The sequence below is a fragment of the Homarus americanus genome, unplaced genomic scaffold, assembly GCF_018991925.1.
Source record: "Homarus americanus isolate GMGI-L3 unplaced genomic scaffold, GMGI_Hamer_2.0 scaffold32929, whole genome shotgun sequence".
NCBI lineage: Eukaryota > Metazoa > Arthropoda > Malacostraca > Decapoda > Nephropidae > Homarus > Homarus americanus.
The window spans coordinates 804,370-948,548 of record NW_024737097.1 but is presented as its reverse complement, the minus strand read 5'-3'; positions in this window follow the sequence as shown (position 1 = coordinate 948,548).

Sequence of the window (144,179 nt, the reverse complement as noted above, 5' to 3'; positions counted from 1 at the left end):
GACTGTATTTCTCTTAACTATTAATTGTGTGCATACCATCATAAAATTAAGATGTTATTTTACTACAACGTACGTATTGTGGGAAAAAGTGTAGTTTGAGGGTCGGCCAGTCTCTATTTCAATTAATCCCATATGCTCTGTTATTTCGTTAGCGTTTCGGTTTACGGGACCTCAGGGTTCAATTAATATAATAGGAACTACACTGTAGTTTTATATAGGTAATTACTGTAAAACAATGCTTAATTATAAATGTATTTATTTTTGGAATTATTATTATTTATGCATTACTTGCTCTCCAAACACAAAGACATCCAGGCAGATTCGTGACTGACTGGTGAGTGTTGCCTAAGCACTTTTTATGAAAAATAAGCAATTAAATATTCTAAATAAATTATTTATAGCAAATAAGTATTAAGATCAATAAATATATACATTATTGGCCACTTGGGTCACAATGGCAAGCAAAAAATAGCTGCTAAGTCGGAGGACCACGAGGTCAGCTGTCAAACCAACACCGTCTGTCTCCTTATCTCCTCCCTCCCCTCTGCTACGGCCAAGGAAGTTTCAAGAGGTTAGATATATAGTTTATGCTTACATATTTTTCATTGTTTTATCATTTCAAAAGGTAAAATATTATTTTTGGAAAAAGTTGATTTTTCTCGATTTACCCACAAAGGAGAGAGGTTACTGCCACCACCTAACCTGAGCTTACATTATATAAAAAAAAAAACCAACTAGTATTGTTGCATATCAAACCCAAAAATCTGTCTCCATTGGAAAAAAAAAAAAAAAAAAAAAAAAAAAAAAATTATATATATATATATATATATATATATATATATATATATATATATATATATATATATATATATATATATATATATATATATATATATATATATATATATATATATATATATATATATATATATATATATATATATATATATATATATATATATATTGTCATGGGTTCGTAGGCTTACCCACGCTCACCAACTCCAAAGTTTGTTTTACCAGAGATAAGATGCTCGCAGGCATAACTGGGACATGTTTTTCCATTAGGTATGTTAGCCAGCCTTTAGGGGGTGGGCAGAAACAGTGTTGCACTGTTCATCGCTTCACACCCACAAACCTCATTTTAAGCAGTATCCCCTGAGCCATGGGTTAGTTAGGACGTCGTCTCCATTCTCTCCTCCTGAAGGGCGGGACACCACACCACAGAGTCTCTCCACCGCACTCGCCCTGTGAACCGTCAATTAATACAAGACTAAGTGTGTTAACCATAGGTTTGTTATCCCCGCGGAAATATCATGGATGCCTGGTTGCCACAAGAGCAATCCAGGCTGGCCTATCAAACCTACAGTAAATGGTTAATTAATTCACGCTACAGAGTTCTCCTGCACGACACCCTCACCGTGACCGCTGATCGACACGAGACTAAGTGTTAACCTAGGTTTGTTATCCGCGGAAATATATCACGTGGGGAAGCCTGGTTGCGACAAAAGCAATCCAGGCTGGTCTATTGCACCATGGTTAATTCAAGTCACGCTACCAGTTCTGCTTGCCGCGACAACCGCCCACAGTGACTGTCAGTGACGGAGACTATGGTAACCCAAGAATACCTTTTTGTTGTTATGGCCGGGGAAGAAGTTCTTGTGATGAAGCCTGGTTGCAACAAAAGCAATCCAGGCTGGCAGTAAATGTATCACTTGAAGAATTAAGGCTCTGTTAAGTCACACCCATAGTAGAGTAACCACATGTCCCCAAGTTGAAAATTCCTGTTTTAGAAGATTAATTTATTACAGCGTGAACGTGAGTAACATCATATATCCATGCAAATTGTAAATCATTGTATGGAAGCCAAATAAATGTAAGTGCAATTATCTGCCCGCATCCGTGATCCTATCTTATTATTACTAAAGGTAATGACTGATTGGTTATGACATAGTATAAATCCATAACTTAGATGGATGTTGAAAATTAAATGAATTCATTAAATCATCATTTATCAAGTATAAATCATGGAATGTCGAGTGGTGGAGGAACTTCACGAGATACGCCCATAATCTCCTGTAAGTAATCAGTGTGAAGGTATCGGACTCTCACGGTAAGAAATAAGAAATACGACATAATATTATCTTATATAATATAATCAACTCATACTACCACCGAACCACCCAAAAACCATGATATATATATATATATATATATATATATATATATATATATATATATATATATATATATATATATATATATATATATATATATATATATATATATATATATATATATATATATATATATAGGCCCACTACACTCCTCTCCCAAAATAAGACTCGCTGGCTGTCACTATTGCCTGGCATCGCCAGGCTAATACAGATGTCTCCTGCTTTGAAATCCTTCTTTCTATCACAAGACAAAACACCCACGGTAATTAAAAAATTCTTTGAGAATGAAATGAGTGAGATTTACCTCTGGCACATGCACTCATTAATGAATGTATTTCACACACACATTCAAGTAATTGAAAGGGAAAGCAATTCTGTTGTAGAAGTGTTGACAAATTTAGAATTTGTTCATAAAATGCTTGTAGAATGCAAGAGTCAGAATTTCATGTCCTTGAAAGTTAAAGGATTGCTTGCTCAAAAAAGCACAGAAGGAAATGAGAAAGTGTAACAAGTTTTGTGCTGAAACAGTTAATCAATACGACCGATGCCTAGAGTATTGTCATGGGTTGCATTAGGCTTACCCACGCAACCAACTCCAAAGTTTGTTTTACCAGAGATAAGACGCCCGGCGAGGCATAACTGGGACATGTATTTTTCAATTAGTGTATGTTAGCCAGCCTTTAGGGGGGTGGGCAGTGAAACAGTGTTGTACTGTTTATCGCTTCACACCCAAAAACCTCATTTTGAGTAGTATCCCCTGAGCCATGGGTTAGTTAAGACGTCGTCTCCATCCTCTCCCTCCTGAAAGGGGGCGGGACACCACACCACACAGAGTCCTCCACCGCCACTCCGTCCTGTGAACCGTCGTCGACACGAGACTAAGCGTGTTAACCTAGGTTGTTATCCCCGTGGAAATATCACGTGTGGATGCCTGGTTGCGACAAGAGCAATCCAGGCTGGCCTATCAAACCTACAGTAAATGGTTAATTAATTCACGCTTACAGAGTTCTCCTGCACGACACCCGTCTACCGTGACCGTGATCGACACGAGACTAAGTGTGTTAACCTAGGTTTGTTATCCCCGTGGAAATATCACGTGTGGAAGCCTGGTTGCGACAAAAGCAATCCAGGCTGGTCTATTGCACCTAATGGTTAATTCAAGTCACGCTTACCAGTTCTACTTGCCGCGACAACCGTCCAGTGACTGTCAGTGACGCGAGACTATGTGTGGTAACCCAAGAGTACCTTTTTGTTGTTATGGCCGTGGGAAGAAGTTCTTGTGATGAAGCCTGGTTGCAACAAAAGCAATCCAGGCTGGCAGTAAATGTATCACTTGAAGAATTAAGGCTCTGTTAAGTCATACCACAGTAGAGTAATCACATGTGTCCCCAAGTTGGAAATTCCCTGTTTTAGAAGATTAATTTTATTACAGCGTGAACGTGAGTGAACCATATATCCATGCAAATTGTAAATCATTGTATGGAAGCTTGACAAATAAATGTAAGTGCAATTATCTGCCCGTATCTGTAATCCTATCTTATTATTACTGAAGGTAATGACTGATTGGTTATGACATAGTATAACCAATAACTTAGATGGATGTTGAAAATTAAATGAATTCATTAAATCATCATTTATCAAGTATAAATCATGGAATGTCGAGTGGTGGAGTGAACTTCTACGTAGATACGCCATAATCTCCTGTAAGTAATCAGTGTGAAGGTATCGAACTCTACGGTAAGAAATAAGAAATACGACATAATATTATCTTTATATAATATAATCCACTCCTACTCCCACCGGACCACCCCAAAACCATGACAAGTATATTGAGAAATGGATGAAACCAATGGAAGATTTTTCTTGTTGCAAGTGGATAACCTTGAGTGAAACACCAAACTGGACTGATGTGGGGCCGTGTGTCAAATATTTTATTGATAAGGGGGTAGAAGTTGATGATGTGAAGTGTTTTGACCAAGTTAGTAACCTGAAGCAGTTTGTGGAAAATTACAAGAGTGATGAATTTAGTAATCTTCCAACACATAAAAAGTGGACCAGATACTTTGAAAAATCAAAGAACATTGAATGCCACTCAGAATTGCGAAGAATTGCACAATTCTTCTTTGCTATATCATCTCACAATGCAAATGTAGAAAGAGTTTTTTCACATGCAAAGTCAATGGACAAAGGAAAGGAGCAAATTGAGTGTTGAAACAATGAAAGGCATTCTGACTGTACAGTACAACTTCCGACAAACATCTTGCAGTGACTTCTATACCCTTCTTAAGAGCAATCAGCCAAAACTGAAAAAGATCCGATCTACAGAAAAGTATGCATGGGCACATCAAGTCACACACAAAGTGGGGGAAGAAGACTGCAGCTAAGGGCTAAGGGAATGAAGATGTTCAGCCTTAAGCAAAGGTAATTTTTTTATTATTTTTAAGATTTCTATACCATGTATGTTGTATAATAGCCTGTGTGTGCAGGGCGGAGGGGGGGATGTCTTCGGGAGCGTCCTCTTTTTTGAATGTTCAGATATGGCAACCCTACATATGGGAATAATGAAAGAAATACAATTAACTTGAAACATAATCAATTTTGCAAGTACATGAAGTACAGCAAATTGTGTGAATTTCAAATAACTTCTTCCTACTTTTTTCATGGAAAATTTGTCAATGATACTGTTTGTGTCAAGGGATTGTAGGAGGCCAGATTCAATGCATAATACTGAAAGTGAGTTTAATCTGGTTTGTCCCATGGTAGACCTCAGGTGATTTTTCACCCTAGATAGAGTAGAGAAAGACCTCTCTCCTTCACATTTTGTAATAGGGATGGTAAGGAAAATTCTTACCAAGATACTAATGTTTGGAAAGGCAGTTGTCAAAATACCATCTTTGGACCTCAGCAAAGTGGAGATGTTTGTCACTGACCTGTCAGACTCAGAAGACAAAATGTCTTTAAATTGCAAAAACTCATCTAGAACAGATGCTTCCAGGTCACTGGAATAGGTACTGACAACCAATTCCAGTTGGGCTTTGAGATCATCATATTTCATACTGTCATACTCCGTTAAGAAGCTAAACAGCTTCTTTATTTCTGAGTAGGCATTCACTCTGTGCTCTAATTCATTCCTAAGGCAATCTAATATGGTGTAGAAATTGTCCACCTTGAGCTTCTCACGTAGATCAAGTTGAGTTTCAGTGCCAACTGATTCATCAAAGAATTGTTTTCTCTTTTTTGTTCTTTTTGTTGTCTCTGTGTAGACAGGCTCAGCAAAAACCCTAGCCTGATCTTCTATTTCATCAAACTGACCCTGTCTCATTTCTGAGACGAAGGAGATCAAACTCTCATACAGTTTCACAACCGACAGAAGGTCGGTCTCAACTTTTTGAAGTGATAAGCTGGTTGCATTAAACCTTGTAAAGATTTTATACCATATTACAGTAAGAAGTGCTGTTTCAAATGCTTCCATTTGTCTTATGAGGCCTTCACCTTCAAGCTTTGTAGCCACAGTTTGTCTACTGTCAGAACATATGTTCTCCAGTGCTGACTTTATCTCAAGGTAATGTAAAAACACTGCTTTAACAGCATCAGCCCTCGCACTCCAGCGAGTTTCTGAAAGGGATTTCACTACATTCCCTTCAGCAGGTAGTGCAGCTTTCAAGTGATCCCATCTATGTGTGGAGGCTGAGAAGAAGTTGTATAAGGCTTGCAAAAATCTGGAATATGAAACAGACCCAAGGCAACTGCTGGCAGCTGATGTTCCTACAAGGTTCAAGGAGTGACCTGCACAAGAGACATAATATGCTAGGGGATTCATAGCCTTTATTCTGGCTTGGAGACCAGTTTAATTAACTGTACAACAGTTGAGCTGTACACCAGAGGGCCATGGCCCACCAGTTGAAGACCACTGCGGCCCTATACTTATTGTACAGGGGCCCTTATGGTTTTGAATATATTATATAAATTATATAATGAAATACTCGGTGTACACTTGAAACAAGGTTATACGCTGGCACGCTGCGCGACAAATTAGTTTCAGTGGGCCCCAGATACCGGTGGGCCCTAGGCCAATGGCCTACTTGGCCTATTGGTAAATCCGGCCCTGCCCCCCCCCCCACCGTAAAGATGTGTTAGTTAAAGTCGTTTATCCTTTGCTGAAAAAGAGAAAGGCCTATAGTTCATTGTACTGCTGCCATTGAGTCTTGGAAGATTGTTCTGTTATCAAGTACCAGTCTTTAGGCATTGGTGACCACAGTCCTCCACTCTAAGCGTTCTTGGGCTGTTTTTACCAATCCTCCAAGATTTTGTATCTCTCTGTGGACCCAGGTTTTTATTTCATTCATCCATCCCAGTCTCTGCCTTCCTCTGGTCCTCCTACCCTCAACTTTGCCCTTTTAATATTTCTGTTATTATCCCCTGATCCCTAAATATATAACCAAAGTATCTAATTTTTATTTTTCTATTCATTTCAAGTATTTCTCTAGAAGGTTTTTGCTAACCTGGACAATAAACGTCCAGGTCTGTTGGGACCAGCCCCATCCTCCCTGGTGTGGTTCACCAGGTCAACAGGACCTCAGGCCCCTCCACCAGTATACCTGCTTGTCTCGGAGAGCTGAATGAGAATATTTGAACATGTCAAAAAGTTGCTCTTTTTACCTCTATGCTTGACGTTAAGTTTACAGACGGCCTAAGGTTAAATAAGTTTAATGTCATTATCACTTAGTTCACGATTGATTTGGTTACGACGGATTGGTTTTGGTTATCATAATTGAATTTTGTGATCCCATGAAGATAAAACCCAGCTTAATTTCCTTGATGATTAAACTCCCTAATGCAAACCTAACATAACCAAACCTAACTGTGAGGGTGCTACTCAATATGTGAATTTCTCACACACTAGGTGGGACCATGGAACTTGAAACTTGTTAAAATGCAAACATTAACAAAAGAAAAAGATAAACAAAAACAACAATCTAAACATTCACTAAGATACTCAAATAGTTATTGTTATCGCCGCTGGCTTATTATGCTGGTGTCCGTTGCTGACGATCGCTGCCTTGCCCGAAAAAACATTGGATCTCTCAGCCTGCTGTTGCCTCGTCAAAAATTTGCTGCTGGGGGGGAGTGGTGTTTACTGACAAGAGATCCTGAATCTGCTGAATGTATAGTTTAGGGTGGCGTGGCACTCATGACGCAGATCGCCCTCCCGAGTGATGCCCCCACGCGACCTGTGACCTCGCCAGGCTCTGGCACCGCCGGGAGTGTTATCACCGCTGGCGTCAGTACTGACAAGTGAGTACTGGCGTTTGAGTGCTGGCGTCTGCTGCTTTACCCTAACAAAGATTGGGGGGTGGGCGGTGTTTACAGACAAGAGGTCCTGATACCACTAAATGTATGGTTTAAAGGGTGACGTGGCCGCCTGGACTCCAGGAGATCGCTCTCTCGAGTGATGCTGTAAGGACCAGCCCTCGAGTGATGCTGTAAGGAGCAGCCTTCTGCTCGCACTGATAAACACCACACAATCCTGTCCAAGAATTTATTCTGAGACAATTTAAGCAGTACTGTTGTCTCTTGGAACACCATACTGATCTGCACTGACCCGCACTTGTAAGTATAGCATACGTGAAGACATACCCCTCGGTACTGAAATATTGTTGACTAATTACGCCTACTCGTTTCTGCCTAACCTGGAGTAATAAGACAATGCAGAATGAGGCAAAGCTAAGATTAATAGAGTTATGAACTTTGTATTATGTCACTATGCTCAATAATCAATTATAATTAAGACAAATTGTGTGAGACGAACTAATTATGTATCAGATAGATCACCATGTAATAATAATGAACGCCTTGTTCTCTGCAGGTTTTGACCACATCAATAAATATTGAATGCGTCAAAAGATGGGTTTCAATCATTCCCTTTCACTTGCCCGTCACCTGAACGTCCTTAACCCAAGGCGTTTATAGTTATATATAATTTAAATTGATTGATATATAACACAAATGACTAACTTTAACACCACAAGGTATTATTAAACTACCCCTTGATTCGTAGAGTTGTTCACACAGTAATATAAACACAATTATAAAACTTTTACCACAATCTGACGTAGTGTAACCACTGTTATCACTATTATCAATGTCGCTAATAACAGCAGGTGAGACCACATGATGCAACTCTCCGCTAGGCCACAACACCGGTCACCCGGACAGCCACCTCTGCTCCAACACACTCGTAAACTCTAAATTTATATAACAGTCAACCATACTTGACACCTACCATTATATCTCTAATGACCACTGGATGCAAGTTAATATACACTATCACCAAAATTCCAATACAGCGGGAACACTCTCCTTCCACACTCCACTAGCCAGGGCGACCCTAACTTGCATCGGGTGCGTGACTCCTGCCACCAAGTTCCAACACCCATATGCCTGCCTCTCACATAAACTCTTCAAACAATTCTAACCCAAACCGAAGCACCGACTAATCCCAAGTAAACCACCACCAAAACAAACTAGCTTTAAAGTTCTTACTCGTCCTGACACTAACCTAGCCTAACCTAACCTAACCTTCATAACCCCAGGGTAGCGTTATGGTAGTATAATTATCAAGTGAAAAATAATAGTGGGTTCTTAATTTTCTTGGGATCCGGATTTTATATTGTTAACCTAGAAGATGTTTTGACTTGGCTACTAAGTCTGCACAACTTGTTACGCTCAAGCTGTGAGATCCTTCAACCCTGTAGGTAGCCGGTAATATCAGATCTCAGACTTGTCAATTTTGGGCAAAATAGAAACACTGTGCTGTGGCCCTTCGTGGAAATAATCAGAAAGAAGTGGGAATAATCAGAAAGGAGTGGGAATAATCAGAAATGAGTGGGAATAATCAGAAAGAAGTGGAAATAATCAGAAAGAAGTGAAAATAATCAGAAAGGAGTGGGAATAATCAGAAAGAAGTGGAAATAATCAGAAAGAAGTGAAAATAATCAGAAAGGAGTGGGAATAATCAGAAAGAAGTGGAAATAATCAGAAAGGAGTGGAAATAATCAGAAAGAAGTGAAAATAATCAGAAAGGAGTGGGAATAATCAGAAAGAAGTGGAAATAATCAGAAAGGAGTGGGAATAATCAGAAAGGAGTGGGAATAATCAGAAAGAAGTGGAAATAATCAGAAAGAAGTGAAAATAATCAGAAAGGAGTGGGAATAATCAGAAAGAAGTGGAAATAATCAGAAAGAAGTGAAAATAATCAGAAAGGAGTGGGAATAATCAGAAAGAAGTGGAAATAATCAGAAAGAAGTGAAAATAATCAGAAAGGAGTGGGAATAATCAGAAAGGAGTGGGAATAATCAGAAAGGAGTGGAAATAATCAGAAAGGAGTGGAAATAATCAGAAAGAAGTGAAAATAATCAGAAAGGAGTGGGAATAATCAGAAAGGAGTGGGAATAATCATAAAGGTGTGGGAATAATCAGAAAGAAGTGGAAATAATCAGAAAGAAGTGAAAATAATCAGAAAGGAGTGGGAATAATCAGAAAGGAGTGGGAATAATCAGAAAGGAGTGGAAATAATCAGAAAGAAGTGGAAATAATCAGAAAGAAGTGAAAATAATCAGAAAGGAGTGGGAATAATCAGAAAGGAGTGGGAATAATCAGAAAGGAGTGGAAATAATCAGAAAGAAGTGAAAATAATCAGAAAGGAGTGGGAATAATCAGAAAGGAGTGGGAATAATCATAAAGGTGTGGGAATAATCAGAAATGAGTGGGAATAATCAGAAAGGAGTGGAAATAATCAGAAAGAAGTGAAAAAATCAGAAAGAAGAGTGTGGAATAATCAGAAAGGAGTGAAAGGTGAAATAATCAGAAAGGAGTGGGAATAATCAGAAAGGAGTGGGAATAATCATAAAGGTGTGGGAATAATCAGAAATGAGTGGGAATAATCAGAAAGGAGTGGAAATAATCAGAAAGAAGTGAAAATAATCAGAAAGAAGTGAAAATAATCAGAAAGGAGTGGGAATAATCAGAAAGGAGTGGAAATAATCAGAAAGAAGTGAAAATAATCAGAAAGGAGTGGGAATAATCAGAAAGGAGTGGGAATAATCATAAAGGTGTGGGAATAATCAGAAAGTGGGAATAATCAGAAAGAAGTGGGAATAATCATAAAGGTGTGGGAATAATCATAAAGGTGCAGGAAAAATCAGAAATGAGTGGGAATAATCAGAAAGGAGTGGGAATAATCATAAAGGTGTGGGAATAATCAGAAAGTGGGAATAATCAGAAAAGTGCGGGAATAATCAGAAATGAGTGGAAATAATCAGAAAGAAGTGAAAATAATCAGAAAGGAGTGGGAATAATCAGAAAGTGGGAATAATCAGAAAGAAGTGGGAATAATCAGAAATGAGTGGGAATAATCAGAAAGAAGTGAAAATAATCAGAAAGGAGTGGGAATAATCAGAAAGTGGGAATAATCAGAAAGAAGTGGGAATAATCAGAAAGGAGTGAAAATAATCAGAAAGAAGTGAAAATAATCAGAAAGGAGTGGGAATAATCATAAAGGTGTGGGAATAATCAGAAAGTGGGAATAATCAGAAAGGAGTGGGAATAATTAGAAAGAAGTAGGAATAATCAGAAAGGAGTGGGAATAATCAGAAAGGTGCAGGAATAATCAGAAATGAGTGGGAATAATCAGAAAGGTGCAGGAATAATCAGAAATGAGTGAGAATAATCAGAAATGAGTGGGAATAATCAGAAAGGAGTGGGAATAATCAGAAAGGAGTGGGAATAATTAGAAAGAAGTAGGAATAATCATAAAGGTGTGGGAATAATCAGAAAGGTGCAGGAATAATCAGAAATGAGTGAGAATAATCAGAAAGGAGTGGGAATAATCAGAAAGGAGTGAAAATAATCAGAAAAGAGTGGGAGTAATCACAAAGGAGTGGGATTAATCAGTGTCATATTGACTTGTGATATTCTCACCCTGACTAATGTAACAGGTCATGGGTTCTTCCCAATTAGACTTCAAATACGCGTTTAGTTTCAGGATCTTAAAAAACACTGTATAAATATGTCAAATATAATATTGACGAATCAAAATTCACAACTTTATAGGTACAGTCGGGGTCAAAAGTCTTGAACACTTAGCAATATCTGGCATCTACTTCCGAGTTATACATATATGATTGGGATATACTAATAACACTACTTGTCAACGCATATTATGCCTGAACCACAAAATGGGATAAAACTCTCCTTAATAACTAAGATCTTCGGGTACTTACATGCCAAATACTGTCAAGTGTTCAAGACTTTTGATCCCCACTGTACCAATACAGTTGTGAATTTTGATTCGTCAATATTATATTTGACATATCTAACAGTGTTATATATTACCCAACTGCTATATATTATTTTTTTTAGGTTTAACAAATTTATTGACAAAGCTTGGAGTACAGTTTGACTATTCCGAGTAATTCAGTCAGGTCTTGACACTGAGGGTGGTATCACTTCTCACTGCCAGGCAGGACAGAGGTTCGTACACAAAAAACATACATCATATTCATTAGCAGTGTATATAGGTCAGAGTCATGTGGGCGATGTCAATGTTCACTGCCATGCAAGACAGTGGGTCATATACATTGGACGTCATATTCTAATTGAAGACTAATCAGTGTGGGCTACCAAATTTGGGATAAACAGCAAGAATGTCCCCAAGCACCCCCGATTCAATATAGTAATTGCAAAGTTCATGATACAATAAGCCAGGTGGCCTGAAGTCTTTGACAGGGTCATATTCAATAATGTAGTGTTCAAGTGTATCCTTTAGAGATTTATCACAAAGTTTACATGCTGAGTGTTCCGGAATGGATTCAGTGTTACTAACTTGCCAAATGTATCTGTATCCTAGCCTAAGTCTGGCCACGACTACATCACATTGTCTGGTTCTGTCCTTATGCTGGCCATACTGGTACCTCTTGTCACATAATTTGTCATATTTACTAATGCTACAACTGTCAGGTCTCTCTGCATTTCTCAGTTCTTCTAGATCAGAGTTACATGCCTCATTGGCCAGTCTATCAGCACGGTCATGATACCTAATTCCAACATGACCTAATTCCACACAAATTCGATACGAGAGTTGTTCTTTAAATATCACATACAACTTTAGACATAGAACCTGACGGGCTGGTCATTGATTTAAAAGCACTTAGAGAGTCACAGAATATCACCCCACTTCCATTTTTTTATGGTAGTCTGTAGCTACGTAGATTCCAGTTAGTTCAGTTTGAGTTGTGCTGGCCCAGTTGTTCAGCCTTTGCTTGTTTGACATTATAATTTTTTGCTTTATGAATTACAATTGGACAGCCTGTTCTACCTGTGTTTGTCTGCACAGAACCATCAGTAAAAGCATAACATTCACTTGATTTAATAATCTCTATGTGTCTGTTAATAGTTTCTAGTGTGACACATCTCATCACATCGATTTAATTAATAGGAACTGATATATCCAGCCAAGGAGGAATGGCATTAATGGGTTCGTCTGGGGTGATTGGGATATTCAGTTTCAAGAGATCTGCAACACTTTTATGAAGCCACGCCCCAAAGAGAGTCTTTTGTGGAAGGTTAGCGAGATAGTCGGGATTACTTCGATAGAACATCAACTTAGTTTGAGCTGTAGTTTGGGGACCATTGTTCATTTCAATTTCAATTTCAATTGTTTATTCCTTGATAGAGGAAGCGGTATCCTAGTGCTGTTACTAGGTACCCCTGTACAATAACACCAGAAGCATCTGGCAAGTGTGACAAGTATATACAGTATAAATATTATAAAGGGGCTTGCTAAAGCCTAAGGAAGGAAGGATATTCCTTTAACACATAATCAATGTTATTTACATAATATCTGGCCAGTGTGGGGAGGATCATCGTGTCTCCGTCAGGGGGTCATGGAGTGCTGGTCCAGCAGGCGTCACGGAAGCGTTGTGTGTGGGGACATCTTAGGAAGTAGTGGATAAGGGTGCGGCTGTCGGGTCTTCTGCATAATGCACAAGAGCGTTGCTTCAAATCTTTGACACAAAACATGGTATTAAGTAGAGCTATCCTCTCAGATAGGGAGGGCAGCCCGAGCTCTTTCCTCATGTTTACAATTCTGGTGGATTTTGGGGCATCCTAGAATGATGAGCATGGCTTCATTTTGCACTAAGAACATAAGTATATAAGAATGGAGAAAACTGCAGCAGGCCTATTGGCCCATACTGGGCAGTCCCGGTTACACCAAACCCCTATTGCTCATATATACAGCCAACCTATGTTTGAAGCTATCCAGCGTATTCCGGTTATTGATGATATTTGGTAACTTGTTCCACTCGTCCACTATTCTATTTCCAAACCAATGTTTACCTATTTCGCACCTAAACCTAAATTTGTCTTATTTAAAACCATTGTTATGAGTTCGCTCCTGGTTGGATAGTTTGAGTACCTCGGTAATGTCCCCTTTGTTTAGCCCTGACTTCCATTTAAACACCTCTATCATATCGCCCCTTACTCTACCTCTCTCGAGGGAGTGCAAATTACAAATTAAGATGCGTTAACCTGTCTCTGTACTCAAGGTTCCTAATGCCTGGGATTAGTCTTGTCATTCTCCTCTGGATTCCTTCCAAGTATTCTATATCCATTCTGTAATATGGTGACCAGAATTGAACTGCGTAATCCAAGTGAGGTCTCACAAGCTCAAGGTATAGTTCTAAAATGATTTTGCTAGTCTTGTAACTAACACTCCTTTGTACGAACCCAAGTACTCTATGAGCCTTGTTTCGAGCAAATACACATTGTTTACTTGGCTTAAGATTCCTGCATATCATTACTCCTAAATCTTTCTCGCAGTCGGATTTCTCAATAACATCGTTGTTCATCTGGTATCTGGTTTCCCTGTTTACATCTCCTATACTGAGTACTTTACATTTGTCCACACTAAATTTCATCTACCATTTTTCAGACCATTCAAAAAAATTTGTTTAGATCTTCCTGTAGTTTTGCAGAGTCCTCGTCAGATTTGATAACACGTCCTATTTTAGTGCCATCAGCAAATTTACTTATGTTGCTGTCTATGCCGATATCTATGTCGTTTATGTATATAATAAATAATAATGGTCCAAGTACTGAGCCTTGGGGAACTCCACTAGTGACATTGCTCCAATGGGATTTAGTGCCGTTAATGCTCACTCGCTGTTTCCTGTCCTGTAACCACGCCCTAATCAATTTTAGAATATCTCCTTTAATGCCATGAGCCTCCACTTTTCTTATTAGTCTTTCGTGGGGGACTCAGTCGAAGGCTTTGCTAAAGTCGAGATATACCACATCATAATTGTGCCCCTCGTCCACTCATTCGAAAACAGATGATAAGAATGTTAATAGATTCGTTAGACATGAACGCCCGCTTGTGAAGCCATGTTGGGAATCATTGATCATCTTGTGCTTCTCCAAGTGATTTCGAATAGTGTTTGAAATGAATGCTTCCAGTTATTTGCCTACAATTAATGTTAGACTGATTGGTCCATAGTTAGAGGATAGTGATCTATCTCCCTTCTTGAAAATCGGTATTACATTCACTATCCTCCAGGATTCTGGTACTACACCCGTTTTTAAGGACATGTTAAACAACTTTGCTAAGGGCATACTAAGCTCTTCCTTACATTCCTTTAATACTCTGGCAAATATCTCATCGGGACCTGGTGACTTATTAGGCTTTAGTTTGTCTATTTGCTTACTAACATCGTTACTAGTCTCTACTATCTCGCTTAATTTATTTTCTTCACTATCTCTGGATAGAGTCGGTGCCTCGGGTATCATGTTTAAATTTTCGGTGGTGAAAACTGTTTAAAAACATTTATTCAGATTATTGCTCATTTCTCCGTCATTATCAGTTAGCTCGCCAGTATGCGACTGTATTGGTCCAATCTTTTCTCGTGTTTTAGTTTGATACATTTGATAGAATCCTTTGGGGTTTGACTTCGCCTCCCTTTCTATCTTTAATTCATTATTCCTCTTTGCTTTTCTTATCTCGGTCTTAACCCTTCCAGCCAATACCTTATAATAATCTCGGAGATAGACTTCACCATGATTTATCCTCCTACCTATAGCCTTCCTTTGTCCAATAATAGTCTTTAAATAATTATTTATCCATTTAGGGTCATTGTTGTTTGATCTGAGTTTTCTGTATGTGTTACCGCCACAGTAAGATAAGCTAGAAGAGAGAGAGAAAGAGAGGGATAACCATAATAAGATAAACTAGGCAAGAGAGAGAGAGAGAGAGGGGGGGTGAGATAAGAGATATAGTGTTGACAACGAATTTGCTGACCAATCTGCTGAGGTGTTTCAATATGAAAACATATGGCCCTCGCCTCCGGGCTGAGATTGCCCTCGAGGGTAGTCTACTGATTTCTACAGGACAGACAACACGTTGGTTCAGACCACGAGACCCTAAAACGTGAGTGATCGTGAAGTATTAGAATCTGCTAAGAAACTCTAAATAACTTTAATAAGTATATTTGTGTACTGTAATTTGATCATATTATACCAATTGTCTCCTGTATCAATAGTTATAACATGCGAGTTATATTTAAGATGTTAACAGGCTATGTACTGTATATAGATTGTATTATTCATACTATGTTTCCTGAGATAACAGCATTAGTTATATGAGAAATGTTCTTTAACAGGTTTTGACCGAATTATATGGTACCCGTCAACGTTGAGGGTTTATTTCTCCAGCAACAAACCAATAACGCTCCTATGAGCGTTAACAGTCAAAACGTATACGGGAGGACTGTCGAAGGACCAACGCCGGAGTTCAGCGTGGGAGAGCATAGGCTCGTCGATCGCCCACCCACCCATAGTGGGTGGATCACGTGCGTCGTCAGCAGCGAGACAGTGATAGCGAGTGTTCTGTGTTTGAGTTGTTACGAACCGCGCCATCAATTGTCCTGATCTACCTACCCAGCACCACGAGCAACGCCATCTAGGGACGAAACACGAGTATGACTAGTCTTAGTTACCAGTCCGGGGTTTCCCTTCTCCATGTCCTGGGTGTTGCGTCACCTCCTACAAGTCTTCTTCATCAGCTCCAGTTCGATGAGAGGGCAGTTCACTCTGGGAAGTGACCACAGGATCACCTATCCTGAAAACCTACGGCACAGTGACTACCTACCGTCTTCTACAATACTCAGCCTTACTCGTCAGCCATCTCAGCTCCGCACTTAAGTATTTGTAATCTTATATTGCCTCCCCACCTCCACATGCTTTAGAATTGTTGTATGTTGTATAAATATGTATATACTGTTAATGTTTAGGTTAAGTATGGTTAAGGGTAAATTATAGAAAGCTGAATATTTTGTTAAGGAATTTATGGTACTTTATTATACACAACATAAACTCGCATCCTTTGTCTACCCTTTTATAGTCCGATTGTCTTTGTTTTTTTATTGTTGTTGCCTGTTGGGATCTGGGTAGGCTTTTAACTATATTCTAAATCCCCAACTCGTAACAGAGTGAAGTGTCTTAAATACCTGGACAGTGTCGTAAAGCTTCGGTCTGCGCGTACCGGGCTGTGAGCGTTCATTTCCGAACAGGGAGGCGCGCACCTAGTGAGCTAAGGTTTCAGAACACCCGGACAGTGTCGTAATGTTTGGTCTGGGCGGACTGGTAGTTAGCGTTCGCTCGGACACGCACGCAAGTGATTATAACTAACAGCTGATCTTCCTATACCAGTGACACCATAGTCTATCAAACAATGATGATAAGGAACCATGAAGAAATACATAAATGAAAGGGATTTGTGGGTGAAGTGTGTACAACATTCAGGTTATATGTACATGGCTGGATGAACTACCTCACCTATCACGAGTTCACGTTCCACGGTGCTACCGACCAGAGGATATGAATCCAGTGACTACCGCGCAACTTCATCACTTCTGCGACGCCTCCCAACGAGCATAGGGAACTCTATCGTATCTGAGAACCACGTGTGAAGATGGAACTCACCATATCTCCTTCGTGTGTGACAAAGCCAAGCTAGTCCCTCTGAAACAGCAGACCATACCTCGACTTGAGCTCTGCGCGGCAGTACTGGCTGCTAAGGCAGACAAACAACTACGGCAAGAGCTTGAATTACATATAGACAGATCAGTGTTCTGGACAGACAGTACGGCAGTCCTTCAATACATACGAAACACCGAAAGACGCTTCCAGTCCTTCGTGGTCAATCGAGTGGCAACGATACACGAGGACTCCAAGGTAGAACAATGGCGCCACGTGACGTCGGCACTGAACCCGGCCGACGACGCTAGTCGTGGATTACATGGAGCAGAGCTCAACGAGGAGGGCAGGTGGATTCGGGGACCTGCTTTCCTCTTGTTGGAAGAAGACAGTTGGCCAAAGAGTCCATTGAGGATTCCAGATCTCACAGACGGAGACCCACAGGTGAAGAAGGAAACCACGGTGCTGACGGCGAACGTTGACCAGGGGGAGGGTATCCTCGATAAGCTATGGGCCAGGTACTCATCGTGGCATCGACTTCTGAAGAGCGTAGCGTGGATTAGAAGGTTTATAGAATGGCGGCTTGGGAAGCGAAAGAACAAACATCACCGAAAAAATCGGCTCCAGGTCAGCGAATTGGAAGAGGCGAAATTAGCTGTCTTAAGATTCATGCAAAGGAAAGGATTCCCTCGAGAACTAGGAATGTTACTACAGGGACAACCCGTGAGAGGTAGCGACATAAGGCGGCTGGAACCTCATCTAGACACAGACGGTCTGATCAGAGTAGGTGGCCGACTGAAGCACGCCGCTCTCCACCCAGACCAGGAGAATCCCATACTATTACCAAGGGACAACAGGATCACGGGGCTCATCGTGAGAGAGGTACACTCAACTAGAGCTGGACACTCAGGACGAGAACACACTCTTGCCATAATACGTGAGACGTACTGGATACCTAAGTGCTGAAAATTACTCGACCGCACAATACGGACGTGTGTGACTTGTCGAAGAAGCAACTGGAGGCCTACCCATCAACGCCAAGCCGACCTGCCAGAAGATCGAGTGCGCCTAGGAGGCCGGCCGTTCACCTACACTGGAATTGATTGCTCCGGCCCTTTTTTGGTTAAACAAGGACGAGCCCGGGCGAAGAGATGGGGATGCTTATTCACCTGCCTGACCACCAGAGCCGTACACCTAGAAGTCCTCACCTCACTAGACACCGACTCGTTCCTCAATGCCCTAACAAGATTCACTTGCCGCAGGGGACCTCCCAAGCGTGTTCGGTCTGACAGGGGAACCAACATGATTGGAGCTAACCGAGAGTTACGAGAGGCGGTGAACGGCTGGAACAACAGTGACAAGGTCGGGAATGCCCTTCTACAGAAACAGATAGAATGGCAGTTCAACCCCCCGACAACCTCTCACATGGGAGGAGTGTGTGAGTGACAAATCCGCACTGTAAGGAAGGTCCTCCAGGTAGTGGTGGGCACCCAGACACTAGACGATGAACGCCTCAGCACTGTGTTCTGCGCCGTAGAAGAGATCATCAACGGAGACACTGTCCACCGGAGGCGATCGGTCCATGACAGAAGGGTACCGACGAAGATGGAAGCATGCCCAATTCATTGCGGACCAATTTTGGAAAAGGTGGGTAAAAGAATATCTCCCAACATTACGTCAGCGACAAAGGTTCTTCAAAACTCGCCGTAATCTCCACACTGGGGATATCGTGATCATCTCTGGACAACCCCTTCCCAGAAGTCAGTGGATGCTAGGGAGAGTACTGGAAGCTCTACCAAGCAAAGATGGCCTGGTGCGAAGTGTTAATGTGAAGACAAAGGACTCAGTGTTAATATGCCCAGTGACGAAACTCTGCCTGTTGGAAGGGGTGGGAGAGTGAATCTAATAATATGCCGTGATTTCGTGCGAAGCCCGACAGGGTGAGTGTTACCGCCACAGTAAGATAAGCTAGAAGAGAGAGAAAGAGAGGGATAACCATAATAAGATAAACTAGGCGAGAGAGAGAGAGAGAGAGGAGATGAGATAAGAGATATAGTGTTGACAACGAATTTGCTGACCAATCTGCTGAGGTGTTTCAATACGAAAACATATGGCCCTCGCCTCCGGGCTGAGATTGCCCTCGAGGGTAGTCTACTGATTTCTACAGGCCAGACAACACGTTGGTTCAGACCACTAGGCCCAAAAACGTGAGTGATCGTGAAGTATTAGAATCTGCTAAGAAACTCTAAATAACTTTAATAAGTATATTTGTGTACTGTAATTTGATCATATTATACCAATTGTCTCCTGTATCAATAGTTATAACATGCGAGTTATATTTAAGATGTTAACAGGCTATGTACTGTATATTGATTGTATTATTCATATGATGTGTCCTGAGATAACAGCATTAGTTATATGAGAAATGTTCTTTAACAGGTTTTGACCGAATTATATGGTACGCGTCAACGTTGAGGGTTTATTTCTCCAGCAACAAACCAATAACGCTCCTATGAGCGTTAACAGTATGGTATGTTCTGCCTTTGTGCATTAAGTAACTCATTATTTAAATTGTTGTGGAACTCGGCAACCTCAGATCTCGTTATTAGGCCATCCTCAACCGTTGGGTCTCCAGGTAAGGTGAGGTCGCCCTCTGTGGGTACATTGTGTGAGGTCACCTCATGTGAGGTCATGTAATTCACCCCCCAAGCGTGATACCCCTTCTCTCAGCTGACTCTTCAAACTATCAAAGTTTGCCCTTATGAAATTTGGGACTTTAGTGGAATTTTCCTTGCGGCTGCCCTGAAATTCTAACTGGAATCTATTTTTTTTTGTGATCGCTGTTAGCAAGTTTGTTCCCTACCTCGACATTACTAATGAGTTTTTCTCTGTTTGACAAAACTAAATCGAGTATATTATTACCCCGGGTGGGTTCGGTTATATGTTGGCTTAGGTAACAGTCCTGGATTGTTTCAAGAAAATCCTCTGATTCTGAGTTACCCGTGAGGTCAATCCAATCTATTTGGCTAAAGTTAAAGTCGCCTACTATACAGACTTTGCTATGTATGGAAGCCCTGTCCATTTCATCCCAAATAAGTAGCTCATTAACTCTATCAAGATTAGGAGGTCTATATATTACTCCTGTGATTCATTTTTCCCTACCATCGATTAATTCTATCCAAATTGTTTCTGTATTCCACTCTGCTTTTATTTCCTTATTTATTTCTGCACTAAGGCAGATAATGGGTTTGTTCCCATTACCAGATAAGATATTGTCCATCCTGTCAACTATATCCCACACCCCAGCTCCTGGCAAACACACCCTCATCCAATTTTTATTTTACCACAAAAAGCTCTGTCCAGGTACCGTATCTGGAAGTCGCCAACAATTAAGGTTTTCGTACCTTCCTTGTCAGTCTTGTCCCTGACTATGCTAACGTCCAATTTGTCTATCAAAGGACTGAAAGAGTTGGTACACTTAGCTGTTGTTCTCGTATCCTTGGTGGGTTTTTTCACCACCTTGGTGTGTTTTTTCACCACCAGCTTGGTCGTCCCTCTCCTCACAACCTTTCATTCGCCTGAGTTTTCGTCAGACACGGGCTTTCCTTGTCTCATTTCTTCCACCATCCTCGCTATCACTTCCTTTAATTTCAAGATTTCTTCCTTGGCCCTCTGAAGGGCACAGCCCTGTTCACAAGTAGCACTAGCCATTACCGACAATTAATCCCCGGGAGCTAAGCCTGCTGTGACCTTTCCTCTAGTGAGGTCAGAACACAACTGAGTGAGGTCAGAACACAACTGGGTGAGGTCAGAACACGACTGTTGAGTTGTTTAGGCAGAATAGTCACAAGATGGAGAGCATGATAGTCAATTACAGAGAGAATGAAGTGAAAATAGAAAGTACGAGCAAAGGCGACGTTAATTCCATAGCCCTTGCCAACAAGGGTTCTGAGGGGTTTAATGCGTTGCATTAGTTGGCACGAAAGTTGCCGACAAAGTTTGCATCATTCACACAAATTCCAAGATATTTATAAGAGCTACATAATTCCAGAGGCAGAGGGTGAGCAGGACAGGGATTGAGGACCCTCGTCTTATCAACAGATATTATGTGACCACATTCCACAGTCCTCTGAGCAAATATATCCAGCAAGGCTTAGAGCCTGAGCTTGGTCTGTCATAATGCAGATATCATCAGCATAGCATATTACAGCCTCGTTTGGCTGAACTGGAATGACAGCAATAAGCTTGTGTATCAGTATATTAAAGAGCATAGAAATTAGCAATCCTCCCTAGGGCATACGAAGCTCAAATGCTCTCATTCTGGTACTCTTAACTCCCTTAAACAGAACACTGGCATACCTGTTGGACAGATAACCCTTTATCCATGTCAGAAGGTTACCTTGGATGCCCAAATTAGATAGTTGCTCAAGTATAATGTCTTTATTAGCTACATCAAAGGCTGATTTAAGGTCTATGAAGGCTGTTTGTGTCTTATCTTTTGATTGAACAGGATATTCTGCAATGCATGTCTGTGTGCTGCACCCGGGCATAGACCCATACAGATTAGGGGCCAGTTTGTCTTTGACTTGAAACATGAGACGGTTGAGAACAACTCTTTCAAGGACTTTACACATACAGCATGTGAGTGAAATGGGCCTAAAGTTTGGAGAGTTAGCTTTAGGGATTGGTACTATGTTTTCTTGAGTCCAAGTCCATGTCTTAGGCAGAATACCCTGTGTGAGGCTCATTTGATACAGGTCAAGCAGTGGGTGGTTAGGGACCTCATTAAACAATCTCAAGATATTATAGGTTATGCCATCCTCACCAGGGAAGGATGATTTACCTTTTTATTAACGCTGTTGTTAGTTCGTGGTGAGTTATAGGAAACTGGTCGGTAAGGTCTGGTGAGGAACAGGCTATTTCAATATTGAAGCCCCCTATTAATGTGTGTGGTTTTAAGATATTGCTGTATGTCAGGAGGCAGGGAAGTGATTTGTGACACACTGGACCATTGGTCTGCTAGCATGTCAGCATATTCTGCAGGGCTGTGAAGTTAGACTGGGGTGGGTGACTTGGTAATGGCTCTAATTTTGTTCCACACTTCTGCTAGAGTGGTTGTTCTATTAATCCCCTGTAAGAATTGTTCCCACTCTGGAGCATCCAACATAGAACTGTCCATGAGAGAAGCAATGAAACACTTTCTATCCATGCCAAGTTTGGTCCTGGCGGCTCATTCGCTAGGCCACGGTAGGACGCCACCCTCTGGGACGCTCCACATTGTCTCACTGTTCACTCCCCAAAACTTCTGCTTCCATGAATATTTCATTAACGGTGTATGTAAGTTCCACCATGTTTTTCACTACAACGGTACAGCAAAGTATATTTTTTTAGCATTAAACTGTTATTATTTTATTGTCTAATCATCACTACATATATCACCACCCATCATCACTACATATAAAATCATCTTTCATCACTACATATAACACCATCCATCATCACTACATATAACACCATCCATCATCACTACATATAACACCACCCATCATCACTACATATAACACCATCCATCATCACTACAGATCGGTAAAGTAGTTTCCGGGATTCTCGTGCAGACACACAAACATACTTCTTTGTTTTATATATATATATATATATATATATATATATATATATATATATATATATATATATATATATATATATATATATATATATATATATATATATATATATATATATACACACTTCATTTTTAGTCCATAGAACACGCGGACTTTGAACATATAATCAACGACCTCACCAGCCAGGACTCGAACCTTCGACCTAATGCATGGGACCAGGCAATGTGGCATGGTCGGTAGACCATGCCACAAGAGCATTAAAAGCAGTTCTAGACTATGTGATATTTCACACAAAGCCTGTTCATCGAGCTGATGGCGCCATGAACCTAGCTGGTGAGGTCGTTGATTATATATTCAAAGTCCGCGTCATCTATGGACTAAAAATTAAGTATACATGGTACCTTGTGTTTCATACCAGCTGGATTCGGTAAAATGCTACTGACATCCACATAAGTAGCACGGGCAGTTGCCAATGAGAGGTTCACGGTGCCATCAGCTCGATGAACAGGCTTTGTGTGAAATATCACATAGTCTAGAACTACTTTTAGTGCTCTTGTGGCATGGTTGGTAATGTTCCTTGGTCCCATGCATTAGGTTGAGGGTTTGAGTTCTGGCTGGTGAGGTTGTTGATTATATATATATATATATATATATATATATATATATATATATATATATATATATATATATATATATATATATATAATAATAATAATAATAATAATAATAATAATAATAATAATAATAATAATAATAATAATAATAATTAACGGTTTATTGGAAAAGTTCTGCAGCCTGAAGGCTGAAAATATACATTGGACATAAATGACTTATTACATACATTGGTGGTTTAACAAAAGCCTTCATTAGAGAAAGGTGAAGGAACATACAGTGAACATACAGATTAATGTAGGTGTTGAACAGCAAACACGTAGTGTAGTAACTCCCTCCCAGATGGTGTTAGGAGGGACCTCACGTGGTGTAGTAGTTCCCTCACAGATGGTGTTGTGAGGGACCTGATGTGGTGTAGTAATTCCCTCACAGATGATGTTATGAGGGGCCTCACGTGGTGTAGTAGTTCCCTCCCAGATGGTGTTAGGAGGGACCTCACGTGGTGTAGTAGTTCCCTCCCAGATGGTGTTAGGAGGGACCTCACGTGGCGTAGTAGTTCCCTCACAGATGGTGTTATGAGGGGCCTCACGTGGTGTAGTAAATTCCTCACAGATGATGTTATGAGGGGCCTCACGTGGTGTAGTAATTCCCTCACAGATGGTGTTATGAGGGGCCTCACAGATGGTGTTATGAGGGGCCTCACGTGGTGTAGTAATTCCCTCACAGATGGTGTTATGAGGGGCCTCACGTGGTGTAGTAGTTCCCTCACAGACGGTGTTCTATGAGTGAGGTGTGGTCCCAGGCCTTCCTATCGTAGACGGATTAACACATCGCTGGTTGATGGGTCGGGCCGTTATCACTGGGTACCTGGGACCTCACTGTGTGAAGGTCAACTTGGGTACCACTGTTACTGTTGAGTTGTTCTCACTGACTTAAGCACTGTTCACCACTGTTCACCTCTGTTTAACACTGGTTCCATTCCTTTCCTAAATGAAATAGTAACTTCTGGTGTGAACTTGTTGATATTCCGGTGGGGAGGAGGGTTCAGGGGAGGGAGTTGGTATGGGCCAACTTAACAGTTGACCTGGCTGCTCCGAGAGGAGCGCCAGGTACGTCTTGACCCTTCGGTGTGTGTGTGTGTTTACTTACCTTGTGGCGACCTGTGGTGCAATTGCCAACATGCTCGTCTCGCAAGTGAACGGACCCTGGTTCGATGAAACTATGAGCAAGTTTATTAATGCAATTTGCCTCATTTGCCTCTGCCTACCCAGCAGTAATTCGGGACTTGGATGTTAATCGTTTTGTGGATCGTGTTCCGGGGTAATGGTTAGCCAATGCAGTTGGCGAGTTGTCCGGTCTTCTCGGACTATTCCTTGACACTGGGTCATGCAACTCGTTAACTCAGGATGTGGTTGTTGTGTTGGCAACAGCTTCTACAGTCTACACCTTAAACAAATTCACGCCTAGGTGGCCCTAGGGCAGGCCATCCTCGTTACACAAGGGGCAACCATTATTTATGTGTTCTTTTTGCATTTTCACAGTTTTGGAGATGGAGAACTTTTGGCACAGAGGTGCGGGAGGCCTAGGCAATGATCTTGCACTATCTCCTGCCCCTTTATGAAGATTGAGTCGGCACCACAGGGGCCGGCCACGACCCCCCAGCCGGGGGATTTGGTTCACACTTTGAAGAAAGAGACAGCGGAGAAGTGGCAGGAAGGTGCATTTGGCCTTAGGGATGGTCGTGCACCATCCTCTGTCCCTCCATCTGAGCGAAGCCGGGTAACTCAACTAGTGTGTGTGTGTGTAAGTATATACAGTACATATATAAACACACACACACACACACACACACGTATATATATATATATATATATATATATATATATATATATATATATATATATATATATATATATATATATATATATATATATATATATATTCCTTTACAACTAAAAACCTGGAACGTCAATGTGGCATTTAAAAACTCATGCACTGTTAAACAAATGTTAATCAAGAACTCCCCCAACAATACAAGTGGCTTCATTTATAAGGTTCCTTGCAAGGAATGAAATATGTTTTACTTAGGCCAGACAGGTAAAGATCTTGTAACTAGACTTAAACGACATGAATATAGTGTTAGGACAGGCCAGGAATCCAATGCTCTTGTTTGTTCATTTGAGGGATAATAAACATTGCATTGATTGGGATAATGCCTCCTCAATATTACCTTGTAATTCAATTGACAGTAGGAACATTATAGAATCTAGTCTCATTAAACATACCTAATCCGTTAACATGAATTTGAGTAATGGTATGTACAAATTGGACAATTTTGTAATTAAGAAGATTTGTGATCAGGTGAGAAGGTTGGGTCAGTTTTCCCTCTGATCTGACTACCGTTCTCCGCTGCGGTGCTTTTGTGAAGATTAGTAGGGTCATTACCTATACTTGATCTCTGTGGACCTGATCTCACCCTCCTCTGTATATATATATATATATATATATATATATATATATATATATATATATATATATATATATATATATATATATAACTTGTTCTGCACTTCTACTTTAGTCTGTACTCACCCCTGAAGATGTGAATTACACAAAAGCGCTTGGGAACTTCGTGTTTTCTTTTTCCTTGTGGTTATCACCATATACGTGGATCACGCTCACCTACAGTGATTTATTTGCATATATATATATATATATATATATATATATATATATATATATATATATATATATATATATATATATATATATATATATATACATCTGTGTGTGTGTGTGTATGTATGTATATACTATATATACACACTCGTAATAGGTTATCAAAATACTTTATCAGCATGCCGTGTACCTCATCCCACGGTTAAGTGAATAAGTGGTGTGAGAATCCGGTGGTTAACACAATCATTCACCACCAGGATGATAGTCACACAGGAAGCACAGGTCAACAAAGTCAAGGTCATGAACAGTATCTTTGGGAAACTCGAAAGGTGTGGCGTGGCAGTCAAGGTCGTGTTCAATAAAGGACGTGTGTGAAAGAAATGTATTCATTAAAATCGTCGTACAACTTCACACTGATTCAGCATTTACTTACATAGGCAGTGCTGGTCTACAGTGTACGGACATAACGTCGTCATACAACGTAAGGAAGGAAACAATGCAGGTAGTACATATTCATTGTACATAGGCAGTGTAGGTCTACAATGTACGGACATAACGTAGTTATACAACGTAAGGAAGGAAACAATGCAGGTAGTACATATTCATTGTACATAGGCAGTGTAGGTCTACAATGTACGGACATAACGTAGTTATACAACGTAAGGAAGGAAACAATGCAGGTAGTACATAATCATTGTACATAGGCAGTGTAGGTCTACAATGTACGGACATAACGTAGTTATACAACGTAAGGAAGGAAACAGTACAGGTCTACAAACAATGACAAAGATTAAGGCTGCTATGATGACGGGGTGTAAATAGTGTGTGTATGAAAGTGGAGGTAAGGAGGGAGGCTGCCAACTGGTGGTGGTTGTGTGTGAGTGTGTGAGGAGGTGAGCTACCGCCTGAGGCTGCGACCTTGGCTAGAATCATGGCCCAATCACCCACCACAACGTCCCAGTCACTACCACACTGCCCTGGGGTCCGAACAAAAGCCCTTTAGGACAACCCCCCCCCCCCTGGACAAAAGCCCCCTGGACAAAACCCCTTCAATTAAAGTGTGCAAAGTAGGACAAAAGTGCAGTTAAAGTGCAAAATGGGTTAGGTTAGGTTAGGATCATAAACTGAAAACTGGCCGGTTGGATACGTCTCTGTTACGAACTGTTGGCAAGTACTGGGCATGCACCGGCTCCAGGATGTATCTGAACCGAGTGTAGGACAAGTCCCCCTAGGATAAACCCCCTAGAATAAACCTCCCTAGGATAAGCCCCCTCGGATAAACCCCCCTTGGATAAACCCCCTAGGATATGCCCCCTTAGGATAAACCCCCAAGGACAAACCCCTAGGATAAACCTCCTAGGGTAAACCCCCTAGGAAAAAATCCTAGGATAAACCCCCCTAGGATAAACCCCCGATGATAAACCCACCTAGTATAAGCCCTCTAGGATAAATAGGAATAAGATTTTGTTAAATCAATAGTTTTATTTTGTATTATTTACAGTTTAAGTACACTTCTCGGATATGTAAACTATCAAATTTATTATGTCATAAGACTGCAAAACCTAACCTAATCCTTACCTAACTTATTTTGCACTCTAACTGAAAGGGTTTTGTCCAGGGGCCTTTGTCAGGTGGGTTTTTGTCCCAAGGGGCTTTTGTCCTAGGGGATTTTTGTCCAGATCCCATCTGTACCCGCGCCAGTGTTGGTAAGTTTGATTTGGAAAGAGCTCACACTCGGTGACGCCACAACACTTTCTGGCAGATTATTCAAACAGTTCACAAGTCTCTCCCTGAAACACAGTTTACTCTCACAATTTTCTGGACTTGTTGCTTCTTCAACCTTGAACTGTGACCTCTAGTGGGGCGGGAGTCTGCCAGCTCCAGGTATGAACACTCGACTGAGTAGTGCCCCCTGAGGTGTTTGTTGTAAGCTATACAGTCGAATTGAATTGAATTGAATTGAGACAGTTTATTTAGCCAGAAAAACACAGATACAGAGTGAATAATAATAACAATATTAACATGGCTGAGCCAGTTGAGAACCTGAGCTCTCTTTGAGGCACCTGATATATACTATACATTTATCTCAAGGAAGTCTTATGTAACATTTAGTATCATCTTGAATAGTACAATAGCATGGTGGTAATAAGAACATCTCATAGTGTTACCACGGTTATCACTTCAATATTTATTTATTTGATTATTTATTATTTATTATTTTTTTTATTATTTTTTTTATTTATTTATACATACATATACACATACATACATACATACATACATATATATATACTGTATATATATATATATATATATATATATATATATATATATATACATGTATATATATATATATATATATATATATATATATATATATATATATATATATATATATATATATATATATATATATATATACATGTATATATATATATATATATATATATATATATATATATATATATATATATATATATATATATATATATATATATATATATATATATATATATATATATATATATATATATATATATATATATATATACATATACACACATACACAGATACATATAAATTAGAGTGGAATTTAAAAACATAAGTATAATGAGGGAGCAGTACAACCTGGGTTGTACAGTAATAAGGTTGAACAAGAGGACAGAGCTTTCAGGATTATATCTAGTTGGCAATTATGTTTATTGCAATGGTAATTACTTATTTATTCACATGATAATTTCCGATAAAACGGTTTTGATGGTACAATAAAAGCAGGTACTGTAAATATAGGAAGTGATTGATTGATTGATATGTTTATTGAGATAATTATATTGGAAGTGTTACAAGAAGTATTAATACTTCGACAATAGATATTTTTTTAGAGATGATTTAAAGGAAGGGAGCGTAGTCTTTGCTTGTGTGTAGGGGTAAGTTGTTCCACACGTTCACACCATGATATTTTATGGAGGTCTGGGACTGAGAGGAGCGCATGGGGGGTGGTCCTAGTAGCTCTGGGTGCCTTAAGTTGTATCTCTGATTATTCCGGAACTGGAAGTAATTATTGTCAAGCAACTGATTGATAGATTTGTAAACAAAGAGGGCACAGCAGTAAGTGTTAATATCCTCGAATTTTAAAAATTTCAATATAGCAAATTTTTCGTTTGTGTGATTTGTTTTTTTCAAGTAGGTCATTGTCCGTACAACTCTCTTTTGTACAGTAACCAGAGATTGTGTTTTTGAAGAGCCAGAGGCCCCCCATAGTGTGTGACAGTGTATCAGGTGTTGGTGAACAAGATCATGATAGATTTCTTTCATTGCTGTGAGAGTGAGTGACTGTCGAGTGTGATACATGATACCGCACTGTTTATTGATTTTACTGTGACTGGCTTGTATGTGGTTTCTCCAGTTAAGTTTCTCATCAACAATAACTCCGAGGAATTTAGTATTTTGTTCGCATTTGAGGACTATATTACCAAGGTGCAGGGGGTTCAAGTCTGGAGGTAAGTTTTTTCTTCTGTGAAAGATCGTTTAGTGGGTTTTCTCAAGGTTTAAGGTCAGTTTATTGCGTATTTCCCAGGTCCCGACTTTAGTTAATTCAGTGTTCATAGTTCTCATCAAGGAATGGAGGTCTGAGTTGCTGGCATAGAGATTACTACCGTCTGCAAATAAGTTGTATTTTATGAGTGAGCTGGCGTGGACTTTGTCATTTATGTACAACAAAATCAGTACTGGACGGAGAATTGCACCTTGGGGGACTCTATACAAGATTGGCGAGGAGTCAGATTGGTGGTTATTATAACAGACATACTTCATCCTGCTGGACAGATATGAGGTAAACCAATTGTCTGACAGGCCCCTAACGACGTAATGTTCAAACTTTGAAAGGAGGATGGTATGGTCGACAGTACCGAAGGCTTTAGAGAGGTTCAAGAATATACCGACTGTGAACTGACTGTCATCAAAGGAATTTAAGATGTCATTAGTAAAGGATAGCAGAGCACTCTCAGTCGACCTTCTAGCTCTAAATCCAAACTGGGAGTCTGTAAAGATGTTATTGGCATTGCAGAAGGAATTTAGTCTATTACATGCTAGCTTTTCCAGTATCTTACTCAAGGCTGGGAGGACTGATATAGGGCGGTAATTCTTGAAGAGACCTTTATCCCCAGATTTTTTATATGCCGGGTGGACTTTAGCAATTTTCAGTTTATCTGGAAAGACACCACTAGTGAAGGAGGAGTAACAAATGTGTAGGAGAACAGGTAGTAATAAGTGGGTTACTTTCTTAATGATGCTCATTGGTATATTGTCTTCGCCTGCTGCTGCATCTTTGGACATTTTTATGATGGCCAGTAAATCATCTGCTGTGACAGAGGATAAGAATAGTTCATTTTACTGTCTGTTTTGCAGGTAGGCTCTAAATTCCTCATGGTGATCAGGGATGCTCTCTGCAAGATTTTTGCCAACATTAATAAAATATTCATTGAAGTGGTTGGCAATGAGGGAGGGTTCCGTTATAACTGAATCGTTTATCATAAAAGCTGAGTGGGGGGCCGAAAGTTATGGGTCTTTTTGCAAATTTCCTTTGGAGTTTGTGTTTTTCCTTTATCATTATCTTAATTTCTCTTGTGATATAGGGTTTGGAAATGGATACAGTTTTCACTGACTTAGTCCTGAGCGGGAAGCATTTATCAAAGCAAGCATTGAAGATGCAAGAGAAGTTACTGCTGTTCACGTTAGGGTTGTTGGAGGCATAGACAAGATCGCAGTTAGCATTCATTAGGTTGTTTTCATAAAGGAGCATGTTGTCGGCGCAGTAGTCTCTGTATTGTATTGGGACTCTACTAGACCTTTCAGGTCTTGTGGCTGTTTTATACATGGCAAAAACTGGGAAGTGATCTGAGATATTGTTAAAAATAATTCCACTTGCTAGGTTGTTAGGGGTGTTGTTAGTCCAGATATGATCTATCACAGTGGCAGAGGTGGCAGTTACTCTAGTGGGTTTGGTTATAGTGTTGAAGAAGAGTTTAGAATGACAGGTAGCAAGAAGGTCTAATACTGAGGTGTCGGTTTCTGATTTTAATAGATCAAGGTTGAAATCTGTGATGTAGCAGTCTTTCCTCTCTGAACTTATGATAGAGATAAGCTCCGAAAATTTATCAAGAAAATTCCTTACATTAGTGTGGGGTCTTCTGTATATTATCCCTACTAGGATATTTCGTGTGTCGTTACGTAATTTAGTGAAAACACTCTCCATGAACTCCTCCTGAACCTTTAAATCATCTCTTACAGAAGTGTTATACTTAATATCAACACATAGGGCGACACCACCACTGTGTCGTGACGTGTTGACGCAGTGTCTATTATAATTAGGAATGTTATACAAATGGTCAATATCGTTAGTGAGTTTGGTCTCACAGAATCCAAGTACATCAAATTTGTGAGCAATAGAAGATAAACAGATCTAAAAAGGTATCTAGATGAAGGGGAATACTGCTGATGTTATGGCTAATCAAGGAGAAGGAATGAGGTCGTAGGAGACTAGAACTAAACTCGGGGGAGTCAGGAAAGTAATAGTTACAGTTTGGGTTGGTGTAACCCAGTGAGTTTTGTAGAAAGACATCAGGATCGATATGAGGGAGTATTGTGTCAACACCATGGGTAAAGGGGGTGTAAGACATACGATCTAGCGCATCTAAGGGAATGACACTAGCATCATTATTGTGGGGACATTGATACTGATTAAGGAACAGTAAAAACTCAGGGTCACTGAGGTGTGAAAAAGGAAGATCTAAGAACATTATAATAGTGGGGGGGGGGTAACGTACTCACAAGTGCTACAACCAACAGAATTAGGATGACCGGTACGGTTGAGGGTGATTCCCAGATGGAGTGGGAGGTGCTCCTGTCACTCGGGTTTGGGGGTTGCTGGTTTCCACCACAGAGGGTAGACATGTAGTACTTGAGTTGGCCGACAGGGGGGGGAAACTCGGTGATAGCGACAGTGGCTGGTTCCCCCTCGGTATGGAGGGGGTTCTCGAGGGGCTTGGGGGGTTGGTACAGCGGGTGGGTGAGTGGGCGGGTGTCCACTTGCCCAATCCCTCGCAACAAGAGTTTTATGATTGAACGTCACGTGCTTCCCTTGTTTCCTGGCCTCTTTAAACAGGTCCATTTTCTGTAGACGGGCTTTAGTCGTACCTGGGCAGAGATCCTCGTTGACGAAGATAGTGGTGCCTTTCAGTTTACTGCGTTGATAAAACACTTTGTCCCAGTCAGAGGGGGGCAAGAAATTTGTTATGATGTCGCGGGGGCGGGAGGAGTTGGGTTTCCCGACGCGTTGAACACGGTCAAACTTTACTTTAGGAAGTTGAAAATGGTCATTCAGCAAGCGTGAAATTTTGCGTTGGGATGACTCCCAGTTCTCGTGGGTGTCTTCGCCGCCCCATGTCATCCACATAATCCACCCGGTCTGCTGTTGTCGTTAGTTCCGCTTGGAGCTTGGAATTTTCCTCACTCAGCTGTTGAACTTGGGTCTTGAGTGTTCGGTTATCTTTAGCTTCAACGTTCAACTTTGCTTGTAAGTCAGTTATTTCCTTTTACGAGAATTCCAAGCTTCTTTTAATCTCACTTAGCTCGTCAGTGAGACGCCGGTCAGCTTCTAGCTTCCTGATGGTCTCCTTATTCATTTGTTGTATGATGTCCTGTATGAGAGTCCGTTGGACTCCCATTTTCACATCAGTCAGCTCCCGCCTATAGTATAACACCACCATAATGTCCCAGTCACCCATCACACTGTCCCAGTCACCCACCATTATGTCCCAGTCAACCTTCACACTGTCCCAGTCACCCACCATAAGGTTCAGTCACCCAGCAAAATGCCCCAGTTACCACCACAATGTCCCAGTCACCCATCACACTGCCCCGGTCACCCACCACAATGTCCCAGTCACCCACCATAATGTCCTAATTGTCCCAGTCACCCAGTAAAATGTCCCAGTCACCCAGCAAAATGTTCCAGTTACCACCACAATGCCCCAGTCAATGCCACAATGCCCCAGTCACGCACCACAATGCCCCAGTCACACACCACAATGCCCCAGTCAATGCGAAAATGCCCCAGTCACGCACCGCAATGCCTCAGTCACCACCACAATATCCCAGACACCACTTCAATGTCCCAGTCACCCATCATCAGGCCCTAGTTGGCACCACAATATCCCGGTCACCATCATAATCCCCCAGTCACGCACCTCAATGCCCCAGTCACCACCTCAATGCCCCAGTCACCACTACAATGCCCCAGTCACCACCTCAATGCCCCAGTCACCACTACAATGCCCCAGTCTCCACCATAATACCCCTGTCACCACTATAATGTCTCAGTCACCACCTTAATGCCCCAGTAACCTCCACAATGCCCCAGTAACCTCCACAATGCCCCAGTAACCTCCACAATGCCCCAGTAACCACCATAATGCCCCAGGCACTCACCAAATTGTCCAGTCACCACCACAATGCCTCAGTCATCACCACAACGCCCCATTTACCACCACAATGCCCCAGTCACCCACCACAATATCACAGTCGCCACCAAAATTCCCCATTCACCACCACAATGCCCCAGTCACCACCACAATGCCTCAGTCACCACCACAATTCCCCATTCACCACCACAAAGCCCCAGTCACCCACCACAATATCACAGTCACAACAACAATTCCCCTTTCACCACCACAATGCCCCAGTCACCACCACAATTCCCCATTCACCACAACAATGCCCCAGTCAACACCACAATTCCCCCATTCACCACCACAATGCCCCAGTCACCCACCACAATATCACAGTCGCCACCAAAATTCCCCAGTCACCACCACAATTCCCCAGTCACCACCACGGCCAAGAAAACAGTGCGTTAATGTTCGAAATAAGGCAAACAGAGTATTAGGTTTTATATCTAGAAGTGTAAGTAATAAGAGTGCAGAGGTCTTATTGCAACTATATCTTGTGCTAGTCAGGCCACACCTTGATTATACGGTTCAGTTCTGGTGTCCTTATCATAGAATGGATATCAATTCACTGGAGTCGGTGCAGCGAAGAATGACGAAAATTATTCCGGGACTTAGAAACCTTCCATATCAAGATAGGTTAAAGAAACTAAACTTGCATTCCCTAGAAAGACGAAGAATGGGGGGAGATATGATAGAAGTATTTAAGTGGGTGAAAGGAATCAATAAAGGCGATATAGATAAAGTTCTTATAATATCCGAGCAGGATAGGACTCGTAGCAACGGATTTAAGTTGGATAAGTTTAGGTTTAGGAGGGAGATAGAAAGGAACTGGTTCACAAATAGGTTGGTGGACGAGTGGAACAAGCTTAGCAACTTTGTAGTAAGTGCGGGAACTCTGGAAAGTTTCAAAAGGAGGCTAGATAGATTCATGGATGATAGAGAGTGGTAGTAACTCTCGACAGGAGCTGCCATGCACAGGCCAACCGGCCTATTGCAGACTCCTTATTTTCTTATGTTCTTATGTCCCAGTCACCCACCACAATATCACAGTCACCACCAAAATCCCCCATTCACCACCACAACTCCCCATTCGCCACCAAAATGCCCTAATCACTGCCACAATGACCCAGTCATCATCGCAATACCTTTTTGCAGTTTGCAGTTACCTCTTGGAATCACTAATTAGAGTTTAACTGGAAGCAACATTCATAAATGTTTATGGGTTAAGTTTTTAAACTGAAATGGTCTTTTCTCCATTTATTAAGAAAATAAACTATTTTACAGTAACTGGGATATCACCGTAATTAACGCTATGAGCTGTGAGCATTAATAAGGGACGAAGCTTAGGTATAACTAACATCTTAGAGCACACGTCTCAGTGGCTCAGAAACGGGAGTTGAACTCGCGATAGCTGGCTACTTAATTGATGACTCTGCGGTCAAGGTATGAATGAGGGTACAGTGGGGATACACTCTCACATGTCCAGTTGATGACTACTCACGGTTCATAGGAAAGTTACCGTGGTTGATGTAACTATATAAACTTAATGTATGTAACCTACATTTATATAAGTATTACTGTCCGTTAGACAGGGGCTAATACAACCACCAAAATGTCCAGTTACCACCTCAGTGTCCCAGTCACCCACTACAATAACCAAGTCGCCCATCAAAATGCCCCAGTCAATACCAAAATGCCCCAGTCACCACCATAATGTCCCAGTCACCACAACAATGCCCCAGTCACCCATCAAAATGTCCCAGTCACCACCACAATGTTACAGTCATCCATCAAAATGCCCCAGTCACCACAACAATGTTCCAGTCATCCACCAAAACGCCTCAGTCACCACCACAATGCCTCAGTCACCACCACAATGCCTCAGTGGAGGGTGTTAGAGTGTGGAATATTTAAGCTGCTGGCATTTGTTCGGCAGGTTTATGAAAGTTATTGAGTTCTTGCAACCTTCAGACTGTGCAGACTGTGCCTCTGCAGAAAACACAGCATGTAAGCCATTCTGTTTATAATCACATTGTGTAGACTGTAGACTATCGGCAAAGACTAGTTGAGTACTGAGTAAATTAAGATGTTACGTGCGACTATAGAATTCTGAATATACCAGTACTTGTTATGCAGTTAGGCCTCAAGGTCGTAGTCCGTAGACAAAAGTATCGACTCGTATAACAGAATGGACCAGAGCACTCGAATATGATCGATACTTGTGCCTCGTACCTGAGTACTTGGAAGATATATCACTCTTCATTTTTAATTATTGATAACTAGTGTAATTACCTTAGCTATTGAGGTGGAGCAATGCATTATAGCGCCAGTACCATAGAGGGCAAAACCAAGCATAGGGTGGTCTAGAGGTACCACTGTCTCGGGCCCGAAAAAAAACTGAAAGGCCCGATAGAGCCTTCAATATTATAATAGCTTTATTGTCTATGAAGTTGATAAAGAGTGAGACAATTGTATTTGCTAACCCAGAGTGCGGGCTTAAAGACTTTGGTTATTAAAACGTTGTAATACTTTATAAAATTAACATCAGATTCCGATGGTCGATGATTTTCATCTGTTTGTTCTTAGCTCTAATAAAATACTGTTCGAAGAAGTCATCTTCAATAAGGATAGGGTGGAATTTCCTATACCGTATGTGTTCTAAGTGCGGTTGCATAAATTGGTGGTAACTTATCTAGAGTTGCGTTCACTTTGTGATTAATCATTACTGTAAGAAAGTATCGATGATAATTATTCTTTGTGACGGACCAGGAGTAATACACTGCCCGTGTGCGCTCTCAGGGATAAAGTTATGGCAGAGTGACCTTTATCATCTAACTAGACTTTCCTAGTACAGTACACCCTGAATAAGAAATATGAGTATATACGTTTAGTTATGTGGTTAGAAATACCGTGGTCATATGTTCCTTAGTCTCCTTGAAAGAACCAACATTTGAGTTGTTTTTGTCCGATTTCCTATATGATACTACCAACTTTGTTTCATTTACTATAACTAAAACAAATGCTTTATATTTAGTAACAGGTTTGATGTTGACAATTCACATAACTTCTGACAGTACCATCATCCCATCACCACACAACATTGAGAATCTAGCTGTCACCCTTACCTTAAGTCTTATCAAAACTATAATATAGAACTTTAGCCAATATTACATTAGAGACATTTGGAATTACATTCAGACCCTACTGCCTTGAGTAAGGATTTGCATTTTCTTTTATACATCATACATGCTCCTCGATTCTATAAACAGAGAATATTCGCAGAGATATCATCATCACTCTCCCTTTTCCACAGTCAGTCAGCGTTCTGATGAGTTACACTTATAGTGCCTCCACCATTGACCCTCAAGGGCATCTGCGAAAACCCATGACTCTTCTGCTGAAATTCCATTCTGCAGAACTTCTGTCAACTAAAACTCATTTATACCCCGGAATAACACTGCGTGGAACTCCCTGCCTCTGTGTCATATAACTGCCATCATTTTTCCCCGTGTTTTTTATTTGTTTAGGAAATTCACAGTTTAAAGAAGTTCGAACCCTAGCTTTACCATTTTTAAAGCTCACAGAATTGTATTTATTTGATCCTTTTACCCATGTTCAATGATTCAAATAGACTGTTTCACAGCTGCTTCAGTACACCAGTGAAAGGTTGGACTCATTCTCGGGCCACCAGATGATCAGTGCCAGACATGGATACAGGAATTTACCAAGGAAGGGAGGGGGGAGATGTCCACACGTACAAGGGCACCTAACGTAAGGCAGAAAGAGCTCTTCAATTTACGAACATCAACAACACTGTAATAACCTCTGACCAAAAAGACTTATTCCAACAAGAACAATATATAAACCAGACATTAAATATTATGTGCTGGGAAAGTTTTGCTTCGTCACTGTTACAGTCTTTGGTTATTTCAAGGACAGATAAAGAAAATTATAAGGCTGGGGCAGGAGGAGAGGTCAAAGATTAGCGACTGCCAGAGGGAGAGGATGTGGGATGGTTGTCAACCTGCCACGGAGAATTGCCTTGCAAAAATTAGTCTTAAGTGGTGCATTTGGACACGATTTTAGCCTAATAATTGTAGTGTTTCCTCTTTTATTTCAATTGTATCATAAAACTCTCTGAGAATTGAGAGAAAATTTATAATTGCAGCCGGCATGACGTCATCCAAAATATGTGACGAGTGGCCAGTTAAGTTGATAAGGTAAGACAAAACTGTTTGAACACGTGATGCAGCAACACCTGATTTGTCTTTGTAAGAATTGGAAACATTATACCTGGCAGCTGACAACACACACACATACACACACACACACACACACACACGTACATAAAATGCGTATAACGATTACAGTTATAGTTTTTCTGAGATTGCGTAAGAATTTTTTTTTCTCATTTGTTTCAAATCCTTGTCTTTTTAAACAGACGAGGTCAATCATTCTCAGCCATATACTAACGTGGGAAATCTTGGTGATATATAGTTGTAGCTCCTGAACCTGCAGATTATTATCTTGAAACAAAACTCACAAACTACGAAGTAATTGTTGAACTTTTGGAAAAAAATAAAATGCATAACACTGAAACGAGTATATTTCATGGTGTTTTCAATTCTGGGGTCAACTTATGTTGCCAGCAGACTTGTGTAAAGAACAAATACTGTGCTGCTCAAAGCTCACTAACACTCAATTCACACAAAGGAGCTTGTGGAAGCAGATTTTGCTGAATTTGAATCAGATTTCACAAAAAATTCAGAGGATATTCTGTCTCGAATTTCGTGGGTCTTAGTAACCATTTCCTTTGTATTGCTGAATGTAAAACATTATTTTAAATTGCACTACGTAGTTATTATTGCTACCCATTACGTTACTTGAATGAAAATAAAGTTTAATTATATATGTATTAATGCTCAATTTCACGCTTTATTTTTCTGAATATAATCCATACTATATTGCATAATTATACTGTGTGGTGGCCGATTATTATATATAGCTTATGAACCCATGATATGAGTAAAATATGACTCGACGAAAGTATTGATTAAGGTAAAATAAGGCAGGTGGTGGAGAGTGAAGGATAACGATTAGAGCAGTTGAGGGAAGATGGTCATTCCTACCCATGGACCCGTCACTAAATTCAAGGTTGTCACAGCGAAAACAAAAATGGAGATAGGCTGAAGGTATTATCATCATGAACGTAAATGTTAGCAAATCTCCAACTACCCGCAACAAACCGCTAATGACGTACGGTAACTTCTGCATAGATTAAAATTAACACAACTCAGTGTATTCCAAGCATACTTTGTGACCCCCTATGTCTACAAGTACATAATCAATTCCTGAAAGTCTAATGATGTCCACCCCACCTACAGGTGCCCAAGATGGGTGAAGGAGGCCAGTGTCCTGCATTACTATTGATAATCATGTTAAGGGCCATTTTAAAGTCAGTGTTGTTCTCGCTTCCATGTATTGTGCTGATGGACTGACCCAGACGTCTGTTACCGTCTGCATGAAGAAGTATTTCTTTATATTCATCCTATATATATATATATATATATATATATATATATATATATATATATATATATATATATATATATATATATATATATATATATATATATATATATATATATCTATAGTAGGCAGCTATCTAATAAGGAGGTACTACCGCCTGGGAAGATATTGGAATTATAATGTGTAGTCTAATGGTAGACCCTGCTACCATATAGCATCACAATAATTGTGACCAAGTCCCAGGCTGCTGATCTGACTTTCTGCTTCATTTAGAGACAATTGCAGGGTCTCAAATGTTTCTCTTACTTTAACAACACAACACATACTTCTTTTCTCACTCTTGATCTGTTTTATTTTCTTCTGTTCTTTTATTCTCCTATGACATCAGTTAACAATAATATTACAGTGGGGCCTTCTCGGATGGGTCCCACTGGTCGGGAAGGTTGTGGACCCCAGGGCCGACCTGATCATCATCAAACTACTGGAGCCTCAACTGACGTCACCGCGGTTGCTGGAGGATCGGCTTTTTTCACACTTCATTTTTCCAACATTCGAGGCCTGAGATCCATTTTTTTTCTGTGGAGCACCATCTATCAACCTCTTCACCCGACCTCTTACTGCTATCCGAACTTCAACTGACCAACCAGCTTCACCCAAACCTTTTCAAGTCTCTAACTACAACCTTTATACCTCCTTCCGTTCTAAGGGAGGTGTATGCGCCTACTGCAACACACATACACCTATAGCTCGACTCACGGATCTTGAATCTTCTCTTTATGATCTCATCTGGCTCAAAATATCTCTACCAACTATGACTATTTTTCTTTGTTTCCTATACTGTTCTCCCAACTCTACCAACTATTTAGAACTCTTTTACTATTTCACTTCTTGCCATAAGTCGTTGTTGTCCACACACCCCAACACCGAGATCCTCTACCTGGGGGATTTCAATGTCCATCACAGAGAGTAGCTTGGCTCTGCAAGGGATGACCCAGGTGGAGCTGGGGCACTCTCGTTTTCCTTACTTAGTGATCTGGACACAAATAATTAAACACCTTACACGTGTTCCAGATAGACACGATCAACTTAGTAACATTCTTTATCGTTGTTTTACCTCTAACCCCTCACACTATTAACACTCAATTTCTGCCAACTTACGGTCTTTTGAGCACAATCTTCTTTCTATTATATTAAATCAAACTGAGTGCGACCACCTCCCCCACCCACCTCTAAACGCCAACTATAGCACTATCGTAGGGTAAACTGGCGAGAATTCTTCTCCGACTTTCCCTGGGATGATTGTTGCTTTTCCTCTCGGGACGCCTCGGTATGTGCTGACAGCATTGCTGGGGTTACACTGGCTGGTATGAGTGCATTTATCCCATCTTCTACCAAAATTTTCACTTTACAATCATGGTTTGATCGCTCCTGTTCTCTTGCATGTTGGGAGAAAGATAGGGTGTATCAAGTTATGACACTATCTCCTTCTCCTGTTACTCACTCCTCATTCATTACTTCTACAGTAGGAATCGTTGTAAGGTTATTTTTCGAAAAGCCAAGCGGAATTTTATTTAAAAAAAAAGACCGCTGACCTCATGAACTATTCTTTTAGTAAATCCTTCTGGTCCATTACCAAAAACATCTGTAATAAATTCTGCACTCTCTCTTTTTCTCCTCTTTTCCGACCTGATATCTCTACAACCAACACTCTCTCAATTAGCTCTGCCAATTACTTTGGAATCTTATTCTCTTCTAACTCCACCTTAAACCATTCCAACTCTATCCCTCTTACCCCTGCTCCTACTACGGAACCTATGCACTTTCCTATAATCTCCAATCGTAAGGTGGCTGGTGTGTTATCCAATATGGATGTGAGTGGGGTTTATAAGGAGGGATGCATACGTCCTAGGGTGGAGTACTGCTCTCATATCTGGGGTGGTTCTTCTGTCCATCTGTTAGACAGGGTGAAATCAAAGGCATTTCGTTTTATTAACTCAACCCCCTTTAGTCAATAATCTCTCTTCCCTTTCTCTTCGCTGCAATGTTGCTTCACACTCTCTCTTTTACACGTACTTTAACCAGCAATGGTCGGTAGATTTGGCATCCTGTGTACCGCTGGCAAGGCGGTACACGAGTGTTACGAGCCCACAGCCTTACCGGTGGTACACAGGATGCCAATACCACCGAACATTGCCGGTTAAAGTACGTGTAAAAGAGAGAGTGTGAAGCAACATTGCAGCGAAGAGAAAGGGAAGAGAGATTATTGACTAAAGGGGGTTGAGTTAATAAAACGAAACGCTTTTGACTCCACCCTATCTAACAGGTTAGGCGAATGAATCCCTTATAAACCTGAAGCAACTGCTCAGGAGTGAAGTAACTACGTCATCTGTACAGCATTCCCAGCTTTCGGGAGGAAGCTTTAGCAATGTTGAAGATGTGTGGCTTCCATGACATGTTAGAGGAAATGGTGAGGCCTAGTATATCTATTTTAAAATTTGGCAAAATGGTTGCATCCTGAAATATGATTGGTGGGAGATCTTCTATGTTGGAAATTGTAATTGGTAAATACTGTTTTCCCTACTATTGAATTTGGCCAAATTTCTACTTCCCCATTCAGAGATGCTGCAGAAATCCGCATTCATAGAAGAAGCGATATCAGCTTTAGAAACAAATCTAGTTTGAGAATTAAGGGAAAGGGGAAAATGAGAAGAAGAGTAGAATCATCAGCTTAAGAATGGTTAGAAATAGTAGTAGTGTGAATGTAAATCATTGATAAAAAGAAGAAAGAACAGAACCGTGTGGAACACCACTATTGGTAGCGAAAGAGCAATAGATCGATCCTCGACAACAACTGCCATGGATCGGTTATCGAGGAAACTAGAAAAGAGAGAACAGAGTAGAGGAGGGAAACCTTAAGAAGGAAGTTTAGAAAGAAAAGACTTCTGCTATACCCTACCAAATGTTTGAAGATGTCGAGGGCCACGATAAAGGTTTTCCCATGATCCCTAAGAGAGGATGACCAAAGATGGGAGCAATAGGAGAGCAGATCGACAGTAGATCTCGCCTGGCGAAAGCCATACTGATGATCCGACAAAAGAGAAAGGCGTTCAGGGTGACGGAAAAAATGAGAGCTTACGATAGTTTCGAAAATCTTAGAGAGGGGTGAAGTTAGGGCAATGGGGCGATAGTTAGATGGATTAGAATGGTCACCCTTCTTCGGGATTGGCTGAACCGAGGCATGCTTCCAAGAAGAAGGAAAAGGTTTGGGTTTGGAGGCAAAGGCGAAAGAGGAGAGCAATCACAGGGGCCAGAACTTCAGCACCTTACTCACATCCCGAATAAATAACACACCAGTAACCTATTCTTGTTTTGATTCCTTCCGTGCATCTACCTTCACAGCTAATGTCACTTCACAAACACACAATATTTTCACTTGTCTAAATTCCCTGTTGCTTACCTTAATTTTTATTTTAGAATTTATCTCCAATTTGGAAACAACTATTACTTTCGTCTTTACAACATTAACTCTTCATCCATAGCCTATTCTTCACCTGTTTCCGATAATTTATTACAAATCTTCTTTATGACAAAATTATCCAATTTGTACATGCCATTACTTAAATTCATGTCAACAGATTTAGTATATTTAATGAGACTATATTCTATAATGTTCTTACTGATAAGTGAATTACAAGGTAAGATTGAGGAGGCATTAGCCCAGTCATTACAATAATTATTATGATAATAATTGTATTGACTGGGCTAATGTCTCCTCAATAGTATATGTATTTAAGGAAGTTTACCATGATAGTATCTGTATTAGAAAAAGTTTACCATAACAATATTAGTATTACAGGAAGTTTACCAGTACAGTATATTAATTAGAGGAATTTTACCATGATGGTATCTGTATTAGAGGAATTTTGCCATGATACCCTAAGCACCAATTATTAAAGAATGTAAGGAAGAGCTTAGTAATCCCTTAGCAAATTTGTTTAACGTGTCATTAAAAACAGGTATAGTTCCAAAATTCTGGAGGATAGCGAATGTGATACCGATTTCCAAGAAGGGAGATAGACTACTATCCTCTCACTACCGTCCAATCAGTTTAACATCAATTGTAGGCACATTGATGGAAGCAATAATTTCAAACTCTATTTGAAATCACCTCGAGAAGCACAAGTTGATCAATGATTCCCAACATGGATTCACAAGTGAGCGTTCATGTCTGACAAATATTATCATTCTTTTCAACTGTTTTCGAATCAGTGGATGGGGGACACAATTATAATGTGGTATACCTCGACTTTAGCAAAACCTTGAACAGAGTCCCCCACGAAAGACTAATAAGAAAAGTGGAGGCTCATGGAATTGGAGGATATATTCTGAAATTGATTAGGGCGTGGTTACAGGACAGGAAACAGAGAGTAAGCATTAACGGCGCTTAATCTTGGGGTAACCTCACTAGTGGAGTACCTCAAGGCTCGGTAATTGGACCATTATTATCTAGTATATACATAAACGATATAGATATAGGCGTAGACAGCAACATAAATAAATTTGCTGACAACACTAAAATTGTTCACGTGGTCTGGAAAAAGGCAGATGAAATTTAATGTGGACAAATGTAAAGTACTTATTCTAGGTCTCTCGGAGATGTAAACAGAGAAACCAGATAACAAAAATTTAGAAGTTATGATAAGTAGGAATTTTAAACCAAGACAACAATGTGTATTTGCTCGAAACAAGGCTAACAAAATACTTGGGTTCATACAAAGGAGAGTTAGTTACAAGACTAGCGAGACCTCACTCGGATTATGCGGTTCAGTTCTGGTCACCGTACTACAGAAAGGATATATAATCCCTAGAAACCACTCAGAGTAGAATGCCATGACTAATCCAGGGTATTAGGAACCTTGAGTGCAGAGACAGATTAAAGCATCTTAATTTGCACTTCCTCGAGAGATGTAGAGTGAGGGGCGATATGATTGAGGTGTATAAATGGAAGTCAGGGTTAAACAAATTTAGATTTAGGCGCGAGATACAGTAAGTAAACACTGATTTGGAAATAGAGTAGTGAATGAGTGGAACAAGTTACCGAACTTAATCATTAACTCGAACACGCTGGGTAACTTCAAATATAGGTTGGATGGATATATGAGCGATAGGGGTTGGGTGTAAACAGAACTGCCCAATATGAGCCAATAGGCCCGCTGCAGTCTCCTTTCTTATGTTCTTAATAGTACCTATGTTCAAGGAGGCTTACCATGATAGTAATAGTATCTGTGTTCAAAGAAGATCACATAATTATAGTATCTAGGTGTAAGGAAGCTCACCATTACGGTTAGTATCGTGTCTATGATGTTGTTATTACCTTGTAAATAATTCATACAACAAATTCATCATGTACTGTATGATGTCAAAAGGGGTGTGAGTGACCTTCCCCTCCTCCCTTTATAAGATTCCCACGTACGTAAACACTTATGGAAACACATGATACAATATAATAAAATTAAAAGATTGTGAAATAGAATGATTTAGTAAACACACACACACACACACACCTCAGTGATGTGTTTGTGAAGTAAGCCGTCATAAAACAACACTTGTATTTAGGTGCTATATACTTGTTAAGAGGATACACTTCACACCCGCCTCTCAGTTTCACCCTTAGAAATAATTCATTAAAAACTCTATTTGTTGTGAGATTCCAACCTCGAGAGAGTGTGTGAACGAGTGGGGCTGTCATCAAGACCAGGCATGACCAGCCTGTTAACGAGTACCAGAGACACTCACCCTCACTTGTTATCCACCAGTCGGAGTCCCAGTTTCGTCCGTTAATATCCTTATAAAGTATAATACGATGAGCGAACATATCTAGTCACGGTAGAGCCCTTGGTGTTATTTCGACGTTATTTTGACTGCTATCTTTGTGACGTGGCTTAGGGGAGCTATCAAACTGCATTCTCATAGTCCTTGTTGGTGAGGGGTATGATATATGATCACTTGAAAATGTATAACAGACGTCGCTGTTGACTGGGAGGTTAAAGAGGACCTGACGAGGGAGTGGGTGGCTAGCCACTGCTCTGTCAGCAGGTAGGTTAACAGTGTCCTCAGAGTGGCGTCAGGTGACGATGGACCTCCACTTGGCGAAGAGATTGTGTAGAAAGGTGGCACTTGTTGCACCCAACGTGAGAGGGTCGTGTGTGAGATGGTTGTTTGTGAGAGTCGTGTGTGAAAGGGTCGTGTGTCGTACCCATACATCCTGCTTCTTGCAGGTGTTAACAGGCGTCTGGTCAAGTGTACTCTCATAATACCTCTATTTCGTGAACCCTTAACCCAGTTCTTCTGTAAAGTAACTCCGACCTTAGTCGAAGTTCAAATTTGTTACGTTACTGTTTCTAAGTACAGTAAGCGCATATGAGTAAAAAAAACACGTTTACTGTGTATCTTCAGGCTAAAAATAAGTGATATAGTACTTGAGACTTGACTTGTGTCCAATTTTTACGGTTTTGAACTTGAGTATGAAAGACTCTGACTTCAATTTGCGATACAAATCCATATATTACTGAACCTTAACGGAAAGCTTTACAGTAGTGTGGCGAAAACCCGACGATGGAGTCATACCACATCCATGTCACCAGTTCATCATGTTAATGAGTAATGGCTTCCTTACATAAATGGGCTGAAATGTTTTACAAAAGTGTGAGGAGTGTTGGACATACATGACAGTTTTATCGTTTATACCTTGCACTAGGAGTCGTTGAACTCCCTGCCACAATATATTTGTTTCTATATCATATTTATGATAACTATCAACTCCATCATTTCAAATCATCTTGTTTCAAATATCTTCAGTCCTCGGCAAGGGACGAGGCCAAAGACTCTGGTCTGATCTCTCTTTGCACTTTTTATTTGTTAAAAGAAAAAATCATTCCTCATGACGTCGCCTTACTTCTTTTCGTGAAGATTTGTGATCATGGGCGACCGCTGGGAGGGGGCAAGAGGGGGCAGTTCCCCTCCCCCTTGGATCAGGCTTGTGTCGAAATATATAAGCATTAATACCCAACAAAAGAAGAGGATTTAGAATCTAACATAAACGAAGGGAAGGAAAAACCGAAAAAAAAGAAAAACAATTACATTAAAGAATAAAGCAACTCATCGCAGCTGCAATGATTTCATAAATTTCTCCAGATTTCACCAAAATTTGTCTGGTTCTTAAAAAATTTTGTTTTGGAACCAGGCAGTAAAACTTGGTCCTAAAATATTAGCCCACCGAGGCTTGACTGTCCCCCCCCCCTGCCTGGAAAAGTTCCAGCGGACTCCCTTGTTTGTGATATACTTAAAATATGACCAGGAAGCCAGGAGACAAAAATTATGGAATTTTGAGAAAACAAACAGAATGTTTTCATATGTTCCTTATATTAGCATGTTAAAATCCCCCCCCCCCCAAAAAAAATCGGCCCTTGTGCTAATATCAGAATCTAAATTGGCGTCCAAAATGGTTATTACATAGTAAATTGGCACTAACTCGGGAACCAGCTGAAATAAAAGCATAGTACTGACACTTAGGTAAGGGTTTTCAATTATGGCTTATTCATGAGCGCTTAAGAACTTTTGTTTAATATCACCATTATGTCTGGATTGGGTGTCGGTAGCCTTATCGTCCTAAAAGAGCGACGGATGATATGTGGCATACTGTTACTCAAGGCCTACAGAAGAGGAGGTCATCCCACACCTGACCCAAACTGCGACCCAGCTCGCGCATGACGTCACTGGGTGAAGAGGTCGAGAGACCGCCCCCTCAGTTAGCTGCAGCCACTACTGTGAAAACTGGTGTCCTCTGTCACATAATGCCGCTATTTGTGTAGTGTTAGGGTGTAATTCTTGGTTCAAGCGAGAGGGAAATAAAAACTTTCATACATTTCCTAAAGATGAAGAACTAAGAAACAATGCATTGAACAGCGTTACCAGAGGCTGGCAGAATCTGCAGTCCATTGTAAAAATAGTTTCATAACTATTGAATTTGAATTGTATATATTTTTCATAAGTTTACAGTGAATTGAGCACTAGAGATTCCGTAAATAATGCCGAAAGAAAATAAATCTCTGTGTCCTGGTAATTCTGTCAGTCTTTGGCAATGAGTTTTCATGGCACTCCCTCTTCTCCCTCTCCCCTCCTCTTCCTCCTCCTCCCCTAATCCCTCTCCCCTTCTCCCCACCCCCTCTCTCCCGTTCTCCCCACTCCTACTCTTCTATCTAAGAACATAAGAATGGAGGAAACGTCAGTGGGTCTATTGGCCCATACTAGGTAGACCCGTTTACTCCCAACCCATATTGCTCACTTGTCATGTGAGTTCATAACTCCTATCACCCCATCTCTACAATATTAACATAATGAACACAACGGGGAGGAAGGGATCTCTTGTAGGCAACTGTGCATATACAGTAGTTATAATGTATTTGCCTATCGTAAGCTGCACATATTTAAATACTTAGCTAAAACTGAAATTAATTGTTTTTCTTTAAGCCTTTCCTTTTCTGTATCGCCCACTACACTGATTGGTGTCCTTTGCTAAAGTTATGTTATGCCGAGGCATAATTTAGTATTATAATTTTTGTGATCTAGGTGTTATGATCAATGGACAACAAAGATTTTGCTACTGTTGTAAAAACATATGTTCTAGACTAAATCAAGTATGTTGATTCTGAATCTAAACTCAGAATTTTCCCAGCACGTCAGGATTTTAAGTTATACATATGATCAAATTACACTGGGCTGCCGAGCACCAACCCAGCATAATTCGATTAATAACTTGATATTACAGGTTTTAAATGTAATGTATACCTTTTAAGAATGCATCTAGTTTGAAATTTATTTAATGCTAATAATATCTATATCTTTTTAGGGTATAACCTAATATTTTTCTGTATATTTGCACGTTAGGCCAATGTTACTACAGACATCATGAATAGGCGAGTATGTGTGAATCACCCCGATAACTTTTGCTATATCTGTGGAAAATACACTCCACGTGACCAGCGTAAGAACCTTGTCAACAGAGTGAAAACTGCTTACAAGTATTATTTTGGATGTATAGTTGGAGACAAGACAAGAGCTGGGCACTTCATGTTTGCTGCACCCTGTGTAATTCGTGGCTTACGCAGTGGTTGAGTGGCAAAGGGAAGAGAATGCCTTTTGCTGTGCCAGTGGTATGACGTGAGCCAACGAATCATCACTTGACTGCAACTTTTTTATGACAAATAGTGTCGATTTCTCAAAGAAAAACAAGTAAAAAATTGTATATCCCGAATGTAAGTCTGCTCTGAAACCGGTTCACCATGACTTGGATTCGCCTGTGCCAGTTACCCCAGCAGCTGCTGCAGTTGAAAGCGATGACAACTGATGATGATGAGTGCGATGATGCTGATATGGATCAACTGTATGAACCTAAATCTGAGGAAAAGAAGCCACACTTGCTAAATGAAGAAGAGTTGAACGATCTAGTGAGAGACCTGTCATTGTCAAAGGAGAAGGCAGAAGTGTTGGGCTCCAGACTATAGCAATGGAACCTCCTACAGGAAGGTACCCAAATTTCCCTCTTCCGTGATCGCCACACAAACTTAGCTGCTTTTTTTAAGATAGACAACGATGTTTGTTTATGCACTGATGTTAATGGCCTCATGCATGAGCTATGAAACAAACATGTGCCTCATGAATGGAGACTCTTCAAAGATTCCAGCAAAGTGAGCCTCAAAGCTGTGTTGTTACACAAAGGTAACAAAAAACCTTCTGTTCCTGTAGCTCATGCTATCGGCATGAAGGAGACGCATGAGGCGATGGAAATCCTTCTGAAAGTGATTAACTACTCAGCTCGTAAGTGGAACATTTGCGGTGATCTAAATGTGATTTCTCTCCTCCTAGGACTGTAGCTGGGGTACACAAAACACATGTGCTTCTTGTGCAGATGGAACAGCCGTGACGACAGCAATCATTGTGTTGTAAGAGACTGGCCTGAAAGACATGAACACACAGTTGGCAGGTACGATGTGCAGCACAAGCCATTGGTAGACCCTCAGAAAGTCTACCTTCCACCTCTTCACATCAAACTCGGCCTCATTAAAAACTTTGTGAAGGCAATGGAACGTGACGGTTATGGCTTCCAATATCTCAGAGAGAAGTTTGGCGAGGGAAAACAGGTATTTTCGTTGGGCCCAGATCCGAGAACTGATGTGTGATCGTGAGTTCAAAAGTAAACTGAACCCACTTGAGTTTGCAGCATGGGAAGCATTTGTGTTGGTTGTGCAGAACTTTCTTGGGAGCCATAGAGCCGAACAGTATGCTGAATTAGTGGACAATATGCTAAAGGCCTATCAGCGAATGGGCTGTAGATTGACTCTTAAAAGGCACTTCTTGCATTCTTATCTTGATTTCTTTCCACCTAATCTGGGTGAGGTAAGCGATGTTTATGGTGAAAGGTTCCACCAAGACATGTCGGTGATGGAAACTAGGTATCAAGGCCGGTTCAACCCAAACATGATGGGTGATTACTGCTGGCTCCTACAACGGGAGACCATGTCCACACAAACTCAAGAGTAAGTGTCTCACATAACTTTGAACACTTCCGAGCGGTGCTTACGCTGAATATATTGAAATTAGTTTGGCATGTTCTTATGTATTTATTGGGGTCTTTTTCTGTAACTTGTTTATGTTCTTAGAGTTGTATACTACGCATTATAAACGTGGAGATCAATCATTGTTATCAAAATATGATGTGAAAGTAATTACTAAGCACTGTTGTTAGATGTACAATGTGGCAATATACTGTACAATCATAAAGTGTCTAATATAGCATGGCGGGTGTCATTAATACATATACATAACTTGAAAACCTGGCGTGATGGCTGAATTCTGACTTCAGATTTGAAATCAGCGGCCCAGATTTACTCACGAACACCTGCATTTCCCTTGGTAGCAGACAAAAAGGTTTTTTTGCTGCCCAGCGAATTATTTTCTATTCCAAGCAGCAGTTATTTTGGCAAGTTCAGGGAGATTTTCTTGTATAAAAGATTTATTACATATGTAAGAATTTTCTCGAGTGTATTGCAAGATTAGACACTCTACTAGTATTATAAGGGGTGAGGTGTAGGCGAGGGAGCGCGGGACTCTACCAGCTGACATTAGCAAAGTTCCACCCGCCTGTGCGCTGGTTGACCTCCTCTTCTATAGCTTTTGCCGTTACTGATGTGAAAAGTAACACGACTTAATTGACTAATACATATATAGTTCGGTTTTCAATCATGGCCTATTCATGAACGCTAAAGAAACTTTCTTTAATATAATCATTATGTCTACTGTAGATTGGTTGTCGGTAGCCTCATCGTGCTGAAAGTTCTCATAGGCACACTTACTGGTGTGAAAAATAACGCGACTAAATTAACTAACATAAATATAGTTGCTTATGTATAATTAAGTACACTATACCTATAAATGTTCATTACACCAAACATTAGATAATTAGGTAGCTTAAAAGCTTATGTATGTAAATTATAGCACAGATGAATTGACAAAAATAAATTTGCACAAGCTCGAGTTGAGCGTCATGTGAGAAAATCTATCTCCTATACTACTGTAGGGGTATCGAAATATTAATGTTGTCTAGCACTCAGGATGGAAGGAAACTCTAATGTGGTTTTCTTGTATAATATATAAGTTATATGATAGACAGTCTGGTGCTGGAGGTGCCGTGTGGTGAGGGGCTGCTTGGTAGAGACGTTCGGTGAGTAGCTTGTTGAAGGAGGTAGATGTGCAGGAGCTTCGTTAGGGAAGATGTTGTCTGTTGCTGGCCTCCTGGTTGAATGAAATGTTAACAGCGTGGAGCTTGCTGGAGGAGGTGTTGCTTGTTCAGGAAGATGGGCAGAATGAGAGTTGGTTGGTGAGGAAGCTCAGAGAAGGACAGCTGGTGGGTCGCCATGCTCGCTGGCGGGAGAGAGGACCGCCAGGCAGGCGAGGAGAATCGAAGGCAGCCAGGCAGCGGCGGAGGAAGAGGTGTTGCATGTTGTAGAAGAATGGTCAGAATGAATCTCAATGGAGAGACAGAGCTTATATACCCCGCAGCAGCCGCCATGAGTCATGTTGGGAAAACCCAGAAAGTCGCCGGTGACTGGTTCCGTTGCTAAGATACGGTAACATCTGGTTGGTTGCTAGGGAAGGCGGCACATTGGAATGCGATATGCAGTTTGTAGGGGAGACGTCCACTACACTACCTTAAAGTAATTTAGTATAATTACCAAAATGAATAATTTTATCCTCGTAATTCTGGAGAAACCTATATGACGCATAAGTAATTTCGCGGACAAATGGACCATTTGGGGAACCACTGAAGACGCGGCTTAGATCTCCCATAAACACGAATCCAGTCAGACTATCGCTCTCGGCTGCCATCAATGATCCACGAACTTCAAACGATTAATATATACATCAGTATTCTTTTAAACTGTGCAAGGACATAGGGAACATAGAATATCTCCAAATAAGACAGACTTCTGAAGTCATGCCGGAGTGAAATATCACTATCCCAGCGATCCATTATGCCCTCCATTACCCAAGTTATAGTTCCCTTTGGTTATATAATATAGGTGGATTTTAAGCTATCAAATCCTGGCTTTATATCGTTCTGGTGCAAATCTGCAGGAACAATAAGTTAGGTTGTGTTTGTGGCCATAACATAGGGTAGTGGAAAACATCTTATGGTGCAGTATAACATATTTATAGCTACGTTTAACAACTGAGGTACGATCATAAGGTTAATAACAAGGTTTAGATATAATTGTATGAGGCTATGAGACGTAACTCGTAGACCTTTGTTATTTATTTAAGCAAGGAAATTCCATTAAATTAGTGCAAACACCACTCTCGATTAATATCCACAGTAGATTCAAAAGTGTTTCTTAATTTTAAAATTAAAGGTGTGTCGAGTGGGGAAAATATTTTGAGCTGTGGTAGATGATGATTCCGTCTTCTATAGGCCTACCCTGCCTATCTGTATAAGGTTGTAGCCGTTTCACTGATAACTTTTTTCCTACATATACCACTTACCGTATTTTATTCGTCAGTTCAATTAAGAACATAAGAACATAAGAATGGAGGAAACTGCAGCGGGCCTATTGGCCCATACTGGGCAGTCCCGTTTACACCCAACCCCTATTGCTCATATAAGCATCCAACCTATGTTTGAAGCTATTCAGCGTGTTCGAGTTAATGATGATATTTGGTAACTTGTTCCATTCATCCACTACTCTGTTTCCAAACCAGTGTTTACCGATTTCACGCCTAAATCTAAATTTGTCTAATTTAAAACCATTGTTACGAGTTCGCTCCTGGTTGGATAGTTTGAGTACCTTTGTAATGTCCCTTTGTTTTAGCCCTGCCTTCCACTTATACACCTCTATCAGGTCGCCCCTCGCTCTCGTCTCTCAGGGAGTGCAAATTAAGATGCTTTAACCTGTCTCTATACTCAAGGTTCCTAATGCCCGGGATTAGTCTTGTCATTCTCCTCTGAATTCTTTCCAAGGATTCTATATCCATTCTGTAATACGGTGACCAGAACTGAACTGCGTCCAGGTGTGGTCTCACAAGAGCAAGATACAGTTTTAGGATGACCTCGCTAGTCTTGTAACTAACACTCCTTTGTATGAACCCAAGTACTTTATTAGCCTTGTTACGAGCAAAAACACATTGTTTACTTGGCTTAAGGTTCCTACTTATCATTACTCCTAAATCTCTCTCGCAGTCGGATTTCTCTATGGCATCGTTGTTCATCTGGTATCTGGTTTCCCTGTTTACATCTCCTATACTGAGTACTTTACATTTGTCGACGTTGAATTTCATCTGCCATTTTTCAGACCATTCGAAAAATTTGTTTAGATCTTCCTGTAGTTTTGCCGAGTCCTCGTCAGATTTAATAACACGTCCTATTTTAGTGTCATCAGCAAATTTACTTATGTTGCTGTCAATGCTGATATCTATGTCGTTTATGTATATAATAAATAATAATGGTCCAAGTACTGAGCCTTGGGGAACTCCACTTGTGACGTTGCTCCAATGGGACTTAGTGCCGTTAATGCTCACTAGCTGTTTCCTGTCCTGTAACCACACCCTAATCCATTTAAGGATGTCACCTTTGATGCCATGAGCTTCTACCTTTCTAATTAGTCTTTCGTGGGGGACTCTGTCGAAGGCTTTGCTAAAGTCGAGATATACCACATCATAATTGTGCCCCTCGTCCATCGATTCGAAAACTGATGAAAAGAATGTTAATAGATTAGTTAGGCAAGAACGTCCGCTTGTGAAGCCATGCTGGGAATCATTGATCAATCGGTGCTTCTCCAGGTGATTTCGAATAGAGTTTGAAATGATTGCTTCCAGTAATTTGCCTACTATTGATGTTAGACTGATTGGGCGGTAGTTAGAGGATAGTGATCTATCCCCTTCTTGAAAATCGGTATTACATTCGCTATCCTCCAGGATTCTGGTACTACACCTGTTTTTAATGACATGTTAAACAACTTTGCTAAGGGCATACTAAGCTCTTCCTTACATTCCTTTAATACTCTGGCAAATATCTCATCGGGACCAGGTGACTTATTAGGCTTTAGTTTGTCTATTTGCTTACTAACATCGTTACTAGTCACTACTATCACACTTAATTTGTTTTCTTCACTATCTCTGAATAGAGTTGGTGCCTCGGGTATCATGTTTAAATTTTCGGTGGTGAAAACTGTTGAAAAATATTTATTCAAATTATTGCTCATTTCTCCGTCGTTATCAGTGAGCTAGCCGAAGTCTGACCGTATTGGTCCGAAGTCTGACCGTATTGGTCCAATCTTTTCTGAATCAATCAAGGTAATTCAGTATCAACAGAATTACTGAAGAGTATTGCAAGTGAGTCCATTGCATGTGTACTGTAGAACAGTAAATTCCATCTTTTCTACAACCACTTGCCTTCCAACAACTGGTCTTGCAACCACTGAAGATCACGCAGAGAAAGTTGTCGGGTGCAGGTGCTCGTTATGTGAAGGCAGGTATCAATTATCAAATTCCGATTATTTTTTTTTATTTTTTTTATTCTTACCTTCAATCTAAGAGCATCCAGGGTCGTGTTAATATCACCACCATACAGGCACCACCTCATCCTTGCTACTGTATTTACATATACTTGTACAAGAAGCTGTGGCTGTCCTGAGCCTTGGCCTTCATGAGGTGTGTCGGCACAGTTTTCTCCCCTTTACTTTATAATTATAAAAGAGACACGCATATCCCGAGAAGGCGAGGATGAACTACAAGTACATCATCCCCATTTTTTTTCTTTTGCAAGGTCGAGTATATTGACACAACGAGTGACTGCGTTCCATATACATATTATTAGGGTTGCCATACGTCCGTATTTTCCCGGACATTTCCTCCATTTAGGTCTCGAAATCTTCATCCGGAAGGAATTTTTTAAATTCTTCAAAAGTCCGGAATTTCAGCTTCCATCATTTTCTCCACGGAAAAAAAAACATGAAACTGTAATGACGAGAGAGAGAGAGACTGAGAGAGAGGGGAGGTGGAAACCGTAGAGATCTCGTTCAGTTTTCACACGACTGGGCCTCCTCCACTGATGCTGAAAGCATAGCCATCCTCGCGGGCATTCATGAGGGGGCGACCTATGCTCGCACTGAACGCCGGAACCTCCTTATAATCAGTGACAGCACTTCTGCGCTAGCGAGGCTCAAATTACCCTCCCCCTCCTCCCCTGCCGCCCAACACACCCTCGCCGCCGTTGCGGGGCTAGAACAAACTGATGACATCCGTGTCAAGTTTCTTTGGATCCCGTCACATGTAGGAATAACTGCCTGTGACACTGTTGATCGGCTTGCCAAAGAAGCTACACATGAAGAAGATATTGAAGCCACCCTCGCCCTCTACCTGAATCATCTCAAATCTCGCATACACGCCACACAAAGAGAGGCATTCAACGAAAATTGGACACACCTGAAACAACGGGGTAGCGTCACACTATGCCACTATGACGCTGTAACCGGTGACGACAACCGCCACTACAAAGAATATCAATCCCTGACTCGATCTCAACAGCTTATATACATGAGACTGCGCCTAGGGTACAGGTACCTATGGGAGTACATTGGCAACCCTGAGCCTCACCGCACTGTTTGTAAACTTTGTGGCCAACCCGACTCTCACACCCTCTCTCACTACATCCTCACTTGCCCTATGACCTCTTCCCTCCCAGACCAGATATCCCTCCTCTTAGTCACAGGCCTGGCATTTGACATTATTAGGGACCTGCCACTCTTTGCCATAAACAGATAAAATGTACCGGGAACTTTCCCCCCACACACTCATCATTCTCTCACTTTATGTAACTTGACAAAACCTATGACCCTTCAGGCTTTTACGCCCTTAATGTACGAGTCATAAAGGCAAGTATGAACTTTTCATACTTCCCTGTTGGGCGCTGTAAACCCTTCTGCGCTTCACCTTGCACAGGATGTAAGGGGGTGCCCAATAAACTAGCCCCCTCGGGGGCAAATCTGAATCTGAAATCTGAATCTGTTCAGTTTTCGTCAGCTGATAAGTCACGTATAGTACACGTAGTACACGTGACGCCTGTACAGTGTTGTCAACTTAGCTGCTAGCAGTTTTTGGGTTAGCATGTAGTGCTATGTACTGCTTTTCCTTGTTCTTCAGCCACGAGCATTATTTTTTTTTTGTATTTAGTGCTATTACAGCCATGAATTAAATTTTGAAAGTATACCATTTTTTTCTTACACTGTAGCATTTGTTTTTCTTGTCCTGCATTTAAGTCATTTTAGCAATTTTCAACCATATTCTAGCCACTTTCGCTATATTAATTACGTGTGTTGACAACTATGACGGTGACCGGTGGTAGGCCAGTCTTTAACCTGCAGTGACAGTGTTTGAACATAGTCTTTGTTGTGGGTTTGTCGCTTGTTGCCACAGCTTGTGCTTACGATTTGTTGTACTTTTCCAGAGCATAAAACGGTACCGTAAACCCCACGGACAAAATGCCCAAACGCAAATGTAAATTCACTGAAGAGAGCAAACGCCCATGTTTTAAGAGAGGCAGGGATGAATGGGAAGCGCAGTGTTTAGTGGGCAAACCAGGTGCGTACAGTACGTCTCTGTGGCAAATAAAGGTATTAATGATTTGCAAACACATGTGAACTCAAACAAACACAAGAAAGCAGTTCAAGGAAAGGGCTCATCGATGAAACCGACATATTTTTTTGTCAAACCAGTTAGTAAAACTGAAGATGCTGTCACTGCTGCAGAAGGTACTTACGCATTTCACACTGTTAAACATCACAATAGCTTCACGTCCATGAACTGATTCTGAGGTAGCAAGGAAGTCTTCTAGTGCTCGAACAAAAACAGAAGCAATTGTTAATTCTGTGCTTGCACCGCATTCTGTTAATGCTGCCAAAAAAATCTTGAAGAAAATGAGATAGCGTATTGTGGAATTGCAACAGATGGAAGTAATTAGGATTCAATAAAGCTATTTCCTGTAATTATTCAGTACTTTGACTGGAAGAATGGTGGTTTACAGTCAAAACTGATTGAGTTAAAGAACACACCTAATGAAACTGCAGACACAATCGCTAATTATGTAAAGGAAACTCTGGAGAAAAATGGTCTCTCTGAGAAATGTGTTGCATTCACAGGTGACAACTGCAAGACAATGTTTCGAGGACTCAGGCGTAATGATGACGGTAATAATGTGTTTACAAATTTGAATAAATTGCTTCAAAAGGGATCACTAATTGGAGTGGGTTGTCCAGCGCATATTTTAAACAACTGTGTCCATCATGCAGTAGAAAGAATGGATATTGATATTGAAAATATTATCTGTAAAATTTATCAATATTTTCATATCTACACAGTTCGAACTGAGCAGCTCAAGGAGAATTGTGATTTTGTTGAAGTTGAATACAGGAAGCTCCTCTCCCAAAATAAGACTTGCTGGCTGTCACTATTGCCTGGCATCGCCAGGGTAATACAGATGTTTCCTGCTTTGAAATCCTTCTTTCTATCACAAGACAAAACACCCACAGTAATTAAAAAATTCTTTGAGAATGAAATGAGTGAGATTTACCTCTGGCACATGCACTCATTAATGAATGTGTTTCACACACACATTCAAGTAATTGAAAGGGAAAGCAATTCTGTTGTAGAAGTGTTGACAAATTTAGAATCTGTTCATAAAATGCTTGTAGAATGCAAGAGTCAGAATTTCATGTCCTTGAAAGTTAAAGGATTGCTTGCTCAAAAAAGCACAGAAGGAAATGAGAAAGAGTGTAACAAGTTTTGTGCTGAAACAGTTAATCTTGTTGCAAGTGGATAACCTTGAGTGAAACACCAAACTGGACTGATGTGGGGCCGTGTGTCAAATATTTGATTGATAAAGGGGTAGAAGTTGATGATGTGAAGTGTTTTGACCAAGTTAGTAACCTGAAGCAGTTTGTGGAAAATTACAAGAGTGATGAATTTAGTAATCTTCCAACACATAAAAAGTGGACCAGATACTTTGAAAAATCAAAGAACATTGAATGCCACTCAGAATTGCTAAGAATTGCACAATTCTTCTTTGCTATATCATCTCACAATGCAAATGTAGAAAGAGTTTTTTCACTGATGCAAAGTCAATGGACAAAGGAAAGGAGCAAATTGAGTGTTGAAACAATGAAAGGCATTCTGACTGTACAGTACAACTTCCGACAAACATCTTGCAGTGACTTCTATACCCTTCTTAAGAGCAATCAGCCAAAACTGAAAAAGATCCGATCTACAGAAAAGTATGCATGGGCACATCAAGTCACACACAAAGTGGGGGAAGAAGACTGCAGCTAAGGGAATAAAGATGTTCAGCCTTAAGCAAAGGTAATTTTTTTATTATTTTTAAGATTTCTATACCATGTATGTTGTATATTAGCCTGTGTGTGCAGGGCGGGGGGGGGGATGTCTTCGGGAGCGTCCTCTTTTTTGAATGTTCAGATATGGCAACCCTATATATTATTTGCAACAGACTTAAGGCGGGGTCATACTAGCATTTCTACTGTCAACTTTTTCATTACCGGCAACTTTTTTCACGAATCGTCGGAGTTGCCGTTGGCTGTTACCAGATACTTGATACTACAAATACCTAAAATTATTATGAAATAATTTTTACACTTCTTCCCATGATTACTCATTATGTTTAATTTCGTAATTTTAAAACGGTAAGAAAATGTCACTTGTTGTTTACATTTTGACCACGCTGGAATAACAACATGACGGATCCAACAGATAAAATAATTTCCCAAGTATGAATAAGCCCGGAGTTCTTCGTGGACCAGTTAAGGCAGCGCCGCTGTCTCTGGGATCACTACGACTCTTCTTACGCCAAAAAAAGGCGTAGAATTGCTGCTCTTTCTTCGTCAGTTGGATCCATCTTGTTTGTTGACAGTTGTCAAACGAGGGAAACTGGCTAGTTGGTTCTAAAAGCATGTGTGACGGTGCACAACAAAAAAGTTGGAGGATTTTCTGAAAGTTGACAAAAAAAGTTGACGAAAGAATGCGAGTGTGACTTCGCCTTTACAGTACCTTTCTTGGCCGACCAGCATGTTGTCACAAGTCCATAATCTTAACAGGAGAATTATGAGCTTCAGGTTCTTTACTTTAATAACTTACTTATACTGCACCTCTACAGTATATCTTGAATAAAAACCTTTGACTACCCAAATCAATTGTAGGATAACACATTACCTTACAAGAATTTTACACTTTTATTATCACCACTTTTACCGCCCCTCATTGGGCGAGCCGGAATTGTGGTGTTATGATAAAGGCAATACGGAAAACAGTGGCGCACCCAGGGTGTAAGGGTGGAAACGATCCTCCGGCTAGTTACCGCTGCTAACTCGCTCGTTTGCTGGTACAGACGACACTTGGGGTGGTTGGACGGAGGTGAGAACGGCAGCCACTATCTCCGCCACCGGCAGATTCAACCCAGCCGCCATACCGTCAGTATCTAGCTACCCTGCTGTCCGTCAAATTCTGGCTGTGATCTCATCATAGGTCCTGGACTCGTGGGCTGTGTTCCCAGACCTTCACCTATCAACTGCCAACTCTCTGGTCATCTACCACTACTGCATACCACGACCATCAGTTCATCACATTCCGTCGGTGCCCCGGTGTTCTCCTGCCTTTTCAAGACGTCTCTGAGTGTGGAATTGAAGTGGACGCTTCCCTATCCTGAGTGTGCATCACCGTGTTCCAGAACCTTGCCCCAGGGCCACTGCCGTAGGAAATATGTGTTCATGGTTTGATTCTATAATTGTTTGATTTTGTTAATTGCTGACTCCCATTATTTGTTTGATTCCTTTAATTGTTTGCTTCCATTAATTGTTTGACTCCCGTAATTATTTGATGTTTGATGAGTGGTGTCAGAGTTTTGTGTTATATTTTTATAGTAAAGAGATGCCGATATCAAACGGTTGTTTGTTATTCCTCGGAAAACCATGGTCCTTGACTTTCCTTTATTAAGATCCTGATTAGCCTGGTAAGGGATTTCTATCCCTAAGTCCCAGGTCTTTACAAGTGGTGACCTTGCCAGGATTGTCTCTGACCTTTGGTTTCTGAGGTTTAACATTCGTTCCCGTGTTGTTGTAAGTCGCCGTGAGCGCGCCACCTTGCTGTCTGTGGCCCGGAAGCAAGTGTTGTTCAGTGGTTATCCCTTCCTTCTGTGTGCTAATTTTGTTGCTCTCCCTTGTACTTCGGGAAGTTAATTAGTGTTGGTTGGGGTGCACTGTGGATGCTGTCATAGCATATATGTTGTTGTTTCACCTGGTGCGATTTCGTTACCCTGAGGTGATTCAGCTGGGCTGGGTGCGGAACGAGGTTCCCTCCAGTCGGATCAAATCATTTACTGGTCTGATTGAGCCACTAGGTGAGTTACCTTTGGCTATTTGCGGGGTAAGTTGTTTGTTTTTTCTTTGTTCTTGGCCTTTCGGATCATTATGTCTGCTTTTGAGGTGTGGAAAGGTCAAGCGGTGGCCCTGGGTCTGACAGGTAATGACATTGGTCAGTATGTGGTCACCCAACAGAATGCCGAGAGAGAGGAACGTCAGAGAGAGAGAGGCACGTCAGAGAGAGAGAGAGAGAGAGAGAGAGAGAGAGGAACGTCAGAGAGAGAGAGAGAGAGAGAGAGAGAGGAACGTCAGAAAGAGAGAGAGGGAGAGGAACGTCAGAAAGAGAGAGAAAGAGAGTTCGAATTAGCTAAGTTGCAGGCAGAAAAGGACCTAGAACTGGCTAGGATTAATGCTTCCAGTAGACCAGCATCCTCTGGCCATATACAAGACAATGTGGTAAAACCCAGCTTGCCTGTGTACCGTGAAGGAGAAGACATCGCCTCCTACCTTGTTAGGTTTGAGCGGGTAGCTGAGCTGCTTGGTGTAGCCCCAGATAGCTATGCTGTAAGGTTGGGTAGCCTACTGAGTGGTAAGCCGGTAGAAATTTACACGTCCCTGTCTGCCGACATCACCCGAGATTACTTCTTGTTGAAGCAAGCTCTCTTGCGAGGATTTTGCAAGACTTCTGACGGTTATCGTGCTGATTTTCGCAGAACGAAGATTAGAGAGGGAGAAACGTACCAGCAGTTTTCGATTCACCTGGGTCGTTTATTTCAACAATGGCTGGAGACATCAGGGGTTGAAGAAACCTTTGAGTCTCTCTCTAACTTCATGATATTAGATCAGTTTTTGTCTTCTCTACCTCCAGACTTGAGAATTTTCATCAAAGAACACCAGCCAGCGACGCTTGGAGAAGCTGTGCATCTTGCCGACAACTGGGCGTCTGCTCGCAACGCCTACCCCAAGTCTTCCCCTCCTGTAGTGAAGATTGCGAAGCCTTCGTCCTCCGAGGAACCATCCCCAGGAGTACACAAGAGTAGTTCACCAGCCGTGCGGTGTCACAGCTGCGGAGAAGACGGCCACATTCGTTCTCGCTGTCCCAGGAATCCCCTCGCCTTCAAGACTGCTGACACTCATCAACCCAGCAACAAGGTCGGATTCTGTTTGGAGGACAGGAGCTGCCCCCGTTATTGTGTCAGTGGAACAATCAATGGATCTAGGGCATCTACTTTCATCAGGGACACTGGTTGCTCGTGCATTATTGTCTCTGAAGAAGCCCTGCCTGACGCTGACATCTCCAGCTGCCCGAAGGTTAGTGTCGCCGATTATTTAGGTCGTGTTGACCAGTTCCCTGTTGTTAGGTGCTACCTGCGTTGCCCCTATTTCACTGGGTGGTCTAATGTGGTAAGAGCTCCCATTAAATTTGCTAGTGTCCTAATTGGAAATGTTCCCGGTGTTCGTGACCCTAACGACCCGGAAACGTTAAAACTCTCCTCGCCACCAGCACCAGTCTCCTCACCACCAGCACCAGTCCTCACGCCACCTGCTGATGACGACGACTCGCCACCTGCCGAGGTCGCCTCGCCACCCTCTCACGCCGCCACGCCTGCCGCCAAGGTCCAACCTGTAGGGCCACGGACGGCGAAGGTGAAACGACCGCATCCCCTGATTCTGCCGAATTTGTTGCCACTGACTGTGACGCCCAAGGAGTTCGCCAAGCTTCAAGACTCGTGTGCCACTCTGAAGCGGGTAAGGGAGAAGGTGACTTCCGGGGAGGAGGATCAGGTGAGAGATGGGTCGGTTTATAAGTTTGTTTCTATTAATGGGGTGTTACACAGGTCTTGTGTTTCATCCAAGCGACCAGCTAAAGTAGGTCGGTTTTTACTTGTTGTCCCTGCTGTTTGTCGTAGTAACATTCTCTCTGTAGCTCACAAGAGCTCTCTTGTAAGTCACTGTTCTCGTAGGAAAACTTATAGGAAGGTTGCTGATCAGTTTTACTGGCCAGGTATGGGAGCGGATATTAGAGCTTTTTGTAGGAATTGTGATCAGTGCCCACGTATGTCCGCCAAGGGTAGAGTCCGTCCTGTTCCACTTGAACCCTTACCCGTCGTTGCAGAACCTTCTTCTCGGGTAGCCATAGATTTTGTTGGACGATTCTCACCCCCTTCCTCTAAGAAGCCTAAATTACATCAAGCTAAATTGTTAAGGAAATATAATTGCAGGACCCACATTGCTCGTGTCCTTGACGACGTCCCCAAGCTGGAGTTAGCCGAGGCACTACCCTGCAAGAGTTCCTGTGAAGTTCGGACGCCAGAGTCTGTTGATCTCGGTTGCCAGTTGCTGCCAACACCTGACGAGATAGAAGAATCCTCTACGGCAGGAAATAGGCCCAAACTTAAACTTGGACTGAAGTGGACCCCACGTGCAGTTCCTTGATAGGGCCTTACGTTTTGGACATCAAGTTACCACCTATTCTTTTCTATGACCTTTCTTTATTGTGCAATGTGTATTTAAGCATTTGTTGTAAGATGATTATGCTTTGTGTACTAATGTTAAGTTTAATCTACCTTACAGTAGATTTTTGTTGGGGGAGCAGTGTAAGGGCGGAAACGATCCTCCGGCTAGTTACCGCTGCTAACTCGCTCGTTTGCTGGTACAGACGACACTTGGGGTGGTTGGACGGAGGTGAGAACGGCAGCCACTATCTCCGCCACCGGCAGATTCAACCCAGCCGCCATACCGTCAGTATCTAGCTACCCTGCTGTCCGTCAAATTCTGGCTGTGATCTCATCATAGGTCCTGGACTCGTGGGCTGTGTTCCCAGACCTTCACCTATCAACTGCCAACTCTCTGGTCATCTACCACTACTGCATACCACGACCATCAGTTCATCACATTCCGTCGGTGCCCCGGTGTTCTCCTGCCTTTTCAAGACGTCGCTGAGTGTGGAATTGAAGTGGACGCTTCCCTATCCTGAGTGTGCATCACCGTGTTCCAGAACCTTCCCCCAGGGCCACTGCCCTAGGAAATATGTGTTCATGGTTTGATTCTATAATTGTTTGATTCTGTTAATTGCTGACTCCCATTAATTGTTTGACTCCATTAACTGTTGACTGACTTAATTGTTTGACTCCCGTAATTATTTGATGTTTGTTGAGTGGTGTCAGAGTTTTGTGTTATATTTTTTATAGTAAAGAGATGCCAATCTCAAACGGTTGTTTGTTATTCCTCAGAAAACCATGGTCCTTGACTTTCCTTTATTAAGATCCTGATTAGCCTGGTAAGGGATTTCTATCCCTAAGTCCTAGGCCTTTACACAGGGGGGTTTCCTGGTTGCCCGGAAACCCCCCCCCCCCCCTCCGGGTACTGCATGGTACAGCCAACCCATACCTGACCTGGCGACACCTGACCTCACCCCACGCAATGGTAACTTCCACCACCTCTGCCATTCCCATGCACCTGAGTGCACTTAATATACAGCACTGCGAGACAGTGTGAAATATTGAGATTTAATGTGGGTTTTTTTTTTCATTTTCTCATCTACAGTACATTGTACATTTTCTATAGATTTTACATATTTATAAATTATTTTTCCATCCACTTTCACACACGTATTTGATGATTTCGCAAGTGTGCTTCAAATAACTGTATCGTACGATAATACGGCATTGGAAATCGAGCATGCTGGGTCAGGGAACACGTTCCCACTTCTCTCGTCCTCACTTCACATGTAGTTTTTGGAGAAAAATAAAGGCAATGTATTTTACGAGTGTTCAAAAACTGTTAAGCAAATTTTATGAGCTCTGTTAGTGTTCAATGTTAGTTAGTCATTATATACAAGTATTAAAATGCTTAATGATTGTTACACATTCAGTACAGTAATAACCATATTATATACTCTATATTTAGTGCGGTAAATTTATGTATTTTAAAATTGTGTAAATAAAATATTAAAAAAAATTTATGACTTCTTTTATCCTGTAATGTAAGTCTATATGCAAAGATTAGGATGCTAAATTACACCATCTTCAACCTCAGATTATTTCCTAAGATTCAGTGCAAATGGCGTCAAATATTGGTCAGATTTCAAAAAATTTTCCGGGGGCTTACAGCCCCCCCCCACGAACACCCAGCTGAAAGGGCTCTCTACGCTTGTAGGGTTACGTGATATTATGTTGTCTAGCACTCAGGATGGGATTGATGGAAACTCTAGGTGGTGGTTTTGTTATACAAAATATATTATATGAAAGACAGTCTGGTGCTGGAGATGCCGTGTGGTGAGGAGCTGCTCAGTAGACACGTTTGGTGAGTAGCGTGCTGAAGGAGGTAGATGTGCAGGAGCTTCGTTAGAGGAGATGTTGCCTGTTGCTGGCCTCCAGGTTGAATGAGAGCTGGACAGCGAGGAGCTTGCTTGGAGGAGGTGTTGCGTGTTCAGGAACGTAGAGTAGAATGAATCTTAATGGAGAGACAGAGCTTATATACACAGCCGCCGGAAGTAAACCCGTGGGAACTCGCCGGTTTCTTGAATTCCGTTGCTAGGGAAGACGTAGCAGGTGGCTGGTTGCTAGGATACGCAGTTGTAGGGGAGACGTCCACTACAATACTCCCCCTCCCCTCCGGGCACTGCAATAGACTTTTTGTCGGCAGGGTTGTATCTCACATGTGAGACATAACGGGCAGGGGTGTGGATGACTCGGCCGCTACGGGAGACGACACTGTCTGGAGGCACGAGATCTGTGGGAGAAGCAGAGGGAGAAGGAGGGTTGTGGATAGGAGAAGGTTGTACTGGCGAGGAATGTGGTGCTTCTATCGCCGCAGGTGGAGGGGGACAGGGTGGGGTATCTGGGTCATTAGGGCCGGCTGCGGGGTCGTCAGGAGCAGTAGGTACCTGAGGATGAAAAGAGGGTATGCAGAAATGTTGTGGGCGAGGTGGTGCTCTAAGTGGCAATGGTGGGTAGACTGGCGGAGGTTATGGCGCCTACCAGTCTCCGTCAATGTTGCTTCGCCGTGTAGTTGCAGGGAGCCTCACAGCTTCTAGCTTTAGCGCCAAAACGTTGATGGTACCAACAGAAGGCAGGTACACTGTGCTGGGGGCTGGCGGCGGTGTCTGGGGCAGGACCGGGGTGTTGGGGTTGGTAGGACACAGTGCGTGGGGCAGGAACAGAAGAAGAAGCAGGCATGGAGGAGCAGAGCTGTTCAATGGTGTCCATCCTGCGGTTCAAAGTTCGCAACAGGTCCCTGATGTCTTGCTTGTCTGGTGTAATGCTACTTCTCTGAGGAGCGTTGATCAGGTTGACGAAACTGGGGCTAAGTGGAGGTGTGACCACTGAGTGGTTTGCGGCAGCATGGCACACAGCAGTATATTCGTTGAATATTCTATCTGCCGCGGTTGCGTAAAGTTTAGATGTCGACGAGTAATCTACTGTGGACAGTGTGATACGTACTTGTGTGGGGAGCTTTTGTGCGTGAAGCTGGGGCAGGATAAGTTCGGGAAGTCTGTCTGCGTGCCGGGAGTTCAACCTACACATCTCCTCCCAGAGAAGTCCCGGAGTTGAGTTTCTAAGGGAGATTGAAGATAGGTTCTGCAGGAGACTGGGGCGGGTCCGTCGGTAATGCGTTTTTAAAGCGTCCGGCAGGGTGGCGAATTTGTTGTTCTCTGGAGGGTTGGAAGTAGTCCGTGATACACGAGTGGCTACTTCCGTGGGCAAGGAGGAGAGCAGAGCACCGTACTTTTGTTCGTCAGTAGCTTGTGAGCTGATGAGGATTGCTTCCACATGATCTAACCAGTCCTCGACCTTGTGGTTGAAAGTAGGTAGAGAGATCCGTTTGTCCTCCATCCTGTGTGAGTGCGTTTTTTCCGGGGATCACCATTTGTAGGGTTACGTGATATTATGTTGTCTAGCACTCAGGATGGATGGATGGAAACTCTAGGCGGTGGTTTTCGTATATAAAATAAATTATATGAAAGACAGTCTGGTGCTGGAGATGCCGTGTGGTGAGGAGCTTGCTCAGTAGACACGTTCGGTGAGTAGCGTGCTGAAGGAGGTAGATGTGCAGGAGCTTCGTTAGAGGAGATGTTGCCTGTTGCTGGCCTCCAGGTTGAATGAGAGCTGGACAGCGAGGAGCTTGCTTGGAGGAGGTGTTGCGTGTTCAGGAACGTAGAGTAGAATGAATCTTAATGGAGAGACAGAGCTTATATACACAGCCGCCGGAAGTAAACCCGTGGGAACTCGCCGGTTTCTTGACTCCGTTGCTAGGGAAGACGTAGCAGGTGGCTGGTTGCTAGGATACTGTGGCATTGGAATGCAGATACGCAATTGTAGGGGAGACGTCCACTACACGCTCGCCAAACTTCTCAGTAATTTGGAAACCCCCCCTACTCAATTCCTGGGTGCGCCCCTGGAAAAATGGGTGATTTGAACACAGAGTTAAATACAGGTAAAGTTGAGGGAGTGAAGGGAGGCAAGCAATGTTGATGGTAACAGTTTTGCTCAAACTGCACGATGACGCCGCGTATCATCTGTACTCCATCTGCCCGGGGCGGGTCAGTCCAAAACACACTGTCGAGCCGTGAGCACTATCACCTACAGACTAGTTATAAGACCCGTTACACGTAAGTCTGCTAAAAAGAATTAATATTTTATATTTACTTAATAAATTGTGAATAAGCCATCCTGGTAATCTATATTTTTAGGATATCTTCTTTATCTGCTGTACTTGATCATTTATATTCACTTTTCCATTAAGTGCAGGGATATATGTGAAATAGGGAATTTTTTCCTTGAGATTTGGTGTATTTCGGTCGCCACTGGTTGGCAACACTGCTTAGAAGTCAGTCGATCATTTCTGCTCAAAGAGTGAAGTACAAGCCTAGTGAGAGGTAAAGATAATTGTTGTTCAAGTATTGTGGAATTGTTGTGAGTGATATAAAGTGAAAAGACTAAGGAATTGTACACTGGTAGTGAGCTGACTGTATACATATTCGAAGTGAGAAGCCTAGTTGTGAAGACGGACCCTTTTTGAATTGAATTGAATTGAAACACTTTATTTCGCCAGAAAAATACAGATACAGAGTGGATAATAATAATAATATTAACATTGCTGAGCCAGTTGAGAACCTGAGCTCTCTTTGAGGCATCTGATATATACTGTACATTTATCTCAAGGAAGTATTATGTAACATTTAGTACCATCTGGAATAGTACAATAGCATGGTGGTAATAAGAACATCTCATTCTGTTACCACGTTATCACTTCAATATGTATTTATTTTATTTATTTATTTTTTTTAGTTTTTTTATATACATACATATACATGTTCAAAGTCCGCGTGTTATATGGACTAAAAATGAAGTATACATATACATATATACACACACACACACACACACACATATATATATATATATATATATATATATATATATATATATATATATATATATATATATATATATATATATACATACATACATACATATACATGCACATACACATATACATATAAATTGCAGTGGAATTGAAAAACATAAGTATAATGGGGGAGCGGTACTTAAGTGGATCTCTCCCCTATAACTACTTCCGCATTCCAATGCGACAGTATCCTAGCAACCAAGCGAGCTGTCTAGGGGGTGATCACCAGCTGCTACGTCTACCCTAGCAACGGAGCCAAGAAACCGGCGAGTTCCCACGGGCTTACTTCCAGCTGCTGTGTATATAAGCTAGCAGTCTCTCCATTGAGATTCACTTAGCCCACCTGCTGTTAGCCTTCTCTATTTCCCACTTCTGAACTTTACCTTGTACTGTACCCTTCTTGCACCCTCAGAGCTAATGCTCTCTTCTCTTCATATCACCGACCGACCTGAGATTCATTCTTCTCTAAGTTCCTGAACACGCAACACCTCCTCCAAGCAAGCTCCTCGCTGCCCAGCTCTCATTCAACCTGGAGGCCAGCAACCTGCAACATCTTCCCTAACGAAGCTCCTGCACATCTACCTCCTTCAGCACGCTACTCACCGAACGTATCTTCCAAGCAAGCTCCTCACCACACGACATCTCCAGCACCAGACTGTCTTTCATATAATATATTTTATATAAGAAAACCACCACCTAGAGTTTCCATCCATCCCATTCTGAGTACTAGACACATAATATCACGTAAACCTACAAATGGTGACCCCCGGAAAAACGCACTCAGAATGGAGGACGGACGTATCTCTCTACCGACTACACTCTTTGCTACACTCTGTACCACCATCTCCCACCTACTCCTGCCCTCTGTTGCCACCCAGTCACTCCTCTCTTCTGGTTTGACACAAGCTGTTGGTCCCCCTGTGAGCCCCCCCTGCTCACGGCCTACTCCACCGCCGGCGGCCTTCACTCCTGGTGTAGCGCCTACCGGGCCTGCCCTGGTGTGTCCTGCTGCCCCCATGCGAAGTCCTGCCCCATCCTCACAACACTTGGTGCCTCAACCTGTCCTCCAACCACCGCAAGCTCCAGTGTCTGAGCTGTCTCCACCAGGGCTACCTGGACCCGAGGACACCACCCCCGGCTACCTGTACCCCACCGACATGTCGACGAACACACTATCACAATTACACTAAAAGGTGTGTCCCTCAATGTTGTCAATACCTATGTGCCTCCCCCCACCCCTACTGTACCTGCCCCACCACACCATATCACCTCCACCCCAACTGTACTTCGCCATGCCTAGTACATTGGCAACCCTGAGCCTGACCGCACTGTTTGTAAACTTTGTGGTCAACAGACTCTCACACCCTCTTTCACCACATCCTCATCTGCCCTATGACCTCCCCCTACAGGGGTGGCACCTCTTCCCTCCCTGACCAGATATCCCTCCTCCTAGTGACAGGCCTGGCACTTGACATTATTAGGGACCTGCTACACTTTGCCATAAACAGATAAATTGTACTGGGAATTTTCCCCCCCACACACTCATCATTGTCACTTTATGTAACTTGCTGACAAAACCCATGACCCTTCAGGCCTTTTACGCCCTTAATACATGAGTCATAAAGGCAAGTATGAACTCCGCATGCTTCCCAGTTGGGCACTGTAAACGCTTCTGCGCTTCACCTTGCACAGGATGTAAGGGGGTGCCCAATAAACTAGCCCCTCGTGGGCAATCTGTAAAATCTGTAATCTACCGGCTTTCAACCACAACCTCGAGGACTGGTTAGATCATGTGGAAGCAATCCTCATCAGCTCACAAGCTACTGACGAACAAAAGCACGGTGCCCTGCTCTCCTCCTTGCCCAAGGAAGTAGCCACTCATGTATCACGGACTACTTCCAACCCTCCAGAGAACAACAAATTCGCCACCCTGCGGGACACTTTAAAAACGCATTACCGACGGACCCGCCCCAGTCTCCTGCAGAACCTATCTTCAATCTCCCTTGGAAACTCAACTCCGGGACTTCTCTGGGAGGAGATGTGTAGGCTGAACTCCCGGCACGCAGACAGACTTCCCGAACCTATCCTGCGCCAGCTTCACGCACAAAAGCTCCCCACACAAGTACGTATCACACTGTTCACACGGTACGCAGTAGATTACTCGTCGACATCTAAACTTTACGCAACCGCGGCAGACAGAATATTCAACGAATACACTGCTGTGTGCCATGCTGCCGCAAACCACTCAGTGGTCACACCTCCACTTAGCCCCAGTTTCGTCAACCTGATCAACGCTCCTCAGAGAAGTAGCATTACACCAGACAAGCAAGACATCAGGGACCTGTTGCGAACTTTGAACCGCAGGATGGACACCATTGAACAGCTCTGCTCCTCCATGCCTGCTTCTTCTTCTGTTCCTGCCCCACGCACTGTGTCCTACCAACCCCAACACCCCGGTCCTGCCCCAGACACCGCCGCCAGCCCCCAGCACAGTGTACCTGCCTTCTGTTGGTACCATCAACGTTTTGGCGCTAAAGCTAGACGCTGTGAGGCTCCCTGCAACTACACGGCGAAGCAACACCGACGGAGACTGGTAGGCGCCATAACCTCCAACACTATCAAGCAGCACATCACACGCCTTACTTCTGACCTTGACTACTTCACTCCTGCTGCCTGTCACGACCTACTACAAACACTACTGCAGGCGGTTTCTGCATTCAAGGCTACTGCCCCACGCCAGCCTTCCCACCGCCTTGAACACATTCATCCCGCACCTCCTCCGCCAGTCTACCCACCATTGCCACTTACAGCACCACCTCGCCCACAACATTTCTGCATGCCCTCTTTTCATCCTCAGGTACCTACTGCTCCTAACGACCCCGTAGCCGGCCCTAATGACCCAGATACCCCACCCTGTCCCCCTCCACCTGCGGCGATAGAAGCACCACATTCCTCGCCAGTACAACCTTCTCCTATCCACAACCCTCCTTTTCCCTCTGCTTCTCCCACAGATCTAGCTCCTCCAGACAGAGTCGTCTCCCACAGCGGCCGAGTCGTCCACACCCCTGCCCGTTTTGTCTCGCATGTGAGATACAACCCTGCCGACAACAAGTCTTTTGCAACGCCCAGAGAGGAGAGGGAGTATTGTAGTGGATCTCTCCCCTGCAATTACTTCCGCATTCCAATGCGACAGTATCCTAGCAACCAAGCGAGCTGTACAGGGGGATTACCAGCTGCTACGTCTACCCTAGCAATGGAGTCAAGAAACCGCCGAGTTCCCACGGGTTTACTTCCGGCTGCTGTGGATATAAGCTCGCAGTCTCTCCATTGAGATTCATTCTTCTCTAAGTTCCTGAACACGCAACACCTCCTCCAAGCAAGCTCCTCGCTGCCCAGCTCTCATTCAACCTGGAGGCCAGTAACATGCAACATCTCCTCTAACGAAGCTCCTGCACATCTACCTCCTTCAGCACGCTACTCACCGAACGTATTTTCCAAGCAAGCTCCTCACCACACGGCATCTCCAGCACCAGACTGTCTTTCATATAATATATTTTGTATAACAAAACCACCACCTAGAGTTTCCATCCATCCCATCCTGAGTACTAGACACATAATATCACATAAACCTACAGTACAACATGGTTTGTACAGTATTAAGGTTGAACAAGAGGACAGAGCTGTCAGGATTATGTCTAGTTGGCAATTATGTTTATTGCAATGGTAATTACTTATTTACATGATAATTTCCGATAAAACGGTTTTGATGGTACAATAAAAGCAGGTACTGTAAATATAGTAAGTGTTACAAGAAATATTAATACTTTGACAATAGATATTTTTTAAGAGATGATTTAAAGGAAGGGAGCGTACTCTTTGCTCAGATGGATGGGGGTAAGTTGTTCCACATCTTCACACCGTGATATTTTTTGGAGGTCTAGGACTGAGAGGAGGGCATGGGGGGTGGTCTTAGTAGCTCTGGGTGCCTTAAGTTGTATCTCTGATTATTCAGGAACTGGAAATAATTATTGTCGAGCGAGTGATAGATAGATTTGTAAACAAAGAGGGCACAGCAGTAGGTGTTAATATCTTCGAATTTTAAAAATTTCAATGTAGCAAATTTTTCGTTTGGGTGATGTTTTTTTTTTTTTTTCAAGTAGGTCATTGTCCGTAAAACTCTCTTTTGTGCAGTAACCAGAGATTGTGTTTTTGAAGAGCCAGAGGCCCCCCATAGTGTGTGACAGTGTATCAGGTGATGGTAAACAAGATCATGATAGATCTCTTTCATTGCTGTGAGAGTGAGTGACTGTCGAGTGTGATACACGATACCGCACTGTTTATTGATTTTACTGTGAATGGCTTGTATGTGGTTTCTCCAGTTAAGTTTCTCATCAACAATAACTCCGAGGAATTTAGTATTTTGTTCGCATTTGAGGACTGTATTACCAAGCTACAGGGGGTCCAGGTCTGAGGGTAAGTTTTCCTTCTGTGAAAGATCGTGTAGTGGGTTTTCTCAAGGTTTAAGGTCAGTTTATTACGTATTACCTAGGTCCCGACTTTAGTTAATTCAGTGTTCATAGTTCTCATCAACGAATGGAGGTCTGAGTTGCTGGCATAGAGATTACTATCATCTGCAAATACGTTGTATTTTATGAGTGAGCTGGCGTGGACTATGTCGTGAACAGTCTTGTGAAGAATTAGTTATTATTAAAGAAGACTTCACTTCACAAGTGTGTTTCTGTGTCCTGGTGTAAATTTACCTACCTGTTGATTGTCTGTACACTGATACTGATCATCGGGAAATTACCAGAGACTGGCGGGATAGCTAGTGGTAATAATTACCACTAGCTGTCCCGACACTTGTGATATAATATATCTACTGCTTCTGTATAAACGACCTGACCCCTGGTAACCAGCCGTGAAAGCTGTAAGCTGAGAAAGGAGGGTTGTAACAAACTATTCAGTGATGACCTGACCACCATAGGGTCAAGACCTATTTAGGCGCTGCTCCTGCTGAGCAGCTCTCCCCCTTGACCAATGTTCGGCCCATTCCCCACGTCCCTCTCCTCGACCCATCCTCACCACCGGGATAACAACATAATCAAAAGTGACAATTTCGTTTCGGAAAGAAGTGGAACCAGTGTTGAACAGTTATGATCAGTGTTTAAGCCAGTGAATTCAGTACTAGACAGTACCAGTGAGAGCCGTGACTCACCAGTGAGATAAGCACCCCTGGGAACTGACCGCCATCTTCTGACAAGGAGGTGCTGATCAGTCCACCCTGAGAACAACAGTGGGTCGGCTTCACACTTGACTTCGAAATAACACAACACCACCCAGTAGGGTGGGGATAGGTCAACAACTGCAAATATGTTGCCTGTATAACAAGTGAACTACCGTGTGTTGAGCACTGTGTCGTGTGTAGGTGTGTAGGTGCCGGCGAGGCAAGGCCTATACCCTTGTGGTCACGCTCGGCCATGTGGTGGGGGTTTGTTTACACAAACCCCCGTCCTCATAGTGTGCCAGGCTGGTTAATTCTTTTGAAACTAAAATTGACTTTGATACTGTATCTAACCAGAAAAACAAAGATGCTATTAAGAACAAGTGTAGTATAATAAAAGTGTTTATAAACTGAGAATACTCCTGTTACCTTAGTCCCCCCGACAGCACACTCCCTCCGCGGGAGGCCCGCTCATGGCCTCCCCTCACACCGCTACGCTGTAGATGTCAGTCTCCTTTGTCCTCTAAGAGGGTTACGCCTCCCAACCACCGCTGACTTCCTAGGAGTGCCAAGCAGTCCTCGGCCCTCTGACGTAGGCATATAAGTCGAGTCCTGTAACTCCACCATGTCTGAGTTGACTGGAGACTCAGCTACTCGCTTTAACTCTCCTGGTGCACTGAGTGAGCCAGGCGACTATGGTGTTGACCTTGACACCAACGGAGAGGATGGCTTTCAACTAGTTCAGTCCAGGAACAAGCGGAAGGCCGAAAAGGCAGAAAACTTAGAGACCATCAACTACAACCTCAACCCCCCATGAGAGTAAGATTAAACTTCCCTGAAGGTACATCACCTGAAGTCAAGTATCTCTGGCTGAACGATGCGGAAGACAAACACCCAGAGGCTGAGTTTCAGTTCAGAGTCGGTACACAAGATATCATGTTCTGATTAGAAGCGACCCAGCAGTCATATAGGATCTCCTCATCAGTAGCATAAGGGGAATAACCATAGAACAACCATCCCAACCATCGAGCAAGAAAACCATCTTAATCATAGGGCTCGACCAGTACCAGACCCCTACACTACTAGAAGCTCATCCCGACATCAGAAGGACGAAGCGACTCAGGGGCAAGAATGCAGTCATTGCAGACTGGGTTGGCTCGGAAGACCCACCCAAGACCATTCTAGTCCGTGGTGCCTATCGGACTCTGAAGGTAACTCTTTATCAGCCCCCTAACCGGAGGTGTTACAATTGTCAGCACTGGGGCCATGTGGCCCGGTTATGCCCCTCGACTAAGCCGTGGTGTGGTCTCTGCTCAAAGCAACATGCAACACAGGTTTGCAGAGATACAGTTGCTCAAGGGGGTGTCATCCAACAGAAGTGTATTAACTGCAAAACAGTTGGAGTTCCTGCATGGCACCCTGACTGTTCTAGAGCTCCTACACCCCTTCAGCGTCCAGACCCGCCACCCAGGCAGGTCTCAAGAAACACTAATGCTGCTAGGGTACTCCCTACGGCCAACCCCTGGCCCGCCCTCCCCACCAAAGCTCCAGGATCATCACCAGCAGTCATCGAAAGATCAGTATGGGGCAACACAGACGTACCGACACAACAGGTAGCTGCCAACACACTCCGTGAACACGCACAACGTGAAGAGATCAATGATTTGAAAAATGAAATTAAAGAACGCAAAGCTCAATTCACAGCTCAAACTGAAATGTTAAGGAGCCTCTGTGATACACTACTGAATAAAAACACCACCAACACAGTGCAGCAGCTACGGAAAAATTACAGTCAAACTGAAGACATTCAGATGTCAGTACCAGATGTGGAAACTCAAGACCCACCAGGAACTAGTGTCCACGCAGAGGAAAATAGTGATACTGGTAACAGTTCTACTGATGCCTCTGTGGACAATGTCCACTGGACATGGTCAGTGAAGATGAACAAACACAAACAGAAAATGGTGGTGATGTCGAGTGTAACCAAAGTGTGTTGTTGTCTGCCACTGAAATACAACAATTGTTGAGCCGTACATGCTCCAGAAATGTTTCAAAGAGGTTAACTGGCCTACTGCCTGCCGAAGGGACAGGCAGCACAGAAAAGAACAGTATCATACAGTGCCTTTTGCTTCTTTCCAAATACATTTCATAATGGCCAGTGTTAATACCAGACAAAGTTCCAAATACATTTCATAATGGCCAGTGTTAATACCAGGCAAAGATACAGAGCGGTGAAGGTGATGAGTTGGAACATCTCATCCCTTAGAAAACGATACCCTGACCTACTAGGGTGTGTCATAGGAGGGAAGATCAGCTAAAACTAATGGCCCATCACTTTTTTGGTAGATTTTAGTGTATATAAACAGAAAATAATTTCAGTTTCAATATTTTGCAAACTTTTGCTAGGTAAATTTTAGCGTGAAATTTATCGAAAATCTAACGTACAGCTGCATTAGTGCATTACAATTAAATAGTGAACATTGCTTTCTGACTTCATTCTTTAACAACCCAACTAACAATATTTTTTTCTGTTTCAGATTCTGATGCATTTATAAGTTGATAATATTTGCGATGGCTGCTTGTGTCAGGACGAGGAACCAAAAATCCAGCCATCTCAGTCACTATCTTGGGTCTGGGAGAGAGCTCCTGAAGTCGGAGTTGCCTACATTGAGAGATGCTTTGAGATACGGTGTTTTAATCAGACAAATCAGTGAAAAGAACCAAAGAACTTACACAAACAAAGACATTGCCAGTGATATGACCAAAGCTGTCTTGGCACAGTACACTCTGGCTAACGCTCAGCCCGGCCTAGTCATAACAAGTCAGAAGAAGATTAGTGAGAGACTGCTAGCCAGTTGGGAAAAGGCAAGAGATATCTCTTGGGAGTATGAAACTTTGTAGTTATGACAGTTTTGCCAAGCAACTGGACCAGTTATTTGACATAATTACTTCTGCAAGTGCCCAATTGTTCTCTGTCCTGAGTTTGATGCGATCGTGACTGTAAATCCGAGGCCCACATTCCTGTATTTGCAAGCGTGAACCGAAGATTCCTGTGATCGAACTGGCATTTGTCAAAGCAGTGAGAGAAGAAGACTGGCAGTATAGGGGCTCATGATTTCTAGCCAAGATATTCCGGAGTCCAAAGACAGGAGGCTGCCACAAGCAGAGAGACAGAAGAGGAGAAGAGTTGGCCGAGGAAAAGAGACTTGAGAAGGCCCAGGGTGCGTGTAAAAAAGGCCGATGATTGGAGTCAAGCTGATTCAGAGTTTAATGACTTCCCCATGGCTGATCCGAGTGCTGACCAGGAGAATGGTGACTTTGTCCCTAACCCAGAAAATAATGATCCCAAACCTTCCAGGGATAAGATTCGAAATAGGAAAGATATCCCGAGCATAGCTCTGGCCAGCATGCGACACCACACTGGTCTCAGAGAAACTGCAGAGACAGCAACAGCTGCCTGGATTGACGGTGGTTTGATAACATCTGATGATGTTCACCTGGTGATAGATCATAACAAAGTAAGGAGAGCTCAGGAGAAACTTGTCAGTAACCTAGAAGAGGAGTTTGATAAGGGGATAAGAAATTGGAATCAATTGTTTGTTCTTTGATGGGAGAAGGGATGACACTAAAGTGTTCATGAAAGTTGGAGATTCTGACAAGTTGCTCCCTGCCATGGTGAAGGAAGAACACTACTCCTGCTGCAGTGAACCAGGAGGGAAGTATTTGTGGCATTTCACTCCAGAGAAAGATGACATCAGGAAACCAGCTGAGATAGTGGCAGATAACATTGTGAACTGGCTCAGAGAGAGGAACGTAGACCAGACCCTGCAGGCCATTGGAGGGGACAGCACCAACACGAACACAGGGTGGCAAGGGGGGGTCATACAGTGGATAGAGCGGAAGATTTGGAGGAAGCTGGTCTGGATTGTTTGTGACCTCCACACCAACGAGTTGCCACTCAGACATCTGATCCAGGAGCTGGATGGCAAGACTCTTTCAAACAACAGATGGTCTGGTCTTCTTGGCAAGATGCTGGACTCTGCCACTGAGTTAGAAATAAATCCGAGCTTTGAAAAAATCACAGTTGGCCCTCCACTCGTTGAGCTTGCACATACTGTCATTGACGACCTGAGTACTGACCAGTACTATGGTTACATGATTTGCAGTGCCATCAAAACTGGGGTCATGCCTGATAGACTTGCTTACCTGCAGATAGGTCCAGTCTCACATTCTAGGTGGCTCACAACGGCTCTCAGGTTCTGCAGAATTTGGGTCGCTCATCATAAACTGAAAGGGAACCAGCTTCACAACCTGAGACTTATTGTCCAATTCATCGTGAGTGTCTACTTGCCAAATTGGTTCAACACCAAGGTCAAGTCATCGTTCTCCGAAGGTCCGAGGCATGTTCTCTTCCAGCTTGAGCTCCTGAGGAGTCAGCCAAGGAAGGTTGTTCAGATTGTGGAGCAGACTGTGAGGAGATCTTCCTGGTATGCTCATCGAGGCAGTTCTGCAGACAATGCTCTGCAGTAAGGATGAGGAGGAGAGAAGAGTGGCAGTCAAAAAGATCTTGGATATGAGACTTATGAGAGGATCTGGGCATGACGAATCAGTTGGTGACGATTCCTTCAGGGTCAGGAAGACTCCTGAAGTCAATCTAGGTGCCAAGACCCTCACTGATCTCATAGATCTGGATAACATCCAGGCTGGCAGTGAGCCCCTCTTACCTGCAGCCTCACCAATGTTCAAGTCAGAGCTTTCCTGGACAACCCCATGCATGTCCTGCCTGGCCCTCACACCCAGAGTATAGAGCGTTGTGTACAGCAAGTGAGCGAGGCCAGCAGTCACGTGTACAGCCAGGAGAGGAGGGAAGGCTACATCCGAGCTCAGGTGGTCAGCAGGGAGGTGATGAATAGAAACAGAAGCAAGAAAGACATGTTCTCTATGGTGTGCAGCAACACCGGGTCGTAGTAGTAAAACCGGTTTTTGTATTTGATGATTTTGTTTTCTAAAGGAATATTAAATTTAATAAATGTGTCAAGATCATTCGTTTCACTATTCTGGATTATTTTCATCCTAATAAATTAACCTGATACATTTACTTTACTTTAAATAAGCTATTTAGTGGTGTTGGTAAAAGGGTGGAAATACTGAATTTTCATAAGATTTCAAGTTAAAATTTACCTAGCAAAAAATGAAAACTTTTCAAATCTGAAGATATCACATGATTCTGCACATAGAACTACATCATTAATACCATGGGCCGATTTTTCAAACTCCAAAAAAAAATTCGCCTCCGTATGACACACCCTGACCTACACCACAAAGTTGTGACTGAGGACATCGATAATGTGTGTCTCACACCTAATGGTAAGCCCCCACCCAGTCAGCCCAATTATGTGTATTATGATCCTAGTTCTACTCACACATGTTTGATGTATGTTAAGAAGTCACTCCCGCATGTACCTCTTGTATCCAAAAAGACTACCAACCTTCAGTACCATGGGATCACTATCCACCTGGGCAACTCCACACTCAACGTGCTAAACGCCTATGCTCCCTCACATCAGCTTCAGTACACAGATCTCCCAGACTTTTTATACACTGAGCCCACTGTCCTGATGGGTGACCTGAATACTAGACACAAGAAATTAGGTGACTCCACCACTAACACCAATGGTAGGAGACTTATCTCACTTCTCAGCGCATATGAAGATGTTCAAATTATAGGTAATAATGAACCAACACACATCTATGGCGGGGGTCTAGACAAATGTATTGGCTTTAATCTATCATACACAACTCATAGCTCTGATGTTGTCACTGATCTTATGTCTGACCACAGCCCAATCCAAGCTAGTATACATGTAGCCAATGACACCCCCACTGGTGGTAAACTCAACAGACGTAGAATCACAGTCAAGCAAGAACATGAAAGCCAGTTCATAGACTTCATCCATGACTGGTACAAGGACTACAAGCCTGACAACTACCAAAGTTTCCATGACGATCTGATAGATAGGACTTATACATACTTCACCAACAATGCCTCCACCAAAAAAAGGAGAAAACGTGGTCAGCATAATGGGAACAGGCAACAGCAGTGCTATAATGACCCTGAGCTGAAAAAACTCAGGGCTAGGGTCAGGAGGGTGGGTAAGGGTTACAAACAAATTAGAACACCTCAAATGTTACAATTGTATCAAGCTTCCCTTGCTGCTGTCAGGGAACGTGTAAACGAACTCAGACAAAATGCATGGGAGACATATGTCAACAGCCTGAACCAACACACATCCCTCAGCAAAGCCTGGAAAGACATAAACATAATCAGAGGTAAAAACAGTAGACACGTCTCCCATCCAAACCCTCTGCAAAAGTCGAATGAGCTAATAACAAAGGGGGCTCATGTGTCTAGCCATGACATGTTACCAACTAGGACCCGGGGACTCCTTGATGCGAAGTCTGTAGAGAGAAGTAATCTTATTAGCTTTATGCTGGGCAAACAGCACGATGAGTGTGATGTTCCATATACTGAGTGGGAGCTTGACGCCGCCCTCGCCAGGGGTAGGTCTACTTCCCCTGGAGAGGACGGAGTCACCTACAACATCGTTAGACTACTAAGGCGCGTGCCAGGCAATCCATTGTTGGTATTGTACAATATGAGTCATGCCGAGGGCCAACTACCCACATCATGGACCAGCAGTATTGTTGTACCAATACCGAAACCAGGACAGCCTGATGCTTTTCGTCCCATATCACTAACCAGCTGCCTGTGTAAAACCTTTGAAAGGATGGTTCTTGGCAGACTCTTATATAGAATCAGAGAACACATGTCTCCTAACATAAATGGCTTCACCCATGGTAAAGGTGTACATAATTGCATCACCACATTCCTAACTGTGCATGGTGATGAAAGGCACAGATACACCACATTTCTTGACCTAAAAGCTGCATTTGATATTGCCAATAGGCAACTGATATTGTACGAACTAGCCAAAATGGATATAGGAGGTAGGCTGTTACACTGGATAAGTGGTTACCTAACCAACAGAAGGGCTGCTGCACTGTTTCAGGGTTACAAAAGTGAAGTTAAAGATATGCAACTTGGTACCCCTCAAGGTGGAGTACTTTGGCCCATATGCAAGATCAGCCGTGGTGTACACCATGCATGGTATCCCGGCGGTCGTAATACAATGGAGTGAAAATTGTGTGATTATTCAAGATGGGCCATGGTGGTACCCGACTGTCGTTTGCTGTTAATACGTCATCGTAGTGTAGTCAGGTGTACCAACTGGCGGAAGACTTGGGGGTTGGTATGCTTGCACCCTGAAAACGTTGTCAGTGGCATGAAACGCTTACTCTTGCTACACGATTTACGAGCATAAAAAACTTGAATCCCAAGCTAAGGTACACCTCATTTTCCTATTTTCTTGGATTATAAGCCAATTTTGTGAATAAAATGCGATCATTTGCAGTGAATATAGGTAAATAAAGCCTGTGACAACCATAAAAACGTATGAATTGAGTGTAATATCTGTTCCTTTCTTCTTTATCCTTATTAAATCTAACAATAAAGTTATAAGTTTTTCATGAACATGGGGTTGGGTGAGTGTAATAAAGAGAACTATGGCCTGTTCTGTGGATGAAGTCAGTAGAATATACCAAAGTACAATATTAGGTATCATAATTTTGTTATGACAGTGATGAACTCACTGTACAGATGAATTGGGATAAAATCTTGAAAAAAATCACCATAACTGTTAGTTTTCTATCAAACAGGAAATTATCTTTATACCAAAATTTTTCCTTTCATATTATACAAGGCCAGTTATATACAAGATATGAAAACTTGAGATAATGTTTCCTCCTTTTCTCCACCTGATTATAGTAATGCAATAAATACCCTTTCAAAAAAAAAGACGAACACTTTCTCAATGTCAGGAGTAAAAATGTATACAATATGTTAAGACATGGACTAAACCAGAAGTCGAAGAAAAGTCTCTGCTGTTTAAATAGTCTTTTATTTGGAAAAATATTACATGTAAATACTGTATATGAATCCTCACCAGAGAGCCTTCATATAGTTAGTGTGCAGACATTTGTTTACAAGGCATATACAGTACTCAACTATTATGGAATTGAAGACATGTTAGGTTAGAGTAGGTTCATCTTGTGAGAAAATGACATGGAACCCATATACAGTAGGCATAGTCATGAAATTCTACCAACTATTCAGAGACTAATAATGTTAAACATAGAACAAGATGATAATTAAATAGTTTAAAAAAATCCTCAATACAGTCTGCAATGTTCATTGCAAATCATTCCTGCATTTTTAATGTTTAATATAAACTGTAATAATAATGATGATAAGAATACAATGATAATGCTTATTTCAGAATATAGCCTTTATTAAAAGCAGGATATGTTATAATATATGGATGATCAACAGTAAAGGATTTTAAAAGAAAAAACATCCACAAATTTCACAAATAAATTAATACGTAATATCTACGTATGTATGCAGAGTGTAAAATAAAAAATAATAATAATAATTAAGGCATACAGTATGTTATGATTTCTCCAAGGTATATGTTCAGACAATTCCAGAAACTGCATTTTTTCTGGTCTATGAGTAAATTGGGGATTTTACGGAACTCTCCGAATTTTTCTAGTCCGAGTCTGGGAACCAGTTCCGAGGTTAGGTTAGAAAGCAAATTCCAAAATCTTCCCTAGAACCGGAAAAATTCCCCATCAATCAAATGATACCAAGATTTATTTCTTCAGTATTGGTGAAAGGAGAATAGTCAGCTGTATCTCCACCTGTAAGTGAAAATAAAGTCATTAATATTGTGTTAGTTAAATTTGCGAATTCTGAAACGTCTATATTTATGAGGGTTAATATTTATAAGTTTCCAACATCTAAATATTGAGGGTAATTTTGTCTGTTAAAAAAAAAATAAAAATAAAAAATTCCAAAGGAAACTCAGATTTGTTTGGTTTGATATTCGACACACACTATAAAAATTATTGTTTTTTCTAATGTACTGTAGTGTATATTGTTATGGTGATTCCAAAACCTTGATCCCTTTTTTTGGAGAAATTCATAGAACAAAAATTATAAGCCCTTTAAAATTTTAATGATCTATATAAAAATGTTAACCTAACCTACCTAACTTAACCTAACTGGAAACTGACTTAACTATCATAAAATAAAGTCTACTGTCTTTCATATTTTAAAGGTTGGATTAAGGACAAATTCACTTAGGTTAATTTCTGGTTACAGTTAATTAGTCAAGTCTGACATATTTCTGTTGTCATCATTAGAATGTACGTATATCACATTTATTGAAGATTCATAATTTCATTATCTTTCAATATCCAAGAATTGTAATATAAAAACAATTAACGGTAAAGGCAGTCATACCTGGGATTACTTTCTACAATTATTACATCTAGTTATAATTGAGTGGAGCATCAAGGTGAGTTAGGTAAGATACAAGGAGTTTAAAGATGAAAATGTATTACAGTCTCTCCTCGACTTATGACGGTGTTCCGTCTCGACGACCAGGTCGTAATACCTGAAATATTGTTATTAAATATTATCATCAATTACTTCTTTTGGTATTAAACAATACGATTTGGTGCTAATTTTTTCCTCTTACATAAAGTAACTTTAGTGTATAGGGTGAAGCATCTATCATGAAGTGATTGTCATTAGAACTTTACGGAGCCTGAATTTGTAAAAAAACACAACTAATGTTTTTAATCTACTCATAATCAATTTGGTAAAATGAATGTTTAGGTCATCCACCTACTTGGCATTTGAAAAAACATAATTTCAATGTCACCAAACCTAACCTAACCCAACTTAACTAATCTAACATAACCTAAGTTAACTGGTAAAAATCGGTCAACTTAAAATCATTAAAGTCGCTGGATGGCCAAAAGATAATAATATCATCAATTCCATTTACTTTAGAAGGACTTATTCACTTTTGTTGAAATCATGGACATACAAAGCCAATATATCTACATTTGATTCTACCACTGTCAATGGCAAAGTTAATTAATATCACCACTTCAACTGTTGACCCAAACAAGTCGTAAAGTAGTTTTTTTTTGTAATACATTGAGTCACTAAGGGAATAAAAAAATAAAACATGAATTTAGGTCACTGAAACATGCCTGGGAAGTACCTAGCACTAGTTACCTGGCATATTTGGACTTATTAAAATATGAAATCTAGGCTAATAAGTAATTATACTAAGGAAATAATTATTTTGGTAGTGCTGGACGGTTATTAATTGCGCTCATTACGAAAATTGGGTCGATATTAATTCTGATAAAGGACGTCATTCACCATCCCAGATGGACCAGTTTGGATTCACCTGGCATTGGTTACCCGGCATATTTGGACTTATTTAAGTGTGAAATGTATGCTACAAAGTAGTTATACTAAGGAAATAATTATTTTGGTAGTGCTGGACTGTTATTAATTGCCCTCATTACGAAAATTGGGTCGATATTAATTCTGATAAAGGACTTCATTCACCATCCCAGAGGAAGCTGTTCTCACCACTCTTTAAATAAACCATTTACGACTTTTTTTTAGTTTAATGTGATTTCAATACATTTCTACACATAAATTAGTTGTATTGGCTATCTTAAAGGCTTACCTTTTATGATGGTTGGGCGAATTTGGAGGATATAAACGGCGATGAGACAAGTAGAGGCTGGCGGCATTTTTCGTACACAAACACGGACTGCTTTTAAAAAGAACAATACAATTCTGCATGTGCTGTTCTATATGGAGTATATCGTATAACAAATATTATTCCTTTGCAGATTTATACATTTTATGTCCATCCAAATCAATTTTCTTTTGGTTTCAAAAATAGTTCCCTCGTAGTTATCATCGGACGGGGGTACGTACCACGAAATTTCCCCATGTTCCAATTACGAATCGTACATATTTTTTTTTTTTTTTAGCCAAAAACTTCTTGCATAACAACCATGGGAGTACTACAGCATGGTATACACTGTAGTGGACGTCTCCCCTACAACTGCTTACAACTGCGTAGCCACGCCACCACCTGTTACCGTCTTCCCTAGCAACCAAGCGTATCCGCATTCCAATGCCGCCGTATCCTAGCAACCGAGCCAAAAGACCGGCGACTTCTCGGGTTTTCCCAACATGACTCATAGCGGCTGCTGGGTATATAAGCTCTGTCTCTCCATTGAGATTCATTCTGACCATCTTCTTGAACAAGCAACACCTCCTCCTCCGCCGCTGCCTGGCAGCCCTTCGCTTCTCCTCGCCTGCCTGGCGGACCTCGCTCCCGCCAGCGAGCACGGCGACCCACCAGCTGTCCTTCTCTGAGCTTCCTCACCAACCAACTCTCATTCTGCCCATCTTCCTGAACAAGCAACATCTCCTCCAGCAAGCTCCACGCTGTTAACATTTATTCAACCAGGAGGCCAGCAACAGGCAACATCTTCTCTAACGAAGCTCCTGCACATCTACCTCCTACAACATGCTACTCACCGAACGTCTTCTACTGAGCAGCTCCCCACCACACAGCATCTCCAGCACCAGACTGTCTATCATATAACTTATATATTATACAAGAAAACCACATTAGAGTTTCCTTCCATCCTGAGTGCTAGACAACATTAATATCTCTCGATACCCCTACAACACCACGACTGATCTTGCATAAGGGCCTTAGCCCCACTTTGTTCAATGATCTTATGAATGCATTATTAAATTTAATACCAGACAACCCCAGCAATATCTCAATCAGCTATGCTGATGATATTCTTATACATATTAAAACTCATCGTGAAATGCAAACCACCCTGAACCATGTATACGCAGCCTGTGAGAACCTCGGTCTTATTATCTCCACTGAGAAAACTAAGGTGTTCAACAAACAAGCTGGTAACCGCAAACGAGGATGTAGGGGTATCGAGATATTAATGTTGTCTAGCACTCAGGATGGAAGGAAACTCTAATGTGGTTTTCTTATATAATATAAGTTATATGATAGACAGTCTGGTGCTGGAGGTGCCGTGTGGTGGGGGGCTGCTCAATAGAAGCGTTCGGTGAGTAGCGTGTTGTAGGAGGTAGATGTGCAGGAGCTTCGTTAGAGAAGATGTTGCCTGTTGCTGGCCTCCTGGTTGAATAAATGGTGACAGCGTGGAGCTTGCTGGAGGAGGTGTTGCTTGTTCAGGAAGATGGGCAGAATGAATCTCAATGGAGAGACAGAGCTTATATACCCAGCAGCAGCCGCCAGTCCTCTATGAATCATGTTGGGAAAACCCAGAAAGTTGCCGGTGACTAGTTTCGTTGCGAAGCAACCGTACCATCTGGCATCAGCTCTCCCTTGGTTGCTAGGAGACGCCAGCCGTCGGAATGCGATGCGTAGTTGTAGGGGAGACGTCTACTACAATACTCCCCCTCCCCTCCCGGCGCGGCGGGAGGCTGGATGTTGTCCGGGTTGTGTCCCACACATAACACATACCGGGCAGGTGTATGTACGACTCGACCGCTACGTGTAACAACTCCGTCCAGTGACACAAAACCTGTGGGAGAATTAGGAGGAGAAAGAGGGTTTGGGATTAGAGGAGGTTGTACAAGCAATGGTTGTTGTGCTCCTGCTGCTGCAGGGGCTGCGTCAGGAGGAGGGTCCATGGCAGGAGCAGGTTCTATGATAGAAGGGAGATCTATTACAGGTTCAGGTTCTATGACAGGAGGAGGGTCTATGACAGGAGCAGGTTCTATGATAGAAGGGAGGTTTAATACAGGTGCAGGTTCTATGACAGGAGCAGGTTGTACATGAGGGTGAAAAGAGGGTGCCCAGAAATGTCGTGGGCGTGGTGTTGCTGCCGGTGGTAACTGCGGGTGGACTGGTGCAGGCGTAGTTTGTTGATGGTGCTGCTGGGCTGGGGGCCCGACGGGTAAGGCGGCCGGTTTGACTCGGTCTATGCTGACGGTGTCATGTCTGCCATTCCGGATAATTGTCAGGAACTTTGCTGAACGGGTAACCACCTGGAAGGGTCCATCGTAGGGGCGTTGTAATGGGTTGCGGTGAGCATCATGCCTCACGAAAACATACTCGGCTGTGAGTAGTGCAGGAGGGATGTGGAGCGTGGAGCAGTAGCTCTGAATGCAGAAACTGCTTGTCGTAGCTTTTGGAGTAAGTCGTGACGAACGGCTGGAGTGGTTTGGTTGGGATCAGGAGGGAGTGAGAAATCCCCGGGTAGCCGAAGGGGCTCGCCTAGTGTCAGATCTGCTGGGCTACAGTCCATATCCTCCTTGTGTGACGCACGGATGCCGAGGAGCACTAAGGGAAGCGCATCAGTCCAGCTGTAAGGGTCGTGATGTGCCTTGAGTGCGTCCTTCAGCTGCCGGTGAAAACGTTCTACCATGCCGTTGGCTTGAGGGTGGTATGCTGTAGTGCGTTGTCTAGACGTGCCGAGGAACTGTAGGAGATGCTGCCAGAGTTGTGACTCAAACTGGACTCCTCGGTCAGTGATTACGGTTGCGGGGGGGCCAAAACGGGAAACCCAACCGGACATGAAGGCGCGGACAGTAGTCTCTGCTGTAGCGTTGGGCATGGGAATTGCTTCTGTCCACCTGGTGAAACGGTCGATGCAGGTGAAGATGTAGGTGCTACCGTAGGATGATGGTAGAGGTCCCACGATGTCGAGGTGTACAACTTGAAAACGGCCTTTGGGAATAGGGAAGGTTTGTAAGGGGGCCCGTATGTGACGATGTATTTTGGAGGACTGGCAGGCCAGGCACTGGGCAGCCCATTTCTTAGTATCAGACTTGATGCCGGGCCAGACGACACGTTGCGTGAGGAGGCGCTGGGAGGCCCGCACACCCGGGTTGCTGAGACCATGGATGCGGTCGAAAACAGCGCGGCGGTGGACGTGAGGCACGAACGGTCTAGGCTGTCCACAGGATATGTCGCACCTCAATTTTATCTTTGTGCCAGGAACAGGGAGTTCTTGGAGTATGAGGCCTGAGGGGGATGTCTTGTATGCTGCCAGGTCTTCGTCTTTCTCTTGAGCCGCGGCTAGCTGCCCATAATCAATGGGTGGAGATGAGGGAAGAATGGTGGATATACAACGAGAGAGGGCGTCGGCGATCTCGTTGTGGCTGCCTTTAATGTGTTGGACGTCGCTGGAGAACTCCGAGATGTAAGCCAAGTGGCGCAGGACACGAGGTGTATGTGACTGGCAAGCTGAAGCGAAGGCGTGGACGAGGGGCTTGTGATCAGTGAAGATGGTGAACTGACGGGCCTCGAGGAAGTGTTGGAAATGTCTGACAGCCAAGTATATGGCCAGGAGTTCTCGATCAAAATCGCTGTACTTGAGGTGTGGTGGTTGAAGCCGTTGTGAGAAGAAAGCAACGGGCATGAAAATTCCGTTGATCTCCTGCTGTAAGACGGCGCCCACTGCAGTAGAAGAAGCGTCTGTTGTGAGAGTGGTCCGGGCGTTAGGTGCGGGGTGGGCCAGGAGGGTGAGGCGTGTGATGTGCTGTTTGATAGTGGTGAATGCCGTAGTAGCCTCTTGAGTCCACACGAGAGGCTTGTGAGACTTCTTTGGGCGTCCCTTGAGAAGGTTGTGTAGGGGGGCTAGGACGGTGGCAGCTTTGTCAATGAAGCGGTGGTAGTAGTTGACTAAACCCAGGAACTCTCGGAGTTTCTTCGCCGTTTCAGGTTTGGGGAACTCCCTAATCGCGGTTATCTTCTGTGGTAGGGGTTGTATGCCACTGGACGAGACTCTGTGACCGAGGAAATCGATGGCCGAGGTTCCAAAGACGCACTTAGCAGGATGAACTTTCATGTTGTTGTTCTGCAGGCGTTTGAGAAGGAGTTGTAGGTGGTGGCGGTGCTCGGCAGGCGTCGAAGATGCGACGAGGATGTCGTCAATGTAGACGGTGACAAAATCGAGGTCGCGAAGCATATGGTCCATGAACCTCTGGAAAGTCTGTGCTGCATTGCGTAAGCCAAAACTCATGAAAGTGTACTCGAAGAGTCCGAACGGAGTGGTGATGGCTGTCTTCTGGGTATCTGCCGGTGCTACTGGGATCTGGTGGAAGGCACGATCCATGTCGATCTTCGAGAAGATAGTCTTGCCATGAAGTTTGTGGTGAAAGTCCTGGACATGCGGAATAGGGTACCTGTCAGGTTTGGTGACGAGATTCAGGGCTCTGTAGTCGCCACACACCCTCCACTCGCCGGGTGTTCGCTTAGGAACCATGTGAAGAGGCGATGCCCAGGGACTCCTTGAAGGGCGAATGATGCCGTCTTGCAGTAGTTTGTTGAATTCTACTTTGGCTGTGTTCAGGAGCTCAGGGCGCAGGCGGCGAGGGCGTGAAAAGACTGGTGGTCCTTTGGTTTCGATGTGGTGGAAAATTCCCGACGTAGGTGGTGGGGGTAGGGAGACTCGGGGTGAGAAAAGCTCCTTGAATTCATCGAGCAGGGAGGAGAACTCGTTGGAAGGCGCAAGACAGGTGATAGTGTCCGTGTGTCTGGCACGAGAACCCTGGATCTTGCGTGTTGTAGGCTCATGAATGAGGCATAGATGACTTGGTTTGACGCCGAGCTTGTGGAAGGTGAGGAAGTCGAAACCAAGGATGGGTTGAGACACGTCTGCTATCACGAATAACCAACGCAGAGTCTTGGGCAGACCGAGGTCTAAGGCGAGGGTGCGTACGCCGTAGGAGGCGATGGAGGTACCGTTGGCAGCGAACAGGTCATACGAGGGTTGCTTTGACTTGTCTCGTAGTGAGGGAGCGATGAGGCTGACCGATGAACCGGTGTCGATGAGGAACTTCTTGCCGGAGGTGCGGTCGGTGACGCGCAGTAATGAGACGCCTGGAGGGACGGAGGCTGAGGCGTCTACCAGCCTCCGGTGTTGCCGTTTCCCGAATAGGTGCAATAGGGCTCACAGTTTCGAGCATTGCGGCCGAAAGTCTGGTGATACCAGCAGAGGGTAAATTTGTTGTGCTGGGGGTTGGCTGCTGTGTGTCGGAACTTGTAGGGCGTAGTGTGTGAGTCAGGAACCGGCGCAGCAGCGGGTATGGAGGAGCAGAACTGCTCAATGGTGTCCATCCTGCGGTTCAAAATTTGCAAAAGGTCCTTGATGTCTTGTGAGGTATTGCTCGGCTGAGGGGTGTTGACCCGGCTTACAAGTTCGATGGTAGGTACTGGTGTGACCGTGGCGGCAAGGGGTGCAGCAGCGCACTCGTTAAAAATTCTATCTGCCGCGGTTGCATATAGTTCCGGTGTCGTAGAGTAATCTACTACGGACAGGATGTTGCGTACTTCTGTGGGTAGCTTTTGTGCGTGAAGCTGGCGCAGGATAGAGTCGGGGAGTCTGTCTGTGTGACGGGAGTTCAGCCGACACATCTCCTCCCAGAGACGTCTCAGGGTTGAGTTCCCGAGGGAGATAGAGGATAGATCTTGCAGGAGATTGGGGCTGGTCTGTTGATAACACGTCTTCAAGGCAGCCCGCAGGGTAGCGAATTTGTTGTGATCTGGAGGGTTGGAAATGGTTTGTGAGACCCGCGTGGCCACTTCCGTGGGTAAGGCACAGAGCAGGGCGCAATACTTTTGCCCGTCGGTCGCTCGTGAGCCGGCGAGGGCTGCTTCCACATGGTCAAGCCAGTCCTCGACGTTGTGGTTGAAAGTCGGCAGAGAGATCCGTCCGTCCTCCATCCTGTGTGAGTGCTTATCTCCGGGAGTCACCATTGTAGGGGTATCGAGATATTAATGTTGTCTAGCACTCAGGATGGAAGGAAACTCTAATGTGGTTTTCTTATATAATATAAGTTATATGATAGACAGTCTGGTGCTGGAGGTGCCGTGTGGTGGGGGGCTGCTCAATAGAAGCGTTCGGTGAGTAGCGTGTTGTAGGAGGAAGATGTGCAGGAGCTTCGTTAGAGAAGATGTTGCCTGTTGCTGGCCTCCTGGTTGAATAAATGGTGACAGCGTGGAGCTTGCTGGAGGAGGTGTTGCTTGTTCAGGAAGATGGGCAGAATGAATCTCAATGGAGAGACAGAGCTTATATACCCAGCAGCAGCCGCCAGTCCTCTATGAATCATGTTGAGAAAACCCAGAAAGTTGCCGGTGACTAGTTTCGTTGCTAAGCAACCGTACCATCTGGCATCAGCTCTCGCTTGGTTGCTAGGAGACGCCAGCGCGTCGGAATGCGATGCGTAGTTGTAGGGGAGACGTCCACTACAAGGACCTGCCAAGTTCAAGATAGGTAACAACACTATTGACTATGTTTCTTCTTTTAAATATCTTGGTGTTTCCGTCCCTTGTACCCTACCTGCCATACAACAGCTAACCCGCCAATGTACTGACAGACTGAGACCTCTTAGAAGTGTAGCGGGATACAGCCCGCACTATGGTGCTAATATTAGAATTGTTAAAACAATGTACCTGGGCTATATAAGATCTCTGATAGATTACCACGCACCAGCCCTGGTCATTCGTGATGGGAAAGGCGTTGACAAGCTCGAGAAATTGCAAAATAAAGCCCTCAGAATTATCCTAGGATGTCCCATGAGCACTAAAGTACTTAATATGAGGAAAGAACTAGTGTTAAAGATAGAATAATTGAAGTCAACCTCATGATAGCCCTGAGGCTTCTGCGTGGTGATCCTGATAACATTGTTTCCTTAAAATTGCTAGAATGTATGAACCATGGGACTGCTGAGTCTAAATGGATCCAAACTACAGCTACACATATGAAGATGTTTGGACTAGACCACCTGTACAAAGTTGAGACACAACAGCACTTCCTGCCACCCTTGGCGGACAGTTCCCTTCGATATCACAATACCGACGTATCTGCCTAAAAAATTAATTATACAAAGCATTTATCTCCAACACACTGCCAAATTGAGAACTCTTGAACACATACACACTCTACAGACTGATGATAATATCACACAGACCATCTACACTGATGGATCTCTTAACACCGCCTGTGGGAGGGCTGGAAGTGCTATTGTTGTGACTCAACCTGACGGTAATATAATTGAGAAAGGAGTTAGAATTAACAACTGGGCAACCACTCTACAAACTGAATTAGTTGCCATACTCACAGCTATTAAATTAATTGAAACCACTGTTACTGACACTCTCATCATCACTGACTCTCTATCCTCCCTACTTGCCCTTGGCACCCTCGACTCAGGTTGTCACGCTCTTGTCTCCGAAGCCAGACACAAATATGCGTGCCCTGTTGACCGGGGTGTCAAGGTCAAACTGTTGTGGATCCCCTCTCACATAGGCCTCATAAAACATGACAGAGTTGATGCCCTCGCCAAACTCGCGTCTAACAAAGACACCGTTGAATACAATTTGGGTCTGTCAAAAAGAACCCTTAAAACTGTAATTAGGAAAGAACTTATTGATGAGTTTGACGCAAGTAGACTAGTGCAAACAGGCACTAGTCGATCCATAGGTTACCATGATGAGATGTATCAAGTGAAACATGTATATGGAGCAAGTAACAAGATCACTAGACTACAAGATGTTGTAACCGCTAGATTAAGGTTAGGATATAAGTACCTTTGGCAGTATGTTCCTCAACCAGATGTAAACAAAACTAAATGTAAAGTGTGTGGCCATACATATGGCCACACACTTGAACACTACGTCCTCGACTGTGTGAAGATAGAACCTTTTAGAGACAGGTCCAAGCACACTGTGTGTGAAATGGCACAACACTTCATCTCTAATGGCAAGATAGCCGACATATTAAGATTGTATCCACTTTTTTGCACTTAGTAACTATATCAGTTCTCATGTACAGAACCAAATACGCAATGTGCTTGAATACCTCTCACGTAAATGTGAATAACAAAGTGTGAGGCCAGACACACGCCTGTACTCACGCATTTGTGAATAAGTTACCCTTTATGTATAGAACTAAACAAATAATGTAAATGAAATACTGTGTAACATTCAGTGCCATATTATCCTGACAACGGGGTTTAATTATTATGACCCTTTGTAAACTCTACTCTGTAATCCTTTTGCGCTACCGCTCACAGGATGAGTGTGGGGTACACAATGAAGTAGCCGCTGTAAGCGGCAAAATCAAATAAAAAATCAACTATTATGGTACTGACCAATAATAACTGACTAAACATATCTCCGATTCCTCCTTTCCATAAAAAACAAAATTGATACAAAAGCAGAGAGGAGAAAATATTTCTTTGGACTTTAATCAAAAACTCTTATTGCCAAAAGTTGACAAGTATCTAGTTGATCATTTATGGCACGAGAGAACGACCTGGGACTGTTCACTTCATAATACAAGGCGGTAAAATTATTAAAAAAAAAGACAATGTAATTGTTGATTGTGTTATTCTAGACGAGAATTGTGTGAGTCAAGTAGTGTGAGCACTGATGCATGGTAGTTGCCATAAAGGCTACCCTGGAATTTCTGCACCAACTGAATTTATTAATATTACTGCATGTAAATCAAATTCTCTTTCACCGAGTTTATTGACAAAACCACAATGTGTGGGTTACCATGTGGAATGTTTACAAAGATAGTTAGTGCAAATAAAACAAAAACATCGTATGACAGCGGCAAAGGGGTATTATTTGAGAAACGTTTTGTCCAACTTCTCCCAGTTGCCGAGCAAGCGCGGGTTGCAGGCTCACTGCAGCGCCGCTCCCTAGTGTCTCAGTCACACACTGGCTGCTCTGGGAGTATGATAGCCAACACTCCTTCCGTCCAAGGACTTGGTGCCCACACTGTGCACGATACTGATTTGGCAACAAGTTTGTAAATCGAACTTCAGTTCAGATATTGTAGCAAACGTTAATGGACTTGATTAATTACTGACTTTTTTATTCACACAACATGTTGCCTGAACGTAGGACAGTGATTGTAATACTGACAGTGGTGTTGTGTGTTGTGTTTTTCGTGGTAATAGGTGTGCTCACATACTTCACAACTCACAAAGACGCCGGCCCCAACAAGGCGACAGCAGGGGAATGGGTAAAGTATCAAGATGTGGAACAGTATGAAAATGATCAAGTGGGAAGGCAAGATGAGGCCCAATATAAAGAGAATGTGGACAACCTAAGGAAGATGAACTGTACACCACACAGGATAAAACTCTCCGTGCGAGACAACCTCGAACCTGAGGACCCGCTGAAAGATCTAGATTTTGAACCTGAGTATGTGTCCATCCCACGTTGTAATGACTGCCTCAGCTACTGTGGAGAAGAGGGTCACTTTATAAAAACCTGCAAACCTAATAATACTACCCGCCAGAATTTCACTGTGCAGTACTACTCCAACACGACCAAAAAGTACCTGACCTTGGACTTTGAAGTACATAACACGTGTAAATGTACCTGAAGAAGAATAACCAGATGACAGAGATACATAACACGTGTAAGTGTACCTGAAGAAGAATGACGTGAAGACAGATACATAACACGTGTAAGTGTACCTGAAGAAGAATGACGTGAAGACAGATACATAACACGTGTAAGTGTACCTGAAGAAGAATGACGTGAAGACAGATACATAACACGTGTAAGTGTACCTGAATATGAATGACGTTGATACAGAGATACATAGCACGTGTAAGTGTACCTGATGAAGAATGAAGTGAAGACAAAGATACATAACGTGCGAGTGTAGCTGAATGTGAATGACGCGAAGACAGAGATACATAACACGTGTAAGTGTAACTGAAGAAGAGTGACGTGAATCCAGAGATACATAACACGTGTAGTTGTACCTGAAGAAGAATAACGTGAAGACAAGAGATACATAATAGGTGTAAGTGTACCTGAAGAAGAATGACGTGAAGACAGATACAAGAGATACATAACACATGTAAGTGTACCTGAAGAAGAATGGCGAGAGGATAAATATATAACATGTGCAATTGTACAGCGGTGGACAAAAAGAATTCGGCAAGAAACGAGTACAGGTTACGTGTGCTTCATAGTTTAAAAAAAAATCAATTCGTGGTGTGGAAAGAAAATCGCATTCTTTTAATAGCCACCTCTATGAGACAATACACCACCTCCCTCCCTGTCTGCCGGATTCTTTTTACCCATAACTGTACCTGACGAAGGATGACGGGCATTTGCTGGACGCCTCTGCAAACAGCCTATGTTAAATTGTATTAGAAGTGCGGCTGGAATAAGATAAATACGAATAGGGAAGTGGAGCATGACATGATATTTGTAATATAAAGCATGAATATTGCATATACTATATATATATATACTATATATATATATATATATATATATATATATATATATATATATATATATATATATATATATATATATATATAGAGAGAGAGAGAGAGAGAGAGAGAGAGAGAGAGAGAGAGAGAGAGAGAGAGAGAGAGAGAGAGTATGGAGACAGGTTAAAACTTGTTTTCATACCAACGACAATTTCTATTAAATGTAAAATCATTCTTTTAATGACTTTAGAAAGTGTATATTTTAAGATAAGAAAGTTTGGACTCCCTGTTTTATAACCGTGACTGTTGAAGCACCAACATTCAAAACAACAACAAATCTAATGTTTCAAAGTGGAACTCTCAAAATATTTTGCTGTTTTCTGTTAAACGTTAGATATTCTGTCGTCACTATTCTGTATACTTAAGATGGTGCTTCTACATAAACTGTATAGAGGAGTGACTGGTGCTACTACATAAACTGTGTAGAGTGACTTGCTACTACATAAACTGTGTAGAGAGTGAACTGTTGCTACTACATAAACTGTATAGAGGAGTGACTGGTGCTACTACATAGACTGTGTAGAGTGACTTGCTACTACATAAACTGTGTAGAGGGTGAACTGTTGCTACTACATAAACTGTATAAGAACATAAGAAAATAAGGAGTCTGCAATAGGCCGGTTGGCCTGCGCATGGCAGCTCCTGTCGAGAGTTACTACCACTCTCTATCATCCATGAATCTATCTAGCCTCCTTTTAAAACTTTCCAGAGTTCCCGCACTTACTACAAAGTTGGTAAGCTTGTTCCACTCGTCCACCACCCTATTTGTGAACCAGTTCCTTCCTATCTCCCTCCTAAACCTAAACTGGTGCTTCTACATAAACTGTATAGAGGAGTGACTGGTGCTACTACATAAACTGTGTAGAGTGACTTGCCACTACATAAACTGGGTAGAGAGTGAACTGTTGCTACTACATAAACTGTATAGAGGAGTGACTGGTGCTACTACATAAACTGGGTAGAGGGTGAACTGTTGCTACTACATAAACTGTATAGAGGAGTGACTGGTGCTACTACATAAACTGTGTAGAGTGACTTGCTACTACATAAACTGTGTAGAGAGTGAACTGTTGCTACTACATAAACTGTATAGAGGAGTGACTGGTGCTACTACATAAACTGTATAGAGGAGTGACTGTTGCTACTACATAAACTGTGTAGAGGAGTGACTGTTGCTACTACATAAACTGTGTAGAGGAGTGACTGGTGCTACTACATAAACTGTAGAAGAGTGCCGGCAGTGATTGGTGCTACTCCAGTTTCATTTGGGAATTACACTGGTAGCTTGATTTTTGTGATATTCAGAGTTCTTGTATTATAAGTGTATACATATATCAAATCCACGGTACGTGTTTATATTTATAATTATAAGAAATAATTATATATATATCTATATATATATATATATATATATATATATATATATATATATATATATATATATATATATATATATTTATTTATTTATTTATTCATATATAGTATATTATCCACTGTCGGGAATCCTTTACTGCTGCCGGAATGTGTCGTTTGCATAGCATCTAACAGACTGAAAGAGATGATCCTGTCAGTTACTGTATCAGTAATGTATTTATTGTATTGGTGATTGCGGATGATCATGTGTCTTGTCAGGAGAAATAAAAAAAATGGTAAGAGATGTTTTTATAACATGTTACAACAATAGATGAAGGACAGTTGTCATCCTGGCTAAAGTAGATCGTGAATACACTAAATGAAACAGTTAATTCCATGATTCCGTAACTCACTGTTTGTTTGTCACTTTGTTTTACACTTATAGCGATTAATAACAGTCCTCTCACCGTTTGATGTACTTCTACCGTATTCACTAAACATTGCTCTAATATTTCCTCACTTTGGTATCCTACTTGTCAGATTCCTCCAGATGGTTCCTATTTTTCTTACTTGAAATAAACTAACCGTGCTCCTTACATGAGCATGATTATATTCATTTTTTCAAGTGGACTGTCGTTGATATAGTAAAACGACATTACAATATACTCAAATTCCAGGTTCGTTAAGTGAAGATGTAAGACTGTATAAATTGGTTTGGTTAAAAAATAAAAAAAAATTAAAATATATTCGGAAATGATCGTCTACCTTAATTTTGTCTACTAGCTCATGTAAAGAAAGCTAACTTGTCGAGGTAGAGTCCCTGGTTAATTTTTATAATATGTGTACGTCGTTTCTTTGCTTTATCCTGAATTATAGGATATTTATCATACTAACGTTGGAAAACTTGGACCCAGGTCTTTGGAGAGTTTACTATGAGATGGAAACTTAAACTTTTGGAGACGTGTTCTAGAGCAGTGCTTATCAACCGAGTTGACTAGTCACCCTGGGGTGAGCCAGACTTGGGCCAGAGGTGAGCCCGGTTAGGACCTGGGGCCTCACTGGGGCCTCGCGCTCTCCTGATTAGTAATTATACAGTTCAAATGCAACCCAAATTAATAAAAGAAGGCTTTGCTGATTGGAAGCATTTTCGTGAAAAAATAAAATCTTATGAGTCCTCAAATGAACACTTATTCAACTTAACCAAACGGATGGAATTAAAAAAGGGTTATCTTTAATGAATACCATTGATATACTCATGTTACAAGACTTGAATAAAGGAAGGGAACGTTGTCGATCAGTTCTAACACGTATTATAGCAGCTGTGCAGTACCTAGCTGAGCACAACTCTGCTTTGGACAAATCATTGAGTGTTAGAGATTTTCACGATGTTGAGGAAGCCGAGTTGTATTCAGAGCTTCGAGTACTGCATGAACTCATTACAATAGAAATAAAAAACGCAGTTCAAGTCATTCAGTTTATAAAATTTCTTAATGGTTCCGTCCCTAATGCAGAAATAGCGTATAGGATATTGTTGACACTTGCAGTCACAGTGCCATTAGGGAGCGAAGTTTTTCGAAACCCAAATTGATGTAAGGCTATCTAAGAAAAATGTCTCAAGAGAGGTTGAGTGGACTGGCTATGCTCTCCATCGAAAAGGAACTGGCAGCATGTTTGTGCTATCATGAACTGATAGCAGGGAAGGTTAATTTTGAAAGTAGGCTGCTTCTGTCACTTTGCAAATGCCTTATGAGAAGTTATAGCAGATTAAATTAATTTCTTAGTTATTAATTATATTACCATGAAATTTTTCATTATATCCAGGGTGTTTTTTGGCACTTGTCTTGTTTATGTTACAAATCAATTTAAAATAATATTTTATTTTTTGTTTCTATGCATGCAATAATATCGCCAGTTCTTAATTTTTTTGTTTTTCTTGAGTATTTCCAAATCGCATTTTAAATATTTTCATAATTTCTAGAACAGTTATCACATCCAGTCTAGAGGTCACAGGTCTCTTTAACTTTTTTCTTCTTATTTTCTGTTGCAATACCTGTAAAATTGCTTCCTATATCCACTACTTTAATTTTGTAATTATAAAAATAAGGCATGATATTTGTTTTTAACTTCACGACTGCATTGTTTTTGTATGTGTGCATCATGTTACGTATAATATATATATATATATATATATATATATATATATATATATATATATATATATATATATATATATATATATATATATATATATATCATGTAGATCTATAATGAAAACGTGGATAAGATAAATCTTGATAAAATCACACAGGAAAGGGGGAAACAGTGGAGCACCTCAGCTTTCATTCTACTCAAACTAGGCAAGTTCCTACAGTACATGTAAGAATATATTGACTCTACCTTATCGCAATGAATTTGTCCCGTTAGTTCAGTCCCTTAAATTATTAAACATTAATGTTGTTTTTAAGTATAACTCAACTATTACTAATATGTTAATTAAAAGTAACCCAACCTTGGATATAAATGACAGTGTTTACTGCATTCCATGTAGCACCTGTAATGGAAATTATGTAGGACAGACTGGGAAATCATTGCAACTCAGAATTAAACAGCACAAGTACAATATTAGAACAGCATCTGAAAGCAGTGCACTGTTCGTTCATATAAGGGAACAATAATCATCCCATAGATTGGGAAAACAGTTTAGAAGTGTATAAATCATCATGTGTCACAGAAAGACTCTTGGTTGAAGCAAGTTTGATGAGAGAATTGAATTCTATAAACCTTCGTGATGGTCAGCACAAAACTGATAATATGTTACACAAATTTATTTGTCAGTGGTCCAAAGTTAAGACTGCTTTGAAAGCATTTGAGGTAGATGTAGGATAGATGATTAGTGGGACTCATATTTTTTAACTGACTTAACATGGCTAGTTACGTCGCCCTTTGTGTGTGTCGTGGTGTTGGTGTGCGGATTAGTGGATGTCATGTTTATGACCTGACCTCATGTTTAGTAAGGTCACCCTGTGTACTTAAGCCTCTCTCGGTCTTTGTTATTCAGTTGCCTCTGAAGATGTCTTGAATACAGACGAAAGCTAAGGTGCTCCATTGTTTCCCCTTTTCCTGTGTGATTTTATCAAGATAACTCTTATCCACGTTTTCATTGTAGATCTACATGATATATATATATATATATATATATATATATATATATATATATATATATATATATATATATATATATATATATATATATATATATATATATATATACAGAGAGAGAGATACAAACAAGAAAAAAATCAGGTCATTTTGCAAAATTACTTTAAATGTTCGGTCATTTTGCAAACAAGCCAAAACCTGGTCATTTTGGAAAATTACTGATATTCTTACTGGTTAATTTGCAAAAAGATCAGACATTATTAACGCAATATGTGTATTCATTTCTGGTGATAAAAAACAAAAGTGAATAATAAAAAAGTATTGATTAAATTGAAATAAATAAAAAAGCCTTTTTTCAAGTATTATTTTTGTCGTCAGAATGTTAAATGCGGGGAGTGGGGCTGTTTTTTATTACCTCTGATGCTATTCTATCCCTCATAGGTGACGGCTCGGCATTATGTTTGTGGAATCCGGAATAGCGGGAAAATGCTCAATTTCCAGAAGCTTGTGACGATGTTTTTGTGTGCTCCGATGCCTGCGTATATCATGTTTGACCGGCCTCATAACGGGGTGCCCTAGTTCATGGAAGACCTTCCCAAGAGTGACCCACTCCGAAAAAGATTGAAAAGCACTATATCCATAGCGTTTAGCGGGTAAAACAACCCGATCCTACCCACTCCAGTAAACAACGACAAAGGCCTCTTCGTGAGTTAGGGACACCTGAGCATGGTTTTTCAGCCTAATATGACCATCATTACTATTCAAATTTTAATGAGTGTGATGTCTGACTATGTATAATAGTACACATGTATTTATAAAGTGATACTTGTTAGACTGGTGCAGAGTGAAGATGTGCTTTATATCTCTAAGTTACTGAGTACAGTAATGTGTTTTATGTATGATGCCTAGTGTAATGTTACATTAGAACATGCTAATAATTTCTCAGGAAATCTCACACCATCAATATATAGACCAAACTAACTGTTATTTAATGTTTCTGTGTTATGACCTGATTTATAACAGGTTTTTCTACCTCCAGTTGATATAGCTCAATGTCTCTTTACGTGTATATGTGATACTCTTTTCTTGAATCACCTGAAGATTAGCCCCAGCATATTTCGCTTTATAATTGACCATCTTAACGCAAACCTAATATAACCCATCATAACTAAATAAAACTTAAACTTGTCTTACCTAACCTAATATAAACTAAACTAACCTAACCTAACCTAATATAAACTAACCTAACCTAATATAAACTAACCTAACCTAACCTAATATAAACTAACCTAACCTAACTTCCCAGGTAGCGTTTGGACATTTGATCATCAGGTTAAACTCGGGCTAATCTTCGTGTAGTACAGATTCATTTTAGTTTACAACCTTCCATCCTTTCATTTGTCAAGCCAAATGTAGATTTTTTAAATTAAAGATAATTGAAGGCTTAGAGGACTTGATGCTGTCACACTCGTACACTTTCCAATTATGTTAAATGTATATAAATCCCGGCCTTGCCTTCTCATACTCCAGAATTGTAAGCATAAGAATCTCTCTCTCTCTCTCTCTCTCTCTCTCAAATGAATTCTGAACACAGTGTATTTTAGGAAACTGCCATGTAACCATAAATGTTCACATAACTATCATGTATGCTGCTGTTTCTTCAAAGTTAAATATTAAAATTTAAAGATGATATACTGGCCAGATATTTTGTAAAAAACATTGATTATGTGTTTGGGGAATATCCTTCCTTCCTTAGGCTTTAGTAAGCCCCTTTATAATATTTATGCTGTATATACTTGTCACACTTGCCAGATGCTTCTGGTGTCATTGTACAGGGGTACCTAGTGACAGCACTAGGATCCCGCTTCCTCTATCAAGGAATAAACAATTGAAATTGAATTGATGATATTGAGTATGAGTATTCCCATTCCAATGATAATTTGGTCATAACGTCAAAATTGAACTGTAATATAGTAACACAATTTACTTTCTTTCGGGTGATGCCATAATTGTTACTGTAAACGCCTTGTGTAAGGACGTTCAGGTGACGGGCAAGTCGAAAGGAATGAATGAAACTCGCCTTTTGACGCATTCAATATTTATTGATGTGGTCAAAACCTGCAGAGAACAAGGCGTTTATTAATATTACATGGTAATCTATCTGATACATAACTAGTTAGTCTCACACAATTTATCTTAATTACAATTGATTATTAAGCCTAGTGACATGATAAAAAGTTCATAACTTTATTAATCTTAGTTACATTTCATTCCGCATTGTCTTATTTCTCCAGATAAGGCAGAAACGAGTAGGCATAATTAGTCCACAATATTTCAATACTGAGGGGTATGTCATCACTTTGGCTGTACTTACAAGTGCGGGTCAATGAACCAGTATGGTGTTCCAAGGGACAATAATACTGTGCAAATTGTTCCAGCACAAAACTCGGCCACGATTTGGAGTCTGTGTTTACCACAGAGGGCTGGTGGCAGCTTGGTCCTCACAGCAGTGGCTGCATGGTCCTCACAGCATCACTTGAGAAGGCGATCTGCCTCATGGAGGCCAGGCGGCCACGCCACACTTTAAACCATGGTCCCAGGCTGATAGATTGAATGTTTGTTCGGGTAAGGCAACGTCAGCACTATAGTTGAAGCAAGCGGCGATAACACTCCCGGCGTTGGGAAATCGCCCAAGATTTGCGGTGTGGCGTGTTGAAGAAGGCATACGCGAATCACTGGCCTTCGGAACTCCCTAGATACGGTTTGCACACGCACCTGGCGCACCAGATCGTCAGCTCCTGGGACCACTGCCGTGACCCTGCCCAATGGCCATGTGTTGCGAGGAAGATTTTCTCAGTGATGAGGACAAGGTCGCCTTCCTGGAGATTCCGGGTTGGTTCTATGTACCTCTGTCTTTTGCGGAGTAGTGGAAGGTACTCCCTCACCCAGCGTTTCCAGAAGTGGTCTGCTAGGAACTGCACGTGCCGCCACCGTCGTTGATATGAGTCCTTCAGAAGACATCCTCCCAGTTACAGGTCAGCGTGTGGGCCACCGTGGAGGACATGGGCTGATGTAAGCGCTTCCAGGTTTCTCACGTCGCTCGAGGCAGGTGCGATGGGTCGACTATTTATGATCGTTTCCACTTCACAAAATAGCATCTGCAGTCGATATTCATCCAGGACTTGGGTCCCCACAATTGCTCTGAGAACCTTTCTGACTTCTGATTTGCCGTTCCCAGACTCTTCCCATGTGTGAAGCTGCTGGAGGGTTGAATACCTATTCTATATCTTTCTTCTGAAAGTGTCTTCCAGTTCTCTCATGTCACTCGACGCGGGTGTGATGGTTCGACTATTTATTATTGTTTCCGCTTCACACTGCAGTCGGAATTCATTCAGGAATTGTGTCCCCAGAACTGTTCTGAGAACCTTTTGACTGCTCAAATTTGCTATTCCCAAACTCCAAACGTCGTGCTGCCTCCCTTTCTTCCGCCTTTGTGAAATACGCCTCCAGCATTTCAGTCACTGTTCGTCGCACTTCTGCCATCATGTTGGACCCGGGATTTTGGTCAGGTGCTGAGCATTCAGGCTCAGGCAGAGGGTGGCCCCCTTCAGCTACTGTCGCCGTAAAGTCGTGGTTGTTCAGCTCTGGAGGGAGAACTTCTACCTCTGGATCTCGGTCACCTTTGTCCATGTTCACCTTTCCCTTCCGTTGCTCTGGATCCATTTCCACTACCTCTTGTCCTTTTATTGATATTCATTTACAGCTCCGGTTAGGTCTCAAAGTTTGTTTGATGAACCACTGCTCACCGCCTGTATTTGGTGGTGCAACTCGCTGCTTGTATTTATGTTTGACGATAGTAGGTCACTGCCGGTTGCTTGTGGTGTTACAAGTGGCACTTCACTGCTGGTTGCTTATGGTGTTACAAGTGTCACTTCACTGCCGATTGCTTACGGTGTTACAAGTGGCATTTCACTGCCGGTTTTTACGGTGTTACAAGTGGCATTTCACTGCCTGTTGGTAACGGTGTTACAAGTAAATTTAATCACGCTTACCTTGTACTTCGTTGAGTTGGTTATTTGTTACCTTAAACCGGTGGTAATGAATCAATTTTCCTTTCCTTCGTAACCTCAGTAGCGGGCGACAGCTCTGCCTGTACGGAAAGGACCACTCGCAATCTGTGGTCCACACTCATATGACAGTGTCCCGACCAGTGCTGATGTAATGTATGTTTTCCAATTTAAGGGTACAAGTATGCAATACCAAAGGAGGACATGAAATTCAGATATCATTCGATGATTTCCTTATTTTACGTAAGGTTTAGTAACATAATAATTCGTTGTTGATGCAGTAGAAAAGGCGATGAGGTTGACAGGTCAACGGATATGGTCATTCTGGCACCATCGTGTAGTGAAAGCAGAAGGATTGTACACTGATTAGTACTTCTGAGGTTTTCGTCCGGCAACCACTATGTAAGGCTCCTTATATCATCGGCGAGTATCGTCTCACATTTGGTCTAATTGTATTTGTTATGATGAATTAGTTTATTTACTACTTTTGGATAAGTGTTCCATGAACCAGTTTCGTGCCTTTTCATACATAGAAGACGGAAATTGGTATCGTTCAAGATAATCTACTTAATATTTCTTAATACACACCTGTATTTACGACCTTGGATCACGGTTATGTCAAACTGTAACAAATGAACTCCTACTAAATTGTCTATGTATTTAATCTCATAGTACAATCTTCTTTCAGGATCACTATTCACTAACATCTTTGGTGTTGCTTATGAATTAAGAGGCTCTGATTCATGTAGTCATCAGTCTGTCTTGGTAATTGGTGTATTTACTGTCGTTATTGCACACTCGATAATCATAACTAATATATTTTATGTGGATTACATGTATGTGCAAGTAAACTGATGTTCAACTTGAGGTTCTCTGCAATACCGCTATATTTGGTGAAATCCTATGCATACCACATGGGTGCACGGAGATTATTTAATGCTTGTGAGAGTCAACGTCTAACATATTCTCAACAACTGACATCTCCAGGTTATGCCTCCTCGTCCCCATTTCCAAGAAAATTGGCTATCGAAGGACGTTTTAGCTCTTGACTAGCTTGAGTACCAGGAACTCCGACCAAGGCATATTCGTCAGGTCTGCCATAAATACTTAAGTGCCGAGACATCATCGTTAAACGCCACAGCACCTCAAGACAGCATGCGGGTAAGGAAGAACTCCTCAAAGCTAGCACCTCTGCTCCGGGTGGCACGTTTGCTCATTGTGGTCAGCCTGGAGGCGGTGCCTTTGATCAACCTGACACGTCTTCACCCTGCTGGGGCCACACTGAGCGCCGCGACGAAGGCAACTGTTCTATTCGCAGCGTTTTTGGCAGAACATGATGCCATTCAGGTGACTTGGTGTTTGTTTCCTCTTGCATTTTAGCCCAAATGTAATGGCACTGTTAATAAGTCGTCATGATTAATGTGTCCCAAGTAAGGGTAGCAGAAACCTTACTCGTTTAGCAACATGTGATCTCACAATCTTCAGTTGCAAGTATAGCCTAATAAATTTAATATTCCTTTAGCTTATGTGACCACCATGTCGACCTCAATAAGCGAATGTTCCCGATTCCAAGACAGCCGCTCAAACGGCAACGAAGCAGACCAGGTGCAAGGTCGTCGTGCAAGCCTTAGGGAAATGTGCAACTCAAAACTTGGTTAGGAAACTACAAATAAATTTAGTGTAATTATTGACGAAAGTACCTACTGTTCAGTAAGTAAATCACGTGCAATGATAGTGAAGTATTTTGATCTGGAGAGATATTGACAAAATTGCGATGCTGGATTTGATTAACATATTTGAAGGTAATCAGGGTTCGACTGGTGAAAATATAACATGCTGTTACATTGCCTCACTACACATGATACCATTGAACAACTTCATTGGGTCTGCTGCAGATGGGGCATCAAACATTATGGGCGAATACAACTGTGTAACTAGCAGAATGAAAGTTCAAATGCTTGGCATTACCATATTTAAACGCGTTGCACATAGTATGCATCTCTGTGCCAGCGAAGCAACAAAGTCCTGACCACGTACTCGTGAAGATGTGTTGAGAAATGTGTACATTTACCTTTCCCATAGTGCCAAAGGGAAATGTGAGTTTAGAAACTCCAGGGTTTGTCAACTCAAAACCACACAAATATTTCATGCTTGTGCCACGAGGTGATTGTTACTCCATGAAGCTGTTGCAAGAATACTCCAACAGTGGCAACCCCCTCAAACTGTATTTTCATAGCAGGGTAATCGAGGAGAGACTTATGTTCTGCTACTTGAATTTTGAATTACATATTGCCACAACTCAACACAATAAATTTGATTTTTCAGAGTAAAGCCCCAACTTTACATTTAATCCGTAAAGCATATGTCAACTGCATCTGTTATTGCTAAACTCCCTTTGCCATTTTACATAGTGTGTCAAACTCCAAATGCATGGTATTGATCCAACCGATGATTCCCTATATGTACCAGTCAATCAGATATATTCGGGATCGCAATTAAATGCCACCTTCCAAAGGCGAGAGCATTATAAGACGTGGTGCAGAGATTTCTAGTAATAGTGTGCAGGGAAATAAATAAAAGATTCGAACTAAATAGTTAGTTGTGGAGATTGGCGGCATATTTACACCCTAGAGTCAGTAATTTTATAAACATGTTATGAGCGTTTTAAATGAAGAGAGATATGCAAAATATGAATGTTTTGGACATTTGCAATGTAAGTGTTGTCACTTCTGACGTCCAATGTTGATGCAGAGCGTCCTTTTCCAAGGTGAATTTAATTAAGAGAACAGAGAAATAGCCTTCGTATACAAACTGTAAATCCTCAATGACGTGATTTAATATTATTGTGACTATAAAGTATTGTTACCACTTGTTGGCATTTAATCGGCTGTGGTGTTCCCATTATGTGATGGTGCTACAGTTGTTACCAGTCCTCTTCTTTTGATAAGCTTGAAGTCTTATGTTAAACGGTGATATTATATTTCCAAAGAGTTGTTGTTGGGTAGTAGGCAGCTATACTCTGGAACGGGATGGTAATATCGACAATAATTCATCATCTGTACCCGTCTCAAACTGGGCAGTGTATTGGGCCCGCTGTTGTTTGTTTGTTTCATAAATGACATGCCTGACGTTGTACACTCCTCCATACAAATGTTTGCCGATGACGCATAGTTATTTCGGGAAATCACGAACCAAACGGACTGTGAAGAGCTGCAGAAGGATCACTGTGAGCTCCAATGGTCGAAGAAATAGCTTCTGCCATTCAATGTCACGAAGTGTAAGAGGATGCACCTGGGGTATATCAACGGTAAGGGGGCGTATCATAATTTTATGTCCCAACTGGTTGAAGAAACTGCACTATTTGAAACTGAATGTGAGAAGGACCTAGGTGTGTATGTTGACAATGAGCTGAAGTTCTCGGGCCATTGCGAGACGAAGGTAAATCAGGCAAATAAATTATTAGGTCCCCGAGATATGCCAGGAACTGTCAGGTGGGTGAAAATGTTCAAAGGAGGGCCCTTTTCAATTATGTATTTCTTCGTGGTTCCTTTTCATCATTGTTATTATTATGAATATTGTTATTAGTATTATTAGTGCTGTTAATATTATTATTATTAAATTTTTATCTGTGTTCTTCTGGCTAAATAAACTTCCAATATCAATATAATGTCAACAAAAACTGCAAATAATCTGAGGTAAGATATTTAATTTTAGCATAGTTTTTTAGGTGATATTTGATATACTGTGGTATATCACTGGTAAAGGAAGATCAGCTGTTAGTTATAATCACTGGCGTGAGTGTCAAGGAGAACGCTAACTACCCGTCCGCCCAGACCAAACATTACGACACTGTTTGGGTGTTCTGAAACCTTCGCTCACTGGGTGCGCGGCCTCCTTGTTCGAAAGGAACGCTCACAGCCCCGAACACGCGGACCGAAGCTTTACGACACTCTCTGGGTATTTAAAACACTTCACTCAAACGCACAACACTCGTTATCACAGTCTCCCTGCTGACGTGGGTGGGTGCTGATTGACGACCTACCCTCTCCCATGCTGAAACTCCCGGCGTTGGTGGCTCGTCCCATGCTCCTCTTGTCCTCATGGTAGTTGAGAATGCCCTTCGACAGCCCTCCCGTATTGTTTTGACTGTAAACGCCTTGGTTAAGGATGTTCAGGTGACGGGCAAGTCGAAGGGAATGATTGAAACTCGCCTTTTGACGAGTTAGTGGTCAAAACCTGCAGAGAACAAGGCGTTCATTAGTATTACACGGTGATCTATCTGATACATAATTAGTTACTCTCAGACGATTTCATCTTAATTACAATTGATTATTAAGCATAGTGACATGATACAAAGTTCATAACTCTATTAATCTTAGTTACCCTTCATTCCGCATTGTCTTATTTCTCCAGATAAGGCAGAAACGAGTAGGCATAATTAGTCCACAATATTTCAGTACTGAGGGGTATGTCATCACTTTGGCTGCACTTACAAGTGCGGGTCAATGAACCAGTATAGTGTTCCAAGGGACAATAGTACTGTGCAAATTGTTCCAGCACAAAACTCGGCCAGGATTGGGAGTCTGTGTTTACCACAGAGGGCTGGTGGCTGCTTGGTCCTCACAGCAGTGGCTGCATGGTCCTCACAGCATCACTTGAGAAGGCGATCTGCCTCATGGAGGCCAGGCGGCCACGCCACACTTTAAACCATACACTCAGCAGAATCAGGGCATCTTGTTTGTGCAGGTCGCGTGGGGGAGGGGGGGGGGGCGCACATGGTTCCAGGCTGATAGATTGAATGTTTGTTCGGGTAAGGCAACCCCAGCACTGTAGTTGAAGCAAGCGGCAATAACAGTTACGATATTCATCCCAATGAGATGATAAAATATTATATCAACATAATAACTGACATTTTGTGTGTGTGTGTGTAAACATAGACGTAACTAATATACAAATAAGTTCCTGTACAGTCAGCAACAGGCAACAGGAACATTCAAACTACGGCCTCACTCAGTTTTTATGATAAATGACACAGTTGTAACAGAACCCTCCCTCATTACCAATGACTCCAATGATTATTTTATCAATTTTGGCAAAAATCTTGCTGAGAACATCCCTGATCACCATGAGGAATTTAAAGCCTACCTGCAAAACAGACAGCAAAATGAGTTATTTTTTAGGAAAGTCTTCGAGGTAGTAAATAATGACGAAAATTACGATGTTATTTACTTAGACTTTAGCAAAGCATTTGACAGAGTACCGCATCAGAGGCTTCTGAGAAAAATTAAGGCTCATGGTATCGAGGGGAAGTTTTAAATTGGATAAAATCATGGATCACCGATAGAACGCAGAGGGTCAGCGTAGATGGTGTTAAATCTGAGTGGGGCCGTGTAACCAGTGGGGTTCCCCAGGGGTCAGTACTAGGCCCACTCTTGTTCATAATCTACATAAACGATCTAGATACTGGGATCAGCAGTGACATAAGCAAGTTTGCGGATGACACCAAAATAGGGCGGCAAATTAATTCAGGGCAGGATGCAAATGCATTACAGGAGGATCTAAATAAACTGCAAGTGGTGGTCTGAAAATTGGCAAATGAAATTCAGCACCAGCAAGTGCAGCGTACTTAATATTGGAAGAACAAATACTTACAATGTATACAGCCTTAACAACATCAACCTAGAGAAGTCGAACTTGTGAAAGAGACCTAGGGGTACTTGTAAGCCCGGACCTACGGCCTAGAAAACAGTGCGTTAATGTTCGAAATAAGGCAAACAGAGTATTGGGTTTTATATCTAGAAGTGTAAGTAACAAGAGTGCAGAGGTCTTATTGCAACTATATCTTGCGCTAGTCAGGCCGCACCTCGATTATGCGGTTCAGTTCTGGTGCCCCTATTATAGAATGGATATAAATTCACTAGAGTCGGTGCAGCGAAGAATGACAAAAATGATTCCGGGACTTGAAACCTTCCATATCAGGATAGGTTAAAGAAACTTAACTTGCATTCCCTAGAAAGACGAAGAGTGCGGGGAGATATGATAGAAGTATTTAAGTGGGTGAAAGGAATCAATAAAGGGGATATAGATAAAGTTCTTATAATATCCGAGCAGGATAGGACTCGGAGCAACGGATTCAAGTTGGATAAGTTTAGGTTTAGGAGGGAGATAGGAAGAAACTGGTTCACAAATAGGGTGGTGGACGAGTGGAACAAGCTTACCAACTTTGTAGTAAGTGCGGGAACTCTGGAAAGTTTCAAAAGGAGGCTAGATAGATTCATGGATGATAGAGAGTGGTAGTAACTCTCGACAGGAGCTGCCATGCACAGGCCAACCGGCCTATTGCAGACTCCTTATTTTCTTATGTTCTTATGTTTATGTTCTTGACTGGCACAGTTACCCACGCCAGTTGAGCCTCTGTGGGTAAGGTTGTATGGTGTCCGATGAGGGCAGTGGTGTCGGACAGCTTCTTTACAACTTGGAGTTGCCCCTTGAGGAGCTCACTCAGCTCTGCTTGGTCCACGTGGGCAATTTCGGCGTGGGAGATTACTCCCAGCTTCAGGTTGTCCCACTTGTAGGCAATCATTTTAAATGGAATGCCGTTGATGTCTGGGATCTCCGCGAGCTGTACGGGCATACCCTTCTCGGCGAAGGTGATCTTGATGTCACCATGGAGCTTCAGTCGTTCCACCTTGGTGACCCCCACGATCTCATTAGTTTCAAAGAACTTCTTGAGAACTAGGAGGTTTAATTTCTTGGGGCAGGTCGGCGTATCCGGACGTATCCGCACCACGTTATCAAACTCGTAACCACGGTAACCGTTCATGGTGAGAGAGGGTTAGAGGTCACTGTGCCGAATCGAATCGAAAAATGCTAGTGACAGGGGGGAAGGAGGCTCAGGGGAAGAATAAAGGGAGGATTGAAGTGAATTTTACATAAGAACATAAGAACATAAGAAAGTGGGATACTGCAGGAGGCCGACTGGCCCATACAGGGCAGATCCCTTTCACACCCATCCCAGCACTTCCATGTGCCTATCCAACTTCGTCTTGAAGCTTCCTAGCGTCCCCGATCCTACTATAGCACTCGGTAGCCTATTCCACATATCCACAACTCTATTACCAAACCAGTGCTTGCCTATATCCTTTCTGAATCGGAATTTATCTAATTTAAAGCCATTTGTTCTAGTTATTTCGTTATTACTGAGCTTCAGAACATCTTCCATTTTACCCTTGTTAATCCCACTTACCCACTTGTACACCTCTATCATATCTCCCTTAACTCTACGCCTCTCTAATGAATGTAAGCCTAAGCTTTTCAGTCTTTCTTCATATGGAAGGTTTCTAATATTATGGATCATTTTTGTCATTCTTCTTTGTACTCTCTCCAAAGAATCTATGTCCATTCTATAATAAGGACACCAGAACTGAACCGCATAATCCATGTGTGGCCTCACTAATGCTAGGTAAAGTTTCAAGATAACGTCAGCAGTTCTGTTACTCACACTCCTAGATATGAACCCAAGAATCCTGTTTGCCTTGTTGCTAACGCTAATACATTGTTTTCTAGGTTTCAAGTCGTTGCTAACAAATACACCTAGATCTTTTTCACAATCTGAGTTTTCTATTTCCGTGTTACCTAGTTTATACTTAACGTTTGTATTCGTCTTCCCTATCTGTAGTACCTTGCATTTATCAGTATTAAAATTCATTTGCCAGTCTACTGACCACTCATGTAAGGTATCTAGATCTCTTTGAAGGTGTTCAAAGTCACTGTCTGAATTTATCACTCTCCCCATTTTGGTATCATCTGCAAATTTACTAATCCTACTAGTTATACCTAAATCAAGATCATTAATGAATATAACAAACAGCAGAGGGCCTAATACAGATCCCTGGGGAACTCCGCTTTTGACCGCACCCCAGTCTGACTTAAATCCATTTATGCTGACTTTTGTTTCCTACCAGTTAACCATGACCTAATCCATTTTAATACTGATCCACCTATTCCATGTGCTTCTACCTTCCTTATCAATCTCTCATGAGGGACTCTATCGAATGCTTTACTGAAATCTAAATAAATTATATCATATGACTTATCATTATCTACTGCTTCATAATACTTCTGAGAAAAAAGCTAAGCAAATTTGTGAGACAAGAACGTCCCTGGGTGAACCCGTGCTGAGAAGAATGAATTAAGTTGAATGTTTCAAGGTGGCTTCTGATTTTTGTAGCAATAATTGACTCTAGCAACTTGCCTATGATTGACGTGAGACTAATGGGACGGTAATTTGATGCTATTGATTTATCACCCTTTTTGAAAATCGGAACTACATTTGCAAGTTTCCAAGCTTCTGGCACTAGGCCCGATTTTAATGACTTATTAAATAAAACTGCTAATGGATTACTCAACTCATCTCTGCATTCTTTTAATATTCTAGCATATACCTCGTCTGGACCAGGCGATTTATGAGGCTTCAGTTTGTTAATTACTTTAAGCACATCGTTACTAGTAATATTGATATTCATCAACATATTTTCAATACTGTCGTTATATACCTTATGAACTTCTGGAAACTGTGCTAGGTTTTCATTTGTGAATACGGAGCGAAAATGACTATTTAACGTACTACACATTTCTAACTCATCATCAGTCATTTCTCCTGTCGTAGTTTTAAGGACCTATTGTATCTCTAACCTTGATTTATACAGTTGATAAAAAGCTTTGGGGTTATTTTTCGATTCGTTTGCTACCTTGATTTCATAATTTCTCTTTGCTTTCCTAATTTCTGTTTACCTGTCTTGTTAGGTTCTGATAGTAACCAAGTAAGTGATTTTCGCCTTTCTTAACTTTTCTATATACTCCTTTCTTTTTCCCTAGAAGATCTAAGAGTCTATTATTCATCCATTTTGGTTGGTTCCGTATCGATCTGAATTTTCTTTTAGGGATGTGTTTATTTTGGGCATTATTGATTGTCGCAATAAATTGTTCATAAGTAGCTGCTAAATTAAATTCGGGGTTATCCCGTCCTAAGTTGACAGTTTCCGGAGGTGTGGGGGGGATTAATCTTTTGACCATAGGGTCATCCCTTAGGTCTCTCCTTAAGCTACCGTAATTAGCCTTCCTAAAATCCGGGATCAAGGCCGAATTTTCCTTCTTCCTGCCATCCCATATTATGTTAAAATATATGGCTTTATGATCACTGTTTCCTAGTTCGTCTCCAATCCCAACATCTTTTACTAGATTTTCATTATTACTGAGAACTAAATCGAGGATATTATTTCCTCTAGTGGGCGAGTTTATGAATTGATATAAAAAACTATCTTGTACTACTTCTAGAAAATCTTCAGATTCATTATCGCTAAGTTGATTTTTCCAATCTAAGCCTGAAAAGTTGAAATCGCCTAGAATACATACATTGTTTCTATCAGATGCCTTCTTTATTTCCTCCCATAGCAATTTACCATCGTTCCTACTCAAATTAGGTGGTCTATATATAACACCAATGACTACGGACTCATTGCCCTCACCAATCTCTACCCAAATACTTTCATTGTCGCTATTTGTTTTAATGTTTGATTTATTGCAGCTTTTTAATGACACCCTGATATACACTGCTACACCGCCCCCTCTCCTTCCTACTCTGTCAAATTTAAATAGGTTATATCCTGGAATATGAAATTCTGCTAAAAAATGTTTGCTGTTTGAATTTATCCATGTTTCCGTTATTGCAATTATATCTATGTTCTCTTTACTAACAATGGCTCTGAGCTGGTCCATTTTGTTACACAGGCTTCTACTATTAGTATAATAAACACTCAATATATTTCTTCCGTTTTCTATCTGTTTTACATTTATTACTTTGATGTTTGTTATTATGACTAACTATATTTTCAGCATTATCTACTTCTGTTTCACTACTTCCCAGGACCTCCTTGTTTTTTGACTCCCATTTTCCCCGACCCCTCTCTACTGGCGAAACCCCCCCTTCGGAGTGACTAATTTCACGCTCCAGGGATGCAGACAACGTCTTTACCCCCTCACGAGACAAGTGTACTCCGTCGCGACAGTACAGGTAGTCGTTGCCATAAAATCGTTGCCAGTCATCAATGAATGCCCAACCATTGTTTGCACAATGTTTTCCAGTCGGCAATTAATAGCAATTGCCCTGGACAGCCATTCACGACCAACCCCTCTTCTAGGCAAGACACCACATACTATCGGGATCCCTCCCCTATCTCTAATCTTCCCCAGCGCCTCCCTATACCTCTTGAAAAGTTCCTCACTCCTAACCTTACCTATGTCGTTTCCTCCCACACTAAGACACACTACTGGATTGGTACCCTCCCCTGACAAAACTCTGTCTAACCTCTCGGCTACATGCCCTATCCCAGCCCCAGGAAAACATACCCTAGTCCTACGTTTCCTATCTCTCGCACAAAAAGCCCTATCCATAAACCTCACCTGGCTGTCACCAACTACCACGACCTTACCTGTGGGCAGGGTTTGTACAACTGCCCTTTCCTCTCCTTGATCCATACCGTCCTGCCTCTTCTCTTCCTCTCCAGCTTCCTGCAGCACCTGGTAAGGGTTACTGCACTCCACACCCTGGTCAGCTTTCCTAAGCCTGACCCTAGTCCCCTTGGAGACAACCACTCTCCACGCCTGCTCCTCCTTCGCAGGTGTCCTGCTAGGCAGGACACCTACCTGAAGGAGTTCCGTCCTGAGGGCTTCATTTTCCCCCTTTAGAGTGTCAACCTCACTCCTCAACTGCCCCAGCTGCCTTAACAGCGTGGCAAGGAGGTCGTCCTTCCCCACACTCCCCTCCTCTTCCCCCACGGCACAACGATCCAAAGCGGCCATTTTCCTTGGTCTCTAGCGGGAGCACTATCAGCACGACCTTCTCCAAGCTGGGTCAGAGGTTAACTGAACAGTACACACGAATTACGAAAGGAAAATCGTAACCGATGTTACTTACCCACAAGCCCTAAGATAAACTCGGAGATTTTGCACTGTGTTACCGGTGATGTTTTTGTAGTAAACCCTGGCTACGTTTTGGAAGTGGGTGACAGAGATGCAGGGGGGTAGGTAGGGCCTTGGAGCCATCCAAGGCAGAACACAGTCTTCACCGTCCCACTCTTCCAAGACAACATCCGTCAGACAATTCAATGCACACTCTACCTGAGAATAATTTAAGCCAGGAACACAAGCAGGCCCGGTGTTGGGTGTTCCGGGAAGAGCGTGTAACTCGTTTACCGTGAGGTGAAGGTTGATCACCTGGCCTGGGATCACCTTCGTGTTCACCTATTGTAAGGGAGAGAGTGAGAGTATCAATGTTTATAAGTCAAACCTCCATATAGCGGACTTCTCCCTTAATATAATCAGTTAGTTGGGAGATTCATATCTAACGGACCTTCGATATAACGGAACTTTCATCTTTTATCTCTATATAGTTCCTTTAGATGGAGGTTTCACATCTAATATACCCTCGATATACCCTAATATACCCTCGATATAATTTTAGGAGGAGAGAACAGATGCAGTGGCTAAACACCGCTTGCGTGAGGGATTATAAGATGGAGGCAGCAGCAGCAACTCGCCTGGACGCGGCCGGGAGGCGACAAGACAAAGCCAGGCTAGCGTCAGGTCAAGCGTCAGGTGCGTGTTGGGTTGGGCAGTGGATGTTCAGTGCTTGGTCGGCTTGATTGTGTTTTTGGTTTCTTGTGTGGAGGAGATGTCTTGGTCTTCTGTCTTGGTCTTCTTAGCTTGATGTCGATTTTCTTCTCACTCTCCTCCTCTTCTTGCTCTCTTGAAGTGTCCATTCGTTTGTGTTTGGGTCTTGTTGTTCGTCTTCCTCGTGTATTAAGTCCTCATAGGTGTGGAAGAAGTCAGAGACGGTGAGGTTGACCACGTGGGCTTCAGCTCCACGGGCCACGTGGTGTTCTTGGTTCTGTGTGGCGGGTGTCTTTTCTTGAGTTTTCTTTTCTTGGTTTTTCTTTTCTGCTGGTTTTTTCTTTTCTTGGGAGCGTACAGCAAGGAGGGCCTCTTTGTAGCTCAGTTTTTTCTCAAGACGAGCCTTGGCTACCCTGCATTCCTCCTTCCATTTGGGGCAGGTCCGGTCGGCGGAGGAGTGTGGGCCACCACAAGCAGCGCATTTTTTCTCTTTGTTGGGGCAGACCGTGTAGCGGTGTCCAGGGCTGCTACACATGGAGCAGGTGTCCTCCTGCGCCTCACACTTGTTTACAGTGTGTCCGTAGTGCTGGCATTTGTAACACCGTTTCGGTCTGCAGTAGGGCTTGACTGGCACAGTTACCCATGCCAGTTGAGCTTCCTTGGGTAGGGTGGAGTGGTGTCCGATGAGGGCGGTGGTGTCGGACAGCTTCTTCACAACTTGAAGCTGCTGCCCCTTGAGGAGCTCACTCAGCTCTGCTTTGTCCATGTGGGCAATTTCGGCGTGGGAGATTACACCCAGCTTCAAGTTGTCCCACATGTAGGCAATCATTTTAAAAGGAATGCCGTTGATGTCTGGGATCTCCGCGAGCTGTGCGGGCATGCCCTTCTCGACGAAGGTGATCTTGATGTCACCATAGACGTTCCACCTTGGTGACCCCCACGATCCCATTAGCTTCAAAAAACTTCTGGAGAACTAGGAGGTTTAGTTTCTTGGGGCAGGTCGGCGTATCCGGACGTATCCGCGCCACGTTATCAAACTCGTAACCGTTCATGGTGAGAGAGGGTTAGAGAGTGTCTGACTGCTGTCTGACTGCAATTTCACTGTCACTGTGCCGAACGAACGAACGAAAATGCTAGTGACAGGGGGGAAGGAGGTTCAGGAGAAGAATAAAGGGAGGATTGAAGTGAATTTTAGGAGGAGAGAACAGATGCAGTGGCTAAACACCGCTTGCGTGAGGGATTATAAGATGGAGGCAGCATCACGCTTGTAACCACGCTGCCACTTCAGAGCACCAAGCTGCATTGTACATCCAATATAACATGTATACAGAGAGCACATTGTGAGTTTCCTTTCTCCATCCCATCCTGAGTCCGAACAAACCACCCGTACCCCCACACCAGAATGACCATATCCGTTGACCTGTCAACCTCATCGCCTTTTCTACTGCATCAGCAACGAATTATTATGTTACTAAACCTTACGTAAAATATGGAAATTCATCGAATAATATCTGAATTTCATGTCCTCCTTTGGTATTGCATACTTGTACCCTTAAATTGGAAACATACATTACATCAGCACTGGTCGGGACACTGAGTGTGGACGACAGGTTGCGAGTGTTTCTTTCCGTACAGGCAGAGCTGCCGCCCGCTACTGAGGTTACGAAGGAAAGGAAAATTGATTCATTACCACCGGTTTAAGGTAACAAATAACCAACTCAACGAAGTGCATGGTAAGCGTGATTAAATTTACTTGTAACACCATTAACAACCGGCAGTGAAATGCCACTTGTAACACCGTAAAAACCGGCAATGAAATGCCACTTGTAACACCATAAGCAACCGGCAGTGAAATGCCACTTGTAACACCATAAGCAACCGGCAGTGACATGCCACTTGTAACACCAAAGCAACCGGCAGTGACATGCCACTTGTGATAATCGTAAGCAACCGGCAGTGACCTGTTAAGCAACCGGCTGTGATCGGCTTGTAACACAGTAAGCAACCTGCAGTGATCACTTGTAACACCTTAAGCAACCTGTGGCGATCCACGTGTAAATCCGTAAGCAATCGGCAGTGTCCTACCACTTGTAACACCACAAGCAACGAGCAGTGAAGTGCCACTTGAAGCACCACAAGCAACCGGCAGTGACCTACTATCGTCAAACATAAATACAAAACAGTGAGCTGCACCACCAAATACAGGCGGTGAGCAGTGGTTCATCGAACAAACTTTGAGACCTAACCGCAGCTGTAAATTAATATAAAAAAAAGGACAAGAGGTTGTGGAAATGGGTCCAGAGCAACGAAAGGGAAGGGTGAACAATCGGTGACAATAAAAAGTGAAAGTTTTTATTTTTAGATGGCCATTTGTCCAATACTGCGTACCCATGAAAAAAGAACACAGGCGAAATCCTGGGTCATTTGGACAATATTTAGAGGTGGCTCAAGCCATTTGAAGTTAACACTACTGAAATTATTATTGATTTTTTCTAATTTCTTTATTTATGAACCGATTACTATGAAACTTTGCAGGTATATGTAGAATGCAAATTCAAACTAAAGTTGTTCCTAACATTTTTTCTAAAAATGAGTAATGAGTATTTTGGCTGGTGCAGCTATTGGCAATACAGAGGGGAGGGAGAGGCGGGTGTCAGTCTGGGTAAGGGGAAGAGGTTGTGTGCCAGTGTCTGACTGGTACAGTAGCATCAGTTATCACCCCTGAATTGTCAAGTACATTGGACCGCACTGGGATCAGTCACCGCTCTGCTCTCCGGATCGTCAGTGCCACGGCTGCTAGTCTAGGTCATGACCCAATGGAACTAGTTTTAAACTATGAGACAGTGCGTACTTCGCGAGCGACCCACCGTTCTGGGATTGCCAACGAAATTAAAGAAAAATTTCAACCTAGTGAAGTGCTCACTGTGCACTGGGATGGAAAAATTATTCCTGATGAACAAGGAGCGAGTGTTGACCGAATCGCCATTCTTGTCTCCGGAATCAATACTGAAAAGCTGCTTGGTGTCCCGAAACTATTGTCAGGGACTGGACAGGCCATTGCTACAGCAGTCAGTGCAGCGCTGGAAGAGTGGAAAATATCAGAGAATGTTTCAGCACTCAGTTTTGACACAACAGCTTCAAACACTGGGCACTTGTCGGGGGCATGTGTCATTCTGGAGCAGAAACTCGGCCGCCGTCTTCTGCATCTCGCGTGTCGTCACCACATCCTTGAGCTTGTTGCCGAGAAAGCGTATGTGGAATGCATGGGGCCTTCCTCTGGACCAGATAATACTCTCTTCTCTCGCTTCAAGCATAAGTGGAAGGACATCAGTCAAGATGACTACAGCCCTCTCTCAGACCTCCCTCCAAGTTTGTACGAGAAACGAGATGACCTCATCTGTTGCTGGAAACATCATCTGGGCAAGAAGCAGCAGCCACGTGATGATTACCGTGAGGTACTGGAGCTAGCAATCAGGTGTCTCGATGGAGCTCTACCCAAGTTTAATCTCCGACGGCCCGGAGCACTTCACCGAGCACGGTGGATGGCTAAGCTCATTTATGTCATGAAGATCCTGATTTTTGCTAATCAGTTTAAACTAACTGCTCGTGAGACATTAGGCTTGAAACGATTCACATTCTTTGTGCTAGAGGTGTATGTCAGTGCATGGTTCACGGCCTCCGTTCCATCCTCCGCTCCTGCTAATGATTTGCGGCTCCTCCAAGACCTGTCAGAGTACCACGACGTCAAAATATCAAGAACATGTCTCACAGTCTTCGGTCGTCACCTGTGGTACCTCAGTGAAGGCTTGGTGGGTCTTGCACTCTTCGATCCACAAGTTAATGCAACAATGAAGACAAACATAGTTCGGGCAATCGTTGAGAGGAAGGCGACCGAGGATTCACCAAAACGTGCTGCTCTTCCTGCCACATCTTCCCTTCCCACAAAGCAGCTCTCAGACTTTGCTTCTAGAGGATCAAACTTTCTATTTGAAAGTCTCAAAATGAAGACTTCTTTTTTGTCCAAGGAACCTGACACATGGTCTGATGATGAAGACTTCAAAACTGGCGTCGCAGTTGTGGGTGGTCTCAGAGTCATCAACGACACTGCAGAGAGAGGGATTGCCTTGATACAGGCATTCAACAGCAAGATCACGAAGAGTGAAGACCAGCGTCAACATCTGCTGCAGGTTGTTGAAGAGCAGAGGCGGTCACAACCAGGGACATCAAAACAGGACCTTACAAGCAAAAAGCGAAAACAATGAATGGGTTGTCCACACCTCTCCCACCCATTGATGTAAGCGTGTTCACTGCAGTTTCATTTTAAAAAGGAATTAATCATTTATATGTACAGTGTACACATAAACTTGCTCAATATGTAAATTTTAAAATAAACCCGCATATTATGAATATTCGTATTTTTTGCCAAAAGGATAAAACTTCAATTGACTTGAGCCACCTCTAAATATTGTCCAAATGACCCAGGATTTCGCCTGTGTTCTTTTTTCATGGGTACGCAGTATTGGACCAATGGCCATTCCATTTAATCAATTTTAGAAATTCACCCCTATGCACTATTGTCACCCTGAACATGGACGAAGGTGACCGAGACCCAGAGGTAGAAGTTGTCCCTCCAGAGCTGAACAACCGCAACTTTACAGCGACAGTAGCTGAAGGGGGCCACCCTCTGCCTGAGCCTGAATGCACAGCACCTGACCAAAATCCCGGGTCCAACATGATGGCAGAAGTGCGACGAACTGCGACTGAAATGCTGGAGGCGTATTTCACAAAGAGGGAAGAGAGGGAAGCAGCACGACATTTGGAGTTTGGGGATGGCAAATTTGAACAGTCAGAAGGTTCTCAGAACAATTCTGGGAACACAAGTCCTGGATGAATACAGACTGCAGATGCTATTTGTGAAGTGGAAACAAAAATATATAATTCGAACCATCACACTTGCGTCGAGCGACATGAGAGACCTGGAAGCTCTTACACCAGCCCACATCCACCACTGTGCCCACATGCTGATCTGGTCTTAGGAAGGACTCATATCAACGGCGGTGGTGGCACACGCAGTTCCTAGCATACCGCTTCTGGAAACGCTGGGTGATGAAGTACCTTCCAATACTTTGCAAAAGACAGAGGTACATAGAACCAACCCATAATCTCCAGAAAGGCGACCTTGTCCTCGTCACCGGAGAAGATCTTCCTCTCAACAAATGGCCATTGGGCCGGGTCACGGCAGTAATCCCAGGAGACTATGGTCTAGTATGCCAGGTGCTTGTGCGAACCGTATCTGGGGAGTTCCGAAGGCCAGTGACCCGTGTATGCCTTATTGAACACGCCCCACCATAAATCTTGGGCGATTGCCCAATGCCGGGAGTGTTATCGCCGCTGGCTTCAGCTACAGTGCTGGCATGTGATGCAATTAAATCTTTTGACCTGTGACCTCGTGAGATGTAGAAGTGCTTACAGACAAGACCTGGTTCTGCTGAGTGGACTATTTTCGACTGGTGGCTGTGCTACCCGCCCCGCCATGAGACAGATCGCCCTCTCTAGTGATGCTGTGAAAACCAGCCTTCTGCTCGCACTGGTGAACACCGACTCACAATCCTGTCCGAGAATTTGTGCTGGGACACCATACTGATCTGCATTGACCCGCACTTGTAAGTACAGCCTAAGTGATGACATACCCCTCGGTACTGAAATATTGTTGACTAATTATGCCTACTCGTTTCTGCCAAACCTGGAGTAATAAGATAATGCAGAATGAAGCCAAGCTAAGATTAATAGAGTTATGAACTTTGTGTTATGTCAGTATGTTTAATAAATTGTAATTAAGATAAAATTGTGTGAGACTAACTAATTATGTATCAGATGGATCACCTTGTAATATTATGAACATCTCCTCTGCAGGTTTTGACCACATCAATAAATATTGAATGCTTCAAAAGGCGGGGTTTAATCATTCGCTTCGACTTGCCCGTCACCTGAACGTCCTAAACCGAGGCGTTTATACTTTCGATCGATAACTATATACCCAAGACCAAACCCAGTGCCTCCAGGAATACGAGAAGACCACTACACACGAACCATACGAAGGCCAAGAAAGTTTAGAAAAAAATAACAGAAATTTGAGACGTGGGTTCGGACAAACGATGAGCAGGACAGGAGAGTGTATGCCAGAATCGGGAACCTAACAAAGTCAGAGTGGAGATGAGGTGAAAACGAGTTTCAGAGGCAGATTTCAAGCGATGTCAAGTAAAACCCAAAGGCATATTACAGCTACATAAATACGTAAAATCGAAATTAAAAATACGTAATAAGAGTATCGGACCTGAGGCTTGAAGATGGTACTCAAGCAAATTCTGACCAAGACAAACCTGAGGCATTAAACAGTTTATTTTCCTCGGTGTTCATAAAAGAGGATGCAATCAATCTTCCTGCGTTTGAGTGTAAGGGTGGGGACAACACGCTGCCACCATTAAAAGAGTGGGGATTTTCTTCCTTCCTTATCTTATCTCATACTTCTCTCTGACTTAGTTCCTTCAATTGTTCTGTCTAAATTTCAGTTCATGGTTACTACATATCCTCAGTTCTTTTTGGTAGCATGGCGAGGGCTAGGCACATGGGTACTGTAATTCTGGTATCAAGGTCACATGGACAAAATAACGGTAAATACTGAGGTGAAAGAAATACCCCTAATGTACTCTAAGAAATGGTTTATTAAAAAAATTAAAGTTGGGAAAAAGATGTCATTAACATACAACTCCAAGGTTCAGACCCCTTGGCTTTACTCCACTTCAATTCACTCAGATACTGTACTATTACTTCTCACAACCTTACTGGTGTTACATTATATTACATACAGCTCCAAGGATCAACTCCTTGGCTTCTCTCTGTTAGTTCCAAGTGGATACTTTTACTTCTCACACATTATTGGTGGTACATGACATTACATTACAATACATACAGTTATAAGACAAACTTACATCTGATACCTTCACTAGACTTTTGTTAGTATATATGAGATGCACTCACAACACACAACACGTTAATACTGATATCAACAAATTACATGGGTTCACTACCCAACACGGGATAATTATATTCCAGAATTATCCCCAGTCGTATACAACAAACACTGTGGACCATATAACTTCCAGGAATGTCCCATGGTAGAACACTCAACAACTAACGATCGCTGTTATGATCGGTGGTAGTCTTAACACGTGGCGAGAGTCTGGGGTCCAGCCCCATGATGCTGACTGGGGCAGTTTAATCATGAGGAATCGGCGACATCGTCCACTACAGCTAACTGTTAGGTAGCCACCGACTCCGGGCAGTCGGTGGGGTGTTCAAATAACCCACACACTGGATCTGAGACAAAATGTGGAGAGCGTTACAGGAAGCATGGTGATGACTCAATCACAACAAATCTTTTGTCTCGCAACGACAGACGGCATTTACGTTACTAGTAATTCTTACACTGAGTAAATGACAATTTCACTGTTGCAACATGAACACTGATACTCACAAAATTGATTAAGTCAAACTGAATGGCTATATCGGCGTGGAACACATGCTTACATACCTGAGACAAAATTGGAGAAAATTAAGGGAGGCTGTTCCTCCTTCCTCACATGGGTTTTTATACCCGTGAGTTGCTAGAGGTGACTACTCACGCAACTGAGTACAAAAGGCGAGGCTTACGGAGGGAGCCTTGGTGTAAAACGTGTTTCTTCCTAGGGATGTTTTGCGGATGTGAAGTATAATAAGAATCAACAGGTTTAAAACAGACCAGCAGTCAATGTGACCATGACATGGGGACAGACGGTTCGACGCAGCACTGATCCACACTGTGTTCACAGAAGAGGTTATAAGAAATAAATTGTCAAAGCTAAAGGTTCTTAGGATTTCCAGCCCCGACATGGTGCAGCCCAGAGTGCAAACAGAGTTGTGCAACAAGCTTGCTCAGCCCCTGTAGATCCTGTTCTTTAATTTCCTGAATGAGTAAAAGGTCACCAGTGATTGGTAAATGGCTAATGTGAGTCCTATTTTCAAGAAGAGCGATCGTCACTCTACGAATAATTATAGACCAGTGAGCCTGACCAGCATAGTAAGTAAAGTACTTGAGAGCTTTATAAGAGATGCCATAATAGAACATCTGCTACGAAACAACCTTGTAAAGGATTGCCAACACGGTTTATTGCCGGGGCGCTCCTGCTCAAAGTACTGGATATATGGGCCCAGATTCTGGAACAGGGTGGTAATATCGACAATATTTACCTTGTTTTTTGCAAAGGGTTTCGACAAAGTACCCCATGAAAGGCTGAAAATTAAACTGAAAGGGTATGAGATTCAGGGAAGTGTCCTAGCGTGGATTGGAGACTTTCTCTATGATCGCAAGCAGTGTGTGGTGATTAATGTTACGAAATCGTCCTGTGTTCCATGACAAGCGGGATACCACAGGGCAGTGTATTGGGCCCGTTGTTGTTTGTTAGCATCATAAATGACATGCCGGAAGCTATACACTCCTCCATACAAATGTTTGCAGACGATGCCATGTTATTTATGGAATTAAGAACCAAGCAGACTGTGAAGAGCTGCAGAAAGATCTCTGTGAGCTTCAAGAATGGTCGAAGAAATGGCTGCTAATATTCAATGTTACGGAGTGTATGAGGATGCACCTGTGACGTACCAACGGTAAGGAGGCGCATAATGCCCCAAAGGGGCGAAGAAACTGCATTAATTGAGATTGAATGCGAAAAGAACCTGGGTGTGTTTGTTGACAATGAACTGAAGTTCTGGGGCCATTGCGAGAAGAAGGTGAATCAAGCATCTAGCTATTAGGTCTTATCAGAAGGTCATTTACTCGTTCAGAGGAGGAACTGCTGGACCCGGAGCTGTGAGGATTTGCCTTTTTTCTACTGCGTGGTTGAACAATCTGCAATTCTCGTTGTGATTGGACACTAAATCCTAGTGATTGACCTTACCCATCATAGGGGCTGTGCTATTACGATCTCAGATTGTACGAGAAACAATCAAGCCTCTGGAAATCATATATTTGGGCTCCCAAAAATTTAGACTACTCCCCGTGCGTCTACGTCCTGGATTGGCCAATCAGCGGTGCCCCACGGTGGCGTGATACATGCACGTTTACTGTGGTGCTCTGATTGTCTGACCGAACGTGGCATTGTAGGGAGACTGTCCCTACTCTCTAAGTCCTCTTCTGTTCCTTCTTTCATCCCTCCCATGCACTCCGTTCCTTGTACGGGAGGCGGGACTGAGCGATACAGTTCATCTGGCAAGGGAACCTGTGATAGTGCAGGGCACCCCTTGTCCGGGGGTCACCGGTAGGTGGCAACATATATAGACTCAACTTATAGTCACACGTAACCTCGGCGCAGAACCCTACGAGCCCGACGCCTGTCCAAGAGGGGGAGGGGGGTGGGTCACTGCTCCCAGGCAGCAGCTCTGTGTTATAGGCAGGATTGTGATGTAAACAGGGAAGATGACCACAAGCATTAGGATTAAACACAGAGATAAGGGACACCCTACTGGAAGAGGAAAAGTGGCAGAAATCACCTATAACAAATTACAAGTCCCATCAACAAGAATATTTAGTACCAACAAAGGTTTCAAATTAATCTGCAAAGATGACTTTGACTCAGACTAAATCCTCTCAAAAGAAGCCAGAGATGTTTTTTACACTGAAGGACTCGTTGTTGTCATGCCACCAGAACAAAAAGCAAAAAGATCAGTTTTTGCTCGCGAAGTCGACCAGGGGATCGGGAGGAAGACATCTGAAGATCTGAAAGATGAATTGGAAGTTATCAAGATAAAAGACTACACTCATGTTTTCAAGATTACCTTCAAAGAAGTTTAAATGGCTGAAAAGGTAATACAACAAGACTTTCTAAAATTTAACATGTCAGTAACACCTCATCAAATAAAGAAGGAAACATTTATCAATCTGCAAACTTGCTTTTCTTGTTACAAGTATGAAGAAAACACAACAAGAGACTGCCCAGAAAAAGAGAAAAAGTACTGTTCAGACTGTGCAGGCGACGACCATACCTACACTGAATGTAAGAACCCACATGTTGGCTGTCTCAACTGTAAGAGAAACGGGAATGCACATATAGGACACAGGACGTTAGCAATAGCATGCCCAATAAAAAGGCACATGATAAAGTACAAGGAACAAGAAACAAGGAAAAGGGAACAAGAAAAGAAGGACACGACGTACGTTGAAATAGCCAAGAGAGCGGTCCAAGAGGCTCACAGACCAGAATTCACCATCTTAAACTTAAGCGAACCAATACATGACAAGGTAATGATTAGTATGATCCACGCACATCTGCACAATATCATTGCACCCGGATCATACAATGACGAGTTAAGGAAAATGCTTAAATTGAATAGCCTACCGGAGATGATATTCCCAGAGAATCCAGAATCTGAAAAATTATTTCAGGCAACATACTCAAGCGAACTGAAAGAAAGACTACAGCTAGGAAAACGGTATAAGAGCAACAGTTGATACACAACAAATACAAGCGACTGATAGAGACCCCAGACAATTGACTAGAAGTGACAAAGAGAAGACAGAAACGGCAAAAGGACAGTCTACAAGACAAAGGATAAGGAGGAGAGAAGAGAAGATGGAGACTGATCACAACAGACAACCTGAATCTGCTGAAGATATTGGATTAAAAGTTATCACCACACCAAAACATGGAATCCCAACATCGAGACCAGCAGGAGGGACAATAGCAAAAACTGTGAAGGCGGGATATACAAGTGGATATATCAAGAAAAATCCCTAAGCGAAGAATACGTTTGGACACTAATCACTATGGACAAACTAAATATTACGACCAATGACTTTAAAATACCAGACCCATCAGAGTTTAGAAGAGTCAGAGCGGGAAACAGGAGGATAGGTCTCCACTCCAACTGCCACAATCCAAGTTTAAGAAATAATGGACAACAGACAAACAGTAAGAACTTTAAGAATAATACAACACAATGTAAGAAACTGGAAGACTGAGAGAATTAACCTAAGTAATATATATCAAGAAATTGACCCTGACATTATACTAATAAACAGTCACGGTGAGACAGAAAACAACAACATAAAACTCTTTAACTATTATGTAAACCAAAGAAATAAATCGGGCGAGAAAAATGACGGAGTAGCGATAGCGGTTAAAAGAAACTTAAAATTTAAACTAATCGATGACTTCCAGGATGAATTTCTAGCAATAAAAATAAATACAACTCAAGGAGACGTAATTATTGCTACTACTTATCTGCCACCGAGACGACCCTACTTACCTATAGAAGACCTATTAAAATTGGCTAACAATAGTCATCCGATGTACATCTTAGGAGACTTTAACGCCAGACATAGGATTTTGGATAATACAAATAATAACGCCGTGGGAAACGCCCTTAATCAGTTAATAAACCTAAGGAAAATCAATCATCTAGGTCCTAACTTTCAACTTGGAGAAATCACAATACACAATCGACACCAGACAAAATTTTTATCAACAACAAAGCCTTTTTCAATCACCATATAAAACAAGGACCTCTCACAGGCAGTGACCATCTACCAATTATACTAACACTGTCAACAAGCCCCATACAGATATCAATAAAAAAGAGACTGAAAATGAGTAAAACAGACTGGGACAGCTTCAAAGACGACTAAGGCGGCTGACAAGACTAAAGACACAAAAACATTTTGGACTTCCATAAACAAGATGATGGGGCATAACAAGCAAAAAACACCATAAATTAAAGACCAAAATGGAACAAAACTGTAAGAGGAAAATGAACAAGAGTCAGCATTCAAAAGGGAATGGGTAAAAAAATTTTAAAATATCAGATGAGGAAAACTAAGATTTTGATAGTGAACACGAAGAAAGGATAGAAGATAAATGGGAAGACACATACATAGAAACACCCCAAAGCAATATATAGACTATAACTTACGACCTAATAATCAAATAATAACTATGAGGGAAATGATGCACTATCTGAGGAAGTTTAAAGAAAAGTCCCCCTGCCTCACGGGTATTACACGACATATGATCATAAATCTACCGGAAAACATCTTAAAAACATTATTGAACATCTATAACGCATGCTTAATAACTGGTTTCTTTCCAGATGAACTAAAATATGCTAAAATTATATTTATTCCTAAGGAGGGTAAGGACAATAAGGAAATATTAAACTACAGGCCAATATCTTTAATAGAAATTACCGGGAACTACAGGAATTTATTTTTTTTAATTCAAGACATATAAGGCTTTTGATAAAGTTTGGCATTTGGGCTTAAAATATAAAATAGTAAAATTGGGACTTAACGAACATTTGCTAAGAATATTGTGTGGCTATTTACATGATAGGAGAGCACAAATTCAAATTGGAAACTTTATGGAAATTATGTTTAATCTCGAGAGTGGAGTACCTCAAGGTGGATGCCTTTCTCCAACACTATATACAATATATACCTCAGACACACCTCAACCTACCCCCTTCAGCGAATATGTAATGTTTGCTGATGATATCACTCAAATATTATCATACACAGGAAAATCAACCCAATTTATGGCACGCTACACGGCAACAACGATAAAAAACATAAATGACTTTGAGAAAAAAATGGAAAATCAGGACAAATAAGAACAAATTCAAGATCAAAACAAGTCCAGTAACAGTCGACCAGGAACTATACCCATACTTTACTTTTTTACTTTTATCCTCTTCACCACTGATCGGATCGTTAGCCGCTTGGGCAATCGGTCACGTCTCTGAGCAGTTTTCCTTTTCATTTATCCTCTTCACCAAAAGATATGCTCGCTAGCCGCCCGGGCGATCGGTCACGTCTCTGTCACGCACTGTTGGCAAATACTGGGCATGCACCGGCTCCTGAATGTACCTGAACCCGCTCCAGTGTTGGTCAACTCTTGTCTTGAAAGAGCTCACACTCGGTGCCGTCACAACACTCTCTGGTAGATTGTTCCAAGAGTTTACAACCCTCACTCCGAAAAAGTTTGCCCTTACAGTTTTCGGGACTTGCGGCTTCTTCAATCTTGAGCTGTGACCCCTTCTGGGTCGAGCGTCCGCCAGCTCCAAGTAAGGACACTCGACTGAGTAGTGCCCCCTGAGATGCTTATACACCTCAACTAGGTCACCCCTTGGCCGTCTGTAATATAAACTAGGCAAGTTCAGGCGCTCCAATCTCTCAGGGTAGCTGAGGTGCCGAAGTGCAGGCACCAGTCTGGTGGCCCTCCTTGGAACATTTTCAACCAACTGACAGTCCCTAGCATATCTCGGGGACCAGACGGGGTGACAGTACTCCAGGTGGTGAAGCACTTCACTCTTGAATATCGTTACGAGGGACGGACCGTCTATATATCTAAACGACCTTCTTATAAGACCCAATCATGTATTTGCCTGGCTTACCTTCTTTTCGCAATGGCCCGAGAACTTCAGCTCATTGTCAACATACACACCTAGGTCCTTCTCACATTCAATCTCAACTAGTGCAGTTTCCTCATCCAGTTGGGACATATGATACGCTTCCTTACCGTTGGTACGCCCCAGGTGCATCCTCTTACACTTCGTGACATTGAATCTCAGCAGCCATTCCTTCGACCATTCCTGGTGCCCACAGACGTCCTTCTCCAGCTCTTCACAGTCAGCTTGGTTCTTAATTTCCCGAAATAACTTAGCGTCATCGGCAAACATTTGTATGGAGGAGTGTACAACGTCAGGCATGTCATTTATGAAACAAACAAACAACAGTGGGCCCAATACATTGCCCTGTGGTTCCCCGCTTGTGACAGGTACGGATGACGATTTCGTGCCATTAATCACCACACACTGCTTGCGGTCATGTAGAAAGTCTTCTATCCATGCAAGGACATTTCCCCGAATTCCGTACACTTCCAGTTTGATTTTCAACCTTTCATGGGGTACACTGTCGAAAGCCTTGGCAAAATCTAGGTAAATATTTTCGATATTACCACTCCGTTCCAGAATATGGGTCCAAATATCCAATACCTTGAGCAATTGTGTTAAGCAGGAGCGCCCCGGTATAAAACCGTGTTGGCAATACTTTACAAGATTGTTTCGTATTAGATGTTCCATTGCGGCATCTCTGATAATACTCTCAAGTACCTTACATATTATGCTGGTCAGGCTCACTGGTCTATAGTTGTTCGTGGAGTGCCGATCGCCCTTCTTGAAGATAGGACTCACATAAGCCACTTTCCATTCACTGGGGACCATTTGTTCATCCAGGTCATTTACTAAACAGGATCTTCAGGGGCTCTGCAAGCTCGTTGCACAACTCTCTTAGCACTCTAGGATGCACCATGTCAGGACCAGGACTCTAATGGACCTTTAGCCTGGACAGTTTATTTCTAATACCCTCTTCAGTGAACACAATGTAGGTCAGTACTGTGTCGAACAGTCTATCCTCAAACGCAGGAAGGTTAGTTGCATCCTCTCTTGTGAACACCGAGGAAAAGAAGCTGTTCAATGCCTCAGCTTTATCCTGGTCAGAATCTGCGTAACTACCATCCTCAAGCCTCAGGTCTGATACTCCTACTCGCGTTTTCAATTTCGACTTTGCATAGCGGTAAAACGCCTTTGGGTTTGACTTGACCTCGCTTGCAACCAGCCTCTGGAACTCCTTTTCAGCCCTTCTACACTCTATCTTTGCTTGGTTTCTGGCTCTTGCATATAACCTCCTGTCTTGCTCATCGTTTGACCCAACCCAAGTCTTGATTTTCTGGGTTTTTTTCTTAATTTTGTCGACTGCCGCATGGTTCATCTGTCGGGATCCCCTCGTATTCCTAGAGGCACTGGGTTTGGTCTTGGGTATATATTTATCGATCAAATGGGTCACTTTATTAGTTATGATACTCAGCGTCGTGTCTGCGTTCATGTACCTTAATAAGTCAGGCCAGTTGATACCACTCATCTCTTCCCTCATCCCGTTGTAATTTCTCTTGTAATATTTGCACCTTGGCCTAGCCTTATCCTGAACTAGGTAACAGTTAAATCTGAATGCCAACACTATATGGTGACTGGTGCCAACTGGGGCAAGGTGTTCCTGTTTGGCCACCATACCCTCCTCGTTTGTTATGATGAGGTCAAGTGGCTTGGGTGTTTGCTCCCCTCTGTAATGTGTCGGGTCTCTAACATGTTGGAACAGAAAATTATCTCTCAGAGTTTCTACAAAAAGAGTAGCAGGGTTATTCAAGTCATTTGGGTGAACTCGTTTCTCCAGTCGATGTCGCTATAGTTAAAGTCCCCCATGATAAGGAGGTGGCTAGGGTTGAGCATCGCCGCGTTGTCTATTAAGGCTCTTAAGTTCCTTTGATTTAGTGGGCCACAGTTTGGGGATCTGTAGATACACCCGACGATAAGTCCCCTCCCTTTAATTTTATTTTACACCACTTGGACTCTTCAAAAACATCCTCTCCCTGTACCCTCGCCTGGCTGGCTCTAAGGTCTTGCCTAGCGTAAATAACCACACCCCTCTTGCAAGTTTCTTGAGAAAGGTTCGTAAATGAGTCATATCCAGCAATACTGAACTCACATTCCTCTGGGTCGATTCTCCTGTTCTTGTACAACAGTTCTACAACTCCTACAATATCTGGTTGGTGTACTCTTAGTAGTGTTTCAAACTCCTCTCTCTTATCAAGGAACGTGTCAGTATTAGTGTACATGACATTCAAGCCAGAATTTGTTCTCGGTAACGTCTCTGCTCTTAGTAGTAAACCCGCTCCACCCACATTCTCAGAAGCTGCAGCATTTGCTAAGTACACTGTATTTTGCAGGGTGTGGTTAGAAATGTCATTGTTTACACGGCGCTCGTTCCCTCCTGTCCGGTAGGCTGAGCTGGTGCCGCCTCCCGGGTGGGGGGTTGAGTGGGTGGAGGGTGCACTGCTGCCCCCTGGCCCTGTGTCGGCACACTTGTTTCCACTACCCTCCCCCTGAGTATAACCCATTTACACCTGTCCCCGTTCCTCCTCGACTCCTCCCTCTTCTGCTTCAAGTCCAGCAGGAGCTTCTTGTGCTGTTCCCTCTGCATTACCGTGCGGTCTGGGTGAATAAATACATCCCGAAATGCCTCGCTCCTTGCTAAGTTTTTTGCCAGCCGAATAACCTGCCATTTCTCCTCACTCACTAGTGTGATCTTGAGGGGGCGAGGCTTGTCCCCCTGCTTTTGTCCCAGCCTCCTCACATCCTGAGGGGTTGATGGAAACTTCAGAACCTCTGTGCAAATATTTTGAAACAGCACCTTATCGTGTGTTCCCTTACTCACAGTTCCCTCCGCCTGGCTCTCTGGGACTCCAAAAACTATTACATTGTTCCTATGCTGGAGACGTTCCCGTTGTTCCTCCTCTCCCCTAACAGTAGGTCCGTTAATTTTTATTTCTTCGACACACTTCTTCAAAGTCCCAAGCTGTTGTAGAACCTGTTCTGATCCTGCATTACTCTCCGCCCCCTCCCGTGGCCCTGCTAATACGTCAGCATAACTCCTCTTAGCAATCACCTCCATTCTATCGGCTACTTCCTCAGTCTTAGCAAGGATCTCTTTCCCAACTTGCTCTAGTTTGTCAACCAGCAGGGCTCCAGCTTCATCTATTTTCGTCCTTAGAGAACTCGTTCCCTTATGGCTTGCAATCGCCTCATTCACCTTGACTATGCAGCCAGGGCAATACCAGCAACAGCCATCATGCTTTACGGCAGTTAGTAACTTCCTAAACTGTGCATTAGTCAGGCCTATATCCTCCATATCCGACGTGACTGTGTATAGATCTACACCTATTAAAAAAAGTAAAGAGAGAAAAAGTACTTAGCTACTCTCTGTTGCCTATAGAGTTGTCGTCTGTGACTGCGTACACTGTATCTCCCTGTGAATGGTGTATTGTAGGCACAGTTTCAGTCCTTGAGAAAGCACACAAACAAAATAAAATTTAAAGTCTCTGTGGCACCTATTGTAACGGGCCGAGTTTTCTCTTTTCAATAATTTACCATCCAGTTATTCTTTTCAATGAGTATCCGGTTTTATATACTTATCCTTCTTCAGTTCCTAACACACATACTTACTTTATATATTCTTGCTTATATTCTTATATGTTCTTTATCTCTATATACCTTATATTCTTATATATTCTTATATAAGTAACTCTTATGCTTCTCTACTTATGTTTTCCAAGTCAATGTTCTTTCTTTTCATTTCCTTTCATATAGATTGTATTCTCAGTTTCAATGATCTTACCTTTCTGAAGTATACTTTGTTTTATGTCTATTCTTATACATGGGTTAGTCTGGGGAACCATGTTATTCTTTGTACAACACTTTTTATACTTACAAAGGGTAGCTGCCACCACCCAGACTTTTCATTATATAACATAACTCATGGAAAGTTGTTGGGTAGTGTGGTAGATGTCTAGGCACGTGAGTAAGTATTATTTTCTGGGAACCAATGTGTGGAAGGAGTAGAGTGGTGATACTCGTAGTTTACTAATTCAATATTTATTAACAAATGAGTGGAGAAGATGCATCTTAAATTCACTCAGGCTAAACAGAACCGCAATTAACTTATTAAATCATCAAACACTTCAAGAGCTTATTACCTCATTCAACACCTCCAAATACTCATTACTTTATTAGACAATTGGGATATCATTACCTTGATACATGAGATTCCGTACTATTATTCACAAGCCATCACTGGACCCTCAGGTCTTACTTTAACAAGTAACAAATTACCTCTCCACTTCTTGATTAGAGCATGATACTCTCAGGTTATTCTTTCATGGGTACTACAGATGAATACATAACACACTGGGCAATTCCACAATTAGTAACATACCATATTTCTTATCATTTCACAAGGAACCACCTGGTACCTTGAACTCTCATTCAGGGGTTCAATACTTAACCTGGGATGACTATATTTCTGCTAGTCATCCCTAAGCATGGATATTAATACGGCTCCATACATATAACCAAGAACAGTAGGTAGACCATGATCATATGACGGAGTCAGTGGGCCAGAGTTGTTTACAGGCTCGCTCGCTGGCTCGGAGCGCCTGGCCCGGGAAAGGTTGACTCGTGGCGGTGGGCCGTGGCGTCTGCCAAGGAATCTCGCCCTGGGATTCTAACCTCGCCACCTTAAAGACGTCTTTCGAGAAACATCGTGCCCATAGGCGGCTCCCGAACCTCAGGAGTGTTGCTAACCCCCACAACAGCGTCTGGAGGCGTGGAGGAGAAATCACAGGAGGAGTGAATATTTAACTTCACTATACAAAACATACGTCTGGCACAGGTTCAGACGATAGCTAGATCTCTACTTTACTTGGCACTGAAGGTACTATGTTAAAACATGAACACTGATATTCACAAAAAATGACTAAGTTAAACTGAGTTAACATGGCAGCGTGGAACACACGTGAACATACCTGGAGGCGTGGAGGAGAAATCACAGGAGGAGTGATTTCCCCTCGCGCGCCTGTATATATACGGGCCTGAGGGCATATTCCTACTAGAAAGATAAATTTCACTAACAACAGACCCTCTATTCACAGTAGTCGTTGGACACCTAGCTGTGACCGGCAGTGTCACAGATCAGGCTAATTTTCTACATCTATATTTATGATTTAATCAGAGGTTGAGTTTGTCAGTAAAGAGGTGAATTGAAGTTATATATGCGTTCGCAACTCTATTGGCCTGACCGCAAACCACATCCCCGGTCAAACGGCGGTTAAGTCTTGGAGAATTTTGAGTTTGACAGGAACTGTTCAGAAGATGAATGATTTTCTTAAATAGACAACTGACACTAACTAAACTATGAACATCAGATTCTCTGATGTCGGGGCGACAAAACAATATAACTTCAGTAGCGATCAGAAACCCATGGATATCCCCACGGACGACCTAAAATACGCCACTCTTACTGGCAAACTCAACACTCGCTTACTTGACACGTCTTACTAACAATAAGGACAGTTGAAGCGTTCAACCCCACTCACACTGGATCTTGAATGTTCCAACTGTAAACAGACATATCTAAGTTGACTCAAAACAAAGGTGTTCTCTCTCACATTCAAATTCATTTTATAGAGAGGTTGGTTTCAGTAAGTCAGCGCAAATGGGATAACGGAGGACTGAGGCGTCTTGAAGTGATGAGAAAACGGACTCCTCAGATGGAGGACTCAAAATAAAGCAGAGGTACATGTTTTGTGGGCTATTGAGCGTAATATGAATCATTTGATTTTGGCGTTAACTGACGTGTACGACCGTGGTCGTTTCAAAGCTTTCCCTTCCCAAAGATTCAATATTATGCGGTATAGTCAACAAAACATTCACAGTAAATACATAATTTCAAAACACAATATCTTGCACTACTGGGGTAATGGTCATCAATACAGGCAACACACGTTACAGAATTTTCACATACATAAAATTTTGCAACTCAAATGAATAATCACACACACTCCCAACCAGGGGCAGATAAAATGAACATAGCACCACTTGTTATGGCACACAGAAGAACATAATCATACATCAATATTACAGAACATAATAATAAAAATAACAGGCAGGCCTTAATTACAGTTTTTGTACACTTTTAACTGCACCATCCACCAGGACGACAGGTAGTTTCCATCTAGGCGATTGATCAGATATGTATAACACTTTTAACTACAACATCCACTAGGATGACAGGTAGTTTCCATCTAGGCGATTGATCAGATATGTATAACACTGGACCCAAGCTTCAAAATTCAACAATTTAGATCTCAAGTTAGGAGTAGATAGACTGACCCCATCCAGCCACTGAAGTATTCGGGTTGACCGTATCACAAAAGAATCATTCTCCACTCGTGGGACGAGGCAAGATCTGAATGGCCAGAGTATGGACTCAAATAGACCTTAATGCCAGCGACCCGGTCCCCATGAAACCCCCAAAAACCTCAGTGCCCTTCTGTTACTTTGCAATGCAAGCTTCTTAAACTGCACTAGGTCCATGTACTCTTGTGCCTGCCTAGCAATTACTTCACCATGCATGCGTCTTAAACTGCACTAGGTCCATGTACTCTTGTACACGCCTAGCCGTGACTAAAGTCCAGCCCAACTACCTCCTACATTAACCCAGGCCTACTGCAGATAGGACCTCCAAGCAAACTTGATCACTCACACCAAACAATGTTCTCACTGCAGTAAGACACATCTACTCATTCCTCTTGCCCATGGTACATACTGACAATCCCTCCTCAACAGGGTCTCACGCTGGCCAAACTTAAATGGCAAAACCCACAGTTGGTGTTCATCATCAACACATCCCAACCAGATGTAGATGCCCTTGACGGCAGAATCATCAGGTGGTAGAATTTACTTTTACTACTACAGTGCTTTTCACATTCAGCTCATCTCCGGTAACATCTTCGTATTTGGTACTTACAAGGCCTAAGGGGCCCTATGCCTAAAGTACTAACAAAACTTAAAGAAATTAACTGCACTGCACTGCCTGTACCACTCAAAACTGCACAACTACACCTTCCCACTGGCAATTGTATGAAAGGGGAAACACTGGAAGGACTTTCTCAATATTCTAGCTAACCTGTCTGACAAGGTTGAAAAATCATTAGTCCACACTATGACATCATCGGGGTAGTTACATTCAACTCAGTTCTTCGCTGCAAAAAGGGGCTTCTACTTGGTTTACTTCTCTGGTAAAAAAATAAAAAGAATAACGGGACTGGTTGAAAAAACCCAAAAGATAAGCGTGTAAACCTTCATAAGTTGTATTCCATCACTAAATGTGGTTAGGTCTCGACTTCTGTCGTTAAGTATTACTTTAATCATATGCGTCTTTCAAGTCTAAGGTAGAATACTATTCATTTCTTGCTGCTCCCTCTACTAATTCATCTAAGTTGGGTAAGTCTAAGCATACTTAACAAAAGATCTATTCAAATCACTGACTTCCCCCTTTCTCACCCGAAGTCTAGTACCCATGATAACAACTAGCTTCCTCAGCCTCGCCGGCAGTTTTCCTTTCATCAGGTTCTGATCCCGACGGGAAATTTCTAAACTTGATTTTCTCACTACCCCTCCGAGCCTTCGGCGTTCCCCACCGATGAATGCTGGCCTCCATGGCTTTGGCAAGTTCTCGGAACTCACACATAAGTTGTAACTTATTCACAACTACTGTGATCATCGTGCGCTGATGTCACAACAAATCTTCTACAAAACAACCCCACCAAAGATAAATTCAATTAACACCCTTCCAGAGCAAAGGGGGTAAGCGTTAACACATAAATGCCTCGGATACTTCTTAAATGGATACTCACCAAAATAAATAATTGGCAGTAGTATCGGTGACTCACTCAGAAAATTAAGTATCTCTAAAGAGGACAATACAAAGTTTCAATTCACACAGTACTCATAGCAATGCTCAAAATAAAATACTTGATGATACTTGACGAGAATGTCTCAAGAAAATATAACTCTGTAGATTTCACGAATGATAAACACAAAGCGGATTTTCTGTACTCACAAGAATTCACTGTCTTTTTCAATTATCTTGACACTGTGTTAACACTACACAATTTACTCTGTGCTTTACTCACAATTGGTGGTCCTTACATGTACAGAGGGTGCTTCCAGCAATTCATTTTCAGAGATTGTATGTCTAAGATGTCCATTTCACCACAGAGTCCTCAACCCACTCAATACTATGGCTGAAAATACACCGGAATTAGTTCTCAAATACATATAACCTCTTTACCAACAATGCATATCAGTCTACACTGTAAGAAATGGTAAGGCAGTATGTAATAAAATTCTCCGTTAAAAAAAACAGGTTGTAAAATACAACACTGAAAAATTTAACACCAAACTTGTGTTATCTCAATAAATTCAATGGTAACAAATTGACTCCAACTGAGAACTAAAACTTTTTCTAGTTATTTCACAATTCAGGTCACTAGCAAAAGAAAAAAAAATTATATAACACTCACTTGGGTTATACAAAAATTTCAAAGTTAGAAAAATACTTCAAGTGAGAATCTGAACACTTTCAATTGAAATCACAATACTTCCAATAAATGTCACAGCTAAAAATAAAACATTGGATTACATAACCTTTGTACATATGACATTTCTGGTGACACTCAAGAGATGAACCCAGTTCATCACACTCTGAACATGGCAGATGTACAGTATACTGCCCACTCAATGTCTGTAAATATCCAAAGATTAATACACTGGTCAAAAAATAAAAAAAATTACACTAATGTGCAATTACCACTTTCCTGAAATTTCACACAATAAAAACTCACAAAGATCAGTTAGGTAGCTTATTCCCCCCAAAAAATTGGTGCATTACCTAACTCTGTGACAGAAAAGTTATAACTTTCTTTCACAAAAGAAAAGTGGTGAAACTAAATCAATTGTTAGTTCTTACCTAACTCTTAAAACTTTGCAGTTACAACTACAGTATTGTACTTGACCCAAAAGTTTGTACTTTAAATCACAATTATTTGTACTCCTTACTGATGACAAAACTTATACATTACTGTATACTGTATTCTGAGAAAACAAATTCACCAAGTACCACACCTCATTCCTACAAATTGGTTCTCAAATGAAAATAATCCCACTAGCTGGCACCATTTGTAACGGGCCGAGTTTTCTCTTTTCAATAATTTACCATCCAGCTATTCTTTTCTGTTAGTAGTCTATTTATTCATATACTTATATGTTCTGTGTAGTACTCTTTCCAATGAGTACCCTGTTTTATATACTTATCCTTCTTCAATTCTTTACACACATATATATATATATATATATATATATATATATATATATATATATATATATATATATATATATATATATATATATTCTTATGTATTCTTGCTCATATTCTGATATGTTCTTTATCTCTATATACCTTATATTCTTATACAAGTAACTCTTATGCTTCTCTACTTATGTTTTCCAAGTCAATGTTCTTTCCTTTCTGAAGTATACTTTGTTTTATTTATTTCTTATACATGGGTTAGTCTGGGGAACCATGTTATTCTTTGTACAACACTTTTTATACTTACAAAGGGTAGCTGCCACCACCCAGACTTTTCATTAAATAACATAACTCATGGAAAGTTGTTGGGTAGTGTGGTAGATGTCTAGGCACGTGAGTAAGTATTATTTTCTGGGAACCAATGTTTAGAAGGAGTAGAGTGGTGATACTCAGATTACTAATTCAATATTTATTAACACAGTGAGTGGAGAAGATGCATCTTAAATTCACTCAGGCTAAACAGAACCGCAATTAACTTATTAAATCATCAAACACTTCAAGAGCTTATTACCTCATTCAACACCTCCAAATACTCATTACTTTATTAGACAATTGGGATATCATTACCTTGATACATGAGATTCCGTACTATTATTCACAAGCCATCACTGGACCCTCAGGTCTTACTTTAACAAGTAACAAATTACCTCTCCACTTCTTGATTAGAGCATGATACTCTCAGGTTATTCTTTCATGGGTACTACAGATGAATACATAACACACTGGGCAATTCCACAATTAGTAACATACCATATTTCTTATCATTTCACAAGGAACCACCTGGTACCTTGAACTCTCATTCAGGGGTTCAATACTTAACCTGGGATGACTATATTTCTGCTAGTCATCCCTAAGCATGGATATTAATACGGCTCCATACATATAACCAAGAACAGTAGGTAGACCATGATCATATGACGGAGTCAGTGGGCCAGAGTTGTTTACAGGCTCGCTCGCTAGCTCGGAGCGCCTGGCCCGGGAAAAGTTGACTCGTGGCGGTGGGCCGTGGCGTCTGCCAAGGAATCTCGCCCTGGGATTCTAATCTCGCCACCTTAAAGACGTCTTTCGAGAGACATCGTGCCCATAGGCGGCTCCCGAACCTCAGGAGTGTTGCTAACCCCCACAACAGCGTCTGGAGACGTGGAGAAGAAATCACAGGAGTGAATATTTAACTTCACTATACAAAACATACGTCTGGCACCGGTTCAGACGATAGCTAGACCTCTACTTTACTTGACTCACTTGGCACTGAAGGTACTATGTTAAAACATGAACACTGATATTCACAAAAAATGACTAAGTTAAACTGAGTTAATATGGCGGCGTGGAACACACGTGAACATACCTGGAGACGTGGAGAAGAAATCACAGAAGGAGTGATTTCCCCTCGCGCGCCTGCATATATACGGGCCTGAGGGCATATTCCTACTAGAAAGATAAATTTCACTAACAATAGACCCTCTATTCACAGTAGTCGTTGGACACCTAGCTGTGACCGTCAGTGTCACAGATCAGGCTAATTTTCTACATCTATATTTATGATTTAATCAGAGGTTGAGTTTGTCAGTAAAGAGGTGAATTGAAGTTATATATGCGTTCGCAACTCTATTGGCCTGACCGCAAACCACATCCCCGGTCAAACGGCGGTTAAGTCTTGGAGAATTTTGAGTTTGACAGGAACTGTTCAGAAGATGAATGACTTTCTTAAATAGACAACTGACACTAACTAAACTATGAACATCAGATTCTCTGATGTCGGGGCGACAAAACAATATAACTTCAGTAGCGATCAGAAACCCATGGATATCCCCACGGACGACCTAAAATACGCCACTCTAACTGGCAAACTCAACACTCGCTTACTTGACACATCTTACTAACAATAAGGACAGTTGAAGCGTTCAACCCCACTCACACTGGATCTTGAATGTTCCAACTGTAAACAGACATATCTAAGTTGACTCAAAACAAAGGTGTTCTCTCTCACATTCAAATTCATTTTATAGAGAGGTTGGTTTCAGTAAGTCAGAGAAAATGGGATAACGGAGGACTGAGGCGTCTTGAAGTGATGAGAAAACGGACTCCTCAGATGGAGGACTCAAAATAAAGCAGAGGTACATGTTTTGTGGGCTATTGAGCGTAATATGAATCATTTGATTTTGGCGTTAACTGACGTGTACGACCGTGGTCGTTACACTGCATTACTACCCGCCCCCTCCCGTGGCCCTGCTAATATGTCAGCATAACTCCTCTTAGCAACCACCTCCATTCTATCGGCTACTTCCTCAGTCTTAGCAAGGATCTCTTTCCCAACTTGCTCCAGTTTGGCAACCAGCAGGGCTCCAGCTTCATCTATCTTCGTCCCTAGAGAACTCGTTCCCTTATGGCTTGCAATCGCCTCATTCACCTTGACTATGCAGCCAGGGCAGTACCAGCAACAGCCCTCATGCTTTACGGCAGTTAGTAACTTCCTAAACGTTGCATTAGTCAGGCCTTTTTCCTCCATATCCGACGTCTCCCTGCAGTAATCACATATCAAACTCATGGTTGTTGTTGTTGTCGGGGGGGGGGGTGCAGACTGTGTATAGATCTACACCTATTTAAAAAAGTAAAGAGAGGAAAAGAACAGTACTTAGCTACTCTCTGTTGCCTATAGAGTTGTCTTCTGCTACTGCGTACACTGTATCACCCTGTGAATGGTGTATTGTAGGCACAGTTTCAGTCCTTGAGAAAGCACACAAACAAAATAAAATTCAAAGTCTCTGTGGCACCTACGGCACGAACAGGCTGGCAGTGGTCCTTACCAGCTTGATTGCCAATATTTATTCACTTTAAGTTATTTACAGTCTCTTCTGCGGACACTGATGATACTATGAACTGATTTACCTAAAAATCACAGTACTACACTCCCTGGTTGGCCTTTATCACAGCCGTGACCACAACTTCTTAAAAAAAATAAATAAAATAAAATAAAAGCTTTGTCATATGGCAGCGAGTTTGTGGTTGTAGGCTGTTGGCCTCCCGACCTGCTTGGCTGTACCTCCAACTCGGTGGAAATTGAGTTTTCAAAAATATAATCGTGTCTAGCATTAAAAATCCTCCATCGATTTATACTTTCACATCACGAAGACGATCTTGATGATCTTATGTAATCACTGTCTAATTTCTGCCGCTCAACATCGAAGGCCCGAATGCCGAACACGCTTTGTTACAGAGAAGTGACAAGACCCGACCCGACCCACTCACATCTATACAACACTGAAGGCAGAATGCTTGGACTAAAACTAACAAAAAGAGGATATATAAAAAGGTCGGCTCGCTAGCCGCCCGGGCGATCGGTCACGTCTCTGTCACGCACTGTTGGCAAATACTGGGCATGCACCGGCTCCTGAATGTACCTGAACCCGCTCCAGTGTTGGTCAAGTCTTCTCTTGAAAGAGCTCACACTCGGTGCCGTCACAACACTCTCTGGTAGATTGTTCCAAGAGTTTACAACCCTCACTCCGAAAAAGTTTGCCCTCACGGTTTTCTGGACTTGCGGCTTCTTCAATCTTGAGCTGTGACCCCTTGTGGGGCGAGCGTCCGCCAGCTCCAAGTAAGGACACTCAACTGAGTAGTGCCCCCTGAGATGCTTATAAACCTCAACTAGGTCCCCCCTTGCCCGTCTGTAGTATAAGCTAGGCAAGTTCAGGCGCTCCAATCTCTCAGGGTAGCTGAGATGCCGAAGTGCAGGCACCAGTTTGGTGGCCCTCCTTTGAACATTTTCAACCAACTGACAGTCCCTAGCATATCTCGGGGACCAGATGGGGTGACAGTACTCCAGATGGGGAAGCACTTCACTCCTGAAGATCGTCACGAGGGACGGACCGTCTAGATATCTGAACGACCTTCTTATAAGACCCAATAATTTATTTGCCTGATTTACCTTCTTCTCACAATGGCCCGAGAACTTCAGCTCATTGTCAACATACACACCTAGGTCCTTCTCACACACAGTCTCAACTAGTACATTTTCTTCATCCCGTTGGGACATATGGTACGCCTCCTTACCGTTGGTACGCCCCAGGTGCATCCTCTTACACTTCGTGACATTGAATCTCAGCAGCCATTCCTTCGACCATTCCTGGAGCCCACAGAGGTCCTTCTGCAGCTCTTCACAGTCCGCTTGGTTCTTAATTTCCTGAAATAACTTGGCGTCATCGGCAAACATTTGTATGGAGGAGTGTACAACGTCAGGCATATCATTTATGAAACAAACAAACAACAGCGGGCCCAATACACTACCCTGCGGTACCCCACTTGTTACAGGTACAGATGACGATTTCGTGCCATTAATCACCACACATTGCTTGCGGTCATGTAGAAAGTCTTCTATCCACGCTAGGACATTTCCCCGAATTCCGTACCCTTCCAGTTTGATTTTCAGCCTTTCGTGGGGTACACTGTCGAAAGCCTTGGCAAAATCTAGGTAAATATTGTCGATATTACCACCCCGTTCTAGAATATGGGTCCAAATATCCAATACCTTGAGCAATTGTGTCAAGCAAGAGCGCCCCGGCATAAAACCGTGTTGGCAATCTTTTACAAGGTTGTTTCGTAGTAGATGTTCCATCGCTGCATCTCTGATAATACTCTCAAGTACTTTACATATTATGCTGGTCAGGCTCACCGGTCTATAGTTGTTCGTGGAGTGCCTATCGCCCTTCTTGAAGATAGGACTCACATAAGCCACTTTCCATTCACTGGGGACCATTTGTTCATCCAGGCATTTACAAAACAGAATCTTCAGGGGCTCTGCAAGCTCGTTGCACAGCTCCCTTAGCACTCTAGGATGCACCATGTCAGGTCCAGGACTCTTATGGACCTTTAGCCTGGACAGTTTATTTCTAATACCCTCTTCTGTGAACACAATGTGGGTCAGTGCTGTGTCGAACCGTCTGTCCTCAAACGCAGGAAGGTTAGTTGCATCCTCTCTTGTGAACACTGAGGAAAAGAAGCTGTTCAATGCCTCAGCTTTATCCTGGTCAGAATCTGCGTAACTACCATCTTCAAGCCTCAGGTCTGATACTCCTACTCGCGTTTTCAATTTCGACTTTGCATAGCGGTAAAACGCCTTTGGGTTTGACTTGACCTCGCGTGCAACCAGCCTTTGGAACTCCTTTTCAGCCCTCCTACACTCTATCTTTGCTTGGTTTCTGGCTCTTGCATACATCCTCCTGTCTTGCTCATCGTTTGACCCAACCCACGTCTTGAATTTCTGGGTTTTCTTCTTAATTTTGTCGACCGCCGCATGGTTCATGTGTAGGGATCCCCTCGTATTCCTAGAAGCACTGGGTTTGGTCTTGGGTATATATTTATCGATCAAATGGGTCATTTTACTAGTTATGATATTCAGCGTAGTGTCTGCATTCTTGTACCTTAATAAGTCAGGCCAGTTGATACCCCTCATCTCTTCCCTCATCCCATTGTAATTTCCCTTGTAATATTTGCACCTTGGCCTGGCCTTATCTTGAACTAGGTAACAGTTAAATCTGAATGACAACACTGTATGGTGACTGGTGCCAACTGGGGCAAGGTGTTCCAGTTTGGCCACCATACCCTCCTCGTTTGTTATGATGAGGTCAAGTGGCTTGGGTGTTTGCTCCCCTCTGTAATGTGTCGGGTCTCTCACATGTTGGAACAGAAAATTATCTCTCAGAGTTTCTACAAAAAGAGTAGCAGGATTATTCAAGTCATTCGGGGTTGACTCGTTTCTCCAGTCGATGTCGCCATAGTTAAAGTCCCCCATGATAAGGAGGTGGCTGGGGTTGAGCATCGCCGCATTGTTTATTAAGGTTCTTAAGTTCCTTTGATTTAGTGGGCCACAGTTCGGGGATCTGTAGATACACCCGACGATAAGTAAGTCCCCTCCCTTTAATTTAATTTTACACCACTTGGACTCTTCAAAAACATCCTCTCCCTGTACCCTCGCCTGGCTGGCTCTAAGGTCTTGCCTAGCGTAGATAACCACACCCCTCCTGCAGGATTCTTGAGTTAGGTTCGTAAATGAGTCATATCCAGCAATACTGAACTCACATTCCTCTGGGTCGATTCTCCTGTTCTTGTACAACAGTTCTACAACTCCTACAATATCTGGTTGGTGTACTCTTAGTAGTGTTTCAAACTCCTCCCTCTTATCAAGGAACGTGTCAGTATTAGTGTACATGACATTCAAGCCAGAATTTGTTCTCGGTAACGTCTCTGCTCTTAGTAATAAACCCGCTCCACCCACATTCTCAGAAGCTGCAGCATTTGCTAAGTACACTGTATTTTGCAGGGTGTGGTTAAAAATGTCATTGTTTACACGGCGCTCGTTCCCTCCTGTCCAGTAGGCTGAGCTGGTGCCGCCTCCCGGGTGGGGGGTTGAGTGGGTGGAGGGTGCACTGCTGCCCCCTGGCCCTGTGTCGGCACACTTGTTTCCACTACCCTCCCCCTGAGTATAACCCATGTGCACCTGTCCCCGTTCCTCCTCGACTCCTCCCTCTTCTGCTTCAAGTCCAGCAGGAGTTTCTTGTGCTGTTCCCTCTGCATTACCGTGCGGTCTGGGTGAATAAATACATCCCGAAATGCCTCGCTCCTTGCTAAGTTTTTTGCCTGCCGGATAACTTGCCATTTCTCCTCCTCACTCCCTAGTGTGATCCTGAGGGGGCGAGGCTTAGCCCCCTGCTTTTGTCCCAGTCTCCTCACATCCTGAGGGGTTGCTGGAATCTTCAGAACCTCTGTGCAAATATTTTGAAACAGCACCTTGTCGTGTGTTTCCTTACTCACAGTTCCCTCTGCCTGGCTCTCTGGGACTCCAAAAACTATTACATTGTTCCTGCGCTGGAGCCGTTCCTGGTGTTCCTCCTCTCCCCTAACAGTCGGTGCGTTAATTTTCATTTCTTCGACACACTTTTTCAGA